Raw genomic sequence first — 102,924 nt, 5'->3', positions numbered from 1 at the left:
GGGGAGGGGGCTCTGTTCCTGGCTCTGCCACGAAGTGACCTTGGCGAAGTCACGTCACCTCTCTGTGCCTCAGTTTCCCCCATCTGTAAAATGGGGGGTGGGGTGGGAGGGAAGGGGGGGGGACAGCGGTTACCGACCATTGTAAAGTGCTGTGAGATTCCTGGATGCAATATTCAGCCCAGCCCCCTGCCAGCCCGGGGGGGCCGGGGGGGGGCAAGGACCCTCCGCCGGGACCCCTGCGGCCCCGGACTCCCCCTGGGGTCGGTCCTGCTCCCCAGCCGGGACCCTCGGCGTTGGGGAAGGGGGGGGTCCGGGGGGGAGGGCTGAGGCGCACATTAAAGGAGGCTGAACTGGACGCATCGCTCTCTGCTCCTGGCAGTGGGACCCCCCCGTCCGGCGGGAGGGGTGGGATGGTGTCCGGGGGGGGGGATGAGGGGGGATCTTTGCAGCTCCCCTCACTGTGGAGGCTCCCCCCGACCTGGGAACCTTGCAGGGGGGAGGATGAGGCTGGGATGGGGGCTCCAACCCCCCTCCCCTCGGGGGGGGGGGGGCCTGCACTGGGAGGGCTGGGAGCTTACAGTCCCCCTGCTTGCTGGTACTGGGGCAGGTTTGGGGCGGGGGGGGCAGCGAATGGAGGGGGGGGTGCTGGGGCCGGGGTCTGAGCATCCCTGGCCGTACCGGGGTACCCAGGTACGGAGAAAAAGCCAAATCTGGGTCCCGGTGCAGGATGCGGCCATCGGTGGGCACCGGGCGGGGAGGGGGGCTGTGCGGGAGCTCGGGGGGGTTCGGGGGGGGGGGGGCCAGGGGACGGATCCTGCCCACACAGGGCCCCGTGCTGCCCGTCGGGGCGGCGCGTTGCTGTTAATGTTTAACGGCCGGTGCCTGGCGGTGGCCGGCAGCGGTGGCGGGCAGTGGCCGAGGGGACATCGCGGGGGGAGCCCCGGGGCCACGTCCCGCCATGAGACGGGCAGGTAACGCCGCGGGGGGGGGAAGGAGGAGGAGGAGGGGGCTCGGGGACGCTGTCCTGCAGGGTCTGGCATGGGGACAAGGAGGGGGGGACACAGAGCCCCGAGGCTGGTCTGCTTGACACGAGTCCAGCAGCGACCACGGGGTCCCTGGTGGTGGTGGGGACCCTTCCCCTCCTCCTGCCAGGGGCGGGGGGGGGCTCCAGTAGGTCCCTGCTCCTGCCCAGTCTGGGCACTGGGAGCTTCCCCGCTCATCCATGGGTGTTTCCAGCCCAGGCTGGGGGGGACTGGAGTGGGGTGGCCGCCCTGTTTCCCGCACCAGGAGGTGACAGCAGGGGAGGTGACATCCCCGGGGCACAGTCAGAGCTCGCCATGTCAGTGGCTGCTTGTAAATCCCTGGGGGGCGATGGGGACGGAGGGTGGCTCGGGGGGGGGGGCAGGCTGCAAGTGTGCCCTGCGGGGGAAACTGAGGCACGGGAAGAGGGCTGGTAACACCGTGACCCGTCTCCCCATGGGGTCTGCTCCCGTCCCCCCCTCATCTCGGGGCTTCTCCTCCAGTGGGGCTTGGCCTGGAGGGGAGGAAGAGGAGCAGCCGCCAGATGCACCCAAGGCACCCCCATCACCCCAAAGCTGCCGGGAGCCGATGGCCGACCCCCCCCACCTCACCGGAGAGAGGGGGCTTCCGGGTACGGAGCCAAGCACGGGGGTGCTGAGCCCCCCCGGCTGGGCTGGGGGCGTTGGGCCCCACTTTGCCTCCATGAAGTCCTGGTCGGGGGGTGCTGGGGGGCCTGGGGGAGGCCGGCCTGGCCTGGCTGCTCCCTGCCATCCTCCTGGGGCTGTGCCGTGGCCCCCTCCTTGCCCACATCTCTTTGTTCCTGAGAGTCCCGCTGTCACCGGGAGCGGGGACAGCCCCCAGGGTCCCCCTCTTTTGCCCCCCCCGTGCAGCCTCACACCCCTCCCTTGTGTCCCAAAGACTCCGCCAGCCCCAGCCAGGCACGTCGTCTTTGAGGACGAGGTGGCGACCCTGGGGAGACCCCCAAAAAGGGTCCCCTACAAGGAGGAGGTGAAGAAACCGGGGGCCAGGTCTGTCCCCCCGGGGCTGGCACCCCGGCCACGAGCTGTCCCGGACTACGTGGTGTAAGTGACTCCCACAGGGACGGGGGTGCCACGGAGCCCCTGGGGCCACCCCGACACCCAACCGCCAGGAGGGTCCTGGGTGTGCGGGGTGGCACCGGGGTGGGGGAGTGGGGGGGGGGCTCTCCCTCCCCTACCCTGAACCTCGCGGCTTCGCGGCGCCACAGAAAGTACCCGGCCATCCGGAGCCACCGGCAACAAGAGGGCTACAAGGGCGTCTTCCAGGACCAGCTGGCGGAGTACGAGGAGCTGCTTGGGGAGATCCGGGCGGCACGGCGGGGGGCTCGGGGAGCCGGAGGTGGCCGTGGGCCAGCAGCCCCGACACGCCACCAGCAGGACAATGGTGGGGTCCCTTCGGTGGGCGCCGGCGGCCGGCACCCTGTGTTTTGCGAGCGATGTTGGGTGTGATGAGTCGGGCGGTCTCTGTGGGGACTGGAGATGAGCCTGGGGGGGCCGCAGCGGTTGGAAGGGGGGGGACGTACGGACACGCAGTGTCCGTACGTCCCCCCCCTTCCAACCGCTGCGGCCCCCCAGGCTCCTGCAGCTGCTGGAAAATGAGAGAGCGGCCGCATTTCTTGGCTATGTCCTGAGTGAGGGACTCAGGCACCCCCCGAGCCCCCCCCCCCCCGGCTCGTTAGCTCCAGCTGCCTCATTAGGGCCCTGCTCAGCCCCCAGGGGACATGTTTTTCTGCCCCCCCCAGGGTGGGAGTGGGGTGGCCCACATCGAGCGTGAGTATGTGAGGAAGAAGAGGGTGAGCAGGGGAAGGGCTCAGGGTCTCTTCCCTGTGCTGGGGAGTCCGTGGGGGCTGCTTGGGGGTGTGTGTGTGGGGGGGGCTGTCCTCAGGGAACCGTGGGACCCCCCGGTGCTGGATTTCTCCCAGGCTGAGGGCGGTGTGGCTGGCAGGATTGGGCCTTCCTGGAGAAGCAGCGGCGCTGCGAGTACCTGAAGAAGAAGCTGACGCACATCAAGGCGCGGATCCGGGAGTACGACCGCGACGCCCGCGACAGCGCCGTCTACTTCTGAGCCTGCGCACCGGCCGGCACCCACCCCGGGGGATGAGGACCCCAAGGCGGGGGGGGGGGGGGGGACACCCCCAGGGGCTGGGTGCCGGGGAGTTGGGGGGGGGGGGGGTGGCGATGCCGTAGGGATGCTCCCGGTGCCCACCCAGCCATCGTGCCCACCCAGGCACGGAGAGCAAACCCTTCAGGGCTCCTCGTGCTGCTGGTTTTGGGGTTCTCTGGGTGCTCTGTGCCCTGGGGAGCCTCGTGACCTCGGGGTCCCCCAGGAGGTGGGTGGGTGCTGCCTGTCCCGGCATGGGAGCCAGGCCCTGGCTCTCCCCCCTACTTCACCCCGTGGGAATTGGGGAGCACCCTCCCCTTCCCCCCCCCCCCCCCCCCCCCCCGCCCCGGGGCAGCGGGTGCAGCTGCAGAAGTGGCCAGAACTGGTTTTAATAAAACACGGTGATGTTTTTTTGGGGAGGGTCTTCATGAGCACCTGGGGGCACCCGCGGGGGGGCAGATGCGTCCCACCCCAGCACCCGTAGGAGCCTCCCATCCCCAGGAAAACAACGGGGAGGGGGCAGAGCAGAGCCCCCACCCCAAAGCCCTGAGGGACCCCGGGGGTGTCCTCCCCCTTCCCGCGACCCCCCCCCTTCCCCCAACTCTGGGCTCCCCCTTATTTCACCCCGTCCAGTGTAACCGAGTCCCCGCGGCGGCGGCGGGACGGGGCTGCCCGGGCTGCGGGACCGAAAGCCGGTGGGGGCGGCTCCCGGGGCTCCCCCCCCCCACCTCCATCCCACCCCTCCCCTCCCCGGAGGCGGAAACCGGGGCCGGGCCGGGGCCGGTCTCCAGCAGCGCCCGGCCGCCGCCGAGCCGCCGAGCCCGGCTGCCATTTTAAGGTGAACAAAGAGGCGGAGGCGCGGGCAGGTGAGTGGCTCCGCGGCGGACGGGACCCCCCCGGCACCGGCACCGGGGGGCGAGCGAGCTCCCGGTACGGGAGGGCGTACCGGGGGATCCCCGCTCCCCGCCGCGCACCGGGGGGTCCGTCCTTCCCCGCCGCCCCAGCGCGCACCGTGGGCGACACCGGGATCCCCACCGGTACCGGGGTCCTCACCGAGGTCCCCATCGGTACCGGGATCCCCCCGGGCGCGGGGGTCCCCTCCGGTACGGGAGTCCTCACCGGGATCCCCAGCGGCACCGGGGTCCCCGCCAGGGTCCCCACGGGCACCGGGAACCTTACCGGCACCGGGGTCTCCAGCGACACCGGCACCAGGATCCCCACCGGGGTCCTCACCGGTAACGGCGTCCTTACTGGGATCTCCAGCGGCACGGTCACCGGGGTCCCCACCGGGATCCCCACCGGCACCGGGTCTCCCGGAGCCGCAGCCCCGGCAGGTGGAGGGCGAGAGGCGGCGGCTCCTCCCGGGGGAGCGGGGCCGGGGGTCGCTCTGCCCGCCCGGTGCCCCCCCAGCGGGAAAGAGACGCCCGAAGCCCCCCGGTCCCGTGTCCTCCCCGCCGGCACCGGGGTGCTCCGCGTCGCCGCGTCCCGGGTTATGGCTCCGGGAGCCCGAGACCCCCCAGCTCCGTTCGGGGAGGGGTCTCCGTCGCTGCCGTGCCCCGGCGGCCCCGCGGGTGGGGGTCCCCGGTGTGGCGGCGGGGGGGGTGTGTGTGTGTCAGACCGCGGCTACGGGAGTTAATCCCACTGGGATCGGTGGGTCCGGGGATTTACAGGGGCAAGTCGGGACCCCCAGAAATGGGGGGCGTTTGGCTTGGGCACCCCGGGGAGGTGCTGTCCCGAACCCTGGGGACACCCCCAGGAGCTGGTGCCCACCCTTGCTGAGGGTCAAGGGGTGCCAACCCTCACCCCCTCCCCGACGCACCCTCACCCCGGGGGCCCGATCCTGCCCGCTGAGCCCCAGCACCACCGGGAACGGGCGGCCGGGTTGGGTTTCCCACAAGGGTTCAGGTTTCCCACTGCGGCTGGGGGGGCTCTTCACATCGTGTGTGGGGGTGTCTCCGGGCTGGGGGTGTCTCTGCATCGGTTTTATTTTTTTTTTTTTAAAAACCCAAATTTTTGAAAAACAATTTGCAACTTTTCACTGGGGTTTGCTAATGTGCCCCGTGTTGTTGTTGTTATTATTATTATTATTATTTTTCTAATCCAGCCGGATCTGCTTACGGAGGAACCCTCGGGGTTAGCGCTAGCCTCGGGTAAGAGGTTTTCTGTTTTAATTAGAATTTAAACAATCCAATTCATTCAGGCGGTGGCTGGCGGCCGCGGTCGGGGGGCCGGGGGCCGGGGGGGGGTTGGCAGGGGCCGGCGTTGGCGGGGCCTCACGCGTGGGGCAGAGCTGGGCTGTGACCTGGCAGCTTTTACTGGGAGATGCTCGTGAGTCACTTCTCCTCCCCTGTGCCTCAGTTTCCCCATGAGCGGCGCTGACTCCGGTGGCGTGGTGTCAGGCACGGGCGGGCGGTTGTTGACGGTGCCGTTGGGCTGGTGACGGGGAGCGGGGCGGGGGGCAAAGTCCCCGCCGGAGCGTGCAGAGACGTGGAAACCCGGCGGTGCCGCCTCGCACAGCCCCGGTGCCGGCACCTCCCGGTGCGCCGCCACCTCCGACGGCTCCGTCCTTCTCCCCGCCAGGCTCTCCATCGCCGCCCACCCGCGCCGGACCCCACCGCCATGTTCAGCAAGAAGTCCTACGATGGCCCCCCCACGGGCTACGGGCCCCCCACGGGCTATGGCCCCCCCACGGGTGATTACGGCTACGACTACGACGCCCGCTCCCCCCCACCGGGCTCCTACTACATCGAGGACGTGCCGCAGCACTTCTACAAGTGGACCTCGCCTCCCGGCGTGGTGAGGATCCTGGAGGTCATCATCATCCTCCTCTGCATCGCCATCTTCGCCTGCGTGGCCTCCACCCTGGCCTGGGAGTACGGCTACGGCTACGGGGGGCTTTACGGCAACGGTCTGGGGGGCTTCTACGGCTCCGGCTACTACGGCAGTGGGTTGAACTACGGCTACGGTTACGGGAGCTACTACGGGGGGGTCACCAACCCGCGGGCGGCCAACGGCTTCATGATCGCCATGGCCGTGCTCTGCTTCCTGACCCAGCTGGGGCTCTTCGTGGCCAGCATCAGCAAATCCAGCAGCTCCCGCTCCCGGCGCTTCTACCTGGTGGTCATCGTGGTCTGCGCCGTGCTGGCCTTCGTCATGCTCATCGCCTCCATCGTCTACATCGTGGGGGTCAACCCCCAGGCGCAGATGAGCGGCAGCTACTACTACAACCCCTTGCTGACCATGTGCAGCCAGGTGTACAGCGGCAGCACCTACTTGAACCAGTACCTCTACCACTACTGCACCGTGGACCCCCAGGAGGTGAGGGCGCACCCCAGCTCCGGCCAGACCCCCCACCTCCCCCTCTTTTGGGGCCAAACCCTCTTTAAAAGTGATGCTGAGCCAGGGCAGCAAGGGATGGAGAGCATTGGTGACCCGTTTCCTGCCCTTGGGACGGGTCCTCAGCCAGACAGGGCTTTTCCCTCTCTATTTGACGCTTTTGGGGATACCAGTGGCCATTCCGTGGCTGCGGAGGGTGGGGGGGGGGGTGCTGCTGGTGCCGGATCCCAGCCTGGCTCTTTGCCGGGAGAAACCGGAGCTGTGGGAGGAACCGAGCGGAGCCGCCTGCCCATGCCGGGGAGTTTCAGGGAGGGGATGAGCTGTTGTCCCCGACACGGACCCGGTATCTGGTACTTTGGTCTCCTTGGTCATAAAAGTGCTTGAGCAAGGTTGCGGCAGGGGCGGGCTGTGCTCGGGGCTGGGATGGGCGCAGGGTTGGGGTGCCAGCTGGGTGCCAGCTCCCCCCCCGAGCACCCACGATGCTGCCGGCTCGGCTGGGGACCCTCAAGGGGTCAGTGGGGCATCGGGAACCTTCAAAATAAGGTCCCTGGTTCCCGGTTTCGGCTGGGGCCGGCGGGGATCATGCCTGGCACATGGGCTGGGACTGGCGCTGCCGGTTCCCATCCGGCCGGGCTGGCCGTGCCGCATTCCTGCGCCCTGAGCGGGGGGAGCCGCGTCGCCCGCGCCGCTCCTGCTCCACGAAAAGGCCAAGCGTGTCCTAATCCGTCCTCGCCCGGCCCCGATTTCTGTGTGGCCGCGGGGATCTGGCTCGTGGGGAGCCACCTGGGCTGCACGTTGTGGGAGGTGGCCCGTGGCCGAGCCAGGGGTTGGGGTGCTGCCGGAGGGTGCCACCTTCCTGCTGCTCTCCGAGCCCCAAACTCGTCCTGTCCCCGTGGGAAAATCACCCCCCGCCGTCACTTGAACTGGCCCCAAAAGCTCTCGAACCCCTGATGGGCTGCCTGGGCATGGGGGGGGTCCTGCTGCTCTCCCCCCAGCGTTGGGGGATAATTATTATTGGGATTATATTATTGGGATAGTATTATTGGGATAATTTGGGGATGAGGGGAGCAATTCCTGCTCAGCCCAGGGAGGTGCAGGGTACCTGGACCCCCAGGATGGGGTCTGCGCAGCCCTGTGGGACCCCCATCCTGAGACACCCCCCCCTCCTTTCTCCATCCCTCTAGGCCGTGGCCATCGTCTGCGGGTTCCTCATCGTCATCCTCCTCTGCCTCATCTGCTTCTTCGCTCACAAGACGCGGAGCAAGATCTGGAAATACGGGAAACCCAACATCTACTGGGACAAGGTGCCGGTGGTCCAGGAGGGTCCCAACGTGGAGGAGTGGGTGAGTGGGGGGGGCCGGTGGGTACCTGGGGCTGGGGGGGTTGTGTGTGTTTCTTCCCCTGCCTCCCCCCGTGCCCCCTCCCTGTCTGCCCTTCATCAGTGGGGCTGAACCGGGGTCGGGATGTGCCGGGGTGAGCACAGGGGCTGCGTGGGGACCCCGGCGCTGCTCCCGGCACCGGGGCTGTGCCAAACCCAGCCGGGGCTTTGTGCCACGAGCCTCTTTTTGCCCGGTTTATGCCACCCCCGGTGCCTGGTCCTGGCGTGTTTGTACCCTGCAGCAGCTCCCGGGGGTGCGGTGTTATCGCCGCCGGTGCCACGCTGTGCCCGGCAGTCGCCGGGTCCCTCCCCGTCACCCCGTTTTAGGGGCTGTGGCTTTTCCCAGCCGGTCCCATTCCCCAAGGGGCCGGGCTGGGCGAACCGGTCTCAAAAACTCCCTGAAAGACAAACAGGGTGGGATCTGATGGGCCGGGCGCCAGGAGCGCAACGCCGAGGCTCCGGGTCCTCTCCCCTTCGCTTGCCCCGCGCCCGGGGACGCTGGCCACGGGACGTTGCCCGTCGACACCGCGTGGTTTCGGTCTGGGCAATGATTAACTCGGCTCCGTGGGGCCGTGCCACCCCGCTGCTGGGGGGCGCAGCAACCAAACTGGCACCATTCGGGCTTCGAAGGAGCCTGTGTCCCTTGGTGGGGGGTGCTGGGGAGAACCCCCACCTGCGGCTCGGCCCTCGTGGCCCCCCGGGAGATGGTGGTCCCAGCCTGGCCCCGCTGCGTGGCAGGACATGCCCCGTCCTGTCCTCGCTCTGCAGGTCCCCGAGCCGGTGTCTCCGTGGGAGCCGGTGCCTGGGGAGGGTGTGGGAATTCTGCTGCATCCCGTGGGGATGGAATCCACCCCTGCCCCATGGTTCTTGGGGTGCTGCCGAGCCCCCACCGATCAGGGGCTGCCCAGGCCCCCCCTGGGAATGTGGACAGTAGGCAGCAATGGGCTGCGGCATGGGCAGGGGCTGCATCCCTGTCCCCATCCTTGTCCCCGTCCCTGTGAGACCGGGGTGCCCCGGGGGTGCTCAGGCACTGGGCCCCCCACCGGAGCCTGGATTGGGGATGTTTATCACCTTTTTCCATGCAAACCCAGTTGCTCTCCAGCCCCAGAAAGCTCGGCTCCACTCCGTCCCCGTGTCCCCACGCCTTCCTCTGTGTCTAGGTCTAATATTTATTTTTCATTTTGCAGAAATACCTTTGTTCTGGTTTATTTATTTTTGGTAAAGGTCCCTCCCTTGTGAAGCATTTCCTGGCCCGCTGGGGGGCCGGGCGGGCTGGGGGGCAGGACCCCACGCTCCCAGGCTGCCCCTCACCCTCACCTACCTCTTTGGAGGGGGGGGGGGAATCCCTGCTCTGCTGGGTGCCACCGTCCCAGCAAGGTGGGGGCACCCACGGGTGACACACCCCCACTGGGTGGGGAGGAACCGGGGTGTAAAACCCTCCCTGCACATCTCGTTCCCTGTTTATGGTCGGGTCCGAGATAAAGGGGTGACCTTCGAGCGGGCGTGAGCCACCGGGCGCCGCTGCCGCCATCCCGCTGCGGCACACGGGGACGTGGCTGTCCCCACGCTGGTGGCCGTCACACCTGGTGGCCCCGGCAGGCAGAGCAGCCCCCAATTAACGATGTCTTCGTTAGTGGAGGGGGGGGTGGGTGGGGGGAAGCTGTGGAGGAAGTGGCTTTCCCGGCTGGAGCTCGCAGCTGACGTCCCCAGGGGCCACCATCCCAGGCAGGGACCGGCTTCCGGCACAAACAACCCACAAAGAGCAGGAAGGAAGGGGGAGGGAGGGACGGATGGACGGAGGGACGTCTGTCCCCCCAGCCCCACGTCCTCCTTGAGGAGCCCTGGCTGTGCCAGAGCAGCAGCGGGGGTCCGGGGCAGAGGGGGGGGATACTGGACGGGACGAGCGTACAGCCCCCAGCAAAGCCTGGGGGGTGTCACCCTGGGGGTGCAGAGCGGGGTGCCAGGACCCCCCTGACCCGTGTGTCCGTCTGTGCTGGTCTGATGGGAACCCCCCTTCTCCCCAAACGCTGCTCTGCCCACCCGTGGGGGCTCCCCCATCCCTGGCGCCCCCCGCTGCTCTCCATAACCTCACTGCAGCCCTGCCTGTCCCCATCCCCTGCTGGGACCCCAGGAAGGTTTGCTGCGGTTGCCTTGGGGTTTCTCCGGCCCTGTGGGTCCCCAGGGCCATGGGCTGTGCCCCACTCGAGGGGGGGCGAGTGTCCCCACCGTCCCGGCACACGGCTGAGCGTCTCTTCCCTCTCCAGGTGAAGAACGTGGCGGACGGGGCCAGCGTGCAGGACGAGACGGCCACGCTCGCCTACTCGGAGAAGCCCACGAGCCCCATCACCGCGCCCCCCTACAGCCCACCCTCCTACAGCTACCCCCCCCAGAACGGCTACTACCCCCCCGGGACCTACAGCAGCCGGGGGTGAGTGGCCGGGCAGGGGGGTGGAAGCGCTCGGAGAGGGGACCCTGGGCATCCGTCCCACCCCACGCCGAGCTGGCTGATGTCGCCATGTCCCTTGCAGTGACCAGCCGGACCGGGGGGCCAGCCTCAGCCCCAGCCTGGCAGAGGAGAAGGTGCGGGATCAGCCCACCAAACCCCCCGCCCGCCGCGGCCGCCGGCGCCGGCGCAACCCCGAGCTGGACGAGTCGCAGTACGAGACCGACTACACCACGGCCGTGGAGTCCGGCGACGAGCGGGACCAGGACCAGTGGGCCAGGTGAGGGGGACACCCCCGAGAGCACACACACACACACACACCCCCCCCAGCACCCAAAACTGCTCCTCCGGGGTCTGACCCTGCCCCTCTCCCGCAGCCTGTACCCCCCCATCGCCTCGGACGGCACCCGCCAGAAGTACAAGCAGGAGTTTGACACGGACCTGAAGCGCTACAAGCAGCTCTGCGCCGAGATGGACGGCGTCAACGACCGCCTCAACCAGCTCAGCAAACAGCTCGACAGCATCTCCGAGGACAGTCCCCAGTACCAGGTCAGGGCTCGCCGGGGGCTGCAGGGACCCTGTGGGGCCACCGGGACGCTGTGGGGCATCAAGGGATGGATGCAGTGGAGTATTGAGATGCCGTGGGGCATCAGGGATGGGTGCTGTGGGGCATCAGGGATGGGTGCTGTGGGGCATCTGGGATGGATGCTGTGGGGTATTGGGATGCAGTAGGGCATCAGGAATAGATGCTGTGGGGCATCAGGGATAGGGGCTGTGGGGCATTGGGATGCTGTGGGCCATTAAGGATGAATGCTGTGGGGCATCTGGGGTGCTGTGGGGCGTCTGGGATGGATGCTGTGGGGCGTCTGGGATGGATGCTGTGGGGCATCGGGATGCAGTGGGGCATCAGGGATGGGTGCTGTGGAGTATTGGGATGCTGTGGAGCATTAGGGGTGAATGCTGTGGGGCATCAAGATGCTGTGGGGTGTCTGGAATAGGTGCTGTGGGGCGTCTGGGATGCTGCAGGGCAGTGGGATGCTGTGGGGCATCGGGGATGGGTGCTGTGGGGCATCAGGACACTACAGGGCATCAGGGATGGCTCTTGTGGGGTATTAGGGGTGCCGCAGGGTGCAGGTCCCTGTGGGACACCCCACCCTCGTGGCCCCCGGCCGGTTGTGACCCCCCCCCCCGCTGCCCGTTCCTTCGGCAGGATGTCGCAGAGGAGTACAACAGGCTGAAGGACCTGAAGCGGGTGAGTGTGTGTGTGTGTGGGGGTCTCCGTTCCCAGCTGACTAGGGCTGGGTTGGTGCGACGTAGCTTGGCTGGGGCAGGGGGGGGTGAAAACTGTCACACCCCCCCCCAGCTGCAGCCCCCTCCCCACAGCTGAGGCCGGTCCCTTGCTGCCTTTCAGAGCCCTGATTACCAGACGAAGAAGATGGAGACCAAAACCCTGCGCAACAAACTCTTCCACATCAAGCGGATGGTGAGCGACTACGACAAGGTGCGGGGGTAGCCCGTGCCCCCCACCCCCCCAACAGGACGGGCACGAGGGGTTCCCCCCTCCCTACCCACCCCCGCCAAAGACTTTGGTGCATTTTGTACCTTTGTTTGTATAAAAAAAAAAAAAAATACCCAAAACTAAGCTTCAAACCCACCCCACGATGTCGGTGCCAAGAGCGTGGGGCTGGAGGGGGCTGCTGGAATAAGACCCCCCACAGCCCCCCCTGGTGTGTCGTATCCCCCCCCCCACTGTGCCTTCCTGACCGGGCTGTGGGTCCCTTCCTGCTGCTGTAAATATGTTTGGGGAGGGGCTGCAGCCCCCCCCCCCAAACACAGGCACCAGGACTGGGGTACCAAACCATGCCCCCAGGGATGTGCTGGATGGGGCAGAGCATCCCTCAGCCGGGCACACGGTGCGGGGTGGGGGGCAGAGCCCCACACCCCCAGAAGCCCCCGGGGGCGATATTTTATAAGGAACTGGCTGAAACTGTGTAATTTTTTTTTTTTCTTCTTTTTTTTTTTTTTTTTAAATAAACTGTATCTATTGATTTTAAATCAGTGTTGGGGGGGGGTTGCATGGGAGCGGTACCCCCAGCGGGAGGGTGGCACAGGCTGGCTCTGGGGCTGTCCCCATATTCCCATCCTGGCACGGCCCCGGCGCTTCCCCGTCCCCATCGAGCTGACATCCTCGTGGTGCCACATGGATCCCGCACACCCACCCGTCCCTGGGCCGTGGGAAGTGGCTGTGGCCACCAGGGCAGCCCCCACAGCCCCCCAACACTGCCCAGACCACCCCCCACACACACATATCCCCCCAAAAGTCTGGTCCAGCCATGGGATGGGCACCGATGCTGCCCAGACACACCGGCATCCATCAGGGCAAACACAGCACCGCCCTCCCACTGGCAGGACCCCAAAATCCCACTCTAGGGAGACACACCCCCCCCCCCAAGCTCCTCACCTTGGAGGAGAACACCAAAACCCCCATCTTTCTCCCCAAAGACTGGATACAAACCTCTCTGCTGGTTTCTTCTTCCCCCGATCCGGTTCTTCCCCAGCAGACTCCAGGATTTATTCCTGAGGGACTCCTGAGTTGAAGAACATCACCCAGGACCCTTCACACACCCCCGCCCCCCCCCCTCCCCCCCAATACCCAGGATTTCCCAAACTCTTCCGATTTAAGGTGCCTTATGCAGGGGACTTAATTTTTTTGGGGAGGACCACATCTCCCACTGCTTCATCCTCCTCCCCCTTCACCCTGGGGTGGGGCTTCAGCCCCTTCCCCCCCTGCCCCCCCCCCCCCATCACAGCAGCCCCCCAGCCTTGTAAGAAACATCTTTTATTGACGTCCGTTAATTTGTTTAGTATCATTGAACAAGGATTATATTTTTCAGTGAATCAATCTAAATGACAAATTCCCCGGCTTAATCCCGCCTCCGTCTGTTTGCACGGTGGAGACCCCTGAGAAGCAGAGTCCAGGGGGGGACACCCTGTGGCCCCCCCCATCAACAAGGGAGCAGAGGGTGTCCCCCATCCCACCACAGTGGCTCTGCCCCCCCCCCCCCATATGTCCCTTCATCCAGCACAGCTCAGCCCTGGGGACAAGGACACACACACACACACCACCCCCCGGCAGTATCACCCCTTCGCAGCCAGGTTTTGGTGCCCCCCCCCCCCCCCCGCCAAAACTCTTCCTTTACCCAAAAACTGGCTTAAAAAGAAATACTGAGGCACAGGAACACAGCGAGGGTGGGCAGGGGGGTGCTGGCGCCCACCTCCCCCAGTGTGGGGATGGTGGTGTGTGCTGGATGCAGCCCCTGAGAGGGGGGGGGGTGGGGGGGAGGTGGTGTCAAAGCACCGAGTGAGGTGGGGGGACGGGCTGGGTGCTGTGCAGCCCCCCCAAAAAGGACCCTTTCGTTTGCACCCTGCGTGGTGCACGGTCCCAGTCAGCTGCCCGTGTCCCCCTGTCCCCCCCATATCCTCCCCTGTCACCCTCATCCCCTCCTGTGTCCCCCCCTTGCCCCAACAGTGGAGATGCTTCAGTGGAAAGTGGGGGGGGAGGGGGCTGGGACGAACCTGGTCCCCAAAAAGGGGCTGCTCCGAGCTCAGCGCTTCAGTCCTGGAGGCTGGATACGGGCAGGAGATAAAAGGGTTTTAAAATCACCCTTTTTCCACGATTGCCAGGACTGGGGGGAGGCAGAGGGAGGGGGTGCCGCAGCAGGACCCCCCCCAGAGGATGGCTCTACCCAGCCAGCAGCCCCCCTGCACCCCAGTCCGGCCAGTCCCACCTCCCGTTGCCTCCTGTCCGAGCCTCCTGCCATCTGAAATGCAGATTTGGAGGGGCAGCCAGAGGATGGTGTCCCCCTCCCCAGGCTCCAGCCCGGCTCCGACACGGGGGGATGATAAGGTACCAGCTCCGGGGGATGCTCCAAGGTCCCCGGGGGATGCTCCAAGGTCCCCGGGGGATGCTGGGGGGGGTCCAGGCAGCTCCGCTTCACAAGGGTACAGAAGAGTTCGGTGTCCGACAGCGGTGGCACAGCCAGTACCTTGGGGTTTAGGAGGACAACGCCGTGACCCCGCTGCTTTTGGGGGGGGGGAGCTGCAGCGGACGGATGAGCTCCGAGACAGCTACGGGGCTGGGGGCCGGCACAGTTCGGGGCTCCCCAGGGATGGCACCATCTCAGGGCGCTGAAGGGAATCCGGGTCCAGCTGCTGGGGGGTCCCCAGAGTGTCCCCAGGCGGGGAGAGGCTCCGTCCCCTACTGCCCCGTCCCGTAGGGCCAGTTGAAGGTGCTCCCAGACAGCAGCATGTCCCTGATTAGTGTTTCGATGGGCGTCTTCCCCACCAGCCTCATGAAGAAGAGCTGGGAGATGAGGGCGGCCGGCACGGCCCGGAGGGCCGGTAGCCGCAGCAGGAGGCGGCCGAAGCGCTGGGGCTGCGAGGGGTACTGCGACCGCACGTACTCGGTGAGGGCCACCTGCGCCTTCTCCTGCAAGCTCTCCACGTGCGCCGGGTCCGAGAGGCCGCAGGCATCTGTGGGAAGGATGGGATGGAGAGGAGTCAGTGGTTGGACCGCCCCCCACCCCGACACCTCCAGTGAGCCCCCCCACCCCTCTCCACTGTGGCCACGCTGCTGCTCGTCCCTGCTGGGAAGGACCGGGCACCTCTGCAGCATGAGATAAGCACGGAGGGACCGAGGGATGGGGCTCCCCAAGATCCCCCCCTGATGCACAGGGCGGGTATTTGTGTTCCTGCAGGTCTCATTCCCATCATCCTGGGAAGCTCAACCCTGTGCCCACATGGAGAAGGTGGGATGCTGCAAACCATGGTGGAGAGCACCAGGGCACGAGGACCCTCTGCCACCCTCCTGAGAACCACAGGACGCTCTCTGGACCCCAAAACCCGAGGGAAACAGGGGGCAGATGCTCCCGGGGAGGGGGGGGTCACAGCTCCATGAGACCGGGATGCGGACGCAGCCCGGTGGCAGCACCGACCTACCCGGCGTGAAGAGGGCGATGGCTTTGAGGCAGCTGTACTCGGCCGAGTCCACCTGGAGCCGGTTGAGCTTCTCCACCTGATCCTGGAAGATGCGGATCTGGTCCATGAAGGAGACGACGCGGTCGGCCGACATGGGGGAGGCGTGGAAGCCGGCAGCGGCCAGCAGCGGGGCCATGTGCAGCGGCAGGGCCGACTGCGCCGCGTTGAGGACGAAGAGCTCGCTCCAGCTGAGCCGGAGCAGGGCGACTTGGTCGGAGACGGGCAACTCGGGGAAAAAAGGGATGTTCCGGGCCCATTCCACCGTGCTGAAGAGGAGGCGGGCGGCCAGCTCGCAGATGTTGTCGATGCCCATGACGCTGCCCTGCTGGGCGTACTGGGAGCCGTAGCGGGCGGCGGGGTAGGGCTCAGCCCGCAGCAGTTGGGAGATGAGCTCCGAGACCGGCTGCCCGTTGAAGTATTCCCCGCTGGGCATGGTGTTGGGGCTGGTGCTGGAGTGGGTGGGGGGGATCCGGCCCCGCTGCACGGCTGTGGGGAGGGAAGGAGAGAAGGTGTCCGCATCCTGCTGCGTCCCCCATCCCGCTCCCGGGGTTCCCTCTGCCCCATGAAGGGCGAGAAAGAAGCAGGATCCTCCCTCTCCCCACCCAGCATCATCCCCCATCCCACTCCCAGGGGGCACAAGGGGTTCCCTCTGCCCCACACAGGGCAAGGAAGGACGGGGATGTTCCCTCTCCTCTTCCCCACTCAGCATTAGCCCCCATCCTGCTCCCGGGGGGCACATGAGGTTCCCTCTGCCCCATGGAGGGCGAGGAAGGACAGGGATGCTCCCTATCCCCAACCCAGCATCATCCCCCATCCACTCCTGGAGGGCATGAGGGGTTCTCTCTGCCCCATGGAGGGCAAGAAAGGAGGGGGATGCTCCCCCTCCTCACCCAGCATCATCCTCCATCCCACTCCCGGGGTTCCCTCCACCCCACGCAGGGCGAGGAAGGACAGGGATGCTCCCTATTCCCAACCCAGCATCATCCCCCATCCACTCCCGGGGGACACGAGGGGTTCTCTCTGCCCCATGGAGGGCGAGGAAGGACGGGGATGCTTCCTCTCCCCCCCTCCCCAGCATCCCAGCATCCCTGGCAGGGCCGGATCCTGCCACCCCAAGGAACAATGGGTGGCTTTGAGGTGCTCGGGGACAGGGAGGTGGTGCGTGTCACCCGCTGTGCCCGCCGGCGAGAGCTGCACTAATAATCCATTTAGCATCCCGGTGATTCACCAGCAGCTCCAGGGCCACCGGCGCCGTGGCTTGGCCATGGCCTCCGACCGGCAGCCGGGCTGGGACAGCATCCGTGCCACCTCCTCCTCTGCAAGGGATGCAGCACCGGACCTCCGGCCATGCCGTGTGTCCCACTGGCACCATGTCCCCCCCCACGAAAACCCACCCCGGCACCGGGGGCAACCGCTACCCAAGGTCATCGCATGGCGGCAATCATTTATTTGCAAATAAAACATCCATCTTGGAAGCGTCGTTAACCCTGGGGCGCTCCCCCTCCTAATTGCATTCAGAGGGAGAGCCATTTTTCAGCTCCCCCCCCTCTCCCACCCCCCCCCCGCCCCCCCCATCCCATTAGCGCCCACTATTTGCTCAGTCCCTAGTAATTAATTTATGGGCTGTTCATGAGCCACTTAAATGAGAGCTCTAAATCATGCTAAGTGGCAATAATGCCATCCCGACTCCTCTGGAAAGGAGGGAATTACTGTCCTGCTTCCAGTATCCTTCCCCCAACCCCCCCCGCCCCCCCATTTTGCTCCTCACGTTAATGCCACCCGTGGCCGAGCATCCCCGCCACCGCGGCAGAGCCCACGCCGAGCCCCGACACCTCCATCCCCGCGAGGAGATGGGAGATTTGGGGCTAAACCCTTCCCCCCTTTTGCAACAGCCTGGGAAAAATTTGGGGTTCATGCCCCCCCCTCCCTCCCCCAGGGTGATGGGGAGCAAAGAGAGCACCCCGGGGGGATTTACAGGGCTCCGGAGCCCATCCCGGCCGACTTCCTCCACCGTTCCGGGGCCACCGGGGCTGTCCCCTGCTCCAGGTGTGTCACCTTATCAGCTCAAGGCCCCGGCTTTTCCAAACAAACACCACCTGCGCTGCCGGCACCGAGGGCGATTCAAGGGGGGGGGACACGGGACGGGACGGGGGGTGGCAAACGGGGCGGGGGGGTTGATGCCAAAAGAGTTCTGGGAGAATCAGGAGAGTGTCCGGCTGCAGCGGGAGCAGAGCGGGCACCGGGAGCCCTCGGGAACCTGCCGGTGCCGGTGGTGGGGGTTCACCGGGAACCCGTGGGAACTGTCCCCACGGTGGGGGTCACCGGAACCTGTCCCCCCCACCCCCGTCCCCGTCCCCACGGCGTTGCCGTTACCTTCCTTCCTCATGCCCACACGGAAGCACTTCTTGAGGCGGCAGTACTGGCATTGGTTGCGGTGATGCTGGTCGATCTGGCAGTCGCGGTTGGACCTGCAGGACCAGGGGGCAGATGAGGAGCGACACGATGCCACCGGGGAGGGGGGGGGGGGGGGTTGGTTGTCCCTGCACCCCACCCAGCCTCTCCGCCACCCCCCAAAAAAGCCCTTCGCCTCCGAGCGCGGCCCCCTCCGGCTGTGCCACGCCGGCCCCGGGCGTGCAGACTGGATGCTATGGAAACAGAGCGATTTCCCACCGCAGGGGCTGCCCGTTCCCGTTGCTGGCGATGCCCAGGGCTGTAGAAAAGCCGGAGAGATCCCCGGGGACAGGAGGCTGCCAGGCTGCCACCCGCGGGGACACACAGGGACGGGTGCCGGGGAGCGATGCCCCGTGTCCCGGCATGTTAGAGCAGGAGGGGGGATGGTGGGGGGGGGGGGGAAGCAACAGAGCAGCCCCCGGCCTCCCAGCCAGACGTGTGAGGAATTCCAACTATTTCCTACGAGGCCGGGGCTGCCCCACGCGTCCCCCCATGGCAGTGGCACGGCCCCACGCTCCGGTGGCACGCTCCGTGCTCGTGTCCCCAGCCCCAGCGTGGGGTCTCCGCCAGCCAGGGGGGGATGCTTTGCCCCCCCCCAGCAGCCTCGGAGCCTGCAAGGGGGTCATGCCCACCCCCTGGCTCACGGGTCCTGCCCTGGGCAAGGAGCTGCGGGCACTGGGTAGCCCTCCATCATGTGGCCACCACCAAAGCCACCGAGAGATGTTCCCAAATGGCTTCGTCAGCATCCAACCCCCCCTCAGCCCCGATTCCCATGGGACACATGCACAGCCAAGGGACACAGCGGGGTACAGGTGACACCGGTCACGCGCATCCCATCTGGTGGATGTGGCAGGAAACGGGGAGAAAAGGGGGATTATCAGCAAAAGAGGGATAAATGAAGGCGTGTGAAGCAGCGGGAAGGGCCGGGGCACGGCAGCGTCCGGCAGCAGCTCGGCTCTGCCTGGGAATCCCGACACGAATCTCCTCATCCCTAACACGACTCCAGAGGCGAGACAGGTGGGGATTCCCGCCGCGCTCAAACCGGAATTAATTCGCCCCGAACATCACCACTGCGCTTAGCACATTTTAAAACGTGTTGCTGATATTAAAAAAAAAAAAAAAAAAAAAGAAAAAAAGAAGAAAGTTATTCCAGCGGAGAAGTGATAGCTAATCAAAACGTCACATTACATCTTCATCAGCCGCCCGCGCCGCCGCGGCGGGGACAAAGCTCCCCGGCCCCGCCACCGGCCTGGCTGACCCTCACCGTGGCCTCGGGGCACCAAGAAAAGCCCCCCTCCACACCCCCACACCCCCCCCCCAAAAAAATCATCTCGGCTCCCGCCAGCGGCTCATAGCAAGTTTCCCAACTGATGGGCTGCAGGGACCTGGGAAACTGTGAGAATACAAAAGGCGTACACTGTGCTAATTATGTAATTAGAACGTGTAATTATTTAGTGCAAGAACTAAACTGAATCCAACTCACTTTTAATATTCAAATTAGAGCAATCTTGGCTTGATGCTGCTTTTGACTCCTTGAACAAAGCAGATGCCAGGGCTGCCGGGGGTGCATTGTTCCCGGCCCCTCCAACACTTACTCCCTACTTGGCAAACCAACAATTTTCTGTTGCACCGACTCAATTCCCAGCACAATAAGCAGGGGGGTGGGGTGGGGTGTAAAAAATAACCAAAACACCTGAAGTAGGTGCCCAGATACCAGTGACAAGCACAGGAGAAAATCTTGGATGCTCCGTAGCCCGGGAGAAGCCCCTCCATCACCCCCCACACCTGAGCGGCATCTGGGACGCAGAGTCCGTCCCTCTCCCGGGGAGCCCCGATTTGGCCTTTCCTTTGTTCTGGAGAAACTGGAATTTCTCAAAAGCCATATGTTTTCTTCCCCCCCCCACCCCCCCCATCTTCCAATCATTAATCTCGAGCAGCCGAGTCCGCTGCTCCGGTGGGGAAACTGAGGCAGGGTGATGCAGGGGCTGCCCCCCAGGGCAGGCGATGGGGAAGGGACGAGGGGCAGCGGGTACCGAACCCTGCCCCACGCCGGCAGCGCCGGGGCCCCGCTCCATGGCCACCAGCGGCTGGGCTGACGTCAGCCAGGACCCGGCAACGCCGGTGCCGGGAGCTGCCGGGAGAGGAGAGATGCTGCGCACGGGGGAGGATGAATCTAGGCCGCCCAAACGAGAGCAAGGCGGCTCGGAGACGGCTCCCGCCGCAGCGGCGGCGATGCCCCTTCCCTTCCCGAAGCCACCTCTCAGCCCCACGAGACCCAGCTCCAGGCAGCCGACACTCCCACCCCCAACCTCAGATGGGGAGAAAGCGGGGTGCGGAGCTGGGGTGCCCCGTTCCCAGCCCGGCTGCGGGGTGCCCACGGCCGGGATGCGGGTGCCGTCCTCACCGCTTTAGGAAACGCTGCTGGAAGCGCCCGCACGTGGATCCAGCCCCTCTATACATCCCATATCCCTCCCTGGGAGCAGCCCGTAGCCGGGGTCCCCACGCCTGCCAGCTGGCCCCATGCTCCTTTCCAGCCCAAGAGAAACTCCAGAGTTATTTCCCGGCTCCAAACTTCGCAGGGGGTCGTATCCTGGTCCCGCTGGTGGGCCCGGATGGGCGGCAGCGCTGGGGTTCCCCGGCATCGCCCCGGCTCGGTGCCCGCAGCACGCCGGGCTGTTGACACCTCCGGTTAAAATTATACCGGCTGCCGCACTGGTGCTTTCTCCGGGCAGAGCGGCCGTGACCGGAGTGACTCACAGCCACGACGCGTTTTCAGGCATTAGCCCGGAACGGCAATTAATGCCGGAGCAGCGCCGGGCGATGACGAGGACCCGGACACCGGCTGTGCCCCACGGCCCAGGGGATGAGGCAGCCAGGGCATCCATCCCTGTGGGGCTGGGGATGCGCCGGGCAGAGGGGCTGCAGGGCACGGAGGGACCCCGATGGTGCTGCACCGGGGGACCCCATTAGTGCTGCACCGGGGCCAGCGTGCGGCCACGGCAGGGCCAGCGCGGAGCTGCACGGGGGCCGCTGCAGAGCCAGGCCGGGGACCCGCACTGGGGGGCCACCAAGAACCTGTACTAACCTGTACTGGGGGCCACCAGGAACCTGTACTGGGGGCCACCAAGGAGCTTCACAGGGGCCACTGCAGAGCCAGGCTGGGGACCCGCACTGGGGGGCCACCAAGAACCTGTACTAACCTGTACTAACCTGTACTGGGGGCCACCAGGGAGCTTCACAGGGGCCACTGCAGAGCCAGGCTGAGGACCTGCACTGGGGGGCCACCAGGAACCTGTACTGGGGGCCACCAGGAGCCGCACCGGGGGCCACTGGAGTGCCTGAAGCGGGGACCACCGGGATGCCAAACCGGGGGCCAGCACCGGGGGTCACCCTTAGAGCTGCAACCGTGCCAAGGCTCTGCCACCCCCGGTACCCCACCGAGCCCCCCCCCGCCCCGGGCCCTTACCTGCAGGTGTAGCTGAGGTTCCTGCGGATGCTGCGCTTGAAGAAGCTCTTGCAGCCCTCGCAGGTGAAGACCCCGTAGTGTTTCCCGCTGGACTTGTCCCCGCACACCACGCAGTCCACCGGCGCCCCGGCCCGCTCCTCCTCGCCGTGCTCCGCGTCGCTGCCGCCGCCCGCCGGGGACACCGCCTCCTCCCCGCCGCCGCCGCCGCCGCCGCCGTTGGGCTCGCCCCAGCCGCCGGCCACCATGGCCATGGCTCCGCGGCCCCCGGGGCTCAGCGCCGGCCCCGCCGCCGCATGGAGCGGTGCGCGGCGACCGGCGCCTCCCGGAACGAGTTGAGCAAGTTTTTTTTGGGTTTTTTGTTTTTTTTTTTTTTTTAGGGGGGGGGTGAGGGGGTGGGGGTGGCGGCCGCTTTAGGATTTTTTATAGGGTTTGGGTTTTTTTTTTTTTTTTTTTTTTGTTGGGGGGGGCTTAAAGTCTTTTTGGTTTTCTCCCCTCACACCCCCCCCACCCCCCCGCTCACCGCCCTTTCCCCCCCCCCTCCTCCCACCTCCCGCCCCCACCACCCCCCCCCCCCCGGTTACCGGGGGGGCCCCGCGGAAACTTTGCGGCGGCGGGAGCGGGGCGCGGCGGGGCGCATCCCCCCGCGGGGCGCGGCGGCTCCGGGCGCGGCGGCGGCGGCGGCGGCGGCCCCGGGGCTCGGCCGCATGCGGGGGCCGCCGCTGCCCGCCCCCGGTGGCTCCTCCGCTCCGCGGCACCGGCAGGGAAGGAGGAGGAGGCGAAGGAGGAGGACGATGATGATGATGATGAGGAGGAGGAGGCGGCGCTGCCCCGGCCCGCCCTCGCCCCTACGGGCCCCGCCGCCGCCGCCGCTGCATGCAGCCCGGTCCGGGTCCGGCGGGACCCGCTCCGCCGAGCCCCGGGGCTCTCCCCGCCTCCCGCGAAAGAGCAAAGTTCAGCCGCTGCCGCGGTGGCCGCCCTGGATGCTCCTCCCCGTCCTCCTCCCCTTCCGCTCGCCGCCCGCCGGGTCCTGCCCCGGCCCCGGCCCCGCCGCCGCCGCCGCACCGGGCCGCCCCCCGCCCCCGCCGGGCCGGGGATGGGATGCGATGGAGGGGGGGGGGGGGGGGGGGCGGGAGACGACACACACGACACCGGGCAGGGCAGCCCCACCGCACCGCACCGCACAGCAGCGGGGGGTGGGCGGCTCCGTGGTACCGGTTGTGGTACCGCCGGTGCGGGGACGGGGACGGGCAGGGCGATGCCGTGGAGCGGAGCGGGGCGGGGGGGTGGGGGGTGTCGTTGGCCAGCGGAGGTGGCTGGAGGTGGCCCCCCACGTCCACCCGATGGTTTTTTTTTTGGGGGGGGGGACCAGAGCCCTTCGGTGGCCCCGCGGCTTCACCGGGAGCGGGGTACAGGGCCACGCCACGGGCTGCGGTTATGGCTGCGGTCCTTGTCGTGTCCCCCCCCCCCTCCGATAAGTGACCTCTGGGCTGTAGGATGTGGCAACGGGCAGATGCACCGCTGGGGTGGTGGTCCCCTTGGGGACGGGGACCGAGCCCCGCTCTGCAGCCCTGCGGTGTGGCGTGACGCCGTGCGGGGCTGCGGGGGGCCCACGGGCCATGGCGAGGGGCGGGGGGAGGATGGCAAGCGATCCCCCCAACGCCTGGCCCGTGGCCAAGCTGCCGGCATCGGGAATCCCTTCCTCTCGCCGACAGCCCCAGCGGGATCTTTAATTACTGCAAGCGGCACGAGGCCGCGGCTCCCCGTCTCGTGTGGGGCACGAGGGCCGGGGGGCTGTGCCACCTCCCGGGGTCCCTCGGGTGCCACCGCTCCCCCCGAAGGGGTTGGACGGGGCCGGCGAGTGGCTGCCGGCGGCCCCCCCGTGAAATCCGTTTGCAATGTGGTTAATCAAGTCGGACTCGTAAGGGCTCGTCGGCCGGCCCCGGGAGAAGGGACAGGCTGGGGGTGCCAGCTGGGGGTGCGCGGCGCCTGCCTGCTGCCGCCCTGTTAATCGTTAACGAAGAAATAAACTCTGCGGGAAGGTGCTTGACCCGGGAGCAGCCCCGCGGCATCGCCCTGCCTTCGCCTTTCACCCCGGGGACCAAACTCTCCTCCCGGCCGTGCCGCGGCGGCCCCGGTGTCTCCCGGCAGCACGCCTTTCACCTTGACTTCGGGGGCAAAGTCCGGCGGGCAGGGCACGGAGACGGGGCGCGGGCAGGCTGGGTCCCCCCCCACGCACCCCTATTCCCCCCCCCCCCCCCCGGCGTGCCCTTGGGACAGGCCTGTCCCCATGGGGGACCCCAGGTGGCGGTCCCAGCTGGGGCCGGGTGACGATGGTGATGCCGAGCGGATGCCCACGCTGCGGGGATGGGCTCGGACCCAGCGCTGCCGGGACCTTCGCGGCGCCGTCGTCCTTGGCATTCCCAACCCACGCGCTGGGGCCGGGCTCTCTGCCGGGGTTAAGGCAAAGGCGAAGCAAAACGGGATGGATATAAATACCGCCCCCACCACCCCCCCGCCAAGCGAAGCACCGAGCCCGGAGCCGGGGTGCAGCGGAGGGGGATGGATTCCAGCTCCGGCCATAAATAAAACCTCCATTTCCTCCTGTCTGGAGGGATCTCTGCTCACCGGGTACCACACCGAGGTGCCCGGCGAAGGCTGATGCCGCAGGGCTACCGTGGCCAGCCGGCTGGGAAGGGGCCGAGCTTGGGTGGGGGGTGTCCCAGCCCAGGCAAGAGGGGGGTCACCCCCACCTGCAGCCGGCCCCGTTTCTCCTTTCTCTTCTGTCAGGCCGTGATTTATGGCCCTTTCCCTGCCGCTCCCCCGCCTCCTCGCCCCCTGCAAAAAATAATAATCCAGGAACAAAGGAGGAAATTGGATCTTCTCCCCCGCGCGGCTCCCGGCCCCGCGGTGGGAGCCGGGTTTGTTTTGACGTCGGTGTCCAGTTGGCGAAGGCGTTTGATCTCCGGAGGAATTCCTCCTTCCTCGCGCTGCTCCGCTGACTCCACCGCACAAAAGGGCCCCCGGGAGCCGCCGGCGCGTTTCGTGCCGCCCCGACGCCCCCGGGAAGGGTCCGACACGGCAGAGGCGCCCGCCGGGGCTCGGGGAGGTTTCCGGGCTCGGTGTGGGACCCGGCTCCGGCGTGGGGTGTCCCCCCCACTTCCCCGCAGCCTTTGGGGTGGAGGAGGATTGAGCAACCCTTGCCAAAATGTGCCGGCTGGTGGTTGTGCCACCAGAGAACTGGGTGCCAGCACCGGTGGGGAGCTCGGTGCCAGCGCCACCAGACATCTGGGTGCCACCACCACCGGAGATCTGGGTGCCATCACCGCCGGAGAGCCAGATGCCAGCACCACCAGCCCTGACTCCGTCACCAGCATCCCAGTTAGCAGCACACCGTGCTGCGGGGCAGCCATACCCATTCCCGAATCCACATGGGAGCTATGGGCAGCGCTGCTTCCTGGGGGGCTTAAATAGATACCATCTGTCTGTCTATCCGCCCCCCCAAGCTTCACCGTACCCCCATGGGGACCCGCACCCCGTTTGCCGTGGGGCTGAGGGTGCTGCATTCCTGGGGCCGGATCCTGCCAGCATGTGTGTGCCGTGGGTGACGCGGGCAAGCGTGAGCCAGTGCGGAGCCGGTGGTGGGGGGGGGCGAAGGGCCCCTCATGGCCCAGGGGGGGGGTCCCCGACCCTCCTGTGGTGGCCGTGGCAGCGCATGACCTTGCAGGGCCGAACCGCGGCACCGCGGAAGGACAAAGGGAGGCCGGGGCCGGCTCTGCCACGGCTCCTCGGGCAGGGCTGCCCCACAGCCCTGCACCCCACGGCTGCCCCACGGCTGCCCCATGGCTGCCCCAGGGCACGCACACGCAGGGAGCACCCATCACGTGTCCGTCCAGCAAACATGCCTCCGCCGAGCGCACACGCGTGTGCATGGGACACGGAACCACACGCGTGTGCACGGGCTCTTGCTCTCCCATGGCTGCCCCATGGAGTGGCAGTTTGACCCCCCCCGACGCCATGGTTTTGCCCCCCAGCCCTGCAGAGAGGCTGAGGGAGACCTGACCCCTGTTGCTCCCTGTGCCCCCGGCCCCCCCGTCCCGCCGGAGAGTGCCGCTCCCTGCCCTGCATTCCCGGGATATCAGATCCCGCGCCGCAGCCCCCACCCAGGCTGGACGCTCCCTCCCCGGGGGGGACATGAATCACACACCTTCCCTGCTCCCATCGCTCCCGGCTTCTCCCCGCTACCTTTGCCCCCGTGCCCCCACCCCAGCACAGCCTGGCCCCCACGGGACCCACACTCCCAGGAACGGGGTGCAGCCCCACACCAGGCCCTGCTACCTGAGGGTGCTGGGGGGGGTGGGGTGGGGTGTGTTTCTGCACCCCTCGGCTTCCCGGCAGCCCACACTGCTTCACAGTGGGGAAACTGAGGCAGGGAGCGGGTGGCGTCTTGGAAATCTTGAATGTGGGTGCATGTGGGGGTGAGCAGTGGGAAAATTGGGGGGGGGGGGGTGTCATGCCACCCACAGCCACCATGCCACGCCGTACCGTGCCATACTGCACCGTGCCGTGCCATGCCGTGCCATCAGCCTGGCAGGCAGGACGGTGCCAGGGCTCCCCCGGCTCCACTCCCCCAGCTCACAACACGCTCTGTCCTTGGCAGGGGCTCGGGCTGTGCCGAGGCGGGCAGAGTGGCTGGGGCTGGGAACAGGGAGCCCAAGGCCACCACAAGCCACCGGGCACGGTGGGGACACCGCAGCCCGGGGCACCCCGTGTCCCCCCCAGCTTCCCCCTGGTCTGGCCCCGGTGTCAGCGGGACATGGCAGGGGGGGACCCCTCCAGCCGGGGTGGGGGCGGTGGCGGGTCCCGCCTGCCCTCCCCCTCCTGCCGGCACCCAGGGTTGAAGCCGCCCCGGCCCTTTCATGCGGCTCTCGGTGGAGCCTGACCCCGCACAAAGCCCCCGGGGAACCCATTTGAATCTGAAAAGGGGTCTCAGCCCAGAGCCCTGACCTTCAACCTGTGGGTCAGCCCCTCCACGCCACCGCCACCGGCCCCCGGGAACCCCCCGCGAGCCAGGACGCACCGAGCCGAGCCATGGTCCCCACCGGAGCCAGGCCCAGGGGCAGCCCCCCCAGCACCGCCCCATGGCACCGCTGCTCCCCTTTCATGACGGGGCTGCTCCCCAGGAAGTTCCCCTTTGATCCAGCCCCACCGGCCGCCTCCAGGGACATGGGGCTGCCCCCCATTCGGAGGGCTCCCGGCTGGTGGAGAGGTGGTGAGGGCGGAGGGCACGGGCAGCTCGGAGGGGTGAGCTGCATCCCTGCCCTGCATCCATGCCCTGCATCCCTGCATCCTCACAGCCCTGCCTCCCTGGCTCCCTGCATCCCCGCAGCCCTGCATCCATTCCCTGCAGCCCTGCCCTGCATCCCCGCATCCCCGCAGCCCTGCCCTTCATCCCTGCATCCTCATGGCCCTGCATCCCTGCCCTGCATCCCTGCATCCTCATGGCCCTGCATCCCTGCATCCTCATGGCCCTGCATCCCTGCCCTGCATCCCTGCATCCCCGCAGCCCTGCAGCCCTCTCTCTGCCCTCTCCAGCACCACGGCTCTGGATATTGATCCACTGAGCCTTGAACTCTGCTGCAGGATCTCTCCTGGGAGCCGCAGGCCTCATTTTAGCCTATATATAGCTCCGTGCCTCAGTTTCCCTCCCACCCTGCGGCGTGTCTGAGCCCGGGGCTGCCCCACAGCCCCCACATCCTCCCTCTGGAGACCCACACTCAGCCCAGCTCCCACTACCCAAGTCCCCCATCGTGGTGGGGTTCAGGCTGTCGGATTTAGCCCCCCGCTCCCCACAGCAACCCCCCGGCACAGCCCCCCCGCCTTGCGCAGGGAGGATGCCCCTGGCGCGGGGTCACTGCTCCTCTTCCCTCCTGAATATGCATGGGGCCCCAGCCGCCACGGCCACCGCCGTCACCTTTGATCCCACGTCAGGGATAACGAAATGGCTTCATCTGTGCCGGGAGATAGCGGGGGCAGCGGGGAGGGGGTGGCCTTTGTTCCCAGCCCTGCTGGGATGAGCCGAGCTGGGGGTCCAGCTGCCTGAGCCCCCCACCCCCAGAAGCCCCCCCAAATCCAAACCACAACAGGACTGGCCAAGCCACGAGCATCAGTGGTTTATTCTCCCCGGGGGATACAGCAGGCGCCTCCCAGCATGGGGGTGACAGGGGGGGTCTTGGGGGTGACGGGGGGGTGTCCCTAGATGCAGGTCTCGTTGCCGGCCATCCCCTGCTCCAGTGTCTGTAGCCTGTGGACCAGCGCCTGTGCCCGCCGGGCGTGCTGCCTGCACAGGGCACCCGCCTGCGCCTCCAGCCGCCGCAGCTGGGCTGCCTGCTTCCGCCGGGCACCGCGGTACCCCAGGGCCAGCGCGCTGGGGTGACACGGTGTCGGCCGAGGGGACCCAGAGGACCCAGGGAACCCAGGGGACCAAGGGGACAGGAGGGACCCATGGTTTTGGGGTGTGCAGGAAGGGACTGAGCACCAGGGATGCTCTTGGGGTGAGCAGGAGGGGACTGAGCATCAGGAGTGCGCGAGATGGGACATGGTTTTGGGGTGTGCAGGAAGGGACTGTGCTTTTGGGGTCTTCTGGCAGGCATCGTGGTATGCCAGGGCCAGCACGCTGTGGGTGACATGCTCAGCACTGACCCAGGGGACCCAGGGGACCGAGGGCACAGGAGGGACCATGGTTTCGGGGTGTGCAGGAAGGGAGCAGGCTCTTGGGGTGAGCAGGAGGGGATTGAGCATCAGGGGTGTGCGGGATGGGACCACGGTTTTGGGGTGTGCAGGAAGGAACTGGGCTTTTGGGGTGTGCAAGATGGTACCCAATTTTTGGGATGTGCAAGATGGGACAGTGTTTTTGGGGTGTGTGGGAAAGGGCAATGCTTTTGGGGATGTGCAAGAAGGGACCATGGTTTTGGGATGTGCAGGAAAAAGGGACTGTTTTTGGGACATGGAGGTGGGGACCACACATTGGGGGTGTGCAGGAAGGGACCGTGGCTTTGGGGTGTGCAGGAAAGGGACTATGCACGCAGGGGAGATTTGCATCCAGGACATGCAGGACCACGGTTTTTAGGGGGTGCAGTGGGGGGACATCACACCCACTGCCCACCCTGGGGGCAAGGGGGTGCCTCCTGCCCACCTGTGAGCGTGGAAGAAGTCTGCGGTGACGGTGACACACTGCGCCTGCTGCGCGCGGCTGGTGGCACTGCTCTGCTCCAGGGACAGCACCAGGGCCTGTGACCGGGCACGCAGCTCCTCCACCCTGGGGACACCCATATGGCAGCCAGCCCGGTGCCGGCACAGCTCCCCGTGGCACCCCGGTGAGGTCTCTTACCGGGCCAGGGCACGGAGCAGCTCTTCCCCCATCCTCTCCGGGTCCGGGAGGTGCCGGGGAGCTGCCGCTCTCACCCGGCTGGTCTGGGCATCCTGCAGAAATCAGGTGTGGGTCCCATCCCTGGGAAGAGCCCCAGCCCCAGGGAGGGTCCCCATGGGGAGGTGGAGGGGATCCTTACCTCCTCGCTGCTGCTGGAGCTGTTGGGGGAGCTGGGGGGGCGGCTGAGCCCCCCATCCCGCTCCCGCTCCAGGTGCTGGAGCACCAGGCGCAGCGCAGCCTCCCGTGGCCCCTGCCCGGCCACCAGCACCTCCAGTCCCCGCTTCTCCCTCTCCACCAACTGCAGCCGCGTCTTCAGGTCGGCCATGGCCTCCTGGCAGGGCAGCGGCATCACCACCGGGTTGGGGAAACTGAGGCACGACCCTAAATCCCCCCCCAGCCCTGCTCCCTCCCACCCTCCATCACCCCCTGCCCTTCTCCTGGCCCCGCTCAAAGCCTGGACTCCACGGAGAGCCGGGGAGGGACCCAGGTGTCCGTCCCCCCCCAGACCCCCTCCCAGCTCACCTTGAGCATCGCCAAGTCCCTCAGCAGCTCCGCTTTCTCCGGCCGCTTCCAACCGGGCAGGAGAGCCCTGGCATCCCGCAGCGCCCGCTCAGCCCGGGCTTGGGCATCCTCGCTGCGGCGGGTGCCACCGCGGGGGGGTGACGGGGCATCGCGCAGGGACGCCTCCACGGCCGCCTGCTCCGCGCGCAGCCGCCGAATGTGCTCCCGCAGGGCACCCTCCTCCATCCCCCGGGGTGCCGGGGTGCTGTGGGGATGGGGATGTGGTTGGGGTGGGGGCCATGGTGCCATGGTGCCACCCCAGGGACAGCACAGCCCTGGCCTGGCATCGCACCCCCCTTTTTTCCTCCCCCAGTACCTCTGCAGCCCCGGGGAGCCACTGTCCCCGCTCTCCTCTTGGCCGTCTGGCTCCGCTCGGCCTGGGAACTGCAGCCCCTCCGTCGGTGTGGGGCTGGACCCCCATCCGTGCCCCAGGCTCTGCTCCCCTGTGGCTCCTAGGCACGGGGCAGGCAGCATTCAGGCAGACACCCCTCTCCACTGTGTGCCCACCGGGGCTGTGCTGGGGACCAGGGGCCCCCAACATCCTTCCTGCCTCCCCGTGATATTCCCCCTGCACCCATCAGCATCTCCCCAGCATCCTCCCAGCATCATCTCCTCGATATCCCCCCGCGTCCTCCCTGCATCCCCCCAACATCCTCCTGATACCCCTCCAGCATCCCTTCTGCATCCCGCAGCATCCCTCCTACATCCCCTCTGCGTCCTCCCTGCTTCCCCCAGTATCCCTTCTGCATCCCCCAGCATCCGCCCTGATAACTCCCCAGTATCCCCCCAATAACTCCCGAGTATCCCCCCAGCATCCCCCTGATAACTCCCCAATATCACCCCCAGCATCCCCCCCAATAACTCCCCAGTATCCCCCATAACTCCCCAGTATCCCCTCCAGCATCCTCCATGATAACTCCCCAGTATCCCCCCCAGCATCCACCCCAATAACTCCCCAGTATCTCCCCCACTATCCCCCCAATAGCTCCCCAGTTTCCTCAGTATCCCCCCAGCATCCCCCCAACAGCTCCCCAGTTTCCCCAGTATCCCCCCAGCATCCCCCCAACAGCTCCCCAGTTTCCCCAGTATCCCCCCAGCATCCCCCCCGATAACTCCCCAGCACCCCCACCCCGCAGCCCCCCAGGCTGGCACTCACCACCACGGGCACCATCCTCCTCCCTGCCCGCCTTCGCCCGCATCAGGTCCAGGAGGGCGGCGTAGGCCCCCCCGCAGCGCTCGCTGCAGGGAGAGGGGCTCAGCGGCGGCACCTCGGGCTGTCCCCCCACCCTCTGTGTGTGTGTGTGTCCCCCGTCCCCCCCTCCATGTCCCCGTCCCCACCTGCAGCGCAGGGCCAGGCGCAGGGCGGTGCTGCGGGACTCGTGCTGGCCCAGGACCATGCTGAGCCGCTCGGCATCGCTCTTGCAGCCCTGCAGCGCGGCCGCCAGCTCCCGGTTCACCTCCTGCAGCCTCTCCAGGAGCCTGGGCACCCCCCACCCCCCCCCCACCGTCAGCCCCACGGCGCCGTGCCTCAGTTTCCTCACCGGCGAGGGCTCGGCAGGGGCTGGGGCTGGGGGCCGTGGGGGTCGGGAGGGAAAAGACTCACCCCTGCAACTGCTGCAGCCTCTCCTCCTGCTCCTGGCCGCCCCCCTCCGAGGGTTGGGGGGAGAGGGGGCTGTGGGGCTGAGCACCGTGGGGCTGAGCGCCATCGACGCACTGGGGCAAATCCTGCGGAGAGGACAGGCAGAGCCCGGCACCGGGGCAGGATCCCATCCCCCGACCCCCCCAGCCCCACAGCCCACCCAGCCCCACACTCACCTGGGGCAGCCAGGGCTCCCCCTGCCCCGTGGGGGTGTCGCTGCCGGAGCCCCCCGGCTCCTCCAGCTTGGACAGAGCATCCCGCAGGTCCCGCACCTGCACCGAGCACCGGGCTTGAGCCCCAGGGGCCGCTCCGGTGGCACCCCAGGGGGTGACCAGGGCAGTGCCCAGTGCCCCCCCCCCCCGCCCTCACCGTGTCCCCATCACCCACCTTCTGCTGCAGCCGGTCGCGCTCCCCCCGCAGCGCCCGCAGCGAGGCCGTGGCCCGGCTCAGCTCCTCGTCCCGGCGTCCCAGGGCCGCCCGCAGCGCCGCGTTCCTCGCTGCCGCCATCGCCGCCTCCTCCGCCGGCAGCCCCTTGCCCGCTCCCTCCTCCGGACCCCCACGCCTCCCCCTCCCAGCACAGCCCGGTGCCCGGTCCAGCTCCTCCAGGCTCTGGGGATAGATACGGGGATGGGCAACCAATGGGCCATCTGGGCAACCGGTGCCCATCCCCTTGGCATCTGGGCTGGCCGTGCCGGCGTGGCTCACCTTGGCCGCCCGTGCCCACTCCTCGCCGGGCATGGGTTGTGCCGGTACCCGCCGGTGCCGGGAGAAGACGGCGCGTTCCAGCGAGCTCACGGCGTGCTGCAGGTCGGCAAAGAGGTCGGGGCCGTGGGCTGGGGAGAGGGAGCGTGGCCGGGGTCAGGACCCCGTATCCGGCAGCGAGAGGCCGGCACGGCACGGCACGGCACGGCACGGCACGGCACGGCACGGTACGGTACACCCACCTTCCATACCGGTGTCGAGGTGCCGGGGCTGTGGGATGGCAGCGGGGAGGCTGGAGGTGCCCTCCCAGCCCTCCTCATCCTCCCTGTGGGGCGGCGAAGGCCAGAGATGGAGGTGGCCGGGCGGTGGTAGCCCCGTGGCCACCATGTGCCGGTACCTGCCGGTGCGGCGCTGCAGCTGCTCAGCTCGTCGGTGCAGCCGGGCCACCGTGGCCAGCAGCCCGGCGATGCGCTCCTCGTAGCGCAGGATGCCTTCAGCTTCCCCCGCCATGTCCTCATCATCATCCTCATCCTCATCTTCATCCTTCTCCTCGTCCTCATCCTCCTCCTCGCCCAGCGGGGGCTGCGGGGGCTGCGGGAAGCAGGGGTGTCTGCCCGTCCCGGCCCTGGCTGGCACCGGGGGATGGAGGGGCTGACCCCCACGGGGATTTGGCGGGATGGGGAGGGATAAGTTTTGGCCACCAGCCCAGTGGCCACAGTGCCTTGCCCCGAGGCTGGGCAGGCCCTGGCACTGCCGTGCCATCGCGTACCCGACCCCGGCACCGGGACCAGGGATGCCCATGGCCGGGGGATGCCCGGGGTGGGGGGTGCGGGGGGGCACAAGGAGGCCACCAGCCATGTGGGTCCAACCGCCAGCAGCCCCCCATCCCTCGGGACACCCCACTTGCCTTCTCCATCCCGGCCGCCGCCTCCTGCCCGCCAAGCCCCACGCCAGCCGGTGCCCGTCCCCCGGGGCTGCTCCCGGTGCCACGGCCGGGGGGGGTCCCGGCACGTCCCGGCCGCGCCGCCCGCCCCAGTCCTGGGCCTTTCCCTCTCCTTGTTCCTGCCGAGATTTCCTCTTCCTCGGCCGCCCCGGCGCAGCCTCCCGCCCTTAACCGTTGCGCTGCCCCGTGCCCGACCCGATGGTGCAGCCATCTTTGGGGGGCTCTGCCCCCCCCAACACCCTCCCTCCCCTCTCTGCCCCACGGCTCCTCAACCCCACGGCTGGAGCCTCCCCGCGTGCCCCCGGCTCCCTCCCACCCAGGCGGGAGGATGCACCTCCCTGAGCACCCCCCAGAGTATTTTTTTGGGGGGGCAGCCAGAACACTTGGGGGGGTGCAAGGGTATTTGGGGTGCTCGGAGGCGTTGAGTGGGGTGCTGGGGTGTGCAGGGCCGGGAGGGGGGCCGGCCCAGAGGTGCTGCGGGGGGGTGTGTGTGGGGTGGGGTGGGCTTGGAGGTGCGGGAGGGTGGTGTTTGGGGTGCACAGGGGTGCTGCGGGGGTGTTTGGGGGGGGCAGCGCGGGGGTGCTGGAGGGTGCTGGGTGGGTGTTCGGCGTGCTGGGACAGAGCACGGTGTTTGGGGGGTGGGGGGAATGTATAGATATTTGGGGTGCAGGGGGGTGTGCACGAGTGTTTGGGGTGCAGGGGTGGGTGCAGGGGTATTTGGGGTGCATGGGGTGGGTGCCATGGGTGCAGGAGGGCGTGCATGGATATTCGGGGTGCAGGGGGGTGTGCATGGATATTTGGGGTGAAACGGGGGAGAGTGGGGGGTGAAGGAGGCTGTGCATGGGGATTTGGGGTGCGGGGGGGGGATGCATGAGTGTTTGGGGTGCGGGGGGTGTGTGGGGTGCAAGGGGGTGTGCACGGATATTTGGGGCGCAGGGGGGTGTGCAAGGATCTTTTGGGGTGCGGGGGTGTTTGGGGTGCGGGACGGGGGTGGTTCAGGGGTATTCGGGGTGCCGTGCACGGCCGCTCAGGGTGCCGGGGGTGCCCTCCTGCCCCACCTCTGCACCCCGGACCCCGGGGAACTACAAATCCCAGCAGCCCCCGCGCCGCTCCACTTCCGGGCGGTACCGGGCGGGGCGCGTGGGGCCGCGAGCGGGTGAGCGCGCGCCGGGGGGTTGCGGGGTCCGTGGGGCGGGTGGGGGGGGTGTGTGTGTGTGTGCACGGAGCCCGGGGGGGTCGTGTGTGGGGTGTGCGGGGGCGAGGGCTGCGTGAGCGGGGCGGGGGGGGGGGGGAAATCCAGGGGGCAGGGGGTCCGTGAGCAGGGGGTGCACGGGGAAGGGGGGTGAGGGGCAGGGGGGATGTAAGCAGGGGGGGCACGGAGCAGGGGTGCATGGGGGTGCGTGAGTGGGGGGGGGCGGTGTCCAGGAGGCAGGGGGTACATAAACAGGGGGGTGCATGGAGCTGGGGGGGGCTGAGGGCGTATGTGAGCAGGGGGTGCACAGGGTGGGGGGTGCACAGCGTCGGGGGGGGTGCGTGAGCAGGGGGCGCGCAGAGCGGGGGGGTGCATGGGGCAGGGGGTGCACGGGGCGGGGGGGTGAGGGGCAGGGGGGATGTAAGCAGGGGGGGCACGGAGCAGGGGTGCATGGGGGTGGGGGGGTGCATGAGCGAGGGGGGGTGTCCAGGAGGCAGGGGGTACATAAACAGGGGGGGGTGTGCATGGGGCAGGGGGCATGTGAGCAAGTGGGGTGGGGGGGTGCGTGATCGGGGGGGTGCATGGAGCTGGGGGGGGCTGAGGGCGTATGTGAGTAGGGGGTGCACAAGGTGGGGGGTGCACAGCGTCCGGGGGTGCGGGAGCAGGAGGTGCACAGAGCGGGGGGGTGCATGGGGCAGGGGGGGTTGAGGGGGTATGTGAGCAGGGGGTGCACGGGGTAGGGGGGTCCAGAGAGGAGGGGGGTTGAACGGATCACGGGGTGCATGGAGCGGGAAGGGGGGCCCGGGGGGTGTGTGAGCAAGGGGTGCGTGGGTCAGGGGGGGTTCAGGGGGCAGGGGGTGCACGGAGCAGGGGGGGGTGTCCAGAGGGGAGGGGGGTTGAACAGAGCAGGGGGATCCAGGGGGTGCATGGAGCTGGGGGGGTGTCCAGGGGGTACACAAGCAGGGGGTGCACAGAGCATGGGGTTCTTGGGGGGGGGGGGTTGGGTGCAGGGCTGACACCCCGCATCCCCCCCCGGCCTCGCTCCCCAGCGCCGCCGGGGCCGCCATGGAGCGCGGCTGCGTGATGGACACCTCGGAGCCGGGCAGCGCCGCCGAGGAAGAGGAGGAGAAGACGATGGAACCCCGACCTCGGACCCGCTCCAACCCCGAGGGGGCCGAGGATCGGGCCCTGAGCGCCCAGGCCAGCGTGGGCAACCGAAGCGAGGGTGAGGGCGAGGCGGCCAGCGCCGACGATAGCCCACAAGCCACGGCCGCCCCCGACGGCACCGCCTGGCCCGGCCCCGCGCCCCACGCCGAGGTGCAGGTGAAGACGCCGCGGGTGAATTGCCCCGAGAAGGTGGTGAGTGTCCGCAGGGTGGGAGGGAGGGGGACACCGAGGGGGTGGCCCAGCCCCGACGCCACGGTGAGGGGCTACCGGGGGCTCAGATGTGGCTCCCTCCTGCAGATCATCTGCCTGGACCTGGCGGAGGAGATGGCTCTGCCCAAACTGGAGTCCTTCAATGGGTGAGCGCTCCCCGGGACCCCCAGGGACCCCAGCTCTGCTGTCCCCAGCCAGCATGGGGACCGGGGCGGGGGGGGGACGACACACACGCTGGTCCCTGCTGAGCTCTGTCCCCCCCACCCCGGGCAGGTCCAAGACCAACGCGCTGAACATCTCCCAGAAGATGATCGAGATGTTCGTGAGGACGAAGCACAAGATCGACAAGTGCCACGAGTTCGCGCTGGTGGTGGTGAACAACGACGCCACGTGGGTGAGCGGGGACGGGGATGGGGACAGGGATGGGGACGTCTCTGTGCTCCCCCCCCACCTCACCCCGGCTCCTCTCAGCTCTCAGGGTTCACCTCGGACCCCCGCGAGGTCTGCAGCTGCCTCTACGACCTGGAGACCGTCGTCTGCAAGTCATTCAGTATCCCACCGCCTGCGGGGCTGGGACCCCGCAAGGGTCCCTTGGGTGCAAACGGGGGTCCCTTGGGGGTGCAGACAGGGTCCCTCGAGCACAAGTAGGGACCCTCCAAGCCCGTTGCCTGCAGATGGCAGCAGATCCCCAGCACAGAGCGGGTGGTGTTGGGCCCTTGAATCCCCCCCCAGTTTAACGCCGGACCCTCCAGACCCACCAAACCCCCATTTATTGGGGTTTTCCCCCCAACTCACTCTGTCCCTGTGCGGTCACCCCTCTCCGCGGGAGCTCCCCGGGTGCCCCGGTGCCAGGCTGGGCCACCGGGTCTGGGTGGGAGACGTCCCCGGGGGCGGGCAGGGGTCTGTGTGGCGGGATCGGTCCTTACCTGGGGCTGCAGATCTGGAGGGACTCTTCAACCTGATGTGAGTATGGCTGGGGGGGAGGGGGGGGGGGCAGGGGGGGGTCGGGGTGCCCACCCCGGCTTCCAATTTTCTGCTTTGCTGTAAAAACGCCACGAACTTTTAACCCCGACAGCCCCGGGGAGGATGCTGCTCTCCCAGCCCAGAGCTGTCACGCTGTCATTAAGTTTTAATGAGGCGGGGGGGGGGGGGGGGGAGGGTGTCCCCAAGCTACAGGGACCCTGCCTGTGACCGGGGAGGGGGCTGGGGGGTTGTCCCCTGAGCCCCCCTCCATCCTCCCGCCGCAGCCAGCAGAAGATCGAGCTGCCGGTGACGGAGAACGTGCAGACCATCCCGCCGCCCTACGTGGTCCGGACCATCCTGGTGTTCGGCCGCCCCGGCTGCCAGCCCCAGTTCTCCATGTCGGAGCACATGAAGGTAGGTGGGGGAGTGTCATGTGTCCCCCCCCAACCTGTTCCCCCCCCACCCCCCTCTCCGGGGTGAACTCGGTGGCTCCGGGTCCATCCCGGCGCCGTTCCCGGCTTCTCGTCCTGCAGAAGATGCTGCAGTGTCCCTATTTCTTCTTCGACGTGGTTTATATCCACAACGGGGTGGAGGAGAAGGACGACGAGACGAGCTGGAAGGTAAATAGGGGACGGGGTGTCTCCCCCCCTCCGAGCCGTGACTGGGGGCTGTGTCACCCTGTCCCCCTGTGTGTGTGTCCCCTCCCCAGGAGATGTACGCCTTCTTCAGCAGCCTGGACACCAAAGGCACCAACTACAAGTACGAGGTGTCGCTGACGGGGCCGGCCGTGGAGCTGCACAACTGCATGGCCAAGCTGCTGGCCCACCCCCTGCAGCGCCCCTTCCAGCCCCACGCCGCCTACGGGCTACTGGGGGACGATGAGCCCCCCGAGGTGGAAGCCACCGTCTGAGAGCCGGGGCTGGGGCCGGGGGGGGGGACAAGGACAAGGAGGCTTTTTTCCCGGGGGGTGGCTGGTGAAGGGCTGCGGCCGGTGTTACGCGGCGGGGGGGGGGGAAAGAGAAGCGTGTCCCTGAACGGTGTGGTGCTGGTGCTGCGTGTCCTGCGCCGGGGCGGAAACTGGGGGGGCTCCTTCCTGACCATGGGAGCTGGGACAGGTTACTGGGAAGCACTGGGTGGAGCTGGTGCAGGGACTGGGATGCACTGGGTGGAGCTGGGGCAGGTTACTGGGGCAGGTTACTGGGAGGCACTGGGTGGAGCTGGGGCAGGTTACTGGGGCAGGTTACTGGGAGGCACTGGGTGGAGCTGGTGCAGGTTACTGGGATGCACTGGGTGGAGGTGGTGCAGGGCACTGGTGCAGTTACTGGGATGCACTGGCTGGAGCTGGTGCAGGTTACTAGGAGGCACTGGGTGGAATGTGTGCAGGGCACTGGTGCAGTTACTAGGAGGTGCTGGGTGGAGCTGGTGCAGGTTACTGGGATGCACTGGGTGGAGATGGTGCAGGGCACTGGTGCAGTTACTGGGAGGCACGGGGTGGAGCTGGTGCAGGGCACTGGGAGGCACTGGGTGGAATGTGTGCAGGGCACTGGTGCAGTTACTGGGAGGTGCTGGGTGGAGCTGGTGCAGGTTACTGGGATGCACTGGGTGGAGATGGTGCAGGGCACTGGTGCAGTTACTGGGAGGCACGGGGTGGAGCTGGTGCAGGGCACTGGGAGGCACTGGGTGGAATGTGTGCAGGGCACTGGTGCAGTTACTGGGAGGTGCTGGGTGGAGCTGGTGCAGGTTACCGGGAGGCGCTGGGTGGAGCTGGTGCAGGTTACTGGGAGGCTCTGGGTGGAACTGGTGCGGGGCACTGGGAGCACTTGTGCAGGTTACTGGGAGTCGCTGGGTGGAGCTGGTGCCCTTACTGGGAGCGCTGGGCCATGCCGGCGCCGGCCACTGGGCGGCGCTGCGGGGCGGTGGGGGCGGGGCGTGGCCTCGGGCAGCTCGGCCCCGCCCCTCCAGCTGCGGCCATATCTGGCGGGGGCGGGCGCGGCTGCCTTCCGGCCGGCTCCTATTGGCTGCCTGGTCAGCCAATGAACGGCCGTGTGACCGTGCTCGCGGGGGGTTTGAATGGGCGGGAGGCGGGGCGTCGTGCGCGTGCGCGGGGCGGCATGAGCGGCGCGGGGCGGCGCGAGCCGTAAGGGGACACGGCGGGGGGGGGGCGACACGCGGGGGGGGGGGGCATCGGGCCGGGAGGGGACGCACGTTGTGGCGGGGCTGGGGGACATTGCACCCTGGGGGGGGGGGGGGACACACACGACACGTTGCCCGGGGGTGGGGGGGGCGCTCTGCAATACCGGCCCTGCACCGGGCGGGGGGGGGGGGTGGCTTGCTATGGGGTACCCCTATAGGCACTGCCCCCGGGGGGGGGATTGCACTGGGGAAGGGGAGCCCCGGGAGCACTGGGGATGGGGGGGCACTGGGAGGGGGTGCAGCCCCTGCACGGAGCGGGGGGGGGGGCATGGCGCAGGGGTGTCCTCACGCTGGTGGGGTGCCCCGGTGTGTGGCTTCAACCCGGGGTTGGGGGGATACCCGGGGGGGCTGCGGGCTGGTATCCCTCCCCCCTTCTCTTCCGCCCCCCCCTCCCCCGACCGTACCCGGCTGTGCCACAGGGCGCTGCGGGTCCTGCTGGAGCGGGGGGGCGCCCCCATCCTGCCCCCCCCGAGGGGCGTCACCCCCACCCATCTGGGCGGCAGGCGCTGTGGGGGGCTGCTGCTGCGCCGCCGTGGGGACCCCAACGCCAGGTAACCGCTGGGGGTGTGCAGTGTGTCCCCCCCCCCCGCCGTGGTGCCAGAGCACCCAGCTGTGGGGCTGGTGGCACTCGTGTGACCCCGAGGGGCTGGCCGTGACCTTGACCCGCTGGCCAAGCCGGGGGGTGCAGCAGGCTGGGGGTGAAGCCCTGCTCCCCGCTCCAGGTCCCCCAAGGTGCCAACACCGTGGCATGTCACCGCGTCCTGGGGGTGCCACCAGCCCCTCGAGCTCCTGCTGAAGAAAGGGGGGGACCCAGAGCCCCGAGACCAGGTTAGCGGGGACAGCTGTGGGGGACGGGGACAGCACCTTTGGGGGTGCTGTCTGTGCTGGGACCCTCATCGTCGGGTGCCCACCTGGTCCTGGTGGGGCCGTGTCACCCCGTGGTGGCCCTGGCAGCGGTGGCAGCAGCGTCCCCTCCCCGCAGGATGGGAAACGAGCCATGGACCTGGCGCTGGAGCCGACCCTGCGGGACTCGCAGCGCACCCGGGGCTGGCCCCCCCCGGAGGGTGAGGTCCCCAGGGTGCCCCCTTTTCCAGGGCGGGTGTCGGGGGGGGCTTATCCAACCCCCCCAGTTTGGGCCAGACACCGACTCCGGTCTCTGCCCCCAGAGCCGGGGGGGGGCAGGCGGTCCCTGTCCTTCCTGACCGAGGATGGCACCGATGGCAGTGTCATCTCCGAGCTCCCCGAGGACGGGACCGAGGATGGACCCCTGAGCAGCACCCGCAGGTCCCTGCTGGAGGAGCTGGAGCTGGGGGACGGCTGCGGATCGGGGGACCCCCTGTCCCTCTCCATCTCCTCCCTCACCCGGTGGCCCCCGGTGGCCCCCGGGGGCTCGGCTCTCCCCCCGCAGCCCCTGGCCTCCAGCACGCTGCTCTGGGCTGGGGATGAGCTCGGGGAGGGACCCCAGAGCAGGACCTTGGGGGGAAGGACGAGGGGTCCCCCCTGGGTTCTCCCCAGGCCTCGGCAGGAGTTTGGAGCTGGTGGGTCCCTGCGCCCCCCCCAGCGCTGCAGCAGGGTCCCGGGGGGACACGGGGCGGCTCCCAGGGCTCCCCAGCTCCATGGTGGCCTGAGTGGCTGCTCTGTGGCATGTCGGAGCCCCAGGGATGGTGACATCCCGCGTGCTGTGGCTCAGGACCACCCTGGTGTCTCCCGGGGACCACCGGTGGGCTGGGCAGGGCCGGGCATTGTCCCCGCGGCTGCCCCCGAGCTGGGGGTGACAGTGCTTGAGGTGGGGGCCGGGGGATGTGACCACAGCAGCCTTGGGGACAGCAGCAGTGCCAGCGAGCGCTTCGTCACTGCAGTGGAGATCCTGGAGCCCAGCGAGGCCGGGGGGTCCCCGGGGGCTCAGCACCACTGCTCCCCCCAGCCCAGGGCAGCTGGGGGGCCAGAGCCGGGTGAAGCCCCCTCCCCAGCTAGAGCTGCCGCCGAGGAGCTGCCCCCCGCCAGCCCCCCAAATAGGGAGCAGGTGCAGGGGGAGGATTTTTGGGGGGGCTCAAAAGCAGCCCCTCGCTGTGAGGAAGGCTCTGAGATGGGTGGTGTGGGGGAGCTGCTTGCACGGCTCCAGGGGTGCAGCCTCCGGGGCTCCCCCCCACATACTCCAGAGGCCCCTCGCAGCCCAGCCAGTCTCGCTGCTGGAGATGTCACCCCCCGGGGGACAGAGCCCTCCATGTACCACCACGTCACCCCCAGGACCAAGAGCCGCCTCCAGGCCTCCGCGGCACGGCTCGGTGCCTCCTCTTCCTCCTCATCCCTCTTTGATGAATCGCTGGAGATGCCCCGGAGGCCCCCCAGGCTCAGAGTCCCCTGGGGGGTCCCCAGGGACCCTGCCACCCCAGGGCACGAGGATGTGTCCAGTGGGGACAGGGAGGGGACAGGCTCTTTGGATGACACTGAGATCCTCCCCGGAGCCCCCAGCCAGCCCAGCTTGCCCCTGGGGGTCAGCAGCTCCAGCCCCACGGTCCTCCTGGTCCCTGGGGACCATGGCCACCCCCAGGACACCCCATCAGATGCTCAGGGCTCCCCTGGCTCCAGCCCCACGGTCCTCCTGGTCCCTGGGGACCATGGCCACCCCCAGGACACCCCATCAGATGCTCAGGGCTCCCCTGGCTCCAGCCCCATGGTCCTCCTGGTCCCTGGGGACCATGGCCACCCCCAGGACACCCCATCAGATGCTCAGGGCTCCCTCTGCGCCACCAGCGTCCCCAACCCCAGGGTGCTGCAGGGTGGCTCTGGGTGGCAGGACTCCTCAACCTTGGGGACACACCAGCTCCCATGGCCCCACGGGAGCTTCAGCTGCCTCCTGGCCCCACGGCCACCGGGCAGCACCGCGGTGGAGCCGAGGAGCCTGGTGGTGACGCCCTCGCCTGCCGGCTGCTCCGAGGAGCACCTTGAGGACGAGGAGAGGGGACAGGCACCCACTGGGTGGCACAGCCCCAGCACAGAGGCCACCACCAGCCTGGAGGATGCTGTGGTCCAGGATGGGCGAGCGTGCAGGATACCACCACGGCCCCTCTCGGATGAAGCCCTGCGGCGGCGGCTGCGGGCGCTGGGGGATGACCCGGGGCCCGTCACGGAGCTCACCAGGCGGCTCTACCTGCGGCGGCTGGAGGAGCTGGTGAGGGGACCCCGGGGAACCCCAGCAGGTGAGTTCTGGGGACCCCCACTGGCCCACCCAGCCAGTCCCTGCGGTGCTGATGGTGGTCCCCAATACTGGCATGGCCACCCCAGGTCACAGCCCCGAGCTGGTGGCCGCGCTGCGGACCGGCCACGTCCCCGACTGTGCCCAGGATGAGCTGGTGCTGGCCCAGCAGTTCGACCGCCCCGACCGGACCCGGCACTGGCGGGAAGGGCTGGTCAAGTCCAGCTTCAACTACCTCCTCCTCGACCCCAGGTAGGTCTATGCCACTGCCCCATGTGTCCCCCGTGCCATGGGTGGTCTGAGCGGGGACCCCTGGGAGGCGTCAAGCCCCAAAGCTGGAGGTTTGCACCCCCAGGACCACCCAGAACCTGCCACTCCGCTCCCACCGGCTGAGCCCGGCTGAGTGCTTCAGGACCTTCGTCAAAGCCATCTTCTACGTGGGCAAGGGGACACGTGCCCGGCCCTACTGTCACCTTTCCGAGGCTCTGAGCCGGCACCGCGCTGGGACACAGAAGGTGGATGGGCTTGAGGGGTCTGGGGGCCATGGTTATGGGCACAGGGGGCTGCACCAGGGGGCTGTGGTGACGATGCCCGTGGTCCCACAGGGCTGCCCCAAGGTGCGACGTATCCTGGAGATCTGGGGGAGCGGGCATGGCGTCATCTCCGTACACTGCTTCCAGAGCACCGTCCCGGCCGAGGCTTACACGCGGGAGGGCTGCCTCGTGGAGGCTCTGGGTGAGCGAGGCTGGGGGGGGACGACATGGTGCTGGCCTGGCCCCCCATCCATTCTGGGGCTCACAGGGACTTTGGGGTCCCTGGTTGCAAGCGTAGGGTCTGGGCAAACCCCTCCAAACACCCATCTCCTGTGGGAAAAACTACTTGGGGGTGGGTGCTGGTGGGGGGTCTGGGGGCTGCCTCCTTCCCTGGGGGACTGTGGGTGCTGACCCCATCCCTGGGGGGCTGTGGGTACTGATGAGGGCGCTGGGGCTGGGGGGCTGCCTCCATCCCCATGGGGCTGTGAGTGCTGACCCTGTCCCTGGAGGGCTGTGGGTGCTGATGGGGGGCCAGGGCTGGGGCTGTGGGTGCTGACCCCATCCCTGGGGGGCTGTGGGTACTGATGGGGGGGCTGGGGCTGGGGGGGCTGCCTCCATCCCCATGGGGCTGTGGATGCAGACCCTGTCCCTGGGGGGCTGTGGGTGCCAATGGGGAGCAAGAGGTTAGGGCTGTGGGTGCAGACCCCATCCCTGGGGGGCTCTGGGTGCAAACCCTGTCCCTGGGGGGCTGTGGGTGCTGACCCCATCCCCGCAGGGCTGCAGACCATCACCAACCAGCGGAAGGGGAACTGTTACGGGGTGGCAGCGAGCTGGCCGGCGGAGCGGCGCCGGCGCCTGGGCGTTCACATGCTGCACAGGGCCATGCGCATCTTCCTGGCCGAGGGTGAGCGGCAGCTCCGGCCGGCTGACATCCAGGGTGGGCGCTGAAGCCACCCAGGGGGGAAGGGGCACACCCCCTGCCCGAGGAGGTGGCCGTGGGGGTGGGTTTTTATGTCGTGAACACTGGCGAGAAGTTTTCTATTTTTCTATTTCCCTTAAAGGGCAATAAATAAATCACTGCGGGTCGGCTTTTCCTAAGAAATCTAAGCTGCACGTGATTTCTGGCTTGGTTCCCCCCGGCTTCTGCCGTGCTCCTGGGGACCCCCCCGTGCCCGGCATTTCCCTCCCCGCCATCGAGTCGGACGCGGCTGAGAATATAACACGGCTTTACTGTATGAAATGGCACTAAGAGGGCGCGTGGCTCAGCGGCGGGGTCACGGTGTGCGGTTTGCCGTGGCCTTAGCACAAGCGATGTGGGTACAAAGCGACACAGACTCCGTGGCAAACGCAGGTTGAAGAGCCGTGGCCGGGCACCAACAGTCGCCTGGAGCTGGCGGGGGAGGTGGCGTTGGGGGGGCCAGAGCCACCTTTTGGGGTACGGTGGCATTTTGGGGTACCCTTATTGCAGAGCCCAGCCGTGCTGCGGCGTCTCCCCTGGCCAGGATGGGGTGGGAGGGATGTCGGGGGGGCTCGTGGAAACAATTTGAACCCAGGGTCATTAAAATTCTCATTATGAGACAGGTTGTGGCAGCAGCGGGCAGGGGAAGGTGCTGGCAGAGGGGCAGCTCTGCCCTGGTGCTGGGACAGAGGGGGGTGCTGCTTGGGGACACGTGGGGTCCCCACCACGTTAGGGTCAGCTCCAAAGGACCCTTCCTCTTTTACATTGCCCAGTTTGGGGAGAAAGACGGGCTCAGCCTTGGGGAAGATGCGTTGCAGGTGGGTGCCAGCTCCAGGTGGAGCAGTTCCCCATCCGGGAGCCCCTTGAGCTGATCTAGGAGGGGCCTCGGGAAAAGGTGGGTGCTGGATGGGACATGGGCCAAGGGTGAGGTTTCCGTGGGACTGGTTGTTTCTTTGGTTTAAATGGGGGGGAAATAAGAGGGAAGCAAAGCTCTGGGGGGAACGGGGAGGCCGGGGCCATCCCCAGCGCGTGGGGATGGGTCTGGAGAGTGGCCGTGCTGAGCACAGCATCCTCCCAGTGCGACCGGGAGCCCCCGGACCCCGTGACGGCACCCAGGTCCCTTCTCGACACTTCTCATGTACCTTCTTGGTCCTGCCCGGCTCCTGGCAGCGGGATGCGAAGCGGAGGAGGGAGGAGATGATGAGACCGGTGGGTTATGTACAGAACGGTGTCGGCGGGTAACGAGCGGGCATCTGTTGAGATTGGACGGTTGTGGTTTTCTTTGTCGCTCCCGCGTTGCTCTGAGACCTCACGGATCCGTACGGGAGCCATCGGCAAGGACGGACACAGCAGCAACATGACGGCGTATTGCTGATCCCCCGGTGCACCAGGGATGGGTGTGATCCCGGCAGGGATGCGGTCCGGGAGCAGGTAGTGGGTCCCGGAGTTGTGGAGGAGCTGGAAGCTGAGAAAGGGCGAGCGGATGGGACACTGCGGGAGTCGCTGCGTGATGGCGCTGGCTCCGAGCATCTCCAGGATGAGGCAGCGGGAGGGAAGCAGAGGGCTCTGCAGAAGCCGGCGCTGCGGTACCTAAAGCGACGATGGTTGGGGACGTGACTGCACAGTTGGTGGCCCCGGGGACCGTGGGAGAGCTCAGGCTTGGCGTTGTCCTCCCCACCACAGCCACGTTGGTCCCACCACGGTGGGGGAGCTGATGGTCCTTCTGGCCGTGCCCACGGGAGCAGGTCACCTCCTCGTCCTCAGCTCCTGGCCAGGCAGAGATGAGCTGCGCAGGCAAACCCTCACCAGCACCAGCCAGGAGCTGCTGGACACCACATTGCAGACTGCTGGCATTAATGGTGGTCCCATCGTCCCAGCTCGATCGAGGTCCTCCAGGGCTGAGAGGGGCAAATCCTGCTGCTGAGGTCAAGGAGCCTTTGGCTTCCCCTTAAATCAAGCCCAGCTCAGCTCCTCCATCCCTGGCCGGGAAGGTGCTGGAGCCAACGCGCTCTCCCTGAAGGAATCCCTCCAATTTCTTCCCGTCTTGCTGCAGGTGGGACCAGTCTCCCCGCAGCCGCCTCCTCTCTGTCCCTGGGGTGGGGGGGGTTGCTGCGTGAGGAAAATAATACTACAAAGAAACAGGATGAAGACGCTCCAGCGGCTGCCATGCTGTCCCCGAGGGGATGGGGACCAGGTCTGCCGTGTTCCTGCTGCCGGCCCCACGCACCCCTGCCCAGGGGAGCCTCCGTGCTCCGCCACCAGCCTCCGAGGTGGCCGGGAAAGAAAATCGGCTGAGCCTCCCAGCGAGGGCAGCCTCCGCCGCACCCCTCCACTCTTGCAAACCCTTCTCCTCTCCGAAACGTCTCTCCCATGGGAGCAGCCCGGTCACCACGTCCCACCGCTTTATTTCTTCTCCCCTTGCCCATCCCCAGCTGGCGTCTCGGGCTCCCACAGGACAAACTCGTGGAGCAGCGTGTTCACTGTCTCGGGACACTCCATCATCACCATGTGGCTGCCTTCATCAATCACCTTCAGGAAGGCGATCAGCAGGATCTGGAGGGGAGACAGTGGCAGTGACAGGCGTCAGCACCAGGATGAGCCCCCCTGCCTGCATCACCACGGACCCCCAGCCCTCGCCCACCCTCCCAGCCCTGGTCCGTGTCCCCTACCTCGGCCATTCGCTGGTCCTCCTCCACCGGGACAAATTTGTCGTGCATTCCGTGGACCAGCAGCACGGGCACGGCCAGCTCGGCGTGATAGACCTCATCGCCCTCTGGCCAGTACTGCCCGCTCATCATGGCGCGCAGCACGAAGGAGGAGACGTTGAAGGCGTTGCCTTCCTTCAGCAGCTGCTTTTCTTTGGCACCCTGGCGAGCGAAGCCAGCCCTGCGGGACAGTAGCCAGCGGCAAGCAGAGGGTTAGCCCCCTCCCCATAGTGGTGTCCCTGCCCATGCCCATGGTGGCTGGAAGCCAGGGTGGCCAGGGACGACCCTCCCCAGTGTCAGGATGGCCACTCACTTGAGGAAGCTCCATGCCAGGCACGGGGACAGGCAGTGCAGGACGCAGGTGGGCATGTTGAAGATGGAGCAGAGGCTGGGCTCCAGCGCCGTCGGGCCCCCTCCGTTGATCATGATCACCTTATGGACCAGGTCTGGGTACTCATGGGCGAGGAAGGTGCAGAAGGACACCCTGCGGGGAGAGACAGACATGGGGGCTATGCTCCAACCACCATGATGCACCCCAAGGTAGATCCCAAGGATCCACGGTTTGTCCTCAGGCTACAACCCCTCGTTTGATCCGTGCTCCCCTTCCTGGGGCAGCATAACCCCAGTCAAACCCCACAGAGCCTGGGTAGAGGGGCTGAGCTTGGGGTTTCACTCCTGTGCAGACCAAAGCAGGGTGCTGGGACCCACGGGGGTGCCTGCCAGCCTGGACCAGCCTTGTCCCGATCTAATCCTGCCCAGTTCAGACCCATCTCCAGCTCCCTCTCCTCCCAGGGCTGCTCTCTGCGCTGCTTAGTCTCCATCTAATTGACTTTCTTGGGCTTACTCTATTTATAGGCTGTGCTCTGCCAGCTTCCCTGCTGGAGGACGGGCTCTGGGATTAGCTGGACCCAGGGACACACACCAAGGGGATGTAGGAGATCAGAGCTGAGGGATAAACCCAGAATGGGAAACCCCATATACCCCCTACTCTGCCTCTCAGCCCCCAAAGTGAAGGTCCCTAAAGGGGCTCCAGGAAAGCTGGGGAGGGACTCTGGATCAGGGAGGGGAGCCATAGGAGGAGGGGGAAGGGTTTGACACTGAAAGAGGGGAGATTGAGATGAGATGTGGGGAAGGAATTCTTTGCTGTGAGGGTGGTGAGAGCCTGGCCCAGGTTGCCCAGAGAAGCTGTGGCTGCCCCATCCCTGGAGGGGTTCAAGGCCAGGTTGGAGGGGGCTTGGAGCAACCTGGTGTGGTGGGAGGTGTCCCTGCCCAGGGCAGGGGGTGGCACTGGGGGGACTTTAAGGTCCCTTCCAATCCAAACCATTCTATGACTCTATGATTTGTTGGGTGTTTGCTGCCAAGGAGAGGACAAGGGGGGATGAAACCATCCCTTCCCTCCTGGAACCCCCCCCGGTCCCTCACCCGTACGAGTGTCCTATCAGGATATTCCTCTTCTTCGCATAGCGCTTGAAGACGGCCCTCATGTCCTCTGCCAGCGCGTAGAAGGTGTAGGCAGCAGCAATTTGGGGAGCTGAGCTGCAGCCGTGGCCAGCCAGGTCGGGAGCCACCACTTCGTAGCCCAGCTTGGTAAAGAAGTCCAGCTGCTCCTTCCAGATGTCTAGCGAGCCCCCCACGCCGTGGATGAAGAAGAGGACCACATCGCTGTGCGTCCCTTTGCAGCTTGTGATCTGCTTCTTGCAGTCAATGTTGACAACTTTCTTGGGTTTACGCTTCCGACGCTTGGCGGGGGCCGCCTCCCGCGTGCCGCATCCTGGCGTGCTGCATCCCGGCGTACCGGCAGGAGCCTGGGCAGGAGTTTGACCGGCCACGTCGGAGAGTTCCAGCTCTACGGTGCTGTTGGGTTCCCCCGAGCTGTTCTGGCAGTGCAGGATCTCAGAGCGGACGGCGTCCCCTAGGTTCTCGATCACCAGCTGCCCGTTGCGGTAGACGGTGATCTTGCGTTTGCAGTGCACCGTGCCCCGCTCCGGACCCCCGGGCTGGGGTTCTTGGGGCTCCTCCGGAGCCGGGCGGTTGGGAATGCTGTGCCTGACCCGCAGGATCCTGCCTGGCTTCACCTCCATGAAGCTGTAGCCGTTGCTGGACTCAACGCTGTCCAGTGGCCCCACGGCATTGGTCGTCTTGCCCATCAGGCAGCAGAGGAGCCCATCGGTGATGCTGTTCAGCATTATGCTCCCTGCAAGGAAGGAAAAAGGCGGGGGACAAGAGAAGGGGGGGTTAGTCATGAGCTCCAGCACCCACCGGGGACCTGCTGGGTGTCCTGGCTGTGGCACAGGGGAGTGGGGACAGCCCTGTCCCCCCCTGTGTTGCTGCCAGGGTAGAAGATGCCTCCAGGGATGCACTGAGGGGTGAAGGTGGTGCTCCCCAAATGCACAGCCCTCCTTGCCCACAGGCAAACGGGCTTCTGATTCTGATCAAAGACAGACCCAGCAGGCCCCATCCAGCTTTGTCTGGGCCATGTCCCTGTCCCCGAGCCGCTGCGACGTGTGCTGGCCCAGCAGAGATGAACCGGAGTGGCTGCAAATCCTTGCCGGTCCCTGGCACGCATCCGCCTCTGAGGAGGGACTTGCTCTGGCCGAGGGAAGGTGCAGGCAAAGAAAAGCCTGCTTGAAGTGAAAATGCTATTTCTGGCACCATATATGGGGCTAAGGAAAGATTCAGCTCTGAAAATGCATTATTTATACCAATTAAATATATATACATGTGTGTCTCTAGTCTAAACCACCAATACAAATAGCGAGAGATGGAGATCACAGGGACTGGAGATGAAGGTTTTAATTAAAGTCACTCTGCAAACCAAGGCTGAAAGTAATATGGCAAGAGAACAGGGGAGGGAGGGGGGGGAAGCACCTGCTTGGGGGGGCAGGAAACCCCCTCCCCACATCCCCACCTGGCACCACACAGGCTGGGGGGACGTGGTACTGTCCTTATTGTCACCAAAGCTTATTTGCTCTTCTAGATGCACTCGGGTGGCTTTTGGGAGAGAGCTGTGGACACGGGGACCACCGACCCTGGCCGAGAGTGAAGCCCGACCTGAGCCAAGGGCAGATGGGAGGTAGGAAAGGCTGGTGGCACCGGGGACATCGGTGCTGGGACCGGAGCTCAATGCCATCCCGGTGGTGCCGAGGGGGCTGGGGAGGGCCCTGCCTCCCCCGGCTGGCAGCCTGACGCACGTTTATTATTGATGAAGCTAAACACGGTGAATTATTGATGCCGATGGGCAAAGAGAGCCGGAACGGGCACTGCAGAGAGGGGCTGTCCCTGCAGGAGGGGGAGCACCGGCTTCCCCCCCCCCCCGGCCCCGAGCGGCTGCTGTGGGTACCGACCATGACCCCTGCAGAGGAGAGAAGGAAAAGCTCGTTCCCAGAAGGGAATTAAACATCTAAATCCCAGCGCTGCTGTCAGGAGCAGCCCACTTAGCTCCCTGAACAACCCCTGCAAGTGCACCCAGCAGGATTACGGACGCTTTTCCTGGAAAACCACAGAACGAGGGGATTAGTATAACAAAATAAGGGATGGAGGCAGGCGTGGAGTACAGGCTGCCGCCTCCTCTATACCTTTTATCATTCCCTATATTTGGGGAAGCCAATGCCGCATCCTCCTCAGAGATCCAGGGAGCCCAGCCTGGCCCTTGTGAGCTCCCAGGGACTGGATGGGCTCTGCCGAGAGCTGCCAACCGGGAAAGAGCCCCGATCCCAGCACAACACATGGACTGTGGGTTTCCCCAGGAAAAAAACAGGCTGTTTTCTCCAGGCAGGCGATCTGGGTAGCAGTTCCCTTGGCAAAGCTGGAATGGCTTTATCCGGGGAGTGCTGCCAGCTCTTGGGACAGCAGCCAGCGCTTGGTTCTCACCCGGCTCTGTCGGGGACAGTGGCCCGACTCCCACGCAAACGCCCTGTAAAGCTCCGGGTGCTGGATTGTTGGGACTGGAAATGCAGCAAAATCCTTCCTGAGAGCTCCTTCTCGCCGGCCGGGAAGGTCCCCGGTGGCTGTCCCTGAGGTGGGGTATGGTAGTCCCGGCTCTCTGCGGTTTGGTGCCTGCATCAGCGATCTCTCTTCTGGACACAAGGACATCCCTGTAGGATCCGGCTGCACCGAGAGCTTTCCAGCATCCTCCTGCTCCCCACTGGCCGAGCACTGAGCTAAACAGCTGTGTCACCCACCGGGTGCCCTTCACTGCTCCGGGCATGGACCCATCCAAGCCGATGAGCCAGAAGCAGGAGATCTCAGAGCCCTGGGAAGGAGAAGCCAAATCCAGAGCTGGCTGGCCAGGGGTAGGTCTGTTCTGCTGAGCCACAGATGGGTGATGAGCCCAAGGAGCTGGGCACCAGACTGGCTGGAGCCCTGGCTGGAAGATGCCCAGCTGCCTTTGGACTGGGACGGACACTCCACTGGTCTTGCCGTGCTTTTGAGCACCGGTTTGGTGCCAGGAGTGGGCTGCTCTCCATCCCCAAGCAGCTCTGAGCTGGGGAGGGTGGAAAACACAGGGGGAGAGGGAAAAACAGGCAGATCCTGAGCTTCACAGTCCCCATGAGCTCCCCACAAGCTCTGCCCATGACTGGCAGGTCACATCCTGCACCTCCACTGGGAAACGGATCCCCTGGGCTCAGCCCTGGGGACCTGGACGTGGTTCCGCCTCTGGTTTCCATAAAGCCTGGCTTTGCACCGTGCCTCCATCTCGCAAGGTCTTAATGATCTCTGCATGGATTATAAACAGGACTTCTGGCCAAACCGCCTCGACATTGATTAACTTCTCGGGATTAACTCAATTAGTCCATCCTGTTCATTTCCAGAATTGATTTGCTGGAAGGCTCTGGCGGTCAGGAGCTCTGCAGGCAGACCCAGGAGCCCAGGCTCTGGCCGTGTGGAGCCACCCTCCAACATCATCGGTTCTGGGTCCTCCTGGATCCCGCTGGGATTATAATCCCCGAGCCAAGATGCCACCACAGGCTGGAGCTTGTGGTCCAGGAGGTGGCAATCCCTGCTGGGGTATCAGACTGAGGAAACACCACCCCAATCCCACCAGAGAGCTGTGCTGGGTGGGAAATGGAGGGAAGGGAAGGTTGAAAGACTCGACTCGATGTCAGGCTTCGTCTCAGGGGTTTGGGGGGGAGGAAGAGGCAAAGCACACCCGTCTCCCACCTCCCACGTGCCTCCTCCAGCCCACCACACCGTCTGCCGCGGCCAGCGCAGCCAGAAACATCAAGGGATGTTCCCTCCGCGAGATGAAAAGGGCTGAAAAAATGAAACCAGATGGATGTGAAGAACTTTGCAAAGATGCTGGTAACCATGGCAATGAGCTGCTTCCACCTCCCCCCCCCCCCCAAATCCTTCCATGCCAGCTACCTTTCATCGCCGCCCCCGGCAGAGATTTCGGCACAGCTTACATAAGGCCAGGCACAACAATGAGTCAGGCGCGGCGTGAACCTGCCGTCGGTCACCGCGTCCCACGAGGCCGAGGACACGGCACAGGCTTGGGCAGGCGGATGGCATTGCCCCGAGCTGCTGGTCCTGGTCCCTGCCGCCTCTCCTCTAAAATCACATTTTTCCCCCAGGAAACCGCTCCCAGCACAGAGGGGATGCTGGAGGGGATGCTGGGGATTAACCCCAGGAGGATGATTTATTGCCTCCAGGTCCAGGCATCATCCCGGAGCACCCCGTGGGGAGTCCTCCACCTTCACCCTCCCTCGCCGCTGCCGTGAAGAACCCGGCTGGGGAAAAAAACAACAACTTACTGACCTACTTCAGGCTGCAGCGCCTCAGATTTTATACAACTTGATGGCACCATGTCACAGCTGGAGAAAAATGGGACGGGATGCGAGGTGGCAGGCTGGAGGGCGGAAAGCCTGACGGGGTAACGTGACAGGCAGCCACATGGGGCTAACATCGAGTCCGTGGGGCTGACGTACAGCCAGTGGGGCTAACACAGAGCCCATGAGGCTGACAAAGAGCTCGTGGGACTGATATACAGCCCATGGGGCTAACACAAAACCCATAGGGCTAACACAAAGGCCATGGGGCTAACACAAAACCCATAGGGCTAACACAAAGGCCATGGGGCTAATACAAACCCCTTAGGGCTAACACAAATCCCATAGGGCTAACACAAAGGCCATGGGGCTGACACACAGCCCATGGGGTGGTGTATTAGGGCAGCGTCCACACCACATCTGCCCCAGGGATGCAAGAGCACGCTGTGGGCACGCTTATGGCCATGCCAGGCTGGGCTAGCCAAGCTGGCTCTTCCCTTGCCAGCCCTGCAGAGAAGAGGGTCTCCCCTGTCCAAAACAGCCTCCTGGTTCTGCCTCCTGCGGGGGTCCCCACTGGGTTGCTGGGGACAGCTGATGTCCCAAACACCTGGGGTGCTTGGAACGACAAAAATACCCTCCTCACGTCTCCTCCCGTCCCTGCCGGGGAGACCTGGAGCTGTGGGCAGGAGAAAGGACTGCACGTTTCTCCACGACGGCCCCCAGGGCCCATCCCTGCTGAGAGAGAAGTCCTGGTAAACACTTGGCCCCAATAATCGAGCCCAGAGCATCGTTTACTGCAGCACAAGCGGGACTCAGCACCGGAGCCGATGGCCACGAACCCCCCCATAACCCCAGCGAGTCCCATCACGCCCCAGCACCTCCGCTCCCCTCCCCGCACCGAGCCCTGGACCCTCGCGGGGAGTAGCAGGGACTCGATAATCTGCTAATTCCTTGCAAATCCTCCAAGGAGAGGTGCCAGAGAGGAGCGTGAGAGGCGCTGCAGCCAGAATCCGACCTGCCATAATAATTTGTTCAGCTCTAATCCCTTCCCTCCAGGGCTCACGGAGTATTAATGATGACACACAACACTCTTGAGGAACGGGCAAATATTATTACGCTCTTCCCAGCCTCCCCCCAATCATTCACTCCCTGCAAAGGGAAGAAACTGCAGCATCGAGAAACACCAGAAAGAGAACCGCTGTTTTAAGCACTGACCTCAGATACATGCAAGAAAATGTTTTATGCTGCTCAGTCTCGGTCCTGCAAAGTGAACTTCCCTCTGGGGGAACGTGAAAAAGCCACTTTAGCCGGTGGCAAGCACCTGGATTTATTCTGTCACGCCTGGCTTCCCCCTCCTGATGCAATTAAAGCAGCTTTATCAGGACAGTCAGGAGTAAGCAGGCAGGAAGGCTTTAGCGGTGGTACAAATAGCAAACCAAGGAGGCAGCCCTGAATCCTCAGCACGGGCAGGGATGCAGCCTCCCAGGATGGATCCCTGGCTGCGGGCAGCACGGCGTCGCCAAGGGCCCGCAGGACGCGGAGAAATGGCATTTCAGTCAAGAAAGGGCACGGGAGGGAAAGCAGAGCCGTCTGTAAGACATACGGCAGGCTGGAGCCGCGGCTGGCTGCCTGCCACGCTGCTCTCTTTAGGAAGGCAGAAGACCTTGAGAAACAAAAGATTATACAATGCACAGCCTGTGCCTGACCTCCGCCACCGAAATCCTGCTTTAACACCCCCCCCGGCCTTTCCCAAAACCTCCTGGATTTTCCAGGGGGGATCACCCCCCCACCCCTCTCCACCCCACTGCATAGCAGCAGAAAAAGCCGGTTGGATTCCTCCCGGCAGCAAACGTCCTCCCGGCAGCAAGCGGGAAGGAACCATTGCAAGGAGGCAGGAGAAGAAGCAAACCCTGCCCCCTCCGCCGGGCAGCGATGCGTGCAGGTGCCCCCTCCATACCTCCAACCGAAAATCCAAGCAGCAGATTTGACACGCACATAGCAACAGCGGGTCTTCGGGCAGAGCCGGCAATCGTTTACTGCAATTGCATCACAACAGAAGCCGACCCTTAAGTTTTATTGCTGGGCAGCTTTTTTATAACCCCCAGGCTCAAATCGTGCTTGATATAACAGGGCTATTTAAGCGCGAGCAATGCCGTGTTGCCGCGAGGCTCCCAGCTCCCTTTCTCTCCCCCCCAATCCCATCTATCGCCTCTTGAATCCCTTCCCATCCTCAGCTTCGGAAAAAAAAGAAAACCACCTCTTTTGGCCATTTTGCTCCCGGTGCAGAACACCTTCCTCCCCTCCAGCACATATCCTACACCACAGCCCGCGCCCCGAGCCCTCCGCACAAAGAGGGAGAGACAGAAGGGGATGCTCACCTCATTTATTGACAAGGGTTGTCAGGAGTCGAGGCTGCGAAGGAAAGGCTTAAATCTTGCAGGAGGTAAAGGGGGGAGAGGAAGAGATGCCCGAGGTGGCGGGATGCAGGGTGCCAGCGCTGGCAGGCTGCTTTTCAGCTCCTCCGATTACATTTTTTTGCCTGTCTGGAGGGAAGGATGGAGCAATGCCTTCAGCTCAGCTCACCTCCCTTAGACCGAAACCTCTCCTGCCATCTTCTCCCCATGAGCAGCTTCATAACTGAGCTCGGGGGTTTGGGGGTGCTATTTGTCCTTGTAGTCTATAGCCATAGAAAGCCCCTTAAATCCCTCCTAAAGAGGAGGGCTCTCGGCGTGACAGACAAGGAGACTTGCCAGTCAAAGCCAGACCCAGCGCAGCCTGGTCGCCCGCCCATGGGGAGCCTGCCAGGAGCTGGGGGGGGTGGGAGGGCTCACCCTGGGCTTTTGCCCCCTTCCAGTGGGATGAGTTACCGAGTTCCTTCTTTACCTTTCACCATTTTCTCACCATTCCGCTATTCACAGCTTCCCAGAGGCCACCAGCGTGTCAGTGCCACGAGCGTGTCGATGCCGTGAGCGTGTCAGAGCTCAGCACGAGCAACCGTGCACTGAAAGTGTGAACACACAGACCCCAGGGGCCGGGACAGGAGGACAAACATAAAAGGCAGAATGTCTCTTGGGTTTATTTTCACAGCCGCAGGTTTGGCAGGGCTGCAGCCGCATCCCCTCACCCTGATGGGCCGACTTCTGGCAGGAACACACCAAAGCAGCGCAGAAAAACCCCGGAGCTGGTGCCTGCTCTCGGCGGTACGGCCGGGCTTGCCTCCAGCAAAGCAATTTGCAGGATCTTTTGGATGAGCAGAGCGGACAGCAAGGGTGACTGAGATCCTGTGGGTTAGTGGTGACTCACCCTCTGACCTCCAAGCTGGCCCTCCTCCTCCTCCTCCTCTTCTTCCTCATCTCCCTGCTCTGTAAAACACAGGTAATCACACTCACCTACATGGGAATGGCCGGAGGCTGAACCTTTCTGTGGGTGCTTTGGCACATCCTACATGCTGCTGCTCTGTACACATACACATATACATATATTTACGTTAGAGGAGGAAGGTGGTCAGAGTTCAGTGCCGGCCCCAGCCCCGGTGTACCCTGTGCCGGTGCCCAGGGAGGCTTCCAAAAACGGATGCCTGTGCTCCAGACTGCTCTTGTCGTGACAATTTTGGGGGCAGCCAGAGCACACCCCTCAGGGACGAGGTGACCAGGACAGTGGTGGGGTCAGGGCCTTCTGTGGTGGCAGGGCCCTGGGGCTGGCCTGGCCCTCTCACCCCAGAGGGACCCAAAGGCCGGAGCCAACGCCGGCAGAACCGTCCTGGCAAGGAATAAATCACCCTTTAGCGGCGGCCGTTGCTCTGTTCCCCGTCTGTGACCGGGATGGGCCCCCCTGTCGCAGGAGGCCGCAGCGCTTGGCAACCCCGAGGGGCGCAGGCCGCACCCCGAGGCCGTTCCCATGGTAACAGCGCCCCGTCAGGACTACAACCCCCATCGTCCCTTGCGGCCCCGCCGCGCCGTACGTGCGTGCCCCCTCCCAGCGCGCATGCGCGCTCCCCGCCGGCCGGGCGGAGGGAGCCAATAGGAGGCGGCGTTGTTGGGAGGACGGTGTTGCCAGGACGGGCTGAGGGCAATGGCGGCGCTGGGCCGCCTCTGGGCGCCCGCCCTTGGCGGCAGGTAACGGCGGCTGCCGCCTTCCCAGGGAGGGCTCGGGGGGAAGGACAGCGGGGGCGAGCGGGCCCTGGGTCGGGTCAGCTCCGTCCCTCACGGCTGCGAGAAAGCCCTTTATTTTCCTGTCAGCGGCAGCACCAGGCTCTCTCTCCTCACTTCTCTTTGTTTTTCCCTTTTTTCCAAAGATTTTCTCTACTGCAGCAAGCTGCAGCCTGCCGTTCCCAGCTCCCAGCAGCCTCCATCTTCTCAAGTTGCCTGGAGCTGCCCCTCAGAAGCCAACTCTCCCTCAGAAGCTGTCCCTCCTTTGGAAGCCATCCCTCCTTCAAACCCGCTGGCATCCATCCCAGCCCGCTCTCCCCCTGGAACCACCAGCAGGTCCGCACAAAAGCGCGTGGGAACGAATATCAGCCCAACAACCGCAAGCGCAAGCGAACCCACGGCTGGATCAAGCGCATCAGCACGCCGGGCGGCATCGAGGTCATCCTCCGGCGCATGCTGAAGGGCAGGAAGTCTCTGACCCACTGAGGGCTCTGTCCGCCGGGTCGCTGTGGTGTGGGGCAAGCCCAAATTGAGCCCTGGAGCCGCTGTGGCTTTGGAGTCACCCAGTTTGTGCCAAGGGACAGTGGCTCATGTGCTCCCGACACCAGAGTGACAGTCGGTTGCTGCTGCAGCAGCTCCTCGGGTATTGGGATGGCATGAGCAGTCGCGCTGGTGGCCTCCGAGGGCTCTGTTTAGTGGCTGCTTTTTGAATTGTGAAATTATTGCTGCTTTGTGCAGTTCCAGGGTGAACTTGAGCTGTAATTAAAGCTCCAGCGACTCGCCTTGAACCTGCTGTGCTGATTGTGAATGCAAAACTTACCGGGGAGTCGGGGGGGGAAAGGTGGTTTCTTGGCGTGGGAAGCCTTTGGGAGGGTGGCAGGAAAAGTGGGTGAGCTGCTAATAAGAGGAAGAACTGGGACAAATGCAGAATAATTGGAGGGCCCTGGAGATGCTGGGAGGGCTGGAGCCCCTCTGCTGTGAGGACAGACTGAGAGAGTTGGGGGGTTCAGCCTGGAGAAGAGAAGGCTCTGGGGAGACCTTAGAGCCCCTTCCAGTCCCTTAAGGGGCTCCAGGAAAGCTGGGGAGGGACTCTTGATCAGGGAGGGGAGCCCTAGGAGGAGGGGGAAGGGTTTGACGCTGAAAGAGGGGAGATTGAGATAAGATCTGGGGAAGAACTTCTTTGGTGTGAGGGTGGTGAGAGCCTGGCCCAGGTTGCCCAGAGAAGCTGTGGCTGCCCCATCCCTGGAGGGGTTCAAGGCCAGGTTGGAGGGGGCTTGGAGCAACCTGGTGTGGTGGGAGGTGTCCCTGCCCAGGGCAGGGGGTGGCACTGGGGGGACTTTAAGGTCCCTTCCCACCCAAACCACTCTGGGACTCTCCCATTCCGCTCCACTCCATCCCCTTCAGGCACTTTGGCACCCGGTTCCTTATTCTCCGGGCAGGGGACGGGATGGAGGGAATTGCCTTCCCCTGGCCACTCTTCTCCCAGAGCTGCTAATGAAATGCCTCGTTCCTGCCGCGTAATTAACAACGTCTTCATTAAGGAGGGCCAAGGGGAATGGGGCGCGGACTACATTTCCCAGCGTGCCCCGCGGCCGGCGCCACATCCGGGTCCACCCGCCCTGCACCCCACCCTCCCACGCCGGGCCCTCCCGAGCGGGCATTTCCTGCCTCAACCCAACCCTACGCTCCTCAGCGCCGCGCTGAGTGACGGGGGCGGCGCCCAATAGGAGGCGAGAGGGGCGCAGCGCGGGACCAATAGGCGCGCGCGGCGGCGGGCAGCGGGGGTAGTGGGCGGGCCGAGGCGCGGTGGCGGGGGAGGGGCGGCTCCTCGCGGCGGCGAAGATGGTAGGTGCCTCGCGCCCCCCGCCCGAAATGGCGGCGCCCCTGGCCTGGCCCTGTGAGGGGAGCGCGGCCCGGGGGGGACCGCCGCTGCTCCCCCGCCGGCCCCGACCCGCTGCCCCACCCAGCCCGGGGAGGGGGGGGCCCGCGGCCGCCGCCTTCGGCCTCCCCGCCGCCGGCCTCCCCGCCCGGGGCCTGGGCCGAGGTGGGGGGGTGGTGGGGGCCCCGGCCGAGGCACCCCGCGGTGGGGGGTGAGCCACCCTCTGGTGCGGGGGGCCGGGGGTGTTGCGCGTCCCTAGCGACGGGGGAAGGGGAGGGGTGCGGGGGGGCGTTACATCCCGAACCGGGGGGGGTGTCTCGCACCCCCAGGGGCGGAGAGCTGTAGCACCCTAAGGTGGCGGGGCTCCCCACCCCCAGGGCTGGGGGGCTAAGGAGGGTAGGGGCACCCTAACCTGGCGACGCACCCCTTCTTTTGGGGCAGGGAGGGGCTGGGGGGGCTAGGACACCCTAAACTGGCGAAGCACCCCTTGTCTTGTGGCGGGGGGGGATAAGAGGAGCTGGGGGGGGCTGGGACACCCTAAGATGAGGACACACCCCTTCTCTTGGTGGGGCGATAAGGGGGACTGGGACACCCTACAGTGGGGTTGCATCCCTCCTCTTGGGGTGGGGAGGCATCAGGGGGGCTGGGACACCCCAGGCTGGGGGGGTTCCCACCTCTATGTGATTAGGGGGGGCTGTGGTATGGGCTGTTCCCCACCGCGGCTGGAGGGCTCGGGCTCCCCCAAGGTGTGGAGTCTTCCCCACCCTCAGGGATGGGGGGCTGAGAGCAGCTGGGGCACTGCCAGTGTGCAGGGCGTTTCTTCCACCCCCAAAACGGGGGGGGGGGGGGGCAGAAAGGGGAAATTGGGGCACCTCCTGGGTGTGGGGTGCTCCCATGGCCCCAGGGCTGGAGGGTGGGAAGGTTGTTCAATCCTTTCTGTGCCCCCAAAGCAGCAACAGGGATTTGGTCTGGTCCCTGAGTGTTCAGCGGTGGCTGTCACAGCCAAGAGCTTCCAGTCTCCCTCCCTCTCTCCCTCCCTCCCTTTGTAATAATTTTTGGAGAAAGAGAGTTTTTCTTCTGCCCCCCCCCCGTAAGCTCAGTAGCTAAGGGGACAAACTGATGTCCCTGTGGTCCCTGTGGCCATTCCCAAGGCTGTGTTAATGATTTTCCTCTAACCCACGTCCACCTTTGCCTGTATCGTGCTGGGACGGAGCCCTGACTTCAGCATCTCTGTGCTGGGCCTCATCTTTCCGAGCGTTGTTACTGCAATTCCTTTTAAAAAGCTGAGAATGGGGCACGTGTATATGGATTATTTTTTTTTTTTTCACATTCCTGCTTTTAGATGAGAACTGCTGTCTTCCTAGGAAGCTGAGCGCTCTTGTTGACACAGGAACAGTAGATGCGTCGTGTCTCTATCTCACTTCCCAAATTGTAGAAGGAACCAGTATTGTCTTCTGAGGTTGCATAATTGGGCTTGTTTTGTTGATTTTTGGGTTGTTTTTTTTTTTTTTGAGTTTGCCTTTCCCCAAAGGAAATGGGGCATTGGCTGGGTTCGGGGGGGCTGGTTTTTCCGCTTCTACCCGGGAAGCTCCATCAGCTTCAGCGGCTTGGCTGGGGTGTGCTTTCCTTGGTTAAAGAGTGGCAGAGGGCAGGCGGGGGGGGAACGTTTCCTCCTGTGACATCAGGCGGGAGGTGTGACTCGGTGTGCCTTGTGCCATAGGTGTGTAAACACAGCACTGACCTACCGGGGCTTATTTATCCGCTGCCCTTGGAGCTGATAAGGATCACTGCACTTGGGAGTATTGTCTAATTCTGAATTATCCAGGAATATGATTCCTGGCAGTTCCCTCGAGGGGGCCTTTACAGTGATCTCTGAGATCGAATCGGCAGATAGAGGCAGAAATGTGCGTGTGCGCAGTGGAATTATCATTACGGGAGGGACAGTCTGTGTCAGTGACAAACAGACTCTTCAGCGGAACTGGTGGTGAGTTCTTAACGTGCTGGCTGGAGCCTGGGTTTGGAAAAGGTCCGTTTCTCCTTGTTTTAGTGTCCCTTTTTTGCTCTGAAGTTATGGCTGGGCAGGGGACACTGCTGGCGGGGCTGGAGCTGGTCCACCCAAGCTACTGCTGGCCTGAAAAAAGGGAAAGGTGGTGGCCAAGAGCTGGGGATGCTCGTGGCTGTTAAAACTGAGGTCTCCGGGTGTTGTCTGAGCGTAGGAACCTCCCTGCGTGCGAGTCTGCGCTTTGGTGTATACCCTGCTTTAGTTATTTATACGATAGAGAGGGGCTGAAAACCCCCCCCCCGTTCACCATTTAAGTTGCATTTTGACTGATAATCGTAACAGTATTTTTGCAGCTTGCTGGACGTAACACACCGCGCTGTAAAAGCACGTTAAAAGACTGCAGAATCCCCAGCGAGAGCTCGATCCCTCTCACCCAGCCGCTTTCCAGGGAAACGTGGGCTCTGCCAGACCAAATCCCCAGCTGGGAAGTGGGGAACAGTATCCCTTGAGGAACTTGGGGTGAGCTGTAGCTTGTTGAAGAGGTGCTTGGAGTTGCCTGCTCTTATTTAGAGCAGTTATTTTCCATTCCGATAAGCTGTATTAGAGCCAAGCAGTTGTCAGGCTTTTACTGCAATAAAAGAAATCAAGGCCGTGTCTGTCTCTCGCTGGATTAGGCTGGTGGAGCGGAGCAGGTTACTTTGTCATAAAAAAGCCTGGAAATTTAATGCAATGGGAAGGCGAGATGCTTTGAAATGTAACGGGATGTTTTTAAAGCTCCTCAGTCCTAAACAGAATAATATAATTAGTAATTCTTAAACTTGGGCTTTGTGGAGACCCTAAGCGTGTCTGGCTGTGCCTTCAGGAGTCGTTAGAGGGTTTTCCATCCTTTTCAGCCTGGGAGTCCTTGGGTACTGTATATGTTTGCTAATTGATGCCGAGTGTGGATGTCGAGGAGAAGGGATGAGCAGAGAAATCCGTCGGGGCAGGAGTGGGGAGTGGAGAGCACAGCGCGGTCCCAAACCCAGGGATTCTCCTACAGCAGAGCAGGAAGATCGTGCCGTAATTCCTGAGTTCCGCAGGGGACCCATGGGCTCTGTCCCGCAGAACTCGCGACCGAAGGCAGGGAAGGCCTGGGGAAATCGTGTCCATCCCGCGGGGGTTAAAACAGGCAAGAAAAATCTGCAATTCCCTGTTTGAACCCAAGTCCGGTGTTTGAACAAGTTTATTTCTCCAGCCAGGCGTGTGGGAAGGGTTGGATGTGTCAACTAGAATGTCAGTAGAGTTCTTTTTAAGAACAAAAGTATGAATAATATTTTCTGGTTTGGCTAATTATAGCCCTTTGTTTTGAATTAAAGATGCAGCCTTAATAAAAATAATGGCTTCTATTTAAATGAAAACAATGTCTTCCAGCCTGGCAGTTGTGTAGCAGCAGTGGCCATTTACGTGTTGCTTCTAACGCTGGAATTAAATGACTTGTCATCTGCTGCTTTACTGCCCTTTTAAAATTGCTTATAAATAAGGTGATGTCTGTCCCAGAGTAGAATCCTTTAGTGTTCAGTGTAAGAGCCTTTGAGTCTTTAAGCAAATATCGTTACAGTACGGGTGATGATGATTTAGAAGGGATGTCTCGGGGCCTCTCTCTCTTCTTCTTATTGCCCATTTATTCCTACATCCTACATTTATTCATAGAATCGTCTGGGTTGGAAGGGACCTTTGAGATAATCGAGTCCAACCATCAACCTAACTCTGATAAACCATCACTAAACCAGCACTATGTCAACCCATTTTTTAAATCCCTCCAGGGATGGTGCCTCAACCACTGCCCTGGGCAGCCCATTCCAAGGCTTAATAACCCTTTCTGTGTCAAAATTTTTCCTAATATCCAGTCGGAACCCCCCCGGTGCAACTTGAGGCCGTTTCCTCTTGTCCCATCTCCTGTGACTTGGGAGAAGAGACCGACCCCCCCCGGCTGCACCCTCCTTTCAGGGAGTTGTAAAGAGTGAGAAGGTCTCCCCTCAGCCTCCTTTTCTCCAGGCTGAACACCCCCAGCTCCCTCAGCTGCTCCTCACAAGACTTGTGCTCCAGACCCCTCACCAGCTCCGTTGCCCTTCTCTGGACCCGCTCCAGCCCCTCAAGGTCTTTTTTGCGGGAAAGGGCCCAAAACTGGAACAGCCCTCGAGGTGGGGGCTCACCAGTGCCCAGCACAGGGGGACCATCACCTCCTGAGTCCTACTCCCCACGCTGTTCCTCACACAGGCCAGGATGCTGTTGGCCTTCTTGGCCACACTGCTGGCAATTTATTACCCATTTTCTCTTTCCTTTAACAACATTGTTTAGCAAAGAGCTTTGCTGGCCTGTGTGATCCGCACTTTTGTTGTGAGCGATCGAACTGCTTCCAGCAAAACTTGGGATTTTTTTTTTTTAATTTATTTTTTTTTTGATGTACCAGAAGCCTTGATGCGTGTAGGGATGTGATCCTTGAAAAAAATAGAAATAAAGTTGGGCCAGACTGATAAGGGCGCGATAAGGGTTGGGATTTGAGGCCACGGAGGCTTTTATTGCTCTGTGGGACCAGCCTTGGTCTGTGACAGAGAATGTTAACTGGGAAGGCGAAAGAGCGACTGGTTTGATCTGGTGTAATACAATGACTTCAGACGTGGGCGAAGCGGTGGCAGAGTCTCTCATGGGATGTTGTGGTTTCTGCTGGTAAATTACAGTGAATTCTGGAATTCTGCTCCCCTCATCAGCGGTGTTTGTGTCTGTGGTGCGAATCCCCTTCTGTCAGAGCTCACCCGTAATCACCGACGTGCCAAACCAGACTTAATTAGCAGCTTTCTAACCGAATTACTGAACTTTGGGGATACAACGAGCCAAATGCAGAAGCTGAGGGGGGGGGTTGGCTTAACTTGACAAAACCAATTTTGGGCAGGTTTCTGTATCCAGCAGCCATCTCTCTGGCTGGGACCTGGCAGCATCCTCCAGTTCCTGCGGTTGTTTATCTTAATGACCCCGAGCGAGTCCTTCGAGACTCAGCACAGAGCAAACAAACCACCCGGATATCACTCCGCGTTCCTCACCTACTTGTTTGTTTTGATTCCATGTCTTTTTTTAGGCAGATTTTTTGAAAGGATTACCCGTCTACAACAAAAGCAACTTCAGCAGATTCCATGCGGATTCTGTATGTAAAGCATCAGTAAGTATTGCCGCTTTGGGGGGAAGGTTTTCCTGCATGGCTTAAAGGGTGCCAGAGTGAAAGAAACTTGAAATGAGTGTTTTGTTTCTTAAAAAATACGTACAATCGCAGCTGATAGTTCACGAGTTGAGATTTGGCAAGGAAAGCTTCCGGCTTGCTTTGGTGAGGAATGTGGCATCGCATCAGCCAAACCACATCTGTGGTGCTCTCTTTATATATATATTCTTTAATAGCAGTCTTATGCCCTGGAAAACACGAGAAAAATGGACCTTCTTCTTTATATGTGGGTTTTAAAAAGCTGTAGCTGCACAGTGTCACATAACAGGGCGGAATATCGCTGTGCGTTTGTAGCCAGCGTTGATGGGGGCCTTTTGGTTGGTTTAACTGTGGTTGGGTTCAAAATCAGCTTTTTGCTCCCTTTGTTCTTTAACTTTTGCAATTCTTCTACAGAATAGAAGACCCTCAGTATATCTTCCCACAAGAGAATATCCATCTGAACAAAGTAAGACATCCCCGCTAACGTTTGAGGGTTTTAATGACGCTATTCTTTTCTAATGTTAAAAATCTGGTGTATACATAAACTCCCTTGTTTTAAACTCCAGATTGGGTGACGTTATTGAACTGTCACCACAGTGATTAGCAGTGTATATCTACTTTTATTGTGTTTTTTTGCTTTTCCTCTATCCTTATTAAGTCATCCTACACACTGTCTTTTTATTAAGAAGGACCATACTTATTATGGGAAATAATGCGGTGATTACTGCACTGTTTTAAAAGTCATCTTTAAAATGACCTGGGTATGTTTCTCTCTTTTTTTTTTTTTTGACAGTCATAGTAACAGAAAAAACAAATATACTTTTGCGTTATTTACATCAGCAGTGGGACAAAAAGGTATGGTTGTGTTTTCTTAATATTAACGGTTTTGTCTTGGTTTGCTGACTCGGGCTGATTGAGCTGAATATTGATCCCAACCGAAATATGGAGGATTAATTAAAAGAAAGTGCGATCTGCGCTTCAGCAAAAGACAGTGTAAGGAGGCTCTGTCTCTGCACAACCCTTCTTTAAAAAAAAAAACAAACCAACAACAACTTTTTCCTTTCAATTTAAGGGACATTAACTCAGTGTTTAGCCTAGAACTTGGGAGGCTGCAGTTACATCTCCCACTTGCCACAGTTTTCCTTTGTGACTGTGGCAAATTGGTCTCCCTGGGCCTCAGCGCCCCCTTTACAGCTGGGAAAGCTGCTCTTACCCCCCCGGGGCTGTCGGGAGAAGCAGGATGAGCTTGTGCAGAATGGGAATGCTCTAATGAGGCCGTGTAAGTACCTTGGGTACAAAAGTCTGAGCTCTCTTATGAGGAACACACAAATTAGTATTTTTTTAGCTAGTGTTTGAGACAAGGGACTGGGATACCTGGGCTGGGCGTACTCGGAACACAGCGAGGATTTAGGAGGGGAGGTGTGGAAGCAGCGAGTATAATCGTGGGCAGAGCAGAGGTGGCGGGAGAACATGGAAAGAGGCAAAATTATAAGGAACCTTAAAGCTGCAAAGAAATTATTTGTATGTGACGGAAGGCTTTGGGAGATTTAGATAAGTTTAGGGACTGACTCAGAGCAGTGGGAAAGAGGATCTTACTCATGTTTATGCGATATTTGAGATCTATAAATAAAAGGTGCTGAGATCAAGGATTGGTCTTCTGGTCCCACCCTCAAATATGAGGAACAATCTAAAAGGAACACCTTCTGGCTTCAGGCAAAATCCTCTTCAGAGTTTGTTCCGGTGTCTCAGTCAGTCAGGTCATTGCATCGCTGTATTCCGTCCAAAAACTTGTTTTACTGACGCCAACTCCCCCTAGAATCCAGGGCTTTGGAGGGTTTCACTGTGGCTTTCTCTGTCCCGACAGAATGCGGCGAAGAAGAGAGATCAAGAGCAGGTGGAAATCGAAGGTGAGAATTCGGCGCCGCCACGGAAAATCGCTCGGACAGACAGCCAGGATATGAACGAGGACACTTAAACTCTTGGCTTTCTCCTCTCCTACTTTGCAGGCGCTTCCTGTTTTTGTCTCAAAGTGTGTAAATTTTGCCCCTTGCCCCCATCTCTCCCCCTTCCACTATGCAGCCCAAACCACTTCTGACTTCATAGGAGCCAATGTATTTATTTTACTTTTTTTTTTTTTCCCCTCTCCATTTTTTATTTATGCCGTAAAACTTACGGAGCGATGGTGGAACAATTCAGTAAACGATGTAGTATAACCTTAGTTCCTCCTTTCTAAAAATATACACTGTCACTTTCACAGGTTTTGTGGAATCTGTTACCTGATGAGCCAGGTCTAGCGATGGGCGCCTGGGTAGGAGACGAGGGTTATTACAAACCCTTTGGTGACAGAATCTTTCCCGTTCATCTTCCCGTTGACGTATTCCAAGTCATTAACTCTTCTTTGGCTATGCCCAATCCAGCCATAAGTGTGGGGCCTCACTATTTGTTTTTTTTTCTCAAATTTTCTGAAACTGGCACTGCACTAAAAACAAACAAACAAAAAAAAGAATAATAAATCATGGGTGTTGTTTAGGGTCACGTTGATCTTCGCAACCGTGTTGTCAACTCAATATATCAGTTGTGTTCTTTTGGTTGGTTCCGTGAGGGCCACCCTCATTTGGCAGCAAAGGGTTGTCCCACGCCTCGGTGGCCACGGAGGATTCCAAGTGAAAGGTGGTGTTGCTTTTGTTGCTCTAAAATTCGAACCGTCTCTTGGTCTTGAACGGACTGATCTGTGCGACTTCTCCCTTGGAATAAGAGGATGCTCTTACCCCGTTCTGAGTATTTGATCGGCGGCGTCTTGAAGCGACGGCCGATGGATGAGTTGGGTGGACACCCTGCGGGCAGCGCGTGGCCGGATGAGTCCGGGAGCACCTCGGTGACTAGATCTACTTCTCTCTTTCGGCTGCCGGCTCCCAATAACGGTACGTTGTGTTTTCCTGCCCTATTGGCCTGTCTGGAATGGAGTCCAGGACTCGGAGTTGATCAAAATGTGAGCTTCCACGGTCTCTGATGAAGACCGATCTCTTTTGGACTGTGACAGTTCAGTGCCTGTTGCCTGTAACCCTTCGCTGACTCTTCGGCAAGAGCCAAAACAGAGCCCCGTAAGTCGTCAAGGTGGATTCAGAGGTTCAGAGACTGAAAGGAAATGAGCGTCATTGCCTGAAGGGGGACAGGGAAGGTGTAGCTTAGTAATGATGTCGTGTCTGCTTTAACGTGAGAAGCTGACTTCACACTGTGTTAGTTTAAATTGTTGCATTTATAGCTGTGTTTTTTTCCTCGTTGACAAATCCTAAACACCAATTCAAGAAATGGCACGAATGTTTTTCTGGAGATCCCCGATCGGCCTCGTTTCACGTGGCTGCAGGGGCTGCCAGCTTTGAGAGTCCCCGCTGTCCCCGTCTCCACGGTGTCCCCATCCAACCTGGCCCCACAGCCGGGTTTGGGGGCGAAGGGGACACAAAGGGAGAGAAAATGATTGCTGACGACCGTACGTTGCGAGGCAGAACCCGAGGAAGAGCAGGGCACAGCTCACCTTGCATTTCTAAATGTCCATTAGGCACCGAGTTTCTGATGCAGTGAGTGAATTTAACTTGACACCCAGTAGTTTAGAACTTTGTACCTGCCTCAAAAAAAAATCAAAACAAAACAAAAACCAAACCACGTTACCTTTTTTGCTACGGCAGTAACCTCCGAATTCCTGGGATGTTGTTGAAAATGCCAACTGTGTTGGTGAAGATGAAACAGACTTGGCTTTCCGTGTGATTTACCGGCGATGGCCAGAGGGCTCCTCCCGGAGTTAACGCTCGCCCAAAGTGCTTTTGTGCAAAGTGCAGGACTCGGAAGATGCCGCTTCCGCCTCCGGCCTCGCGGGGATCAGCTGAAGCCGAAGCTGAAGAATCCTTTGAAGAGCTGAGAGGTACCAAAAAGAACAAACGGACGTGCAGCTGGTGGTAAAGTGTGACCAATGTATGTGTTTAGGGGAGCCGCGGCCTTGCGGTGGTGTTTGTACAGTGCTTTAAAGTTGTAAAATGCTGTATAATTCTCGCTGGGTACGGCAAGGCGTGAGCTTTGCTGACTTCTCCACGAGACAGAGTGATGTACTATTAAAGACAGTTGGCAGTCCCTTCCTGTTGTAAACCCCCCTGTCTTTGTGCCCTCCGTGTCTTTAAAAACGATCTTGTTGGTTACGGGAGCCTTTGGAGCATTTTGGATGGTTTTAGGAGGTAAAAGAAAGTTGCCTTTTTAAAGTAGTTCTGAAGCGATGGAGAAACAAGTCGTTGAACTTTGATTTTTAAGTGTCAAACCTGTTGGGTTTTTGGCGTTGTTGGTTGTGTCCGAGCAGTATGGATTGTGAAAACCCACAGTGAGCCTTTCCACATCCCATTCCATCCCATCGGAAGCGAGAGCTCCCTTCCTTCCTCCTTCCTTCCTTCCTTCCTTCCTCTTTCCTTCCTCCTTCCTTTTCCAGCTCCCTTTCCGTGCTGCTTCCGTGGCTAACGAGCCTTGTCCTCGGGCTGTCGCACTGTGATCCTCCCTTCACCTCTCTTTTAATCCGTGGTAAGTGTTTGGGGTTTGAACGTCGCGTGGAACATCCTACTTGCCTAACTGTGACTTCCTGGTGCCTTAGTGCATTGAAAACAACAACAAAAATGTTGAAAACCCCACAAAGCCTGGTGGATTTTTGCCGACTGCACTGTTTGTACGACCCCCAGCTCCTCCAACTTCCAGCTCCCTCTGTACAAAGTGACTGAGACTTAGTGACCCTCAGGGTTGGGGTTTTTTTTTGTATCTGTCCGCATAGTGGTGTTTTTATTGTTTCTGTTACCGATGTCTACTAAAGGTTTGGGGTTTTTTTTAATGAAAACTTGAGATACTTGTTCAGAGATCGGAATTTTGTTCTTTCAGTTGAATAGTTCATCTCTCCTCAAAAGTTCAAAGCAGCAGAAACGTGTTTCTTGATACCCGGGGATGATGGCTCCGTCTCAGAGCAGCCCCTTCCAGCGGATTCCTGTTGGCAGGGGTCTGTCCCGTGTTAAACGGCGCCGGAGCTCGTGCCCCGTGCAAGCAATTGGGTGTGCGCTGCGTAATTCAGAATATTAACACCTTAGGCACTGCCTTTTTCTAACAAAAATACACTAGTGACTGATGCGCAGGGAAACTACAGTTTTATTTAGGTTAATTCTCGATAGCATACGATCACTTCTTTTTTTTTTTTTTTTTTTAAGGGGAGAAGTAGTAACAAAAATTACTGGTGTGATAGAGATGGGAAAATGTTGAAAGAAAGGGCAGACTTCAGCATTTTCTGTGAATTCACAGGTGACTGTGAGCAGCAAAGTCTGGGGGAATCCTTGACGTCGGTGGTTGGCTCCCAGTTTGCTGGGTCCCTTGATTGTGTCAGAGTGTGATCAGTCAGGTACCGGTGGCGTGTTCCGCTCTCAAGGTGTTTCCTGGGTCTGTCCTTGGAAGTTTTTCCAGATCTGCCCTTGGCATTGAGCAGGAGGCTGGAGGCTACCTTCCGGCCTCCTTCCCACTGGGAAACGCCGAATTTGGCCAGGAGGTTTGCGTTTGTACGGAGCTGGGGAGGACTGAGCAAAGCTTAGGGACTTTGCAAGCACCTGGAAAAGTGTTTGACAAGCCCTGAAACCACGTTCCACGAGGAACAGGGAGCGGGAGAGGATCGGCTCCCGTCTGCCCGAGGCTGCGGCTCCGCTTGGACCGGGGCTATCCCAGCTTTAAGCTCTTTCCCACGGGAATATTTAAGGTGGGAAGAAGTTTCTTAGATGCATTTCACTGCAAGAGGACATGCTTTTAGAATAATTTAGATATGTTAAATGTGATTTATTTTTTTTTTTTCCCAAAAAAAAAAAAAGGACTTGTTTGCTTAGCCTTGGCAAGACATGAAGCGCCAGCACCATACTGGTTTGGTGGACTGGGATACGCGTCCCAGCGACTGTCGGGAGCTGGTTGCTGAGCTGGGTTGTGATGAATCTGAAGGACGGGCTTAACCCTGACGCTGTTTTCTGTCGTCCTGGTAGATGTGCCAAGCTGCTGGTGGGCCCCAGGAGAGTGCGCTTGGTTGGGGTTGTGCCGATGCTCCGGGTGGGAGAGCTGTGAAGTTGGCTTTGGAGCGGGATCAACTGGAAAAGGGGTTTCCTGCCCTCTCCAGTGCGTGCCTTATGCAGCCGTTCAGTTGTCGGTGTTTGGACGTTTTTCCCGTGAGGTGAATTTTGAACATACTGGACAATAATCTTAAAATTTTCCCTCTCGGTAGTTGTAACAGCTGTAACTTCCAAGCTTTATTTTTGGGTGAGCTCCTTTAGTCTTGGCTATTTTCTAGCGCTGCAGCTCCCAGCTCTGTTACCACTTTCCAGTTCCTGGCTTGTTTGTTTATCACTAGCTTCATTTTTTAAAGATTTTTGAAAAGACCTGCATATCTATAACAGGAAAACCAATTTATTTTCCTGAATTAACGACGTCAGCCTGGCAGCAGAGGAGTTGTGTGTCGCTGACCGTGACCAGAGGGGGGCTTCCAGTTGATCTATCTCATTTTGGGTTTTATCTGAGATTTTTAGATGTGGAACAGAAGAGCGGGGAAAACCCTTTTCTTTAAAGCAGAGCAGGTGCTGCGTCCAGGAGGGGGCATTTCATCCCGGCTTTGGGTAAGCCCAGATGGACCTTCATGCTGTCCTGATGGCACCGTCGGCTTCCTCTGCCCTGACAGCAGGGAGCGCAGCCCCGGGGGCTCATCGAGCACCTCATTTGGGATGTCTGTGGCTAACGGTCACCAAAAAAAGGCTGAGTCAGCAGGTTTTCGGGGCGGATTGGTGATGACAGCTCACTTTTGGCTCTGGTGGTTGCGTCCAACCTCCCCGTCACGGCGTCGACTTGGGGAGCTCGTCCCCGAACGCGTGCGCCGGCAGCTGGGTTCTATTTTATATGAAAGATGTGTGTCATCTTGAGAGTTTAATGTCAGGGAGGAGATAGGACTCCCAGAACCTCGTCTTTTTTTAACTGCTGGGGAAAAAAAAAGCCAGCTCGTAGATATTAAAGAGGCTGAACCCGGCCTGCAGGGAAGAACATCTTTGTAACTGCAACAAGGGAATGAAGTACCGGCTTTCAGATTCTCGTTAGCGCTGAGATTCTGGCTTGAAAGGCGAAATATCCTCAAGTATGAAGAACTAAGGCTCCCTACGTGTGTGATTTTTAGAATCGGGTTCTTCTAGGAATTTTTAAAAACAGCCTTATTTGGCAGCATTAACGCTTTCCGAGGAATCTGGGTGGCTTTAACCTTTTGTGGCCGAGCTCCAGGTTTTGCTGATGTAAACCCGAAAGGGAGTATCGAGCTGGCGGGATCAAAGGGCAGCGCTTTTAAAACTTGACCCTATTTCAAATCGGGATTTATTTTTTTAATAGGGGCGGCGGCTGGATGAATCATTCCGGTGAGGCAGGGCCAGCCAGGCACGTCTGTGGGCCAGTGGTGGCCACCGGGTTTTTCCCGTAGGTCACTCCTCGCCCTGTGGGAAAGCGACGCTGCCCCCTCCAGCTGCACGAGGAGGGTGGGAATTTGTGCTTTTGGGGCTAGAACTGCTTTTAATTTCCTCGCCTGCCTGAAGGGAGCAGGCTTTAATTTGGCTAGAGGTAATATTTCACTTTGCCTCCTCGCTGCCAGCTCCAGAAATGACTTGCCCCTGGTGGCTCTGTGGTGACTCGCAGCGTTGTCGTCCCTGGGATGTCGCTGTTAATCACACGCAGTGATTTTATTTGTGAGACAGGATATCGGACAGTTTAACAGGTCAAATACTTCGATAAGTGTCATCTATGTGTGCGACGAGGGGGGAGCAGGACCGGCCCTCGCGTCCGATGGCTTGTTTGGTGGCTTTTGTTCCTTGGTGGCTCTCGGGGACGTGGGGTGACAAATCCCTTTCTGTAAGAAACGGGAAGGGACGGTCAGAGCTGAGTCACCCCCTTGTCCCTGCCGCAGCTCTGCCCCTTTCCCAGCGCATTCATTTCTCATTAATAGCGCAGAGGGTGCCGTTAAGGGGCTTTATTGGGTATTTTTAGTCAAATCGCCCCGTCTTTGGCCAGTGGCGCGTCACAGCTGAGGGTCTCGGCGCGGCTCCCACTTCTCTCTCCTCGGCCACTGCTTCGAACTCCTCCGCTCCGTCGGGCACACGCGATCCCGGGCTGCTTTTGGCAACGCGGCGTCGAGCTTGTGAGTCTCTGTCACTTCCAACCCGTCTTCGCAACTTCAATTCTCCTCTTTTACAAAAATACCGTCTCCTGGGGCCAGGAGAAGGCGGTTTTTCCCCCCAAAGCTGCGTGTTGCCGACGGGCTGCCCTCATGGAGCGACTGTAAATACACCCTTAGTCGAATGTCACGGCCATTGGATTATTTTTTTTTTTTTCGCATTTATTTTTAAACTATTCCATGTTTGATACTGTCTATAAATAAATTTGCAGAATTTAGAGGATTAGAACTTTTCTTTTTTCTTCCTCTGCCTGACGATATGCGCGGCGTGGCTGCCGCAGGGCGCTCGGCATCCGATGGCACCGGGGGGGGGGCTCATCCTGGCGTCGCCATCTCGGGGCTTTGTCCTGCGCTAGAAGGGGGTTCGAGGGGTGACAGTGTCCCTAATGTCCCCTTCCACCTTCCCTGGGGACCGGGGACCCGAGCCTCGTCCCCCTGAGCGAGCAATAATTTATAGCCCACGCCTCAGGCTTGTTGAAATATAGTTTTATTGCATTTCTGCAGGTTTTACAAAAATATGACAAAATAAATTAAAAAGAAATAAATAACCCCCTTCATTTCTTTTAATTTCCAAAGAAATAAAACACAGCAAGGGGAGGGAAAAAAAAACCAAACCCAACCAAAAAACCAACAAAACAACCTAATTCTTCCCTCCTTTGTACAGTAACTGCCCGGAAGAGTGAGATACCAGACAGGCGGCTGCTCGTAGAAATATTTTTATATAGAGAAATGTTTAAAAATGCCCTGGACTTTGTGGGGTCCTGGCAGCAGCGGGATTCTGTCCCCCCCTCCTCCGGCAGGCTGGGGGGGGGTCAGTGGTACCGAGGCCGTTACTCTCAGGAGGGAAAGGGGATAAAAGAAACTCCCTTGAAGACCCAGCGTGTGTTGGGGGGGGGGGGGGGGGGAAGAAAGGGGGGGCTGCCCACCCCCTCCCCCCCCCCCCCCGCCAAACCCCAAAGCAGGGAAATTAAATGAGATGGAGAAAGGGAGGGGGCTCTGATCTCGGGGTGCAGGCAGGCGCGAGGTGAACCCCGAGATCGGGACAGCGGGGCGGCAGGGTGCCCAGCCAGGGCGGGGGGGGGGGGGGGAGGGATTGGGGGTTACCTGGTACCCCAAAACCCAGTGGGCTCTTTTCCCCTGCCTGAGGCAGCGTTGGGGGGTGGTTTTGGGTTACCTGGTACCCCAAAACCCAGTACCCCCAAACCCGGTACCCTCTTTTCCCCTGCCTGAGGCACCTCCTGGGGCAGGGGGGTGGGTGGTTTGGGGTTACCTGGTACCCCCAAACCCAGTACCCTCTTTTCCCCTGCCTGAGGCACCTCCTGAGGCAGGAGTGGGGGGTTTTGGGGTTATGTGGTACCCCAAAACCCGGTGGGCTCTTTTCCCCTGCCTGAGGCAGGGGTGGGGGGTGGTTCGGGGGTTACCTGGTACCCCAAAACCCAGTACCCCAACGCCTGGTGGGCTCTTTCCTCCTGCCATCATTTCCCATGGCTGCTCCTGCCCTGGGCCATGGCCCCGGGGGGTGCTGCTCTCACAGGGTTCCCCAGGACCCCCCCGTGTCCCAGTTTCCCAGCACCACGGAGCCCAGTGCTCCCTTTTTCCCTGCCCTCGGCCCAGAAATCTCTCTCCTGCATCCTCCGCTCCTCCTGCCCCGGGAGGGGGCACGGCTGGTACGGGAGAGCGAGGTGGGGGACACCAGTGGCTCCGTGTGCCCCCGCGGTGCTGGGGACAGCAAAGCTCGGGGCTGTCCCCAGCTGATGGGGGGGGGGAATTTGTCCCCTCTGTGGCACAGGGACCCCCCCCTCCCCGGCAGGGAGAGCATCTCCCTGCGCTGGACCATGGGCAGCACCTCGGCCCCCGGAGCCCTTTGCCCCCTCCCGCCCTTTATTGCTCTATAAAATGGCTTGATTCAAAGACAGCCCCCCCCCCCCAAAAAAACCACAACAAAACCCACGACACGATGTGTGGAAAGAGATGGCGACAGAGGGAGGGGGGAGAAAAAACAACCTGACGTTTTTCTACAGCCCAGGCCTTGGGGAGAGAGGGGTGCGGGGACCCCGTGAGACCACCCGGGCCTGGACCAGGCACAGTGATGGGGTGGGGGTGTCATCCCCCCCGCCCCCTCGGTTCCCGGCAGCGTCCCCCCCCCCCCGCCTCTCCCCTGCTTGCTTTGGAAATGGTTTGGTGGCTGAGAGAGCAGAGCTGGTGGCAAGGGGCGGGAGGGGAGGTGGCAAGGGCTGGATGTCCCTGACCGGGTCACCCCTGGGCCACCTCCGTGGGGGTGCCACCCCCCCCCTCCCGGCCCCTAAAGCGAAGCAGCCCCCCCCTTTTCCCCGCACAGCCGGAGTGAGGATGGCGGCCCTTAAAGCACTAAGACTAGACCCAGCGACGGCAAATTCCTTCACCCCCCGGCAGAAGCGAAGCTGCTCCCACCCCACACCCCCCCCCCAACCCTGCCCTTGCAGAGAAATCACCTTTCCCCCCCCTCCCGCACCCCCCCACCCCCAAAAACACAGCCCCGGGTCCTTCTCCTGGGCTCCAGCGTGTGCCTTATTGCGAAATAATTCCAGGAAATAAGAAAGCGGAGAGGGGAAAGGACCGTCCTCGGCTCGCGTTGCGGTCGCTCGGGGACATTGCCCGCAGCCAGCCGGACTCGTCCGACGGCGGCTCCGGTGGCCACCTCTCGGCTCCGGTGGCCACCTCTCGCCTCCGCCGCCTCGAGCCGTGGGATGAAGAACGGCGGGGAGAGAGAGAGAGAGAGAGAGAGAGTCGCTCGCCTTGGGTTTTGTTTGGGTTTTAGTGCAATTCTGCCCATGCATTCATTGGGGATCCAGGTGGCCGGCGGTGGCCGCTCACCCCCCCCCGTCCCTCCCGGCCGGCCGGGCTCCGGGCAGGAAAACGTCCCGGTGCTGGGAAGGAATCCTCCGGGAGCGGGAGGGAGCAGGGCACGGCCCCCGGTGGCGGCGGGACCCCGGCAATGGCTGTACGGCTGGGGCTGTAGGCACGGGTGAATCGGGCTCCTCTCGCCGATGTCTCGTTGTCCCCTTGGTGGTGACGAGCCCGGGTGGATCTGGCAGCACCGAGGTCCCCTCTGTCCGCTCGGGCTGGACCGCGGCGTCTCCCCGTGCTGGCTCCTGCGGGACCCTGGGCTCGTGGCACGGAGCCGGTTGGGGACATCTCCCACCCGTTTTCACCGACGGAAACCCCTCGGGATGCTCCATCCGAGGCCGTGGCCGGTCCCCACTGGCACTGGGCTCTGGTGTCCTCGGTGCCGGATCCCCGCCGGAGCTGGGGGTCAGGATGGTGGTGGGTCCCGGCGGGGGGGCTGGAGGGACACGAGGGGACGCGGCATAGGGGGACGGTGCAGAGCGCGGGGCCAGCACTGGCCCCTGGCGAGCTCAGCCCTCCCTGCGGCGGGGGACGGCGAGGGGAGGCGAGAGGGTGACGATGTCCCCGGCTGCCTGGAGAGGGGGGCAGGTAGCCCCGCTTGCCCCCGGACCCCCAAAAAGTCCGGTTAGAGTTTATAGCCCCCGCTCTCCTCCTCTGCCCGGCTCTCCGGCTCCTCTCGGCCCCCCTCCTCTGGCGCCCCGTTGAGATGGGACTTGCTGGGGACCTGCCGCTCGCCCGTGTCCGCCGAGGGGCCGGGCCGGGGCTGGGGGGAGGCAGTGGCCGCCGTGCCGTTGCCCCCAACCCCTTCGGACTTGCCAAAGTTGAAGAGCTTGCCGGGATTGAATGGCTTGGTGGGCGACTGGACCTTCTCGGTCCCCGCGTCCCGCTTAGTCTCGGGGGATTTCAGGAACTTGAAGCTGAGGAAGCCGGGGAGCTTGTTCTCGCTGCCGGTGGGCGACTGGGGGGACCTGGCGGTGGCCGTGCTGCCGGCCCCGGCCCCCCCGGAGAGGAACTTGCCCTGCAAAGGGATGATCTGCTTCAGCTTCATCACGTTGTTGGTGGCCAGGAGGGAGCTGGGTCGCTTGGGCTTGTCGGAGCCGTGCGAGGAACCCCCGGAGCCTTTCCCTTTGCTCTGGCTTTTCTCGTGGGCCGGGTCCTGGCCGGTGGCCTCGGGCTTGGCCTCGTCGCGGCTGGACTCGCGTTCCTTGCGGGCTTGGTACTCGGCGTGTCGCTGCCGCTCCTCTTCCTCCCGCTTGCGCCGCTGCTGCTGCTGGAAGTGGTGCTGCGCCTGCCGCTCGTGCTTCTGTCAACGGGGAGCCTGTCAGACCCCCGGGGACGGACACACACACCTCGGGGGCACCCCAGGGATGGGGGACAGGGGGTCCCAAGCTCCATGCTCGTCCCCTCCGAGGAGGGTGCCACCTACCTTGAAGGCCTCGCGGCGCTGGTACTCCAGCTTGGCCATCTCCTCGGCCACCCAGGCGGGGATGTCGGGGATGGCCACTTGGATGATGTACTTGAGGAAGAGGGCGAAGTGCTGCGGGGAGGTGGGTGGGTCAGGCTGAGCACCCCCATCCCACCCCCACGGGCACCGCCGCCCCCTCCCGAAGTGCACCCCGCGATGATAAGGGGGACCAGAGAGACCCTACAATAACACCCTGGGGGCTTTCTGCCCCCGCCATTGCATCACAGAAGGTTCTAGAGACTCCATCCGTGGAGGGGAGGGTCTGCAGGAGCCCGTGGCTGTTTGAGGCGAGATGACACCTCGTCACCCACCAGAGAGACCCTACAGTAAGACCCTGGGGGGGGTTCAGCCCCCCCGTCGCATCGCCCGCGGGGGCTGCAGTGGAGGGTTTAGAGACTCCATCCATGAAGGGGAAGGTCTGCAGGAGCCCGTGGCTGTTTGAGGTGAGACAACACCTCGTCACCCACCAGGGAGACCCCACAGTAACCGACGGTGGGTAAGAGGACCCTACCTCCAGCACCACCACGGAGATGATGGCTCCCTCGGGGCTGAGCCAGGGGAAGAGCCGCTGGAGCTGCCCGCACTGGGCGATCAGGTAGCAGTTGACCACGATGGCCAGGACGCCCATGGCTTCCATCACCTTCTGCAAGAGCGACGGAGCCAGGGATGAGCCCCCCCCCCACCCTCAGCCATCGGGGACCCCCGCCAGCCCCCCCCCATCACCCCCCAGCCCACCTGCCACTGCCCGATGCTCTCGACCCGCTGGCCGAAGGGACGCTGCAGCCCCGTGCAGAGCTTGAAGGCGTCGCTGCGGATCTCGATGACGTTGTTCACCAGGGCGCACATGGCGGCCAGGGGGAAGGCGGAGGAGAAGAGCACCACGTAGCCGAACTGGATGAACATCTCCTGATAGTCCTGGAAGGTGTCCTGGGGAGGAAGAGGAGGAGGAAGAGCAGGTTGCAATGGGGCTGGGGGAGGGGGGTTACACCGTAACCCACCGCCCCCGTGCCCACCGTGGGCTGCTCACCTCGTACTTCTTCATGCAGCTCTCCACCTCCGCCTGCGTCAGCTGCGTGGAGTAGTCCTCCTCCGGCGGGTCGATCCACGACGCCCGGTTGCGCTTCCTCCCTTCCTCCTCACCTTCCTCCTCCTCCCGGCCCTCCGCCCCCCGCCTCCTCCGGCTGCCGGCCCGTGGGACCACCGCCGGCTCTGCCGCCTTGACCGGGCTACCGGGGAGGGGACCTTCGGCCTCCTCCTCATCCTCGCACAGCTCGAAGACGGAGGCGGGGTCCATGCCCTTCTCCACCATGGTGGGGCTGCCCTCCTCCAGGAAGCTCTCCTCCTCGGGGCCGCCGGGCTCCCCGCCGCGCCGCTCCGCCTTCTCGATGAAGCTCACCTTCTTCAGCTTCAGCCCGCAGTCCAGGGCGCTCTCCTCCTCCGAGTCCGACTCCCGCCGCTCTTCCTCCTCCTCCTCTTCCTCCGGCACCCCGCAACCCCCATTCAGACACTTCTTCTCCCCCCGCAGCCCCTCGGGAGGGTTGGGGGGGCGGCGGTGGGAGGCCAGCAGGCGGAGGACGGCGTGGGCGAGCTGGCGGAGGCTGCGGAGGTTGAGGTCCCCCCGGCGCAGCCGCCGGTACAGGTGGGGCTGCGACACCTCCCTGACGTTCTGCAGGAACTGGCGGGTGATGAGCAGCGTGGCCAGCATCTGTTGGGGGGGGGAGACACCGGGGAGGGGGGCACTGTCACCCGGGGTTGGGGGGGACAACACCTGGGGAGGGGTCTGTGTGTCCCTGCATCCCCATCGCCTGCCCCCGCGGGGTCCCTGCTCCTCCCCATGGCCGAGCAGGACACCCAAGCCCAGCAGCCCCCCCAACTCCTGTGAACCCCCCATTGGTGACAATAGATGGGATGGGACCTGGGGTCGCATGTGCCACCGTCAACCGGGGCTGGGGACACCCGTGTCCCTCCCGGGGGTGGCGGGGGGTCCCGTGGTGGAGTGTGGGGGGATGCCCGGCCCCCCCCGCCCCCTCCCCGCTCCTACTTTGGATACTCCCAGTCTCCAGCAAAAGCCCAGGAGGCCCTTAAAGAAGATGAGAGAGAGGTGGAGGTGGAGGAGGATGAAGGGAAGGAGAGCCTCTTTGAGCTGACGCACGAGGCTTTGGGAGAGAGAGAAGATGAGCAGGAGCTGTGGAAGGGACAGAAGAACAGACAGACAGACAGACAGAGAGACACCGTGAGCAGCGGCGGGAGCTGGGGACCCGGCCGGCAGCGCAGCAGCCAGGGACCGCGGTGGTGGTGGTGGTGGTGGTGGGGGTGCATGCGGGGACACCAGCCCCCCCAGGAGGACACAGCGGGGGTGAGACGGTGGCAGGGGTGGGTTGAGGATGTCCGTCTGTCTGTCCGGGCGATGCCGGAGGGGGGGGCTCAGGCCGGCCCCGCCGCCCCCCCCCCGGCACGGCCCCTTACCTCCTTCAGCCGGTCCATGTCTTTGAGGTAGAAACCGATGTAGAAAAGACTCAGGTATGAGTTTACAAACTGAAACTGGGGGGGGAAAGAAGGTGGGGGGTGAGAGCGGGGTGGCCGCTGAGACCCCCCCCAGACCCTCTGTGTCCCCCTGGATCCCCCCCTCACCAGGACGATTTTGATGATGAGGTGTTTCTCGTAGGCACTCTGCAGGCGGTAGTTCTCTGCAAAGCAGAGGAGGGGGGGGTTCAGGGTTGGGGGGGGGGGGCTTGGGGTGTGGGGGGGGTCCCAGCACCCAGCCCTGCCCAGAGCACCCCCGCCACCCCCCACCCCCCTGCCACACACCCATATCGTTCAGCCAGTAGGCGATCTTCTTGTAAACCTCGTCGCAGGCGGTGACGATGACGGCCAGGACGATTTTGGGGAGGAAACGGATGATCCGGGGCAGCTCCTGGATGCTCAGCACGAATTCCTTGCAGGGACAGGGACGGGGATGGGGACAAGGTGAGCCTCACAGAGGGGGGGTGCTGGCAGCCCGGTGCAGGGGGGGGGGGGATGAGGACCCACCTGGAGCTGGAAGCAGCCCAGCATGAGGAGGAAGACGAGGGAGAGGCAGGCGAGGCAGACGGGGAGGCTGACCAGGCACTGGAAGAGCAGACGCTTCCATGGCGGGTAGTAAAACTCCTCCGCGCTCGTCACGGGGCTGATTCTCTTAACGCCCTAACGAGGAAGGTGGCGGGGGGGGGGGGGGGGAGGACACGGCAGCGTGTGACTCTCCCCACGGCGGGGAGCCCCACGGCATCCCTCCGTGACCCCAGGACTGGAGGGACCCAGCACAGACCCCCTCGGGGTGCTGGGACGGGGGGTGTCATGAAGGTACCAGTTCTCTGCACGGAGCCTGGGTGGCTCATTGAGGTCGGGACCCCAGCCCTGGGGATACCCCCCAGGCACGGGAACATCTCCCCCCTCCTCCCCTTCCAAGGGCTCACCCTGAACTGGGGCCGGGGCTCCTCGATGGACTCGGCCGGGGTGTCCAACGTCCCCCACTTGTAGGCGAACTCGGCCCCCCGGCGCTTCCACTCCTCGAGGAAGAGGGTGGACCAGATGACGTTGAAGATGGCGAAGACCACGCAGCAGATGTCCTGGCTGGTCTGCGGGACAGATGGTACCCACTGCACCGGGGTCGGTCCCCTCCTGTCCCCAACACCCCCCTCCCCACAACCCTGGGGAGCCCCATGGAGCTTCCCCAGCCCCACCACCGTGGGACTGGGAGCCTCCCAGGTCAGCAGCATTAAAGCATCACAGGGAAAGCCCGGAGCAAGGAGGGATGGAAAAAAAACCCCACGCCCTCCCCGCCCCCCAAATCCAGGGATTTACCCTATTTCCCAACCCCTCTCACCTGGTCGCTCTCGGTGAAGGTGTAGAGGATGGAGCCGAAGACGGCGGGGTACACCATGGCCGAGGTGTAGAAGCCCAACCAGGCGAAATACATGGCGATTTTCACCCCAAAATAGTCACAGATCTCATCTGTGGGGGTCGAGGTGGCGTGAGCGGGGCCGGGACCCCCAAACCACCCCCCCAATACCACCCCCCCAGCACCTTACCGAGCGGCTGGGCCTCACAGACCGCCTGCACCCAGGACTTCATCAGCCGCTTGAGGATCCTCTGCTCGTGCAGGGGGAAGACCTGCTGGATGACGCCACGGGCCGCCAGCTCTGGGACTGCGCCGGGGGGACACGGAGTGAGGGACGGGGCTGCGGGGACACTGCCAGCCCCCCCCCAAGTTCTCCCATGCGTGTCCCCAGATGACCCTGGCACGGTGGGGTTTGGGGCAGGGACAATGGAGAGGATGGGGTTGGGGTGACCCGTGGTATATCGGGGCTCTGCGCCCAACCCTGGCACTGCCCGGCCACCACAGGGCATGGCCACCATGAAGCCCACCACCCCGTCCCTGGGAATGGGGACACGGGGTGACAAGGGACCCCCGCCGGGCTTGTGTCCTCCAGGGACCCCACAGCACGGCTCGGGGACAGGGTGGGCAGAGGGAGGGGGGGCAGTGGGGTGGCAGTGCCGTGCCGTGCCGTGCCGTACTCACTGATGGGCTGTCCCTCAAGGAAGTGGATGTTGTGCAGCGACTCGCCCTGCTTGGCGCGCAGGTTCTCCAGCCAGTACCTGATGATGTTTTGCCGTTCCTGCGACACCGCAGCGGGGTTGAGCCCCCAGCAATGGTCCCACCGCCTGACCCCCAGCCCCTCTACTGCCACCCCCGTGTCCCCAGCCCCTGCCCCTGTCCTGTCCCCTCCCCGCACCAGCCTTGTCCCCAGTTTGGGGTACGGCTGGATCGATCCTCAGCTGGGCCTGGGGATTCCTGAGCTCCTTCTTCAGGGGAGGGGGAGAGGACCTGCCTTCTCTGCCCCATGGCCCTGCATCCCTGTCCAGCATCCCCACATCCCTGCATCCCTGCCCTGCATCCCTGTCCAGCATCCCCACATCCCTGCATCCCTCCATCCCTGCCCTGCATCCCTGTCCAGCATCCCCACATCCCTGCATCCCTCCATCCCTGCCCAGCATCCCCACATCCCTGCATCCCTCCATCCCCACATCCCTGCCCAGCAACCCCACATCCCTGCATCCCTCCATTCCTCCATCCCTGCCCAGCATTCCCACATCCCTCCAGCCCCACATCCCTGCCCTGCATCCCCACATCCTTGCATCCCTCCATTCCTCCATCCCTGCCCTGCATCCCCACATCCCTGCATCCCTCCATCCCCACATCCTCACTCAGCATCCCTGCCCTGCATCCTTGCCCAGAATCCCATCCCTGCCTCCCTGCCCCATGTCCCTTGTCCCTCCGCAGCCCACCTGAGAGGTGAAGAAGTAAAGCTCGTTCTCGATGTTTTCGTAGATGTAGTCCTCCTCGCAGGAGAAGCTCCTCATGCCGCCACCAAATTCGGCTTTCACCGGCTTTCGCAGCCCGATCTCATCAGCCCCACGCAGCAAACTGCAGGGAGAGGGGAGGCAGCTGGGGATGCAGTGGGGGACATGGCAGGGGGGCACGGCAGGGGCTGGGGACACGGCTGGGACCCTACCTCTCGTAGGTGGCGGTGACGAAGAAGGCGTAGACACGGGTGTGCTTGTGGTGCCGGACCTGAACGATGAGCTCAGGGATGCCGAGGCGGATGTGGTTCAGGAGCCAGAGCAGCGTGTGGTCGTCGGTGGTGTCTGGACGGCATCCGTCAGCACCGCGGCGGGGACCAGGGTGTCCGCGTCTCCCAGCGCAGCCCACCCCGGTCCCCATCCCTCCCCACGCCCCCCACCCCCGCCACAGCCCCACACCATCCCCACCGGTACCGCCAGCCCCAGGTACCCCGGGCATCCCCCTACCTGGGAAGGTCATGAGGACATCGCAGTTCTCCGTGGGCACCGTCTTCATCCAGGCTTTGTGGGACATGATGTAGCGCCCGGCCTGGAGCAGCCGCTTCCCGAAGAGCTTATCTGCCGGAGGGAGGGAGGGAGGGAAGAAGGGAAAGAGGGAGGGAGGGAGGGAAGGAAAGAGGGGGTGAGCAATCGCAGTACCCCACGGAGCATCCCCCCACCCACAGCCCTGGGAATTGGACCTCAAAGCACCGACAACTCAGCTGCTGGTGCATGGGATGGACACGGGGACCCCCAGCGTGTCCCCGGCGGTGGCCGTCCCCAGCAGCGGCCATGGCAGCGGGTCATGGCCCCACCGGCGGTGACGCTGGCCCCGGCTCGGGTTTCTCCTTCTGCAGCTCAGGGTGCCCAAAAAGGCCCCGACAGCTGCTGGGGAGGAGCCGGTGGCATGTCCTGGCACCCCTGGGGTGCCGGCTGCTGCGGGGTGCCCCGGGGTGCCCCTCTGCAGCCCCCCCCCTGCACCCCTCACCTCCGCTCGCAGCCCCTCGGCAGGGCCGGGATCCGGCGGGGCCGGGATCCGGCAGGACCGCGGCTCCGGGAGATGGGAAACCGCAGGAAAAATGGGGAGAGAGAAAAAGCAGCCGGTCTCCATGGAAACCCGGGGAGGGCCCGCGCCGCTGCGGGGAGGTGGGATGGGGACGGTCCCCAGGGTCCCCTTGTCACCCCCTAACAGGGGCCAGCGCAGGGACACGGTCTCTGTCCTGCTGTGGGGTGCCCACACCACGGAGACATGCCATCCCTGTGCCCAGTGTCCCCATCGCACATCCCGGGGCGGATGGGGACCAGGCGCATCCCAAAACGCTGCCTGGAGCGGGCAGGGAGGGCAGGATGAGGCTCCTCGGTGGTGCTGGGTCCCCGTGGGTCCCCGTTTCTCCCTGCCCCACGCCAGCAGAGCGTCCAGCCACCTCCCTGCCTCAGTTTCCCCTCCAGAGCCAGGGTGGCAGAGCCAGGACAGGACAGGAGGATGGGAGGGCGGATGCCCAGGGGATGTCACAGCCGCTCTGGCCGCCCCAGGGCTGGGAAGGTCCCGGGGCTCCGGAAACGCCGCTCACACCAGGACCTGCCAGCCCCGAAAAACAGGAAACGCCAAACCTGCTCTGGCAGCTTATCCCAGGGGATGATCCCCATCTCCGAGCACCCCCGGACACCTCTGGGCTGGGGGAGCAAAGCTGGCCCCCACCACCAGCCAGGCTGAGACCTGACAAACTCATCGCCTGAGCCGCCGTCAGGAAGGGGCCGTGGCGCTGGGCTCTGAAAGGCCGCCCTGTCCTGGCACCGTGGGCGAAAGCCGGGGCCGGCACCGGGCTGCCAGCCAGCCGCCCCTGGCGTGGGGCCGATCCTGCCCCCACCCCGGGGCATGTCCCTGCGCTGCTGGGGGGGCTGGTGCTGGTGGCGCTGGTGGCGCTGGTGGCACTGGTGGCCGCGCTCACCGGTGCCGGCAGGGTGAGCTCCCCCACCCTGAATTATTCAGGCCCCACCGGGAACGGTGTAACCCAGCCGGGGAGCGGGGTGGGGGCACCGGGGGGGCCCAGACAGACAGAGGCGGAGGCAGCATCCAAACTGGGGTGACGGGGGGGTGGGTGCTCACCCCGAGGCCTCGGCGCCGGGTGCAGGAGGGTTTTTCCTGCCCAAGGTCAAGGGAAAAAACGTGGGGGAGGCACAGAGGGGTCCCCAGCGCCGCTCCTGCCCCCCCACTTTGGCTGGGCATGGGGGGGGGAACCAGACCCTGCCTTCACCCTGCTCCGGCCACGGGGTCCTTCTCGTCTCAAGAGCTGCCCCCGGCCCCCTCCCAACAGCCGGTGCCATCACCGAACCGGCACACGGGGTCCACCGGCGGCGGAGCATCGCAGCATCCCAGCCCCGGCGTCCCCGCTTGTCCCTGCTCCCCACCATGGCCACCCGCTTCCCCCCCCCGCCCCGGGAGTGCCGAGGCCGTGCCGCTCACCTTGGCTCTCCGGGATAAGGTCACGGGAGCTGCAGCGTGCCGGGGACGGGCACGGCACTACCCCGCCGCCGAGCGGAGCCCGCGGCCAACGGGCAAGGAGGCATCTGGGGGAGCGGTGATGCCACCCGCCATCGATGGCCGCGTTCCCCCAGGGCGGGGGGGGACGACACACAAAGTGGGTCACCCTCCCGCAGGCAGGAGTCCCGCTCGGCTGCTCAGCGGGCAGCAGGCCCTGCCTGCGCTGCCTTGTCCTGGGGACCCCAAACCTGGCCGTGGCCGTGGCCACGGGGACGTCACCCACCCCCCAAGGCCATGCAGGGGGGACCCCAAACCCAGCTTGGGGACCCCAACGCAAAGCCCCCATCCTGCACTCGCTGCCCAACTCTGCCCCATCCCAGCCTCGCGGGGCATGGAGATGGTCGGGGGGGGGGGGGCATGGGCCTGGCCGGGGTGGGGGGGGCAAATGGACCTTCCTGGGGGGCTGTGTGGCCCAGAGGTGACACTGGGGGTGTGTGGACCCGGTGCTGGGGAGGTCACTGCCACGTCCTCAGGGACACAGACCTGTGCGTAGACCCCCATGCCGGGGGGGGCACTGGCCAGTCCCGGGGAGGGGACATACAGCCTCGATCCCCGGAGGACCACAACCCCCCCCCGGGGGCGCAGGGACGGGACCCCCGGTGTGGGCACAAAGCTGTCCTGGGGGGTGCACGGAGCCCTCCCGGAGGGGGTGCTTCCCCCCCCCCCCCCCCCCGCCGCGTCCCCGGGGAGCCGCATCCCGGCCGAGCCCCCGCCGACATCCGCATCGAGCCGCAGGGAGCTGCCCCCCCCCAACCCCCGCCTTTCCCCCCCCCCCCTCCCCATCCCCCGCAGCCGCCGCCCCGCAGCCCCGACCCGACCCCGGCGGCGCGGGGGCCGCTCGCCGCCCGGTGCCACCTTACCCAGGACGCCGGTGGGGGCCGCCGGTTCCGTTCGTTCCTCGCCACCGGGGACCCGCCGGGGCCGGTCGCCGTCCTGCGTTGCCACCGGCGGCTCGGGCATGGTGCGGGGCTCCGCGGCGGCTGGGCGGCGGGGGTCGGTGCATGGGGGCCGCCGCCGCGGCTCCGGGCTCGGGGCCGGTGCCGCCGGTACCGCCCGAGCCTCCGCCGCCGCCGCCGCCGCCGCCGCCGCCGCCGCCGCCGCCGGGCGGGAGGAGGGACAAAGGCGGCGGAGCGGAGCGCGGCGCTCCCGGCCCCTTTAATTGTCTGCTCGGTCGCCGTCTCCCCAGCGCCGGTCGCACCGGCCACGCGTGTCCGGCCGCGCCCCGTGGGGTGGTCCTGCGGGGAACGGGGCGGCGGCTCCCCCCGGGAGGAGCGGGTGTGTGTGGGGGGGTGTGTGTGTGTGTGTTACGGAGCATCCCGGCTGCAGCATCCCCCTGCGCCCCGCCGGGCCCCCCCGGGGCTGCCCCACGTCCCAGCATCCCTCCCCCCCACCCCACCCCGGGGCTGCCCCGCGTCCCCAACATCCCCCCTCCGAGGCTGCCCCATGTCCCCAGCATCCCCCCCCCCCCGCGAGGCAGCCCCGTGTCTCAGTATCCCCCCTCCCGGGGCTGCCCCACATCCCAGCGTCCCCCCCGCTAAATCTGCCCCACGTCCCCAGCATCGCCCCCCCCCCCACCTCCCCCCGGGCCTGCCCCACATCCCCAGTATCCCCCTCCCCCCCGCCGGCTGTCCCATATCCCCCCCCCACCCTTTCCATCCCCCCTTTGCCCCCCCGCCCCGGCCTGGCGCCCAGCCCCGCGGGTCAGGCCGTTCCCTGGAGCTCCCCGGGGCGGGGGGGCAGGGGGGGGTCATGCCGGTAACCCGACCGGGGCCACAAGCTGCCTCCCTGACCTTTCCGGAGCCCCCCCCCAACCCCTCCCAGCCCGGCCCCGTTCACTCGGGGGGACCCCCACGCAGCCCCCCCCCAGGGGTTCTGGGACCCACCGCAGTCCCCCCACTGTGAGCCCCCCAGCAGTGTGGGCATTGGGGTGGGGGCACCCCCGTGCCAGGTCCCCCTCGTCGTCCCCCCCCCCCCCCCCGCAGCTATTTTGAGGCAGGGGCTGGGTGCCAGCGCTGATGAACGGTGCCACAAGGAGCCGTCCCCTCCGCTGGCATCTGCCTGTCGCCAGCTGGAGGGGGGGGGGGCACGGGCTGGCACGTCACCCAGGCCAGGCCTGGCCACTGTCCCGCTCTTGGCTGGGCACGGTGTGGGCCCCCCCCAACCAGGGGGTCCGGCAGAGCCCAAGCCCCCCCTGAATCCTCCCCCATGGGGGGAGTCCAGCTGCTGGGCGGGGGGGGGAGGGGGGGGAAGGCTGAGCTGCTCAGAGCTGGGGAACAAGGGGGGGGCACAAGGAAAAATTCTGCACCCCAGGGTGGGGAGGGGGGGGTGGGCTGGCTGGTCACCGGGGGTCTGCAGGGCTCTGTGTGTGCACCTGAGGACCCCAAAGCCCCTCAGAGACACCCCCCCCCCAGCTCCAGCCCCAGAGCTGGTGGTCTTTGTTGTGGCCCCTCCTCTGGATTCCCATCCCTCGGGGGGGGCGGGCCTCCGGGTGTCCACGGGGATTTTAGCAGAGGAGGTGACATTGACGAGTCTCCAGCATCCCGGGGATTCCAGCATCCCTGCCCCCATCCCTGCCCCCATCCCTGCCCACATCCCTGCCTCCATCCCTGCCTCCATCCCTGCCTCCATCCCGGCCTCCATCCCTGCCTCCATCCCTGCCTCCATCCCTGCCCGCATCCCTGCCTCCATCCCTGCCTCCATCCCTGCCCGCATCCCTGCCTCCATCCCTGCCTCCATCCCTGCCCGCATCCCTGCCTCCATCCCTGCCTCCATCCCTGCCCACATCCCTGCCTGCATCCCTGCCTCCATCCCTGCCCACATCCCTGCCTGCATCCCTGCCTCCATCCCTGCCCGCATCCCTGCCCACATCCCTGCCTCCATCCCTGCCCGCATCCCGGCCATGCTGCTGCTCGCTCCTCCCTGCTCCAGTGCCTTTGTCTGCATGGCCGTCCCCCATGTCCCCCCCGCCCCCCCCCGCCACCGCAGCCCTCCCCAGGCCCAGTGACCCAAACCTGCTGCAAATTGAGCTGAGATTTTGGGGACCCTGAGAGGAGACACCCCCTCCTCGAGCAGGGGGGATCCCATTGTCCTGGGCACCAGCTGGTTCAGTCCCCCCCCCAGGCATCAATCCCTGAGCGGGGGGGGGTTGGAATGGGGACGTGGATGGGGTTCCCCGGACCAGGGCAGGGACTGGGAGTGGGATGGGGAGGGGTGCGGGGAGCAGAATGGGGAGCAGGACAGGGAATGGGATTGGGAGTGGGATGGGAATGGGACGGGGAGTAGGATGGGGAATGGGATTGGGAGTAGGATGGGGAATGGGATGGGGAGTGGGATGGGAATGGGATGGGGAGTGGGATGGGGAATGGGATGGGAATGGGATGGGGAGTGGGATTGGTAGTGGGATGGGGAATGGGATGGGGAATGGGATTGGTAGTGGGATGGGGAGTTGGATGGGGAATGGGATGGGGAGTGGGATGGGAATGGGATGGGGAGTGGGATGGGGAGTGGGTACCACGCCGTAGTGCCGCATGGGGAAAATTTCTCTGGTTTTTGGAGCGATGGGGCCATGGGTGGCTGTGGACTCCCCCTTCCCCCTCCAATGCACACGGCGGGGGCAGCTTGTAGGAACCCCCCCACCCCACAGCCCTGGGGTGACCCCAGCCCCTGCAGAGGGGGTGAGACCCCCCAGGACGTGGTGGGGGTTCCCCGAGGAAGAGCGGCTCCGGCTTGGCTGGGTGCGGAGCTGGGGCTCAGCCATCTCGGGGCGTGGGGGTGCCCAGAGCAGGGACTCCCCCTCCCCTCCAGGGTGAGCAGGGGTCCCCGAAAAGCCCAAACGCTCATGGACAGCCGGTGTTGGAGTGGGGGCGAGGGAACCCCCCACCCCCGAGGGACGGGGACACCAGTGGGTGCAGAGGGGACGGGGCAGGGGTGGGCTCTGCCATAGGGGTGCTGCCCCCCCCACCCCGGCTCTGGACACGGGGATCCCCCAGCTCAGGGTCCTGTGGCGCCGGGGGTTATATTTAGGGTGCAGCCGGGGGTGGCGGGTGTCCGGCCCCGCACCCGCAGGGCTGCACCCCAATATCTGGGGGACCCCCGGGGGGGGGGGGGTGTTCCGTTGCACCCCCACACTCTGCGGAGGCAGCACCCGGGGGGGGGGAGCTGAGCCTCGGGGGGACCGAGGCGGGGGGGGCTGCAGCCCGGCAGCCTGACCCCCCCCGGCGGGGACAGGTAGGGACGCGTGGGGGGACGGGCAGGGACCCCCCCCACCCCGGGCAGCGCCGTGCCCCACGCCGGGCGGAAGCGATCGCTCCAGCGCGGCCTCAGGCGACGCGACGTCCTTCCTGGGCCGCTGGCCAATAAGAAGTGGGATCTCCGGCATGAAGCCCGCCTCTCGCCGGCGCTCTGGCCAATCGGCGCCGGCGGTGGGCGGGGCGAGGCGCCTGCGCTGAGGCCGCCGCGGGGCCCGGGCGGGCGGTGGGGGCTGATGGCGCTGCGCAGGGCGCTGAGCGCGGCGGGACGCAGGTGGGGGCACCTTGGGGTGGGGGTTCCCCCGGGGGATGGGGAGGGGGGCACCTTGGGGCGGGGGGGGGATTTGGGGAGGGGGTGCACGGGAGACGGTGCGCCTGGGGCTGGAGGTACCCTCGTGTGGGGGGTGCCTGGGGAGGGGGTTCGTTGGGAGGGGGTGCACGGGGAGGGGGAGCACCTGGGGAGGGGGTTCGTGGGGAGGGGGTGCACGGGGAGGGGGTGCACCTAGGGAGGGGGTTCGTGGGGAGGGGGGTTCACCTGGGGAAGGGGGAGTACCTGGGAAGGAGGTGCATGGGGATGGGGAGCACCTGGAGGTGGGGGTGCACAGGGAAGGGGGTGCACCCTCGTAGGGGGGGTGCATAGGGAAAGGGGGGTGCGCCTTGGTGCCTTTAGGGGGTGTATGGGGTGGGGGGGTGTGCATGGAGGGGGCTGCACCTTCAGGACTGGGGGGCTTTGTGAGGACCAAAGGGTCTGGCAGGGTGCACGGGGAGGGGGTGCAAGCCTGGGGTGGGGGGCTACAGACGGAGGGGGTGCCCCTGAGCATCTGGGGGGGGGATAGGGAGGGGTCTGCACCCCAGGGCCCAGTGGGAGCCCCCTTAGGTCTGTGGGGTGCATGGGGAGGGGTCCCAGGAGGGGTGAGCGTGGGGGGGTTGTACATCCCTGCACCCTCTCTGCCCCACCTGGGGGGTGTGGATAGGGTCCGTGTCCCCCCCCTACCCCTGCACCCCCTCTCCGGTCCGCCTGTCCCCTCGCAGGTGGGCGCAGCGCCTGTGCTCCTCGGCGTGGGGGGACACCATCTTCGCCGTCTCCTCGGGCCACGGGCGGTGCGGGGTGGCCGTCATCCGCACCAGCGGGCCAGGTAGCCGCGGGGCCCTGCAGAGCCTCACAGGCCCCCCCGAGCTGCCCCCACCCCGCGTCCTGGCCCTGCGGCGCATCCGCGACCCCGACACCGCCGAGACCCTCGACCGCAGTCTCGTCGTCTGGTTCTCAGGTGGGCTTGGCATCGGCTCTCGGTGCCCTGTGGGGGGGGCCTCGGTGCCTGGTTGGGGGGCCTCAGTGCCCTATGGGGGGGTGTTGGTACCTGGTGAGGGATCTCAGTGCCCTGTGGGGGGGTTTCGGTGCCTGATAAGAGGTCTCAGTGCCCTACGGGGGGGTCTCAGTGCCTGGTAGGGGGTCTCGGTGCCCTGTGGGGGGGCCTGATGCCTTATGGGGGGGTCTCGGTACCCTATGGGGGGGTGTCAGTACCTGGTGAGAATTCCCAGTGCCGTATGGGGGGGTCTTGGTGCCTGATGAAGGGTCTCGGTGCCCTGTGGGGAGGTCTCAATGCCTGGTGAGAGGTCTTGATGCCCTCTGAGGGGGGTCTCGGTACCTGGTGAGGGGTCTCGGTGTCCTATGGGGGGGTCTTGGTGCCCTGTGGGGGGGTCTCCCAAGCCCCTCAAAAGCCGCTGTGGGGTGAAACATGGATATTGCCGCGGGAGGGGAAGGGATGGGGAGTACTGGGGGGCAGCCTGCGGCGGGGGCTCAGCCGTACCCCGATTCCACAGGTCCCCAGAGCTTCACCGGGGAGGACTGCGCCGAGCTGCACGTCCACGGCGGGCCGGCGGTGGTGAGCGGGGTGCTGCGGGCGCTGGGTGAGGCTCCCCCCATCCATTCTCTCCCCCTCCCCATGGGTTTTACCCCCTGGGGTACTGCCAGAGCTCCCCGGCTCGGGGAAGGGGGCTCACCCGGGGGCTGGCAGGGCGCTTGCCCGGGCTACGTCCCGCCGAGCCCGGGGAGTTCACGCGCCGAGCCTTTCGCCGCGGGAAGCTGGACCTGACGGCGGCCGAGGGGCTGGGGGACCTGATCCGGGCAGAGACGGAGGCCCAGCGGCGGCAGGCGCTGCGGCAGATGGAGGGCGAGCTGGGCCGGCTCTACCAGCGCTGGAGCGAGACCCTCACCCAGGTATCAGGGTGGTGGGAAGGCGGGCTTGGATCCGGCCACCTGGGTTCCTCCCCTGGTGCCTGGTGGCTTGGGGACACGGGGCTGGGCTGACCCCCCCCCGCCATCCCCATCCCCAGGCTCTCGCCCACCTTGAAGCCTACATTGACTTCAGCGAGGATGACAACGTGGATGAAGAGGTTTTGTCGCAAGGTGAGGGCTGGCAGGGTTGGGGGGGAGGGGGCGCTTGGGACACCCCGTCTCTGGTGTCGTCCCCCCCCCTGCCATGTCCCCCCCTCCCTGCTCTCTCCCCGCAGTGGATGCCACCGTGCAGGCGCTGGAGCAGGAGATCGGTGCCCACCTGCGGGACGGGCGCCGGGGGGAGCTGCTCCGCGGGGGGGTCCACGCCGTCATTGCCGGCCCCCCCAACGTGGGCAAGAGCAGCCTGCTCAACCTGCTGTGTGAGTGGGGTGCTGGGGGGGGGGGGGGCAGAATCTGTGCAGCCTGGACGAGGGTCCCCCTCCCTGGGGACAGCAACCACCGTCCCCGATGCCGCAAGGGCAGGGGGGTCCCCAGCATCATCCCCTGTGTCGTCCCCCCCAAGGCCAGCGTCCGGCAGCCATCGTGTCACCGGTGGCGGGGACGACGCGGGACGTGGTGGAGGTGGCCCTGAACGTTGGTGGTTACCCCCTGGTGCTGAGTGACACGGCCGGGCTCCGTGATGCCACCGACCCCGTTGAGCAGGAGGGGGTCAGCCGCGCGCGGGACCGGTGAGGCTGGAGCTGGGGGCTGGGCGGGGGGGGGGGGGGGGCCAAGCTGGGGGTCCCCAAACCCATCACAGGGACCGGGGTGGCAGGATGCGGCCCCTTGTCCTACCCTGTCACCCCCCTCCTCAGGCTGCAGCAAGCGGACCTGGTGCTGGCCGTGCTGGATGCCACAACGGTGGCCACCGAGCCGGTGGGGCTGGGGGCTGCCCTGGGGTCCCTGCTGCCCCCCCCGGCCACCGCCACCCCCTGCATCCTGGTGCTCAACAAGGCTGACCTGCTGCGGGGGGGCGGGGGGGCCCTGCGCGACGCCTGCGCCCGGGGGAACCCCTTGCCCCCCACCACCCTCATCTCCTGCAAGACGGGCGAGGGGCTGGACCACCTCCTGGAGCTGCTGGGCCAGCAGCTGGCGCGGCTGTGAGTGCTGGGGACATGGCTGGGGGGGGGCAGGGGGGACACTGGCCACCCCAGTCATAGTCGAGGGGGGGGGGGGGGGGGTGTGCTCTAGGCTGGTTTTCCACCCCCCTCTCCCCTCCCCAGGTGCGGAGACCCCCTGGCCGGCTCACCCAGCCTGACGCAGAGCCGGCACAGCCTCCACCTTGGCGACTGCGCGGGGGCCCTGGCACGGTACGGCCGGGAGCGGCGGCGGGACCTGGGGCTGGCGGCCGAACGGCTGCGGTTGGCGCGGCGGCACCTGGGCCGTATCACCGGCCACGTGGGCGCCGAGGACATCCTCGACATCATCTTCAGGGACTTCTGCGTCGGCAAGTGAGGGGCACGGTGACAGGTTGTTGTTGGTGGTGGGGGGGGGGTGTGTGTGTGTGTGTCCCCAACCCCGGCTGCGGTGCCACCAGCGTTGAGCACCGTGGATGGGGAGGGGGGGGGCTTGTGGCTCCGTGCTGGTATTAAACCGTGGTGCCTTTGGTGGCTCTGGTGTCCTTCCCCCTCCCTGGTCCCCGTGCTGGGCTGTGGTGTTTTCCTGGCCGGGGGGAGTGTGTCCCGAGCCCCAGACATGGAAAAAAACACTGGGAGAGGCCCCGTTTCCTGGCCAGGAGGACAAACAAGGAGCTGGAGCGGCCGGAAGGGAAAAGCCACCCCAGGCTTCCCCCCTGGGACACCCCCTTCCACACCGTGTCATGGGGGATGTGGGGCTCGGCACCCCAGTGGGTCCATCCTTGCACCCCAAGTGCACCCCCAGCCCCGGGGACACAGCAAGGGGGCCTTGGGGACCCCTCAGGGCACAGCTCTGGCCCGGGGAGCCATGGGATCCCCCCAGCTCTTGCACCCACCTGGCAGCTTTGTGCCCTGCAGCCCCAAAAATGGGTGCTCCCCAGGGGACCCCCCACTCTCCAACCCCCCCGGCTGGTGCTCCCAGGCTCCGGAATCGCCTGGTGCTCTGGGATTATTTATAGTGGAGCTCCAGGAAATCCTCTGGCAGCGAGCGGGTCCCCCCAGTCCTCCCCCTGTCCCCCAGCCGGGCTGCTGGGACAGAGGGGGAGCCCCCTCCGTCACCCCGATCCCACCCCGGCACCGTGCGCTTCCAGGGGCTTGGGAAGGGACAGGGGGGGACCCGGTGGCAGCAGCGGGCGGTGGGAGCGTGTGGCTGCCTGTATCCCAGGAGGGATGTGGCTTTGGGGGGGACCCGAATGGGATTTGGGGGGACCCGAATGGGACCTGGGGGTGGAGATGGGGACACGCTGGGGACACTACGTGCCAGCGCTGAAGTGCCGGCAGGGGATGGCGTGCGGGCAGCCCGGCAGGCAGGAAAGGCTCTTTCAACAGGAAGGAGCGGGAAGTGTGGCCATAAATCAGCGAGTGGCAGCCGGCGATTCATCACGGCGCCCGTCGCGTCCTGCGCCCCCCCGGCCCCACGCCCCCGCCTGCCCATAGCCTCGGTGGCCAAGGGCTTCCTGCTCCCTCGGCCTCGCACGCTTCCCACCCCAAAAAGGGGGGGGGGGGGGCACATGAAGCCGGGGACGGGATGTTCCCACTCCCCATCCCAGCCCTGGCCTCTGCGTGTGTCCCGTCCCCCCCACATCGGCATCTAAACACACGTGCGGCGAGCTGTGTCGGTGCTCAGAGCCGGCTGTATTTATAGCTGCCCCCTCTCCAAGCCTACGGGTACATGTGGAGGGGAGGCGAGCATGCGGGGGCTCGGGGAAGGGAACAGCAGAAGGTGGCCCTGGTTCCCGCCGTGCTGGTGGCCCCCCTCCCTCCCCGGGGCAGGGGGAGGACGGTGGTGGTCCCGGCCGCTCGGTCCCGGTTGGGGTTTGCCGTCCGTGCCGTGAGAAGCACCTCCTGGGCTTGTCCTCCAGCCCATCGCCGCCGTTCCATGCGCCGCTCGGCCATTAGCCGCTGCAGAGAGGGCAGGATCAGGCCCCCAGCCCCCTCTCCCTCCCCTCCCAGCCCCGGGCAGGATCCCCCACTGGTCCTTCCCCCCCCCCGCCCCTCACCTGGAGTTTTTCAGGGTGGACGTGTACTGCTCCATGATCTTCTGCACTGACCGCTGGATCTCCTCCGTGTTGATTTTCCCTGGTGGGACGGAGCAGCGGGGTCTGAGTCTGGGGGACGGGGTGGGGGGATGGGGACGGTGGCCCCCAGCGCGATGGGGAGGACGGTCCCACAGTGACAACACCCCCCCCCACCCCCCCCCCCAGGACTCACCCATGTTCCCGAAGATGCCCTGGTTCCTCAGAACATCCACGTAGGAGCTGGTGCTGGTGAAGGGGACCAGCCGCCCGCTGCCCCCCGGCACCCGTGAGCCCGTGACGTCGAAGAAGGTGTCCATCTGCGGAGGAGAGGGGACAGGGATGGGGACAGGGATGGGGACAGGGATGGGGACAGTCAGCGCTGGCACCGCTGCCGCTTGGCGCGACACCTCTGGGCCAAGGGGGTCCGAGGGGGCTGCGGTGGCTTGGCCCTGCCTAGCGTGCACACCCGCGGGTGAGCAGAAGAGTGCGGGCAGAGGGGTGTGGGCAAAGGAAAGGTGCTCGTGCAAAAGCACGTGTGCCGAAGAAAATGGATTTGCAGAAGAAAATGGATTTGCAAAAAAAAATGCCTGCGCAAAGGTGTGTTTGCAGAAGTGCGAGTGCAAAAGAAAGGTGCTTGTGCGAAAGGTGCTCGTGAGAAAGAAAAGTGGTCGTGCAAGAGCACATGTGCAAAGGAAAATGCAAAAAACCTGTATTTGCAGAAGAAAATGCCTGTGCAAAGGTGCCTTTGCTGAAGTGTGCAAGTGCTAAAGATGCTTGTGCGAAAGAAAGATGCTTGTGCAAAAGCACGTGCCAAAGAAGCTGCGTATGCAAAGGAAAATGCTCGTGCAAAAGAAAACGCCTGTGCAAAGGTGCGTTTGCCCAAATGAGAAAGGAAGATGCTCCTGTGAAAGAAAGAAGCTCGTGCAAAAGCAGACGTGCAAAAGCAACTGCATGTGCGAAGGAAAATGCATGTGAAAAGGTGCGTTCGCCGAAGTTCGAGTGTGAAAGATGCTCGTGCAAAAGCAAGCTGTAGGTGCCCAGCCTGGCGTGCTCCCGGTGCGGCCACCCGGGGTGCTCGGGGAGGTCCCGGTGTCCCGGTGGCTCCCTCACCTTGGTGCCCATGCAGATGTTCAGCTGCTCCTTGAAGTACCCGGCCTGCGTGGCCGCCCTGCTCTTCTCCTCCAGCTCCTTGCCCAGCTGCTCCTTCTCCCCCAGCAGCTTCTTCTTCTCCTCCTGCCCCACCTTGACCTGTTTCTCCGTCTCCTGCAGCCGCTTCTCCAGCTCCTGCTTCTCCCTGGAGCAGTTGAGGTGGCACTGGTGGAGGGTCATGTCGCAGACGCTCTTCCCCACGTAGCGGGTCTCCCGTTCCTGCTGCCAGAGGAAAAGCCCCTCCGTCCGTTGGGTCAACCAGTTGAGCTGCTCGTGGACGGCGCTGCAGCTGTAGGGGCTGACCATGTCCTTGATGCGCTGGAAGGAGTAGCTCATGTCGGACCTCAGGGACCCGCACTCGTGTCTCAGCAGGTCCAGGTTGGTTTTGGTGGTGTCGCAGAAGGTCCTGGTGGTGAGCAGCTCCCGCTGGCAGCTCTCCTGCTCCTGGGTGGCTCTGGTCAACACGGACCCGGCTTTGCGGCAGTTTTCCTCCAGTTCCTTCTTGGCCAGGGCTGTCTGGTCCAGCTGGCTCCGCAGCAGTGCCTTATCGGCTGGGGGTGGGGGGGGGGCACAGGGTTGGGGTCCTTAGTGCCCCCCTCCCAACTCCCCACATCTCAGGGTGACACCCCTGCCTGGCCTGAGGAGGGGGTAGACCCCCTGTACAGGCTGTGGTGAGTCCCCAAGGGACGCTTGGGGTCCCCAGAAGGGGTGCCCGGGGTGGGGGGGCAGCCAGGGGGAGTGGTGGGGGTGTCCCTTACCGCTGCAGCTGGCATTGATGAGGCTGATGGTCATGTGGCACTCATCCAGCTTCATCTTCTGGTAGAAGATGACCTTCATCATCTCGTGCAGCTGAGGTAGGGGGAGGAAGAGGAGGAGGTGGGGTCAGAATGTCCTACAAGGGCCCTCCCCGGGTATTGCCTTATTACCCCCGGGTGGTGGTGAGAGTGCTGGGAGCTGGGGAGGATGAGGATGAGGATGAGGATGAGGATGAGGATGAGGAGGACGAGGAGGACGAGGAGGACGAGGAGGACGAGGAGGACGAGGAGGAGGAGGAGGAGGAGGAGGAGGAGGAGGGGGCGGGGCAGCTGTGAGGTTGGAACCCCCTCCACCAGCCAGGGGTGCCAGTACTGAGACCCCCACGAGGCTGGAGGGAGCGGCCATCGGCATCACCAGCAGGTTCTTCCCCCCCACCCTGTACCCCCACATCCATCCCCGCTGAAGCTTGTGGGGCTGAAGCCAGGTCATTGCAGCACCCATGGGTGGGTGGGTCGGTGCTGGGGAGGGCCAAAGGAGGGGGGGTGGGGGGGGTGGGAGGGGGTGTTGTCTCACCATGGAGATGGGGTTGGTGGTCTGGGTGCTGTTACACTTATCCAGGTCCCGCTGCACCTTCTGGGCCAGGACCTGCAGCCCCTGCTTCTCCTTGAGGGTGGCGTTGAGGGTGCGCGTCAGGTTGATGTTCCTCCCGCTGAGGATGAGGGTCTTGTTGTAGAGGTCCTGCACCTGCGCCTCCAGCAGCCGGAGGTGCGTGTCGGTGCCCGCCTGCGCGTTCCCGTACACCATGAAGAGCACCAGCCCCAGGATGATGAGGAACTGGATGAGGGAGGTGAAGAGGAAGATGTACTTCACGTAAAAACCGCAGTCCCGCTTGGGCATGGCCTCTTTGGCCTCCAGACCGAACTTGGCCATGGCGAAGCTGCTCTTCTCCATCCCGCCGATGCTCTGCGCACCCCACCCCGCCCCAGCCCCTTTCAAGGAGGGCCGGGGGGGGGGGGGGGGCCACGCCGGGGTGGAGCTGGCTCCTGCCGCCGTGTTTATATTGCTCTATTTAATATTTCCTTCTGCTGGGCTCCTTCCTGCCTCTCCGGATGCCTCGGACCCGCCGGGTTATCACGGCGCAGCTTCTGTTTGGTGGGAGGAACTATGGTTCCTGGTTGCCAACTGGGGGGGGGGGGGAAGCCTGGCACCCTGTTTCTGAGGCAAACCCGAAAAAATCTGGCTATATAAGGAAACCCTCTAAAACTCCTTGAAGTTTTAGAAGGTGAGGATTTTTTTATTACCGGCGCTGGGCGCACGGAGGGTCCTCGCCGTGGGGGGTGCGCCCCGTTCTGCTTCACCCCACCTCGCTTACGTGACTGGAAATCGTTCATATATATTGCGTTTCTGGGGGGTGTGATGGAGGAAAACACGCCGTCGCGTCTTGGGGGGGGGGGGGGGGGGTCGGGCATTGGGCTTTTATCTCGGGCTGCAGCCAGGGTGGAGGTGTGGGGCTGGTGTGGGGCTCGGGGGGTGCCCGTGAGTGATAGAGGGGGGAGGGCGGGCACGGGGAGGGCGGTGGGGACCCTCTGTGGGGCTGAGAGCTGGCTGTGGGGCTGCATTGCTGCGGCCGGGGGTGCTGCACCCCCCCCTCCGAGCGTGGGAAAGCAAAGCTTTTACTCTGTTATTCCTGCCCCCCCCCCCCCCATTCCAGGGCTGGGCACTCCCCCGGGACCAGCTTTCACCCCAAAATAGCATCCCCGGCATGATGGGCACCGGGGAATGAGTGCTGGGGGGCAGGTAGGGTGGGCTGTGGCCCCCGCGCTTGCTGGTGAGGTGATGGAGGAGGGTCCCCGCACCCGGCACCTTGTGGTGGCAGGGTGACACACGAGTCACTGCCGGTCCCCGCTGCCCCCCAGCTCGGTGGCACGGGGGGAGTGATGCTTCACGTCTGCTCTCCCGCACCTTGCAGGCCAGGTAGGGGTGGCGGTGGGCTGGGGTGGGTGACGTGGGGCCATGGCAAGCCACTGGCAGGGGGGGGGAGGACACGACACCCATGGGTGCCGTCACCCCGCAGAGCCACCATCCTGCCGTGGGGCCCGGGGACCCCCTGCTGGTCCCTGTCCCCCCACTGGGGACATCTCTGCTGGCCAGAGAGCAGCTGTGGAGGGGAGCAAGGGGCAAATCCAGAGGTCTCTGTGGCCACCTGCGGGACCCCCAGGTTGCCAAGGGAGCCTTGGTTGAGGACATGGAGTGTGGGTGGCCCTGGCCCTGTGCGAGGACGGCCAGGTTGCCACCGTTGCCACCGGCTTAGCCCGGCTGGGCACAGCTGGAAAGAGCTGTGGGTCTGCAGCCACCTCCCCTGTCCCAGTCCAGGTCTGGGGTCCCCTGGGCCCCACGCTGGCCTGAGGGGGGGGACCTGGGGAGTGAGACCTGGCTTGGGGACAGGCTGGGGACATGGAGGGGGCTCCTCAGTGCAGGGAAAAGGGGTCGCATGGGGTGTGGGCAGCACCGTGGCAGGGACCGGCGGGAAGGGGGGATGCTGCCCATCAGACCCTCAGTGCTGGTGACCACAGAGGGGGTGTCTGGGGCACAGGACGGGCACCCCCCCGGTCTGGGCTGAGCCAGACCCTCTTTGGACCCTGGCATCGTCACCATGTCCCCATCCCACCAGAGCCCAGGGCTGTGTCGGAGGGGCCGGCTGTGCCTGGGAACACCCCCCCCCCCCAGCTCTGCAGGATGCCCAACCCGGGATGGGAGCGGGGGGAGAGGGTTGCTGGGGGGGCCGAGGTGTGGGGCTGAGCCGGGCGCTGACCCCGAGCCGCTCGCTGTTTCCTGCCTTCTGGCTGCGCCGCGATCCCTGGGGACCGGGAAGTGTCTGCGATGGTCGGGATGGTGTCGGTCCTGAATCCATTCTCAGCTACTGCCGTTTCCTTCCTGAGCTGCAAATAACGGTGAGTCACCCCCCCTGGGCCCCCCCCCCGGCCCCACCACAGGGATGCTGCCGGGGCTCTGCCGGACCCCTGACCCCGCTGGTGGCTGTGGGACCCTGGCGTGCCGGTGGCTTTGCCAGTCGGATGCTCCCTCTGGCAGCCCACCCCGAGGGCTCCTCGCAGCTTCCTGGGGTCACTGGGGATCCCAACGGGGCATCCGCCCCCCCCCCCCAGTGCAGCAGACCCCACTTCTGTCCCATTTTCCAATTAGGCCCCCCACTATAATTAAGCCTTCCCATGCCGAGGGCCGGTGCTGTGTTGGGGTTGGACCATGGGAACGGTTGTGCCCAGTTCCCCTCCCCGTCTCAAACCACTGTGGGGCTGGGGGGGCTCTGCACTGGGACCACCGGCTTTGGGGTGTGGGAACGGGGCTGTTGTCCCCCCCTGTTGGGCTCTGCAGCCTGGGGAGCCCCAACACCAGCCGGGGTGGCCTCACAGAGACACTTTCACCTGGAAAGCCGCCTGCCACCTCCTCCCCAAGCTGGGGGGCAGCGGGGGGCGATCCCCCATGGGGAGTGTGGGCAGGGGGGGGCCGGATGCCTGCGCGCAGCCTGCCTGCCCTCTGCACAGGATATCGAGCCGGCGGCGGCAGGAAAATCTGCAACTTTCCTGGAAACCCTCTTCAAAGTGGATAAAAAGATGCTGGGAAGCAACTGCAAAACAGCAGCAGCTGCTGATCCCTGTTGTGTCGTGTCCCCCCCCCGGCCCCCGCCTCCTCCCTGCATCCCTGGCCGGGCCCCCTGGGGTGTCCTTGGGGTCCCTGGAAGAGCTGGGACCTGCCCTGGCAGCCGCTGGGCACCACGTTGGCAGAGCCTGGTTACAGTCCTGGGGGCAGGGGGGGCAGTGATGCCTAAGCAGGACCAGGGGGACAACTGGGCTCAGGGGGGGACAACTGGGCTTGCGGGGGGGAAACTGGGTTCGTGGGGGGGACAACTGGGCTTTGGGGGGGATGGCTGGAGTTGGGGTGAGGACAGCTGGGTACAGGGGGGGACAAATGGGCTTTGGGGGGGATGGCCGGACTTGGGGTGGGGACAACCAGGCTCGGGGGGGACAACTGGGCAACCGGGCTTGGGGGGGGATGGCTGGGCTTGGGGGGGAGGAGGGCGGGGCTGGGCTTAGAGGGAGGTGGCTGCGAACAGGGGGACAACTGGGCTGGTGAGCATAGCAGCTTTTATTGCCCAAACTCCTGCCCAGTCGTCCCAGTTTCTGGACGGCGCTGGGAAACTGGTCTTAAAGCCCGGAGCTGGTGAAGGAGCAGCTCTAAGCCGTCGGGGTGGGGGGGATGGAAACCACCCCTTGGTTGAGCTGAAAACCTGCCCAAAAGCTAAACGTCCGACCCCTCCGGTCCCGCCGTCCTTCTGCGGCGGTTGGCGTGGGGACACCCGACGGGATGGGGACACACGGCAGCATCGCGACAGGCGGCAGGATCGGGACACACCGGTGCGATGGCGACACAGGGTGACCACCAGCATCGTTCACCTTGGAGGTGCCGGTTCCCGTCGGAGGCGGCCGGGGCTGAGCCGCTGCTGGTTCCCAGTGCTAAGGGGCGCTGTGGGACTGGGAATGATGGGCTCGGAGGGCCGGGACGGGGGGGGGAGGGGGGTCGGACCCCAGCCCCCGGCAGGGAAGGGGTCGGGGGGGCTGCGGGGTTTCAGCCCTTCCTGCAAAAGAGGGGAGGGCAGGGAGTGAGTCCCCCCGCACGACCCCTGTGTCCCCTGGGGACACCGGTGACGAAGCGTCCCCGTGAGGACCCGGGCTGGCTGCACGGGCGAAACCCCCCTCCCCGGGCTGTGTGTTCCCCCCACCCCAGCCTGTCTCCCGTGCAGACAGGGAGCACCCACAAAAGTACCGGGACGGGGGGCACCTGCGCCCGGTCGCTCGGTCCCTCGTCCGTCGCCGCAGCGCGTCGACCTCGGCCGCGTAGTCCCGCCTGCGGGAGAGGGGAGACGCGTGAGGGGGGGTCTCCATGTCCCCGGCATGGGGGGCCGGAGGGTCCGCATGGGGACCCCAGAGGGATGGAGGGGTTGGGGTCGGGCTGGGTGTGGGGTTAGGCTGGTTTGGGGGGGGGGGTGTGGATGCTTTGGGGTGCCCGGCCCATGGTGGGGGGGACAAGGACCTTACAGGGTGGCCTCGAGCTCTCTCTGCCGGGCCTCGCACTGCTCCCCCCGTGTCCGCAGCGCTCGCCGCTGCTCCGCCGCCTCCTCCAGCCGCTGCCGCAGCCCCTGCGCCTCCTCCTCACCCCGTGCCAACTCCTCTGCGGGATGAAGGGGACAGCGGGGGTTACCCCTGCACCCCAAATCCAAGCCCAACCTGCCGGGCGTTGCCCCCGAAGGGCATGCGGTTGGGGGACCCCCGGATGGGCTCCTTGCATGTGGTGGCAGGGGACCTGCACCCCCTCGCAGGGGGTGGCCAGGGGGATGCCGTGGCCAGGGGGATGCCATGGCCAGGCAGAGCTCACCTCGCAGAGCCTCCTTGCCACGGGCCAGCTCAGCCCGCTCACGCCGCAGGGCCACCACCTCGTCCCGCAGCGCTGTCACGTTGGCCTCCAGCCTGGCCTGGGGAGAGGGGACACGGCGGAGACTTGGGGATAGGGGTAGGCAGCGTCCTCCCGTCTCTTCATCCCCTGCTGGAGCCCTGTACCTCCCCATCACCTCCCTGTGTCCCCAAGTTATGCTGTTGGTGGCCTTAGGTCCCCCCATCATGTTTCTTGAATGGGTAGAGACATGGATTTGGGGACAATCCCTCTCTCCTGGAGGGATGGCTCATCCTGGTGGGGATGCTGGTGCACCAGGGTTGTCATGGGAGACCCAGGTCACCCAAACACCCCGTGGGTGGCATCCCCAGTGCCTGGGAAGGGATGTCCCCGAGAGGCTGCACAGCCCAGCCCTGCTCCCGGCGCCGGCCCTGGGAAGCTGGAGCACTTTTCCAGCCTCCCCGGGCCATTGTTCGGCCGGATGAGCCCGGAGGGGCGTCAGGACCTGGCTCTTCCTCCGGGCTGTGGCCATGGCGCTGAGGCCAGCCTGTTTCCCAGCCGGGCCCACAGCTAAAAATACCTGGGAGGACAGAAATGGCAGCTCCCCACCAACTCCAGCCTCCGCTGCTGCTTTGGGAATGGGGTAATTATATGTGTGTGGAGCGGCTCGGTCACGGCTAAGAATAACTGCCCCCGGCTGGGCACGGGCACCCGGGCAGGGGGACAGCGGGACCAGGGCTGTGCCGAGGGTCCCGGAGAAGTCAAAGTCCCCTCTTGGGGTGTCCCAGGCTGGAAGGTGGCCATGGATCCCAGGGTGATGTTGATCCTCCCATCCCAGAGCTGCTTTTCCCTTTTCCCAGCTCATCTTTCCAACCAGCCTTTGCTCTCCAGGAGCTGCTCATCCGCAGCATCCTTCCCGTCAGAGCTGGGGCTTTCCAGGAGCCTGGTGAAAATTCCCCCGGAGATGAAGCATCGCCCAGGTCTTGGCTACTGAGCTCCCCGGGAAACCCCCCTCACCACATGGTGGCCGAGGACATCCCCCCCTTCGCCTTGTCCCCCATCCCCACCGTCACCTACCGCCCGCTCCCGGCAGGACGCCAGGCTGGCGTTGAGCTTCTTGCCGTCACCGCGGGCCTGGGCGAGCTCTCGCCGCAGGGCATCCTCCACCCGCTCGCCCGCGGCCGCCGCGCGCTGCAGCCGGGCTCGCTCCCGCTCCAGCTCGGCCAGCCGGTTGCCCAGCTCCCGGCTCTCGTTGGCTGCCCGTTCCCGGCAGCCCCGCAGCTTCCCCACCGCCTCCGAGCGCCACACCATCACCGCCACCGAGACCGTCACCGACGCCACCAGCACCAGCAGCACCGCGCACAGTCCCAGCACCTTCAAGGTGGCCTTAGGCACCGCGGGGTCCATGCCAGAGGGGGACACGGGACCGCTCGCCCGCTCCGGCGGTGGCTGCCCAGGATGTGCCAGTGTCCCCAGGGCAGGTCGCTCCCTGGGTTGCCGTAATTGCCGTAATTTGCGTGGGTTTTTCTCACCAAACACCACTTTGGGCTGCGGTTTCTCGCAGGTCACTCAGCCCAGAATAGACTTCGGTTCTGCAGGAGGCGGGAGGACGCTCTGCCCCCGTGCCCGGCCGTGGGTCACGGCTGCAGGGACAAGGGGGGATGCAGTTGGGGCTCCGGTGGGTGTCGGGGGGGTGCTGAGGCTGCCATTGCCCAAGGGGTTTCTGCAGCACACGCCCCCCCCCACCCCGACACCACCCAGCAGGGTCGGGGTTTTGGGTCCCCAGGAACTGCTGGAGCAAGAAACCACTGGATTTTCACAAGGTTTTATTAGAAATGGGTTAAAAATGACCTGACAGTGTAGAGCCTGCGGACCCCTTGACTCAGAGCAGCCCTGCCATGTCTCTGTCCCCTCCAGCCCGACCCCCTGTCCCCTCCCTCGCCCTGGGAACAGCCGGTGCTTGGTGGCTGGAGGGAAACCATGTCCCTGGGGTGTCCCCAGGGTGAAGGGGGGGGGAGTTGGGTGAGCAGAGCGTGCAGGGGGTACAGGACAGTGTAGGCAGTCATGGGGCAGGGCTGAGCGGGCACTGGGCTCCCACAGGTGGCACTGAACCCGCTGCCACCCCTAGACCCCACCGGGCTGGATGGGGATGGTCCCTCCTTGCCCCACATCAGGGGGGACGGGGAATCAGTGGGGCCCATATCCCTGCCCTCGGGGCTCACAGGAGGAGCATCCCAGGGAGGAGGAGGAGGAGAGCCAGGAGGCTGAGGGACATGGCCTGGAGCCCGCTCCCATCCGAGTGCTGGCTCCTCATGTCCTGGAGCTGCTTCTCCAGGACCTGGTTCCGCAGCTGGAGCTTGTCCCTGGAGGGGGGACGACAGGGAGAGTTGGTGACAGCGTGGGGCTGGGGGTGGTGAGGGGAAGCACGAGGCTCACCATTTGCTCTGCAGGTCTCCCAGTTGCTCCTGCTGCTGGGCCACCTCTGCCTTGAGAGCCCTGTTCTCCTCTGCAGGGAGGTGATGGCAGGTGGGGACCGGGGTGTCCCAGGGGACAGGGACCGGGGTAGCCAAGGAGACAGGGATCAGGATGACACAGGGAACAGGGATCAGGGTGTTGCAGGAGACAGGGATGATGGTGGCCATGGGAATGGGGATCACATTGACACAGGGGACAGGG

At 64.4% G+C, this 102,924-nt stretch overlaps 10 protein-coding genes across 14 annotated transcripts; 5 read left to right on the top strand and 5 right to left on the bottom strand.

Annotated features, from left to right (window-relative positions):
- Nucleotides 1-5,745: 5,745 nt before the first annotated feature.
- On the top strand, nucleotides 5,746-11,930 carry OCLN (occludin). The gene is made up of 7 exons (XM_074163825.1): nucleotides 5,746-6,477; nucleotides 7,680-7,838; nucleotides 10,138-10,301; nucleotides 10,402-10,596; nucleotides 10,694-10,865; nucleotides 11,527-11,568; nucleotides 11,728-11,930. Exons 1-7 carry the CDS (start codon nucleotides 5,779-5,781, stop codon nucleotides 11,827-11,829), a joined length of 1,533 nt encoding a protein of 510 aa, XP_074019926.1. The 5' UTR covers nucleotides 5,746-5,778; the 3' UTR covers nucleotides 11,830-11,930.
- Nucleotides 11,931-14,574: 2,644 nt separating this feature from the next.
- NR2F6 (nuclear receptor subfamily 2 group F member 6) lies at nucleotides 14,575-24,105 on the bottom strand. 2 transcript variants are annotated; one of them, XM_074163693.1, is made up of 5 exons: nucleotides 24,021-24,105; nucleotides 21,271-21,523; nucleotides 17,727-17,821; nucleotides 15,315-15,839; nucleotides 14,575-14,849 (listed from the first exon to the last, which is right to left on the bottom strand). In XM_074163693.1, exons 2-5 carry the CDS (start codon nucleotides 21,519-21,521, stop codon nucleotides 14,575-14,577), a joined length of 1,146 nt encoding a protein of 381 aa, XP_074019794.1. In that variant the 5' UTR covers nucleotides 21,522-21,523; nucleotides 24,021-24,105. The 2 variants fall into 2 exon arrangements, with proteins under 2 accessions (XP_074019794.1, XP_074019793.1); XM_074163692.1 differs by lacking the exon at nucleotides 24,021-24,105 and having other exon boundaries at nucleotides 21,271-21,521.
- A 3,149-nt stretch (nucleotides 24,106-27,254) lies between these two features.
- USHBP1 (USH1 protein network component harmonin binding protein 1) lies at nucleotides 27,255-32,399 on the bottom strand. The gene is made up of 14 exons (XM_074164031.1): nucleotides 32,368-32,399; nucleotides 31,996-32,223; nucleotides 31,841-31,923; nucleotides 31,602-31,729; nucleotides 31,284-31,505; nucleotides 30,861-31,168; nucleotides 30,596-30,736; nucleotides 30,414-30,496; nucleotides 29,574-29,709; nucleotides 29,219-29,462; nucleotides 28,836-29,027; nucleotides 28,658-28,749; nucleotides 28,463-28,533; nucleotides 27,255-27,694 (listed from the first exon to the last, which is right to left on the bottom strand). Exons 1-14 carry the CDS (start codon nucleotides 32,397-32,399, stop codon nucleotides 27,255-27,257), a joined length of 2,400 nt encoding a protein of 799 aa, XP_074020132.1.
- Nucleotides 32,400-33,667: 1,268 nt separating this feature from the next.
- Nucleotides 33,668-37,106, top strand: BABAM1 (BRISC and BRCA1 A complex member 1). Of its 2 annotated transcripts, XM_074163746.1 has the most exons (9): nucleotides 33,668-33,697; nucleotides 34,783-35,092; nucleotides 35,198-35,256; nucleotides 35,384-35,504; nucleotides 35,582-35,660; nucleotides 36,049-36,073; nucleotides 36,358-36,487; nucleotides 36,607-36,693; nucleotides 36,783-37,106. In XM_074163746.1, the coding sequence occupies exons 2-9, from the start codon at nucleotides 34,799-34,801 to the stop codon at nucleotides 36,981-36,983; spliced, it is 996 nt and encodes a 331-aa protein (XP_074019847.1). In that variant the 5' UTR covers nucleotides 33,668-33,697; nucleotides 34,783-34,798; the 3' UTR covers nucleotides 36,984-37,106. The 2 variants fall into 2 exon arrangements, with proteins under 2 accessions (XP_074019847.1, XP_074019848.1); XM_074163747.1 differs by lacking the exons at nucleotides 33,668-33,697; nucleotides 35,384-35,504; nucleotides 35,582-35,660; nucleotides 36,049-36,073 and having other exon boundaries at nucleotides 34,817-35,092.
- An 8,250-nt stretch (nucleotides 37,107-45,356) lies between these two features.
- On the bottom strand, nucleotides 45,357-49,494 carry ABHD8 (abhydrolase domain containing 8). 2 transcript variants are annotated; one of them, XM_074163989.1, is made up of 5 exons: nucleotides 49,424-49,494; nucleotides 47,081-47,870; nucleotides 45,972-46,142; nucleotides 45,623-45,839; nucleotides 45,357-45,506 (listed from the first exon to the last, which is right to left on the bottom strand). In XM_074163989.1, the coding sequence occupies exons 2-5, from the start codon at nucleotides 47,842-47,844 to the stop codon at nucleotides 45,357-45,359; spliced, it is 1,302 nt and encodes a 433-aa protein (XP_074020090.1). In that variant the 5' UTR covers nucleotides 47,845-47,870; nucleotides 49,424-49,494. The 2 variants fall into 2 exon arrangements, with proteins under 2 accessions (XP_074020090.1, XP_074020088.1); XM_074163987.1 differs by lacking the exon at nucleotides 49,424-49,494 and having other exon boundaries at nucleotides 47,081-47,844.
- Nucleotides 49,495-55,470: 5,976 nt separating this feature from the next.
- Nucleotides 55,471-56,360, top strand: MRPL34 (mitochondrial ribosomal protein L34). The gene is made up of 2 exons (XM_074163990.1): nucleotides 55,471-55,541; nucleotides 55,721-56,360. Exons 1-2 carry the CDS (start codon nucleotides 55,498-55,500, stop codon nucleotides 56,058-56,060), a joined length of 384 nt encoding a protein of 127 aa, XP_074020091.1. The 5' UTR covers nucleotides 55,471-55,497; the 3' UTR covers nucleotides 56,061-56,360.
- Nucleotides 56,361-57,354: 994 nt separating this feature from the next.
- DDA1 (DET1 and DDB1 associated 1) lies at nucleotides 57,355-71,151 on the top strand. Of its 2 annotated transcripts, none has more exons than XM_074163991.1 (5): nucleotides 57,355-57,419; nucleotides 62,568-62,648; nucleotides 63,099-63,150; nucleotides 63,478-63,539; nucleotides 64,549-71,151. In XM_074163991.1, exons 1-5 carry the CDS (start codon nucleotides 57,417-57,419, stop codon nucleotides 64,657-64,659), a joined length of 309 nt encoding a protein of 102 aa, XP_074020092.1. In that variant the 5' UTR covers nucleotides 57,355-57,416; the 3' UTR covers nucleotides 64,660-71,151. The 2 variants fall into 2 exon arrangements, with proteins under 2 accessions (XP_074020092.1, XP_074020093.1); XM_074163992.1 differs by having other exon boundaries at nucleotides 57,406-57,419; nucleotides 62,568-62,633; nucleotides 64,549-67,341.
- A 2,554-nt stretch (nucleotides 71,152-73,705) lies between these two features.
- ANO8 (anoctamin 8) lies at nucleotides 73,706-84,164 on the bottom strand. The gene is made up of 18 exons (XM_074163986.1): nucleotides 84,065-84,164; nucleotides 81,131-81,241; nucleotides 80,836-80,968; nucleotides 80,609-80,747; nucleotides 79,842-79,938; nucleotides 79,351-79,467; nucleotides 79,146-79,273; nucleotides 78,736-78,897; nucleotides 78,314-78,466; nucleotides 78,092-78,218; nucleotides 77,915-77,970; nucleotides 77,750-77,824; nucleotides 77,325-77,468; nucleotides 76,311-76,988; nucleotides 76,019-76,210; nucleotides 75,795-75,926; nucleotides 75,245-75,355; nucleotides 73,706-75,121 (listed from the first exon to the last, which is right to left on the bottom strand). Exons 1-18 carry the CDS (start codon nucleotides 84,162-84,164, stop codon nucleotides 74,444-74,446), a joined length of 3,333 nt encoding a protein of 1,110 aa, XP_074020087.1. The 3' UTR covers nucleotides 73,706-74,443.
- Nucleotides 84,165-87,687: 3,523 nt separating this feature from the next.
- Nucleotides 87,688-91,351, top strand: GTPBP3 (GTP binding protein 3, mitochondrial). Its single transcript, XM_074163803.1, has 9 exons — nucleotides 87,688-87,725; nucleotides 88,484-88,719; nucleotides 89,273-89,359; nucleotides 89,467-89,669; nucleotides 89,786-89,858; nucleotides 89,963-90,106; nucleotides 90,250-90,415; nucleotides 90,542-90,826; nucleotides 90,950-91,351. The coding sequence occupies exons 1-9, from the start codon at nucleotides 87,688-87,690 to the stop codon at nucleotides 91,179-91,181; spliced, it is 1,464 nt and encodes a 487-aa protein (XP_074019904.1). The 3' UTR covers nucleotides 91,182-91,351.
- A 1,129-nt stretch (nucleotides 91,352-92,480) lies between these two features.
- On the bottom strand, nucleotides 92,481-95,744 carry PLVAP (plasmalemma vesicle associated protein). The gene is made up of 6 exons (XM_074163909.1): nucleotides 95,359-95,744; nucleotides 94,788-94,878; nucleotides 93,991-94,580; nucleotides 93,074-93,197; nucleotides 92,863-92,941; nucleotides 92,481-92,764 (listed from the first exon to the last, which is right to left on the bottom strand). The coding sequence occupies exons 1-6, from the start codon at nucleotides 95,734-95,736 to the stop codon at nucleotides 92,758-92,760; spliced, it is 1,269 nt and encodes a 422-aa protein (XP_074020010.1). The 5' UTR covers nucleotides 95,737-95,744; the 3' UTR covers nucleotides 92,481-92,757.
- Nucleotides 95,745-102,924: the final 7,180 nt, after the last annotated feature.

Source organism: Numenius arquata, chromosome 25 (assembly GCF_964106895.1).
Source record: "Numenius arquata chromosome 25, bNumArq3.hap1.1, whole genome shotgun sequence".
In the NCBI taxonomy this organism is placed as follows: domain Eukaryota; kingdom Metazoa; phylum Chordata; class Aves; order Charadriiformes; family Scolopacidae; genus Numenius; species Numenius arquata.
Note: the sequence above shows the minus strand (reverse complement) of the source record. Positions and strands in the feature narration are given on the sequence as shown.

Coding starts and splice junctions, on each gene's coding strand:
- OCLN (XM_074163825.1), top strand. CDS start 5,779: ATGTTCAGCAAGAAGTCCTACGATGGCCCCCCCACGGGCTACGGGCCC. Junction 10,597..10,693: donor GACCAGGACCAGTGGGCCAG/GTGAGGGGGACA, acceptor CCTCTCCCGCAG/CCTGTACCCCCCCATCGCCT. Junction 11,569..11,727: donor GGCTGAAGGACCTGAAGCGG/GTGAGTGTGTGT, acceptor GCTGCCTTTCAG/AGCCCTGATTACCAGACGAA.
- NR2F6 (XM_074163693.1), bottom strand. CDS start 21,521: ATGGCCATGGTGGCCGGCGGCTGGGGCGAGCCCAACGGCGGCGGCGGC. Junction 15,840..17,726: donor TGTGGGCATGAGGAAGGAAG/GTAACGGCAACG, acceptor CCCTCCCCACAG/CCGTGCAGCGGGGCCGGATC. Junction 14,850..15,314: donor CATCGCCCTCTTCACGCCGG/GTAGGTCGGTGC, acceptor TCCTTCCCACAG/ATGCCTGCGGCCTCTCGGAC.
- USHBP1 (XM_074164031.1), bottom strand. CDS start 32,399: ATGGGCATCCCTGGTCCCGGTGCCGGGGTCGG. Junction 30,497..30,595: donor CGCCTGGCCCTGCGCTGCAG/GTGGGGACGGGG, acceptor CTCTCCCTGCAG/CGAGCGCTGCGGGGGGGCCT. Junction 29,710..30,413: donor GGAGGATGGTGCCCGTGGTG/GTGAGTGCCAGC, acceptor CCCCGTGCCTAG/GAGCCACAGGGGAGCAGAGC.
- BABAM1 (XM_074163746.1), top strand. CDS start 34,799: ATGGAGCGCGGCTGCGTGATGGACACCTCGGAGCCGGGCAGCGCCGCC. Junction 35,257..35,383: donor AAACTGGAGTCCTTCAATGG/GTGAGCGCTCCC, acceptor CACCCCGGGCAG/GTCCAAGACCAACGCGCTGA. Junction 35,505..35,581: donor TGAACAACGACGCCACGTGG/GTGAGCGGGGAC, acceptor GGCTCCTCTCAG/CTCTCAGGGTTCACCTCGGA.
- ABHD8 (XM_074163989.1), bottom strand. CDS start 47,844: ATGCTGAACAGCATCACCGATGGGCTCCTCTGCTGCCTGATGGGCAAG. Junction 45,840..45,971: donor CTGGCATGGAGCTTCCTCAA/GTGAGTGGCCAT, acceptor ACTGTCCCGCAG/GGCTGGCTTCGCTCGCCAGG. Junction 45,507..45,622: donor AGGACCAGCGAATGGCCGAG/GTAGGGGACACG, acceptor TCTCCCCTCCAG/ATCCTGCTGATCGCCTTCCT.
- MRPL34 (XM_074163990.1), top strand. CDS start 55,498: ATGGCGGCGCTGGGCCGCCTCTGGGCGCCCGCCCTTGGCGGCAG. Junction 55,542..55,720: donor GCGCCCGCCCTTGGCGGCAG/GTAACGGCGGCT, acceptor TTTTTTCCAAAG/ATTTTCTCTACTGCAGCAAG.
- DDA1 (XM_074163991.1), top strand. Junction 63,151..63,477: donor AGAATATCCATCTGAACAAA/GTAAGACATCCC, acceptor TTTTTTTGACAG/TCATAGTAACAGAAAAAACA. Junction 63,540..64,548: donor ATCAGCAGTGGGACAAAAAG/GTATGGTTGTGT, acceptor CTGTCCCGACAG/AATGCGGCGAAGAAGAGAGA.
- ANO8 (XM_074163986.1), bottom strand. CDS start 84,164: ATGCCCGAGCCGCCGGTGGCAACGCAGGACGGCGACCGGCCCCGGCGG. Junction 78,219..78,313: donor TGGGCTGCTTCCAGCTCCAG/GTGGGTCCTCAT, acceptor TGTCCCTGCAAG/GAATTCGTGCTGAGCATCCA. Junction 77,469..77,749: donor ACATGGACCGGCTGAAGGAG/GTAAGGGGCCGT, acceptor TCCCTTCCACAG/CTCCTGCTCATCTTCTCTCT.
- GTPBP3 (XM_074163803.1), top strand. CDS start 87,688: ATGGCGCTGCGCAGGGCGCTGAGCGCGGCGGGACGCAG. Junction 87,726..88,483: donor CTGAGCGCGGCGGGACGCAG/GTGGGGGCACCT, acceptor GTCCCCTCGCAG/GTGGGCGCAGCGCCTGTGCT. Junction 89,670..89,785: donor GGAGCGAGACCCTCACCCAG/GTATCAGGGTGG, acceptor CCCCATCCCCAG/GCTCTCGCCCACCTTGAAGC.
- PLVAP (XM_074163909.1), bottom strand. CDS start 95,736: ATGGAGAAGAGCAGCTTCGCCATGGCCAAGTTCGGTCTGGAGGCCAAA. Junction 93,198..93,990: donor ACATCTGCATGGGCACCAAG/GTGAGGGAGCCA, acceptor TCTCCTCCGCAG/ATGGACACCTTCTTCGACGT. Junction 92,942..93,073: donor GGGCATCTTCGGGAACATGG/GTGAGTCCTGGG, acceptor CCGTCCCACCAG/GGAAAATCAACACGGAGGAG.